This window comes from Populus alba, chromosome 5 (genome assembly GCF_005239225.2).
Source record: "Populus alba chromosome 5, ASM523922v2, whole genome shotgun sequence".
Taxonomy (NCBI): Eukaryota; Viridiplantae; Streptophyta; class Magnoliopsida; order Malpighiales; family Salicaceae; genus Populus; species Populus alba.
Window position 1 is genome coordinate 18,875,809 of NC_133288.1, and position 137,700 is coordinate 19,013,508.

A 137,700-nucleotide genomic window follows, 5' to 3' on the forward strand; every position below is an offset into this window, starting at 1 on the left:
AATTATTTTTATATCAAAATTTTAAAATAATATGAAAATATGATAAAATTATTTTTTTTAAAAAGAGTCAAATTCTTGTTTAAACCGCGTCTCAAATATTGAGTGTGTGTTTAAAAATGAATAGCGATTGCTTTTCAAAGTATTTTTTATTTAGAAATATATTAAAATAAAATTATTTTAATTTTTAATATATATATATATATATTAATACATCAAATCAAAATGATATAAAAATATATAAAAAAAATTAAAATTTCGAACACGAATTAAACTGAGTTTCAAATGTTACCTGTGAACATCCATGTTATATTCAGTCTCCAAGCTGTATCGAAAGCAATGTTCTAAATTTCCACTGAATGGTCAGCAGGCAGCGAAGAATCTGGACAAGTGTTTTTGTCGTCTTCACCATTGCAGCCACACCAAAACTGCGACGTGGAAGGGAGAAAATGAAGGGGTGGCCGTGTTTCCTGTCTACTTGAATACGAGCTTGCATTTATTGAGGATTTTGATTCCTGTCAGTGATTTAATATTGATGAACACCCTGACATTACTTTGTAGTTTAATGCCCTGAATAAAATTTGAAGGATAGATAATCTTAATTTCCCGGTGCCGGTTCCCTGATAAAAATATAAAGAAAGAGTGTCTGCAGGTGTACGTAATCTCTTGGCTGTTTTTCACCAGCAGTTTCTGTATTTTATGCCTTCTTCATTGGTTTGAACTGATGCAAAAAAGTCAAGTCTCCATTTTGGATTTTATGAAATAATTTAGATGTTTCGTCTCTGTCCTTCAGTAGCACATTATCACCCCCCCTACATGAACGCTCTCTCTCTCTCTCTCTCTCTCTCTCTCTCTCTATATATATATATATATATATATAAAATTCAAGTCCAATGTCAAGCTCTCAGACATCGCATGTGTTTTTTAGATAGCAAGAGTCAACCCATTACTCTTGTAAACTTGTTTCTAATTGGTGTGCTGGTTGAATGTTCACGGGTAGTGGTTTGAAATATTTTTAAAATAATTTAAATTTATTTTATTTTAAATTAATATTTTTAAATTATTTTAATGTGTTAATATCAAAAATAAATAAAATATTTTATTTTATTGTATTTTCAAATAAATTTTGTTTTATATAATTATTATCATATTCTCAAACATGCCATAAAACTTTTAGTTCGAAAACTCTTTTTTCAATTTACATGTACCACATAGACAAGCATTATCATTTTATTAAGTTTGCAAGTTGTCATTGTGTTTTTTTATGTGTTTGTTTTTTTTTTTTTTTTTTTTTAATATTGTATCAATTTAATATTAAAAAATAAAATAAATTAGTTTAATCTAATTTTTTAAAAAAAATCCCTTTTAAAAGAGGTAGATTTAGCAAAAAAACCCGAAAAAAATTATTATACTCTTAAAAAATAAGAAAAGTCTCATTAAAAGAGTTAAAAAATACTAGATGATTAAACAAAGAAAATATTAAAAAAAAAATGAAAAAACTAAGTAAATTCGGGCAAACCTCATAACCTTGAATTAACATCTCAAACTTGCAACACGTTTAAACTCTAGATATGTGCTCAATCAACACGGTTATCATCAGAAAAGTCTCATTAAAATAATTAAAAAATATTGGATGACGAAACAAAAAAATATTAAAAAAATAAATGAAAAACCAAGTAAATATGGGCAAACCTTCTAACCTCGAATTAATATCCTAAACTCACAACATGTTAAACTCTAGATATGTACTCGAACAACATGGTCATCACTTAACAAATTGAATGTTGAAGGATGAAATTGCAAAATAAAATCAAACTAAAAAAATTTAAATTCTAAAAATTCGATAGGAAAAAAAATCAAAGGAGAATGAAATAAAAAAAAACTAACTAATTCTATAAACCATCTTAAATAAAATAAATATAAATTAAAAAAATGAGGACGAAGTTAAAAATAAATCAATTGGAGTGTGAAATTAAAAAAATATATAATTTTATAAATTACTTTAAATAAGAAAGATATTGATCAAGGACCAGGGATGAAATCTGAAAAAAAAAACTAACTGAAGGGTTGCATTAAATTTTCTAAAGGATTAAATTTTAAAGATAAAAAAAATTCATTGGGGATGAAATTGAAAATAATTTTTTTATTATAAATTATTTTAAATAAAATAAATATTAATTAAAAGATCAGCATCAAACATGAAGATAAAACTAGTTAAAGGGCTGTGCCATTGAATTTTTTGATGGACAACGTCTTTTACCAGGATGAGATAGAGAAAAGAAAAAAAAAGAGTCATTAACGACGAAACAGGGATAAAGAAGAAACATTCGCTGCCTGGTCAAGTAGGCACCATCAAAAGGATTCTATTGCCATCTTTTAAGCCACCATCTGGCCACATATCTTGATTGCACTCACTGCCACAATGTTTTTTTTTTTTTTTTGAGTCCCATGTGCCTTCAATTTAATAATTTAAATAATATTATATAACTAGTAAAAGACACAACAAGCCCCTCTTTTAATTTAATTATCCAAAAAATAAAAAAAAAAACATAAATGCCCTTGCACACTTATTTATTTATTTATTTTCCGGTCTTCCAAAGATAAGTTCATAAACTCACAGCACAATTAAGTTTGAACTGCCAAAATTATCCCGAAATGATAGGTATATGTCATTTTGCTTTTCAGGATAAAAAAATCATTACAGTGTTCTAAAAATTTATATGAAAATTGATTTATCCCTAATAAATTCAACAATACTAATTAAATCCCCATGAAAATATAAAAAACACTCTCAAGATAAATATCTTTGATACCGTTCCAATCCATGTGGCTACGAGACGAGTGCCACAATAAAAGGATAATGTCTTTTAGTTTTTTTCGGAGAAAAGGTTTTTTAAAATGTTGGACCAAACCGACAAAATTAAGTTGGGATTCAAATGGGAAATTGAGGGTGTGCTACTCGTGTTTGAACTTCAGGGAAATTAAGCTCACAAACCAAAAGGCTTGATTTGAGCCCAAATAGAAGCCCATTTCAGGCACAATTGTTGTAGAGAATAGCCCATAAAAACTCTTTCAAGCTCAGGCCTAAATGAATAATTTTAGCAGGCTAGACCCATTCACGTGTCAACCAAGATCTTTTGAAAAAACTAGAAACAACGTCGTTTAAAAAGAAACCCGAGTTTTCCCACTAATCGTATTCAATGCCAGGCCATGAATGAACGAGTCACTAGGTTGATCAAACAAGCTGGTCTTATAATAATTTCGTTTTCCTCTTTACCAATAAGAAATTATTGACACATTGCAAGGGAAAAAAGAGTAAAAAGAACAGCCCTAATTTTTCCAAAAGATATATTTTTTAAAAATCTCAAATATTGAATTTGAAGTATTTACGAGAGTAGGTTTCACTCTTTGAGATTTTAATCAATGACATCACAAGAAAAAGAAAAATGATTTATGAGAACCTTTGTGTAAAATTAGCGAGGCAAAGGTTTAAATATCCCATTCTATGAGGCTTTTAAGACCAACCAGTAGCATATGTCATGGAAGCCCAGCCTGCTTAGGCATAAACACCGAGCATGAACTTAGCCTCACAGCAACTTTCAGCCCAATGAAGAACCGAACATGATAATACACAGGATACGAAAGTGGATAAAACCAAAACAAACCAGTGAAACCTGAAGGGAGGGAGGGAGAGAGAGAGAGGGAGAGAGAGGTAAGCTCATGAGGTGCCAAGGAACAGGATAATCAAAGATGCAAACCCTTCTTCAACCCTGTAAGTCTCTCACTATCTTCAACTCCTCACTACCACCTCATAGCAACAACTTATTTATCACGCAAAGTAGCACAGTCCATCAAAACAAATGTCCAAAATCCCCGTGTTTTCACTCATTCTGTACTTTTGGGACTTCGGCCAAGAACCCCTCACTTTGGAGAAGTGCCCACATTTCATTATGCTCTCAAAATGATGTATTTGATGATTTCTCGAGTACCCAACTGCCTGAAAAGGCACATGATGATACAATTCAAGAGAATGAGGAGCTAGAATTGTTAAATAAGCCATCTCCAGTGGTTTTTAATAATGGTTTAGAAGTAGAAGTTGTTAAGGAATCTGAAAAACCTGGTAAAGATGAGGCCTTGGCGCCTTTTTTGAAGTTCTTTAAGTCTAATGAGTCATTGGATGGAGTAAGTGAGGATGATGGTGATTCAGGTGTTGTAGAGGAGAGAATTGACATGGATAATGAAGATAAGGAGGCTAGGAAGATTAATGTGGATTATTATAACCCAAAACCTGGTGATTTTGTGGTTGGGGTTGTGGTTTCTGGTAATGAGAATAAACTTGATGTGAATATTGGGGCAGATTTGTTGGGTACGATGCTAACAAAGGAGGTGCTGCCTTTGTATGACAAAGAGTTCGAGTTTTTGTTGTGTGATACGAAGAAGGATGCCAAGGAGTTTATGGTTAAAGGGAAGATGGGGATCGTTAAGGATGATGTTGCAATGAGCAGGGGCCCCCCAGGGTTAGGGAAGCCTGTTGTGGAGACTGGAACCGTGTTGTTTTCAGAGGTTCTTGGAAGGACGCTGAGTGGAAGGCCACTGCTTTCCACTAGACGACTTTTCCGGCGGATAGCTTGGCAACGAGTGAGGCAGGTTCTTTTCTCGCTTTTTTCTTTTCACTTTGTTGTTTTTGTGCAGAACTTGCTTCTTGCTAAAATTCTCACAAGTTTTCCAAAATGAGTTTTCAGACGTAAATAGGAATGCCTTTTTTGTTGTTTGCTTTTTTCTTTCTGAGAGAAAATTCATCGATTGCCTTTGTAATTGAGTGAAATAATAAAATAGTTCATTTTCCTTGCATTTCTTTGCAACTTCTTTCTAAAATAAAACAATCAGGTTTGTTTGTTTTTGTTTTTTTTTTAAATTGACAATGAAATTGAGGATTCTTGATGACATTTTACTTTGCGCCAGGCAGATCAAAGATCTGAATGAACCTATTGAGGTTAAAATTTCAGAATGGAATACTGGGGGCCTACTTACGAGAATTGAGGTTTGTGTACCTTTTGTGTTTTATTTGTGTGTAAATGCATTGCATGTGTAGTAATGATAAATTTTTGGAACTTGCTTTTTCAGGGATTGCGGGCTTTCCTGCCAAAGGCTGAGTTGTTGAATAGAGTGAACAATTTCAAGGAGTTGAAAGAAAATGTAAGCTGCAATACTTTGGAATTTCTGGTTCCTAAGTTACTTCTATTGCTTTTGTTTTTGTCAGGTCTTGTTCTTTAATCATTCAATAGTTGTTGCCACCTTGCATCAATTACAAGAACTTGTTCCTGGAATAAAACTGTATAAAATGCACAATCTTCTGCCTCTGGATTTACATTTATGTATTACCTGGAGCTTGGTAAATAAGAAGTCACCTGTACTCGTGGCTGGAGAAGTTTAGTGTTTGTTTAGGGCTACACATTATTGAAGGCCTAGTTTAGTTCTGATATATTTGTAGCAAACATGTCATTAGGCAATTGTGATTTGAGAAACCCATATTATACTCTCTTTGCAATGATATTTCAAAGCCTGGTGCATGTTTGTAGTTATCTAAGGCACCTGTATGGATTATTTTTCCAAGGCGAGGCATCGGTGTTACTATAATTAGATGACTTATCTAGATTTAACCCTGGATTTGATAGTAGTCATTGTCAATGCACCTAAAAGGTTCTTCCTCTTTGTCCACTTCATCAACTGTCTTGCTATCGGCCTCCCTTAGGTTACATCTTGACTATATTCATCATCTATGAATTTCGTTCTTAATTTTTTTTCTTTGCCCCCCCCTGTTCATTATTCTTGTGGATTACTGGTTTCTTTATGGTGCAGGTGGGTCGCCAAATATACGCACTGATTAATCGAATAAACGAGTCTAATAATGAGTTGATACTCAGTGAAAGGGAAGCTTGGGTCAGTTTCCTTGTGGCATTCTATTTCACTTTTTGCTTTGTGTTGTTTGTGATTTTGGTTTTGGTTAATTTCTAATTAAGAAGCTCTCTGAATTTGTATACAATATTGCAGGAAATGATAAACCTCAGGGAGGGAACACTTCTTGAAGGAACTGTTAAGAAACTTTTTCCATATGGAGCCCAAGTAAGAATAGGTGAAACTAACCGTAGGTGAGTTCTTTGTACTTTTTTGTCGCAATCTGAATTTATGTTAATTAATGTCACAACTTACTGCTCTTTACTAGTAAAGAAGTGTCCTAATATGTACTAATGCATTTCAGCGGGCTGCTGCATGTCTCAAACATCACACGGACTCGTGTTTCATCTGTCAGTGACTTGCTTAAAGTTGATGAAAAGGTTAAAGTCCTAGTTGTAAAGTCAATGTTTCCTGACAAAATATCTCTCAGGTAATTGAGGAATCAACTGCTGGGTTTCTTTTTCTGTTTCATCCCATGCTTGCTTGAGGCATCTAATTTTCAGAATCCTGATCAGTCCAATGATAGAAAGAAACTATCAGAACCTTTTTTTTTCCTCATTCATTTGTCAAGGGTGATGTATGCCAGAACTTTCTTTCTCTCTCTTTTTAATGGGAAACAAAGAGTGCTATCTAAATAGCACACACATACAGTGTCATATTTCAGAATGTGACAGTCTTTTTTCTCTCTCCCCAAACATCATAGATTTGCAATGTAATTGTTAAATGAATCATGCATTTAGAAACTTGTTGTGAAGGCCTTCGCTTATTCTTATTTGTTTTATCCTTCCTCTTAGTGTTTTACCTATTAGTTCCCATTAGCAAATTTTGACTTTCTGTGGGGCTATGGATCTCTGATTAGTGGAACTAGCCCATCAGAATTACTGGATCACTATGATTGACTCTTGATATTGCACCCTCTACACATTGAATCTAACTTCGTTTGAAATTGCACCCTCTTCATTTATATATCTCACAGCTGTGCTTGCAGTCACATTTAATATTCTTTTGCTAGGAAGCTTGGAGAGTACTTGACTGAAAAAAATTATGTGTCTTACTTTTCCATGTATGGGACTGTTTGATTGTTGCTTACCTTAACATCCAACATTTTTGAAGAGTTTCTTTATTTGCAGATTTGTACTCAATCTTTTTTGTTTTTTTCCTTTTTTTTTTTTTTTTTTTAACTTGTACAAGTTCCAATTAGCGGCACCAAGAGGCTGATAACAATATCCTTTGCTTGTCTTTACCATGCAGTATTGCTGACCTTGAAAGTGAGCCTGGTCTGTTTGTATCAAACAAGGAGGTCAGGTGTTTTTCTGGTTTATCTTCATTTTCCATATGGTATTGAGTCTTAAATGAGATTAACAATGAGTCTCATCGGTGAGATTAATGTTTTTCTGGACAGAAAGTGTTTGCTGAGGCAGAAGAGATGGCAAAGAAGTATCAGCAAAAGCTACAAGCCAGTTCAACAAATTTCAAGTCAGAAATCCCTTCAAGCAAGAATACCCTATCTTCTGACATTGAGGCAGCATTATATGCAAACTGGAAGTGGTTCAAATTTGAAAGGGAGTGACTGGTCTAAGTTTGCGGAGGAATTGGACCTTGTTCTTCTCTCACCAAAACTTAAAAATGCCTCATCATGGAGAAGGGGAAGAACTATTATCAGGCCATTATTCTGTCCATGCTACAAAAATCAAATTTCTGGGCTCGTGAGTTGTGTTTCAGTTTCAAAATCAGATTGGAAAGTCTGCAACAGCATGGAAGTACGTAGTTCTGTCCAATTATTGTACACAAACATGTGATATGCATCAATTCTTCGTTTTCATAGCTCTTAGCACCATATTTTTTTGATCTTCTAAAGGGCAAGCATAGTTTAAAATGGTGCTTTCGCTCACCATGTCAAGTGACTGATATATTATTGCCTTCATAGGCACCTGCGTATTGTGGCACCTCAAAGGTAGTCGCTTTCCAGCTACATTGAATTAGCCCGATGAGGCTGTGTTTAGCCTGTTCATCTGTCTAGTCTTTTTTTAACATAGATATATCGTTGCTCTTAACTTTTTGGACCAGTTGATTTACTCCTGATGTTTAATTCCATGTTGTTTGCTATGAAAGATTCCATTTGTTTAGAAAACAAACAAAAAAAAAAAACCGAGATAACTGCTTTTCTGCCTAGCAATTAATGTCACATTGACTCCATGGTATGGTGGTAGCTTCACTAAGCTCTACTTTTGCTGAAGACCAGAAGGAAATACCCGATATTCAGTCTTCGTTTAGCGGAAAGCTACGAGGCCTTACCAACCCTACCTTATCTATTTTTGTCTTCATGTTTTCTTCTGTTACTAAACGAGGATGTCTTTCTTTTGTTTACAAGCAGTGGGTGCTTTCAAGTATTGTCTGTAAACCATATCCAAGTTGAGATGTCCTAGCTAAATAGGGTTTGGGGCTCCAGTAATTTTAAAGTAAAAGAGCTAAGAAAACCTTAAAGGTCAATTTCTGTGGTAGTAAAAACCATTGCTGCATTACTAGCTGCCCACAAAAGTCTCTCTCTCTCTCTCTCTCTAGGGTTGCAGCCTGTTACCATCCCCTGCATTAATTTAATATCTAACAGAAAATTACAGAATATATGCAAAGATTATTTAGCTAGTCTGAAATAAAAGATCTGTCCAATTTAGTTACGGATAATTGGTTTACATCTCTCCTTTTTTCTTTTGTTAATTCGAACCAACACTTTCTATGAACTGTACAAATTATTTATTTTCAAGATGCTTGGGACCAAGATATTCTTTCCGATAGCTTTTCCTTGTTTGCGCCAAAGGAAAGTACCAGATTACACTTTGTAAAAAAATATTGCACGCTCCTTACATCCCGTGACTCTGCAGAGTGCAGACCCATCTCGATGCCTTAACTCTTGCTAGTTGCTTCTTTAATGGAGTCCAAGCCAGGAATCCGTGTGCTTTCTAGTTTCTTCTTCAAGTTGCTTGCAATCACTAAAACTAATATATATATATATATGGACACACACTCACAATCACAGTTGCTTCCTGGGCCCTTCATGATGGATCGATGAACTCCACTGTGTGTATTTATACAGACATGATCATCCAAGCACATGATGAAAGGGACGAATCAAGGAAAGATACGAGATGGGAAAAGCTAATTAATCTCCGTAGAACAGGCAAGTTCAAGGGCACTTCACTTCAGAATCTGTGCGTTCTAATCATGGCTTTCATAATAAAACACACCAGCGAACGGCGCCTTGAATTGAAAGTGTGATCTTGGACCCCTTTCTGCGAGTCTTGCTCCTTTGACAGGGGACTAGCTGGACCTCTCTACTGCAGTTTTTATATATTATTTTGAACACTTGGTTCCATTTTTTTAATCCAAGTCTTGTACAGCTGCGTGTTATCCATTCTCTACTAAATACGGAATCTCTCATCAGATTCTTAAAGATTCAGCTGATATCTCTGACGTATGTAATTGGCAATGAAAGTCTACGGGACATCAACTTCTCGCCATGAAATTGTTACGTCAACCTTAAGAAATGTAAACATAGATCATGCTTTCTTTTATCGTTATATAATAAATAGTGTATATGAAGTCTTCGGATCCTATACTATATATATATATAATATATAAGTTTAATGAGAGGGTCAATTTTGATTCTGAACCATTGTATCCATTCAAAAAAATAAAAAAGAAAAAATGTTAAAAAACTTGCGAGCTTGTTTGTATGCATATATACCTCGTTGGGAAGTTTAAGTTCTGGTATCTCAGATTTAGCTCCTGCATTTCAAGTGAAGCACTGAATTTCTTGGTGTCTGCAATCCCTGAATACCTCCCATTTTGAAGTTCTGTGAAGTAAAAATAAATAAATAAATAAAAAAATCTGGCTTGTTGCGTGAATAAATGCTTGGTTTGTATTTCAAAACACTGTATACTGGAATGGTATTTTCATGGTTTTAATCTTCCCATTAAAAAAACTTAAAATTAGGATAATTGAAGTCTTTTTACATTACCTAATAGTTATTATCAAATTAATTGAGGATACATAAGTTTTTTTTTTCATTTTAAAAAACCCATTAAATTGACTAAAATATTTTGAAAACAAAAAATTCAAAACATGTATCAAGGATATTTTTATACTTTTATAATTGTTTTCCCGTTATTATTAGGTTGGAGGGGCAATCTAATATTTCACCATAATATATATATATATATATATATATATATATATATATATATATATTTGGTGAGGGGCATAGTGAGCTTTTTTTTAATCTTTTTATAATAGTTTTTTTTTTTATTATTATCAATTCAAATAAGAAAAATTTAGTATCTGAAAGTGTTGTGATACTCTCAGTTTTATGGAGCAACACTTGCGGTATTTTTATACAAAGGACTTGATTTCTATTACCAACATCAACAAGGCTTAGCCCTAAAGGGTTTAATGTCGAAGGTAAACATAGCCAAACCTTATAAAATCATTGTATTGTGTATCTCTCTCTCTCTCTATATATATATATATATATATGTGTGTGTATGAGAGAGAGAGAGAGAGAGAGAGAGAAATCCTAAGCATATATTTGTGGCATGAATGACAAGATTGTTATAATACTTGTGTTAAGAGCAATGACAATGGTTAGAAATAGCAGAGCTTGCTAACCATCTAATAGGTAATCAAGTGGTAAGAGTTTGGGATTAAGGGGTTAGCTTCTTCTGTAATCTTACATTTAAGCTTTGTGGTTGCTAATATTAATGGTCATTAAAAATTTACCTGGTCGTTAACTTTAGAGCCTATAAAAATTGGTTAAGGTATATGTAAACTGACCTGAACATCCATATAAATAAAAAAAATAATAATAACAGAGCATGCGATAAACCCTAAATCCGGATTTGAACTTGTTAATCCCTTCATTAACATTTAACTTAGTCTCAAAATTACAAATGGGATAAATGATGGTCAGAGGGTAGGATTTTACATGTGTTAGGAAACCCAATTTCATTTTTTTTTTTATTTACGTGGGTGTCGGGCTAGCTTGCGTGCACCACGATTAATCTCACGGCTCACTGAACATCTTACAAACCCAGTGAGCATGTAAGGCACCGCAGGGGTGACAGACATGCACAGTGAGGTTTGAACCCAGGATGCAGAGGAAGGGAACAAGTCCCTTCAACTGCTGGGCCAAGACTTCAAGTGCAACCCAATTTCAATTTCTTAATAGAACAACATGAGGTGTACAAAAAAAACATGCACAGATTTGTGATTTGGCACGATGAAGTAATTTTGAGTCTCATATTAAACTTTAAATTTAAGTCCGGATCGAGTAAAAATATTATTTTAGTGAGATTATTAACTTATTGAGGTTATAAATAATGGTATCTTTATTGTATAGTCTAACTGCACATTTTCAATTTTTTTTTCATTATTTTGAGGTAAAGTATCCTAGGCGTCCTTAATTTCTCACATCAAGAACAACACAATTTATCTCCTTAATCCTCCTGTACGAGCATAGACCATTCATGTATTTTGGATTTTTACAAGTATTCATGAAGACATCATCCAAGATTTGAATCCTAAACAGTGAAAACAAAGTAAGTACACCTTGCTAGATTTCAAAAATAATTACGACAAAGTTTAATTATATTTAGGAGAAAAGAATAATTATTTGCTTACTTAGACCATGTTTGTTTAGGCAATTAATTTTAAATTATTATTTTTAAAATTATTTTAATATGTAGATATTAAAAATATTTTTTAAAAATAAAAATATTTTAATTTATTTTTAAAAAATATTTTAAAAAACAACAACTACTAAAAAATTGATTTTCTTTTAATTAATATTTTTAGTTTTTTTTAAATCATTTTAATATGCTAAAATTAAAAATAAATTTAATATCTTTTGGAGAAATGAATAATTATTTGCTTACTTAGATTTAATTAGATTATGTTTGTTTACGTGGCTAATTTTAAATTATTTTTTGTAGTATTTTTAAATTATTTTAACGTGTTTATATTAAAAATAAATTTTAATTTTTTTTTTAAAAAATATTTTAATTTATTTTAAAATAAAAAATATACTTTAAAAAACAACTGCTATTAAAAAATTAACCTTTTTCTTTTACATTAATAATTTTTAATATTTTTCAATCGTTTTAATGTTCTAATATTATTTTAAATATATATATTTTTTTAAAAAAAAACGACAGTAAGTAAAATTTCCAGAACATTAATGAGAGAAGTTTCTCGTGGGGCTAAATTGTGGGATACACAGCCAAAACCTAAAGCCCTAATAAAAACCTTAATCGTGACCTGTGCCCTAATTTATTCCAAATCCATCTCATGTGACCCTCTGTGTTACCTGATCTTTAGAGCCCCACTCCCGAAACAGACCCACCATCTCTTCCTCGGTAACCAAATAACTTAATTTCACCACAGTAATTACACGGTAAAAATAAAAAATAAAAAAAAAAAATATTCGGCCCTTGACAACAAGATGCTCCAATAAAATTTCCTCTATATCCACGCCACTCTTAAGCCTAGCCCTCTTTATTATATAACACAGACCACGTTTAAGATTTGCTTCCTCCAAACCCTTTTTACCTTTCACAATCTCCTAAGCTGCCTCACTCCTCCTCTCGTCGTCATCATCATCAAACTCTTCTCTTCTCTAGGCAAACTCACTTGCCATCACAATTTTGTTTTTTGTTTTTTACTATTATTTATTTATTTGTTTTGGTTTAGGGTTAAAATGGATAATTGACTCTGAAACTCTCGAATCTTGTCTTCATGAATTGACCCCACGTTCATGTCCAAAAATTTCCTCATCTTTCGTTTTGTCGGGAAGGGTGTTTTGGTCACTCTCGTCTAATTTTCAGTATTTGTTGAACTGTTATTCGCACGTGTCAGCCATGCTGGCCATTCGTCCCAATTTGAAGTAATCTTACCCGTTCGATCCATCTTTCTCTTACGACATTAATCAAAGCTCAGCGGGCATTTAATACTTATAGTTATTTAACAGTCAAGATTTCTCCATGTCAGCTATTGGGCCCCATCACTAACGCCCCACCGACTTGTGCATGTCCCCAATTCTGACACGTGTATATATAAGGATAAAGAAACTGATGTTAGCATAAGAACAAAGTTTTTAAACCCGATTAATCGGAGCCCGAGTCTAGAGTCGAACAAGCTGATTTATTTTTAATTTTATAGAAAAAACAAATTAGGATTTTACTGTGTTTTAGGTTAAATCAGCCATACCAAGTCAATTTTATATTGACTTTATTTAAAACTTAGCTTGGGTAAGGTGTTAAATTTATTTTTTTTTAATTTAAAATTATTTTAAAAATTAAAAAATTATTATTTTAATATATGTTTAAATAAATAGAAAAACTATACCACAGAACAGCGAAAGTTCAACACTACCACTCTTGACCACAAAATGCTTCGGCTGCTCCAATGAGGACAATTTGGGCTATTAAAAAAGAAACTGAGGCGCCCATGGCCCCATGTAAACTGCACTAAAATAAGTACTGCCTGTTTAAAAGCCAAGGCCTTAAAAGGCAACCAGAAGAAGAGTGTGCTTCAAACACCATGAACGCAGCCACAACCACCATCAACATACACCCAGAAACCGACCATTGACGAAATGTACGGTATCAGAACTTGGACACAAAAATCTTGATGATATATATATATGCATCTTCATTCTGTGAACACTAGCACCACCACCACGTCACCACCAGCCACCACCAGTTTTGGTTGCCGTTAATATCAGAGAGGGATTGTTTCTGGTAACGTTTTCTTCACTTTGACTGTATCCAACAGATCCTCCACCAAAGATTTAATGGTACTTTTCTTTTTGTATTGTTCACATGCACGGTTTCATCACTATAGTGTAAAACTCAAGCATCCAAGCCTCCATAGGAACTTCTCTCACATGCATATTGTCTCCTAGAGTGGACTTTCTTTCACCATCTTTATATCACCATAACTAAGACTTAACAAGAAGACTCCACTCTGTTAACCCAAGATTTCTCAAATCTTCATAGCTCAGATGGATCAGAAGCCAACCCCACATTTTCTGTTGTTTTGCTCGTTCTTGATAATAATGTTAACCATGGCCAAAACATTTTTTGTAGCCTCTCTATCTTCTGATGGAGAAGCCCTTCTTTCTCTTATCTCAGCGGCAGACCCATCAGCAAAAGCATCCTCATCAATCCTCTCCTCATGGAACCCATCAAGCCTGACTCCATGTTCTTGGCAAGGCATTACATGCTCTCCACAAAATAGAGTTATTTCCCTCTCTCTCCCTAACACGTTCCTTAATCTTTCCTCACTGCCCTCGCAGCTATCCTCTCTTTCCTCTCTACAACTTCTCAACCTCTCCTCAACTAATATCTCTGGCTCAATCCCTCCTTCTTTTGGCTTATTCATTCATCTTAGACTCTTAGACCTCTCCTCAAACTCTCTTTCAGGTCCTATACCGCAAGAAATTGGCCAGCTCTCTTCTCTTCAATTTCTTTACTTGAACTCCAATAAGTTATCTGGTAGGATGCCCCCACAACTTGCAAACCTTACTTCCTTACAAGTTCTTTGCTTGCAAGACAATCTCTTCAATGGTTCGATACCATCACAATTGGGTTCTTTAGTCTCGCTCCAGGAATTTAGAGTTGGTGGCAATCCTTATTTAACAGGAGAGATACCAACACAGTTAGGACTGTTAACCAATCTCACAACATTTGGTGCTGCAGCAACCGGTCTTTCAGGGGAAATACCACCCACATTTGGGAACCTGATCAATCTTCAAACTTTGTCTCTTTATGATACTGAGGTATTTGGTTCTATACCACCTGAACTTGGTTTGTGTTCAGAGTTAAGGAACTTGTACTTGCACATGAACAAGCTTACCGGTTCAATCCCTCCACAGCTGGGTAAGTTGCAAGAACTTACTAGTTTGCTTCTATGGGGAAACGCACTCTCTGGAGCAATCCCAGCTGAGCTTTCAAACTGTTCATCACTTGTTGTGCTTGATGCTTCAGCTAATGATCTTTCCGGTGAAATACCTCGTGATTTAGGAAAGTTAGGGGTCCTTGAGCAGCTTCATTTGTCCGATAACTCTCTTACTGGTCCGATTCCTTGGCAGTTGAGTAACTGTACAGGCTTAACAGCTCTTCAGCTTGATAAGAACCACTTGTCAGGTACAATTCCATGGCAGGTTGGCGATTTGAAGTATTTGCAAAGTTTCTTCTTGTGGGGAAATTCAGTTTCTGGCACGATACCAGCCTCCTTTGGAAACTGCACTGAGTTATATGCTCTTGATCTTTCAAGAAACAAGCTTACAGGCTCAATTCCAGAGGACATTTTCAGTTTGAAGAAATTGAGCAAACTTCTGCTTCTAGGGAATTCTTTATCAGGTGGATTGCCGCGAAGTGTTGCATATTGTGAGTCTTTAGTGAGATTGAGGCTCGGAGAAAACCAGCTTTCTGGTCAGATTCCTAAGGAAATAGGCCAATTGCAGAATTTGGTATTTCTTGACTTGTATATGAATCAATTCTCTGGTGGCCTACCTTTGGAAATTGCCAACATCACTGTTCTTGAGCTGTTGGATGTGCACAAAAACTACATTACTGGAGAGATACCATCTCAGCTAGGAGAGCTTGTAAACTTGGAGCAGCTTGATCTTAGCAGGAACAGCTTCACAGGTGAAATTCCATGGAGTTTTGGAAACTTCAGCTACTTGAACAAGCTCATTCTCAATAACAATCTGCTTGCAGGGGCAATCCCGAGGTCTATTCAAAACTTGCAGAAGCTAACACTGCTTGATTTGAACTCCAACAGCCTCTCTGGTCCAATCCCACTTGAAATTGGTTATGTCACGAGCTTAACAATTAGTTTGGATTTGAGCTCAAATGGATTTACTGGTGAACTCCCTGAAACGATGTCCAGCTTGACACAGTTACAGTCACTTGATCTTTCCCATAATTTGCTTTATGGAAAGATCAAGGTTCTTGGTTCCCTTACTAGCCTCACTTCCCTTAATATTTCCTACAACAATTTCTCAGGTCCTATTCCTGTAACACCATTCTTTAGAACTCTATCTTCAAATTCATACCTTCAAAACCCAAGACTTTGTGATTCCACAGATGGATATTCTTGCTCGCCTAGAACTGATCAAAGAAATGGATTAAAATCAGCCAAAACTATAGCTTTGATTTCGGTTATTCTCACTTCAGTGACCATAATTGTTATTGCTTCCTGGGTTATAGTCATGCGGAACCATAGGTATGTGATGGATAAATCTTCTGGAGCATTAGCCACGTCATCGAGAGCTGAAGATTTCTCCTATCCATGGACTTTTATCCCATTTCAGAAGCTCAACTTCACCATTGATAACATCCTAGATTGCTTGAAGGATGAGAATGTGATTGGGAAAGGCTGTTCTGGAATTGTCTACAAGGCTGACACGCCAAATGGGCAGTTGATTGCAGTAAAAAAGCTTTGGAAGGCAAAGCAAGACGAGGATCCAGTGGATTCTTTTGCTGCAGAAATTCAAATTCTTGGACACATTCGACATCGGAATATTGTGAAGCTTTTAGGTTATGCTTCGAATAGGAGTGTCAAGCTCCTTCTGTACAACTACATTTCAAATGGCAATCTGCAGCAGCTGCTGCAGGGGAATAGGAATCTGGATTGGGAAACAAGGTACAAGATAGCTGTTGGTTCAGCTCAGGGTTTAGCTTATCTTCATCATGATTGTGTGCCAGCAATTCTTCACAGAGATGTTAAGTGCAATAACATACTTCTGGATTCCAAGTATGAAGCTTATTTAGCAGATTTTGGCCTGGCCAAACTGATGAACTCTCCAAATTATCATCATGCCATGTCCAGAGTTGCCGGTTCCTATGGTTATATAGCCCCAGGCAAGTACCCCTGATTTCCCAGAACCCATATGTGTATGTTTTGTTTAGTTGCGTTGTCTGAAACACATATTCTGTCTTTTAACCCCATGGATTAATATGCTAAAGGAAATTTGTGGTGTGCGTTTCTATGTAGAATTCCTATTTCATTTGCTAATTACAAATTTCCATGATCATTTCAGAGTATGGATACACCATGAACATCACAGAAAAGAGTGATGTTTACAGTTATGGAGTGGTTTTGCTAGAGATCATAAGTGGTCGCAGCGCTGTTGAGCCTCAAGTAGGAGATGGATTACACATAGTTGAGTGGGTGAAGAAAAAGATGGGAAGCTTTGAACAAGCTGTATCAATACTAGATGCGAAGCTTCAAAGCTTGCCAGACCAAATGGTGCAGGAAATGCTGCAAACACTAGGAATTGCAATGTTCTGTGTGAACTCTTCGCCAGCAGAGCGGCCAACCATGAAGGAAGTGGTGGCATTGTTAATGGAAGTAAAGAGTCCACCAGAAGAATGGGGAAAGACTTCTCAACCTCTAATAAAATAGTCATCAAATCAAAGTTGAAATAATTTGTCCTTGTGTTTTTCTTGGCTTCCAAGGACATCAATGATTGGTTCTCTTTTCAATCCCAAGAAGGCAAAGGAGGAGAGCTACTGAGAAAATTGAAAAGAGAGCTTTTGGGTAGTGTTATTGCATTTAGCTGGTGGTCCTGGGGTTTCTTGTACAGTTGTAGAAACAGCAATGTGGATGAATTTGCTTCATCCTTTGCTTTTTCCGAATAACAATTTTTTTATTTACATGCAACTCTATGCATTTCCTTTTTGCCCTGATTAATGTTACTCATGTTCCTGAATTTCTGTGAAATGTAATCTGGAGATTCTGCCCTCCATAGAATTAGAAGTATTCTTCAAGCCAACGTTTGCCCTCTGGCAGCTGGGATTTAAAGACCTATACAAAGAAATTTCAGATGGTAGCTTACAAATATTTAAGCAGATTTACTTTCAATCTTAGTTTGACAGCAAGTTCTGACATATTTAAGTAGCAGGATTCACGTAACAGCAAGAGAACTTGATACAGAAGTAAATGCAAAATAGATCTTCAGAATCACATGAACATTCAAGGATGTCCAAAAGTGGGACAGGTGATAGGATCGTGTCTGGCCCGTAACTCTACTGTTCGAGTTAGGAAAAGAGAACCGTTACCTGTTACGAGTAGTGGAATAGCTACTCGTCTCGGAAGGACCCCATGCATATTTTTTAATGGAGGGCTTATGATGCAGATAAAAGCAGACAGACAGAAACAGGCCATGCTTTCCTTTTCCTTCTCGTGCCTCAACAGGCAAAAGATTTGTGTCTCCCATCTCACTATTCTTCACTTGGTCCACACCCCTTTTCCATGTTTCAAAAGTACTGGTCAAAAAGAAGATCTAATAAGATAATAATCAGCAACTCATCACAACAACATCCCCATATCCCTCTTGCTCAATGCCCCTTTTGGTTAATTTCTTTTTCCGGTAAAGAGAGAAGAATCCGTTGTTTAACTTAAATTCAGAACCTTAACATGCTAGTACCTTGATGTGACGGGAAAAAAGAAATAAAAAGATCCATGATTAGTTCAATAAGCTTCCCTTTTTGTTTCTTTTCACTCGAGTCAATATGGACCTGAGGAATCCGAAAGAGAAATGATGAAGGCAGGCCACATTGATCTTGCATTTGCATTGGAACCTCTGCCATGGGAGGTGAACCTAATATAATTGTTCCAGAGGGGGGAAAAAAGTGGACAAGACAATCAATCCTATGCTCTCCACATGATAACCGATGTCCTTTTCTTGACAAGAAATGGGAAAAAATCTCCTTTTCAAAATGGCCGCAACCGGCGCCTTTGGCGTCTTCTTTGGTCCATTACAAACCATGATAATCGGTTTTAGTTCTAAATAAAAGGAATCTAGCTACTTATCCGATCGTGGTTCCATTTGGTGCTCTTCTCGACTTGGACTTGGCCTCCGGTGCCATCGAGTTGCAGAACTTGCCACTTTCCATACTAGCCAAAAGCTGTACTGAAACATAGCAATCAAACAAAAACCATAAAGTTAGAACTAAGAACCTTCCAATATGAGTTCAATTTCGCAGTGCCTTCTTTTTAAACCACTAAGCTTGTCCCAAAAAGCCATATCATTCCATTTGCCAATGTTCCCTATTTCACACGTCTTGTCTTCCTCCATAGCAAATAATCATCTTTGAAAACTATAGACTGCAATTTCACGCACCTTTCTGGATACCATACAACCATCTTTGAGAACCAATTGGCAAACTCTGATAAATTACTCGTATCTTCTACACCTGTTAATGCAACTTTTAGTGAAAGCACCACGTTACATCGTCAGAGATGCACCATGATAGATAGCCTTAACAATACATTCAACAAATTCCCATAACATGCCACGAGACATTATTCACTCTTCAGAATAGCCAGCCCTCCCTGAGGTTTCACAGCATGCGATCTCCTGATTAAATGCTTGTGAGGTGAGCCATTCCAGGATCGCATTTTGCAAGTACTCTTAATCAGTTTCAAAAAGGTCATCAACACCTGTCTATGGATTTGTTTCAAACCCTCTTATTATTTAAAACTCTGTAATGCCAAATTCAAGCTAATAGGAACAGATGAGAGCAACATACACATTCAAGACAAAAATCTCGAACCTGCATTCACGTTTTCTGCTCTCCTAGTTTCTATTATGAAACTGAATCCTAGAAGGAGGAGGAAAAAAAATGACGAGTTCTATTATGAGGCTGTGTTCTAGAAGAAAGAAAAAGAAGACACAGGTAGCTTACAGAGAGACAACACAGGAATTGCCATAAACACTAATTAGAAGTAGGGGAAGCATGATGAAAACTACTTTAATAATGCAATGAGATTTTATCTCCACATTTCTCCAATTTCTTTTCTTCCTTTGGCGCAATGGAGTATTTGTAAGAAGTCTAAACTATGAAATGTCATCATAAAACCAACGTCTTCCATTGTATGTTTGTTCACTTGAATATCCAACAATATAAGAAGATCCCCACACTGTATTTTCAACTTCACATCACTGAAATGTAGATATTAGAAGGTCAGGTCAATTTCTATCTATAGGAGCCACTATCTTTGTAAGGAAGAAATGAAAGTGGATATCCGTTATTGTGTTGAACTGGAGTTTCCAGGACACACTATACTGTATCATGAATTAGATATGCTTTCCAGGAAGAGAAACTTCTAGTCACTGACCAAAGAACACCTAACGAATTACTTACCAGTTCATGGACCTAGTTCCAGAAGAACATCCTAAATTTCAAATTGACACAACACTTAGTCATGTCAGATAACTAAAGAAACCTACTATTTATTATGCCACGCCAATCTACCAGAGCAAAGTCCTTCGTCAAAACAACAATGGCATTGCTGACTTCCAAAAATTGAGATCTACATTCTTTCCCCTCTACATCTCAACTTTAACCAGTATTAAAAGTACAGAGAATGATAACGCTAAACATTTACTCCATAACATGATTGTGTGAAAGCATCAGAAAGTAACTGTGGATCAGCTGTAAGCAAGCCCTTTCAGCATCAACTAGGAAATCAATAACATGAAAAATGCAGTAAAGAGATGAAGCCTCTAGTTCCTCGAACAAGTCAGGTGTTGGCGAAGGAAAGCGCAAGGGAAATTGAAAGAGTTTTAATGTTGCTGGCAATATCCATCACTCTTAATAAAACAAGGCCCCATTCATGTACTAAATTTACTCCAGCCGATGTATCAAAAGCTTTAGAAACACCCGTATGGATCCACCTGCCTCAAAACGAAAACATAAATACAGCTATTGAGCAGTCTATGACCCATCAAAGAGAGATTTAAACATATCTTCTTCCTATTATTGCATGAAATTGTAAGGGGCTTCAGGAGCATGCATGCTTACAAGTTGCATTTTTTCATCTTAATCACCCATATTTTTGGGCTTCGACGGATTAAGTTCTACAAGCTTTCCTGGTTTGCAACCCAGAAAAGAGGACAGAGGACGGTTGAAGACCTTCCTAATCCTTCAAAAGGAATTGTGGCTTATAGTCTGCCATTTTCGTTGAACATTTTGAGATATAAGCACACTACAACAGCAGGGGATTGTCAAAACTACAAGTAGAAGACAACGGGTACAAAGAGGCAGGGATAGTGCAAAAAGAATAACGCGAGCCGTTGACCTCAGGTAGTCAGGCCTGAAGAAAATTCCAAGAATTCAGTGTTTCATAGTCCTCTGTAGAAGTTAAAAAAAAAAAAAAAAAAAGCGGCATCTTTAGCGCCTGTTAATCCAGTAGAGTCGTAACAGAACTTTAATGGTTCGGAAAGTATTTCCTGGGAATTTCAGAGCACTCCGACGGCTAAAGATTATTGAGTGCTTAGGAATAATAGTTAATTAATATATTTAAGTATTTAATTTATTTTTTTAATCTAAGAACTAAGTTAATAATTGAAACTTTGTAAAAACAATTATAATCAGAAAATTTAAAAACTATCTAATATAAAATTAGTATATTTATAAGAAAAATATAAAATAACTTAAAGTAATAAATAATTAAAAAAGTTATATTCAAGAGACAAAGATATTTATTTTTAAATTTTAAATTAATTAATACTCTAAAATTCATATATTTTTTATCTTAAAAAATAAAAAATTATAAATTTTTTTATCTAGATGCCTCGGATAATATCTATAATCGTCAGATTTATTTTATTTTAAAAAGATTATTTATAAATAAAAATACCACTCCCCATATAAACAAAACTGCGCGCAAATAAACAATTACGTGTGAAGTTGGCTCGTCGTCACGAAAACCGCAGATAGCTTGAGGGATGACAAACATAACATTTTCTCCTAATCTTTATGCTTCCGTTCCATCCTGATCTTCGGCAGGTTCTTAAGAGCAAGGAGCTACTCTGTGGAATTTGGATACATGTAATTGCATCAGCTGCATTGGTGCATTCAAAGCTCAACACCAGCAATATCTCACCAGCTCATAATAAAATCTGTAAAATCCATTAGAAGAGAAATATAACTTACTTAAGCAAGCTATAATCCATCAATCGAAGCATGAACATGGTAGAAGCACATGACCATTCATTGTAGAGGCCTCATCTTGTCAAAACTGATTCTAAGTTGCGTAAAAAAATCTTCGAAGTCAGAAGGCAACAGTGTTTTGCTATTAGCGCCATTAACATCATTAAATTTGAAGAACTAATCCATTATTCAAAAGCATCTCTACTCCTCTTCTACCATTAACAAAGCCCTTCATCCTGTAACATCAATATCAAAATTATTCTCAATGAGAACATAATACATTACAAAACCCCAGAAAATGGAACGTTCCAAACAGAATTTAAGCTAAAACCTGTGGTCACCAACCTCGTTAATCATTTAACTGTTGAAGCTCGGCCTTTAACTGCTCCATCTTGAGCCCCATCGACCTTTGCAAAGCTGCCTTTTTACTCTCTTGCAATTTCCCTAATAGCCCTTCAAACATGTCCATAACTTCCTTTACTGCAGCCCTTGCACACTCTGCCTCTTCATCAAAATAGACAGTTTCTTTCGACTCCATAGCCATCTCTATCTCCTCTCTTGCCTCTGCAAACTTGAGGTTTATCATGTCAACTTCTTTGTTTACATCTAACTCGGGCACCGACCCACTTCCAGATTCAGTACTGTGCCTTCTTCGAGTGTGGCCAGTTGGGGACCGATTTCGGAGGCTCCGTCTAAAAGGGCGTGTGAAAGTGTGGAGATTTGAGATGGGGGCGTGGAGAAATTTGGGGTTAGGAGATTCGACTGAGTTGGGAACGAGTTGAGATGAAATCAGCGTGAGATATTTGTGGGAAAGTGTATTTGTGGGTTTTGGAGAATGTTCAAAAGGGTGTGTCAAAAGCAATTTGAACAGAGAAATCGGTAATTGTTTCTGCATTTTTGGCTCTCGAGATTTTCACTTCTGATCACTGTGGATTACAACAGTAATCCACAGTGTGTTTTAAAATGTTTCTTTATTGATTTTACTTTTTAAATATTGAACTGGTTAAAAATTCTGCTTTGTAATTTTTTTTTCTTGAGTTGATTAATAATTTAGTTTTGTAATTTTTTTCTTTAAAACATTGTTGATTGCTACAGTGTTTCTCTGCATGGTTTTCATTGAGCTGGTTAAAAATTACAGTTACAATATGTTAGGAAAGCACTATAACTTTCCTTGCAAATTACTGTGGATTGCTACAGTGTTTTTTCTTATGTGTTTTTTTTCTTTTTTTCTAAAATTGTCTTTGTCAATTATTCTTTAAATATTAAGCTGTTTAATAATTGCAATTACAAATAAATACAAGTTTTTCCTCACAAAACATTGATACAAACATGGTTTTTTTTTCCAGTTTCTTTTGTGTTTTTCTTTTTTGTAATATTTTTTTTAAATTATCTTCGTCGATTTTATTTTTTTAATATCGAGTTGGTTAGAATTTAACTTTGTAATAAAGCTTAATCATGTGGGGAAAACACTGTAGATTTCCTCACAAAACATTGTTGAAAATTACTATTAAAAGTCATTATAAATAATGTTAAATCATGTGGGGAAGCACTGTAGCTTTCATTACAAAATATCATGAATTGCTACAGTGGATTTTTTTTCCTTTTTTGTGTTTTCTTTTAAATTTTTTTTCTAAAATTAACAGTGTTTTTATTATTTTTTCCAAAATTATCTTTGTTTATTTTTTAAAAAATATTAAGTTGGTTAAGAATTATAATACAATAAAGAGGGAAAGACAATAAGGATTGCTACAGTATTTATCCACTGTAGTTTTCCTCATAAAACATTATCAATTGCTACAATGTTTTTTCTTATAGGTTTTTTTCCTTCCAAAATTATCTTTGTTGGTTTTTTTTAATATTAAATTGGTAGAAAATTTAGCTTTGTAATTTTATTTTCTTTTTATTAACAAAAAAGCTAAATCATGTGGCGAAAGCAATGTATCTTTCCTCCCAAAACATTATGGATTGCTACAAATCATTTTGTTCAATCTCTAAGTTTTGCTGTCATGAAATATTAGCTCCATCATATCTTTAGTTTCTATTACTTATCTAGCGTTGGTTCATAATTATAACACTATTAAATATATTTATTTTATAAGCCCGCGGCAGCGCGTGGGCATGCATCTCGTAAATATTGAAAAGGCGTGGATATTTGGGCCTTGTGAATGTCACAATGGCCCATGAATAAACCCATTACCAAAAAAAACCCCTAAATGTGACCTGGGCTATATTTTTTGTTTTGTTCTTGGCAGGGCATGCAAGGATAATGTGACATGTTTGCAGGGTTTGATTAGCATGGAATGGTGGAGGTCAAAGGTAAAAGGTCACCAAAACCACACACCACTTTCTAGTCAATTGTCTCAATCTAAACCCTAACAAATCCTTAAAATCCAACCACCCCATTTGGCAAAAATCAGCCTTTATAAACTCTCACACATTCACGTAGAACCAAGCACCAAAACATTCGATCCCATGGCACGCCAGCTTCTCTTGAAACAAATACCGCTAAGCTCATCAGGACTTGGCCTGCCTGCAGTGACTCTTCTCTTGTGTGCATTTGCCTTGTTCATGTGTGCTTCTCATTCTCGTAAATGGCGTCGTTGGAGTGCTTGTTATGGACCCAGCGACCACGATCCTGTTATACAACTCAACACTGTAGATACGATGTTGGGCACAGGAGAACATGGCATCCATGCAGGCAGTCGTGATGACAGCATGTTCAGTGGTGAACAGGTAGTTTCAGTCTGGAGGAAGAACATACTCATGGGAGGGAAGTGTCAGCTACCTGATTTTTCAGGCGTCATCATTTATGACTCAGATGGAAACGTTGTTACCCCTGCCAAAAATCCTCGCCCACTCCTCACCTGGAAGTGAAAAAAATTGTGGGCTTTGAAAAGCGGGCGTTGATATTTGAAATGTCCTAGTGTTTGTAATTTTACACAATTGCTTCAATCAATATGTCCGCAGAAAGTTTTCTATAAATAAGAAAGTAAATTACGGTTTATGTACTCAGTGATTGCATTGTTCAACAGCTGCAAGGCCAAAATAGAACGGTGCTCTCCCTGGAAAGATGGGGGAGAAAAAGCCAGCATATTCCCTCATAATAATCATCACAAATATTAGACTAGCGGAAGAGAAAGCAAACCAGAACACTAGCGTTTGATATGAATTGATATTTATTTTAACAAGAATCAACTGGGCCTCAATGATTCTTTCTTGTTAGATGAAGAAGACCGCCCCCTAAACGCCACAACTCTTAGCTTCTCCACTTGCTTCTTCACACCTGGAGATGTTTTTCTAGAGTAGCTTGCACTGGAGGATTTGACTCTTTTTGCAACCTTAACAGCCTTGACAGATTTTGCTGGAGTGGATGCTTTTCCAAATTTCTTCACCGAAGATGTAGCCTTGGTCCTTGCACTGCTGGATGCTTTTCCAGATTTCATCACCGAAGATGTAGCCTTGGTCCGCGCACTGGGTGGTTTATCGGTTGCTGACTTATTATTGCTCTTCTGATTGGATGCTTTAATCAATTTTGCACTCTTCCCCTGCTGTTCGGTTATTCGAGCCCTAGCAATGTCTCTTCTAACATTATCTACTGTGAGGGATTCCAAGCTCTCATTCTTCCTCATTGCCTCTTCAATCCGAGCAGCTAACTGTTGATCCTTTCTAGCCACCAAGCTTGTCACTTTCCCTGTAACACCAAGAAGACACATCTAAATCTAAAACCAGAAAAAGGTGATTGCCACAAATTTACAGAATTTCTTTAAGGGCGGGGTTCATATTTCCACTTGCAAATTCAAATGAGATGACAATTAATTGTGAAAAATAAGTTTTGGCTCATAATTTTTTGTTTTTTTGGTTTTTTTTTGCACAAATAGATCTTAATGTGCCAGTTTCAAATTTCTTTTCAACATTTAAGAGTATACCACATTGCTTCAGCAAATTGCAGGACACCTACCTTTTGCACCCATTCGAGCAGTTCTTCCTGTGCGATGTAGGTAATCAATCTAAAATGGTCAAAGAAAAAAAATGCATGGATTAGACTTGTTTATTTTTTACTTTTCAGTGTAATAATCAATGCACCACCATAGGGGCAGTCCTTCCCCTCCTCCAAACATCCTCTGGGATTTAACAAGATTCAACCCCGAGAAATGTAATAAAAACTGTTACTTGGCATCCATAGGGATTGGACTTTCAATTGTTAGCAACTGAAACTGAAAAAAAAGTTACTTACAGAGTTCAAGGGGAAATCAAACATGATGACATGGTCCACATCTAAATCAAGTCCTCTAGCAGCCAAGTCTGTGCAGACCAATGTGGGGCAATCTCCATCATCGCTCTTAAACTTATTCAGATTCTCAACCCTGAGTTCACAAGGAAAAACACAGTTTGTTAAGTACTACAGGCTAACATTCCTGCATGCACACCAATGATGCAGTGAAAGTATCAAATATCAAGATTAGATGGTTGGAAATATTTGTAAGCAGTCGTTATTGAAAGTCTTCATAGAAGGTAGACAATCAAGTAAACATGTATATATTTGTTATTACATGCATGCAGATAGATGGAGATGAATGCGCAAATACCTAGCGCATTCTTTTTTCCTCTTTGGATGAAAAACAGGCAAGTCAGGTGCTTTTATAAAAATCAGCATCTATTGTATCATACACACAAGTTAGATTGCAGATACAAGAAGGGGGGCAAAAAAACATTTTGGATCATCTCACCTCTGTTCTGCTGGCACCTCTCCATGGTAATTGACAGTGGAGATCTGATTTTCAGCAAGAAAGTGATCCGCAGCACGGCTGGAATTCAAAGTGTTACAGAACACCATCACTCTATTTCCTTTCGCTAAACTTGGCTCAAGAACCTGCAATCACATGGCATCCTAACTAAACATCACCATTTGTGTACAAGAACATCTGGTAGGAAAAAACAGCAGTGAACAAGAACAGCTGACCTGCAACAATGCTTCCAGCTTGTTTTCAGAACCTGAAAGCTTTATGAAATCATGACGAGCAGATGCTATCTTTTTATGGAGTGTTGACGTGCGCAGATGCTCTATTCCTTGAAACTCTTCATCAATCAGCTTTTGAACTGCCTGCAAAACCTCTAAAGATCAACTATCCAAATTCCTTGAATAGAAAGTTATGTGCATAATCAAGCTCAATGATTTTCAGCTAACAAATAAATAACCATTCACCAAACTGAAGGTGGATATTGATAGCATATATAGACAACTGAGCGTGTGCTCCTAAACACACATGCCCATTTATATATGGATTTGTTTATATAAAACAGATTGTTGATAAAAGCTAGAAGCCTGAAAATTTCAAGGATTTATCAAGAGCTTGATCAACCCCCTTTAATCGCATAAGAGGATGAAGGTGATAAGATGCTACATCCTTAAAGTATGCTGACTTGGAACAAAGTAAGGATTTGTGGAAGCTAAGAATAAAATGAGGAAAACATTCAAAATGTTGGGAAATTACAGAAGTAGCTTGAGAAAATTCATCCATCCCCATCAGGTCCAAAAGAGAGAGAGAAAATAGAATTCAGTAAAGTAAATGTAATCCTTTGCTGTAGCATTTCCCTAGTTTTAATACAGCAGAAGCAACACATGTAAGTAGTAATTAGTCAAAAGGTCTAAGTAGATATCTAGCAGAACAAGACAGGAGTCACCCTTAAGCAACTTCTCGTGTAAACAAGCCATTTAGATACACCACAAAGAAGTAATGCCCATTCTCATTCCCGCTGCATATGGGAACGACAAATATAGGAAAATTTGTTGATGTGTTAGCATGCCAGCATCCACAAGACCTGCTTATTCAGATAAGACTCAAAACATGTGCATGTGTCTGTGTCTATGTGCACTCAATTGTAAAAGCAATGGAAAGCAAAATTATTTTAGGTTATGAAAACAGCACAGAGATTTCCATTCATTCAATAAGATGATCATCCAAGTTTGCGTACCTTTGTCATTGTTGCAGTGACTAAAATAGTTTGAAACCCTTGACCATCAGATTTTGATGTGCGATTTTTCAATGGGCCTAAAAACTTGTGAATGTCAGGACCAAAGCCACGATCAAACATGGTGTCTGCCTCATCCAACACCTACTAAAAGATTAGCAACATCATAAAATGCAACAAAGTCATTGCAGCAAGAAGAAGCTGCCATAAGCGAGTTCTTCACCGTATCTTCAAGCAGTGGTCCAAACAACCATATTGAAAATTTTGAAACACGATCACTTGTTCTAGAAAAGTGAAAATAAATGAAAGGATTTAGATACTCACCAAGTATTTTATGTCACCATAAACCATGTTCCCATCCTGAATATGTTGAAGAACCCTACCAGGGGTTCCCACTACCATGTCAATTGGATTATTCAATGAATCTTCCTGGGGTCTCATCCGGCCACCCCCACTGACCATAGTAGACCTGAAACGTGCATGATGACCAATAGATTTTGCCACTCGAAAAACCTAAAACCCATTTATTGTTATCAATTGCAAAGGCAAAGCCAGAGGTTGAGAAAGGTCCAAATTCAACTGAAAGCATGGAAAACAAACCTGCTCAGATAGTTCTCTTGTGGGACATAGAACAACAGCTCGTGGACGCCTGGGCTTCATTAGCCTACCCAACGAGGCCTCATCCCGTCTCAGCAACTATAAGACAAACAAAATTAACAGAAATTTTCTTTTTGATTTAACACCTAAAAAACTAACACAATTCACACGATTTTATGTTTACCATTTCTGAACACAAGGATACGAAGTAGTCGACGCCAAGAATGAATGTTAGCGAACTATAAATGTTAAAATAATAGACGAGAAAACACACAAAATCCATATTTCAACAATTTCAATATGCATTGAACCACAATGCAATTCCAAAAACACAACCAAACCGCCAAACCTTCCCAAAATTCAATGCACCCAGAAGTGAAAAAGAAAAAAAAGTGAAACCCAAAATCTTAATCAAAGCAACAAGCAAATCAATCGATGAAAAATGGAGATAAAAACACACCTGAACAAGAGGCAACATGTAAGCCAGAGTCTTTCCAGACCCAGTGTGGGAACCCAAGACAACAGTTTTACTATCCAAAATAGCAGGAATACCAATACATTGAATCTCAGTAGGAACCTCAATCCCCATCTCTTTAACAGCCCCCATAACCTCCTCACTCAATCCCAATTCCTCAAAACTACCCGCAATCTTTTTCCCTTTCTTAGACTTCTTAAACCCATCTTCTTCTTCTTCACCCTCGATAAGAACAACTGGTTTTAGTGCGGTTTGTGTTTGAGTGTCAGTTAGTTGGGGTTTTTTAGAGTCTTTAAGGTGTCTATGTCTCAGTCTCTCTAGTAGGATTGAGTGTTTCATTTCATCCGGTTCAGTTGCTGCTGTTGTTGATGACAAAGTACACAAGGGTCTAAAGTTAAACCCTAGTAAAACCCTACTGGGTTTTTTGGGGAGTTTTAGAAAGGTATGATAGAGTTTGGTCGAAGAAGACAGAGAGAGGTTTAGTAGAGTTCTTGAAGAGCTTGCAGCTGCCATGGTTCTTTGCATTTTGTTTTGGATTTTCTGTGGGTTTTTGGTTTGAGGTTTTTATGTGTTTGCTTTTGAGGTTTTTCCTTCGCCTCCTTGACAATGGATTTTGATAAACGGATAGAGTGGGTCTGACGGAAATGTCTACTTGGCCCTCGAGGATCTACACGACAAGTCGTATGGTGGCCATGGGCTATTTGCAAGTAATCAAAGTTTCCTGCAGCCCTTGAACTTTAAAAAGGCCTCTCCTCCTCTTCTTTTTTCGTTTTTGCCCTTGGAGAAATGTTGTATTTGCATAAAAACTAAAACGATCGTTACTTGATTACTGTGATTTTCACTGAATTAGGGTTCAAGAAACAGAGTATTCTTCTCAGTCTGTGTGTATGTGGAGGCCGGTAACGTGAAAAGTAAGAGCATGCCCAATTTTAAATTGATCAAGCTAGTCGGTGTTACTCTCTGGATTAAGAACATTTTGGCTCTCCCCTACCAAATTGAGAATATACTTCAAAATGCTAAAGACTGTGTTCAGATGCCCGAGCCTTTCAACTTCTAAAAACCCTTGATTTAGCACGTTACCAAAGTTTGATTCCTTCCCGTTCTTCTTTGTATGATTCAAGCGAAGGATCACCAGCCACAGAGTACCTTTCTTTTTTTTAGTTTAACGTGGATGTCCGGGTTAGCTTGCGCGCACCTCGACTAATCCCATGGGCCCTGAAGTTAACGACCATGTAAGCCTCTAGTGGCCATCATATGAGCAATCTAGGGCTCGAACCTGAGACCACAGAGGGAGCAAATCTCTTGATCTCAGGCTCTTACCACTAGACCACCACCGTAGATGGTTGCCACAAAGTATCTTTATTTACACAGCTGGAGGCACCACTAAGGCAGCGCTGAATCAATTCGGGTTCATCAGCATCGGATTACTACATTATCAACCAAAAACAGAAAAAACTGAAGAGACTCGGTGTTGTACTGTGGAACAAGACGTGTGTATTGTAATGATGTTTTTGTCTTTCACGGTGACAGCTGAAGAAGAAAGGTAAAATAATTTACCGGGATTTCATATTAAACAATGGCAAAGCGGTTTTTCTTATATTTTTATTGCACAATAAATTTACTAATTATTCTTATAATTAAAAAGAAAAAACTTGTCTAGTTAAATGGAGCTTTGTGATCTTTTTTTTTAAAAAAAAAAAAACTAAAATACCTTTTAAAAAACAAAAAATTAAACATGCTATTTAATTGCTATTTATTTTATCTTTTATTTTTTTATAATTGGAAATTTTGGGGTTTTTTTTTATCTTTTATAAGCTAATCTCATACTCAAGTTATTAATTTTAAATATTAATTCGATTTAAATTGTTTCTTAGTTAATTCTGGTGGTTAACTAAAATAAAATTTTCTGGACTTTCTTTTTTATTTTTACTTTTATCTTTTGATTTTGAATTATTAGTGCTGAATTTTTAACTATAACCTTTGAAAAAAATTTAGCTTTTTAATATTAATTTAATTTCACATATAATAAATTAGTCAAATTAACTATGATTAACTCAAAATTGTTTTCTTTAATATTTTTTTATTTTTTAATATTAATTTATTGAACCTTAAACTTTATGATTTTTAATTATTTTTTTCCACAATCTTCCACCTGGAGTCACAAATTAATCAAATTATCCCAAGTTTGATTCATGTTATCATCGCTCGTACATTACTAAATCAAGTTCTGGAAAATCCAGCTCAGTAAGTTTGCTTAACATGAGCTCAATAGCGCGTATAAGATAAAATGTGAGAGTAATAAAAACTTACGAAAATTAGCCAAAAGCCCAGAATAGCAGGTGCAAGAATTTGTACAATCCTGCAAACTTCACCTTTTATTCAAGAAATTATAGCTCTGTAATTTCAAAAATCAACAATATCTGCAAGTATTTAGCATACATTTTGCAGAGTAAAACCGTTGACCTCCAGAATTCTATACTACCATTGTTGACGATGAATCAACTCAATTGTAATATTCAGGCTTCAAGACACCAACGTAAGGCAAATTCCTGTATAGTTCGGCAAAGTCCATTCCGTAACCAACGACAAAGTAATCTGGACACTGCAAAAAGAAACCAGGGAAAAAATCATTTCCAACTCAAAACAAATAGAAGGGATGTCAGATTAAGCTTATGCGGCAGTTGATACCAATGCTAATGTAACATTAATACGCAGACTAAACAAATAGTATTTTGATGACGAGCCAGCTACACTCCATGCTAACATTGGTTTCTAATGGAAGGCATTCCCGGTTTCAGGAAGTAATTTGAAACATGAGAATTAATCTAAAGAGTCAGATTTTTAATCCAGCTCTGGATCCAGTCACAGTTTCTAAATGCCACTCATCCAACAGCGAACAGTTCCACTTCTATCCAAGCAGAGTAGATATATTTACAGTTAAAATGAAAGTATTGAGAAATTGTTCCAATGGAAATACAAGATGAAGAAAAAAAATTGATACAGAACAAGCATATTTAAAAAAAAAAAACTCGTGGTTTTTGCAACTAATGGAGAAACGAGAACAATCAGGTTGAGGAGTTCAGATTATGGAACAGTGAAATAGGTGTCACAACTAAATATTCAAAAATACTTCTCCCCATTCAATATCAAATGTCATCAATAAAGATTACATCAAGGGGTTGGAGGTGTTTCCTTCCACCTAATCTAGCAAAGAAAAATTTGTTCAATGGAACCACATGAGAAAGAGGGGTGTTGGAAATTTGTTGTACTTAACATGAATAAATAAATTATAGATAAATGAAAAACTAATCTCAATGAACCTGGTTTTCCCACTCGAAGAATCATTGATTTTTCTAGATTTAATTCTTGATTTATGGTGGCTAATCATAAGTTGATAATGGAGAGAATTAATTTTTATTAATCCTTCAATATTTTAACTTCTAAAATTCACTATAAAAATAGGAGGTGGGATGAAGGAAGAGTTTCTAACTTAAATTTTTTTTTCATATTTTACACTCTTCCTCGCCTCATTTTAAGTATTTTTCTTTTTCTTTTTATGCTTTGATTTTCCTTGTAAATCTAGAGCTTAAGTTTATCTTTTTTAAAGATATTTGAGTTACATAATCTTTGGTTTAAAGACCTTGTTTAGAAGAGCATCTAAACCAAGATGAGTATAGTAATGCTAATTGGATATCTGACACCAAGGATTTGAATCCACAGATGGATATCTTCATACTTGGTGGAGCAGTTGTGTCATGAAGATCCTCCAAGCAAATGTGTATCACTAGATTCGCAATAGAATCAGGATCTATTGCTCTTGATAAAGTTGGATAGGAAGCCGAATGAATTCAAAATTTCTTAGAGGATATTCTATGTTGGTCAAAACTAATGTTGGTTACTTGTGTTCATTGCAATAGTTAGTCAACAAGTGGAAGGGCACAAAGTACAAGGAGAAGTCTAGGACATCTACGTCATAGACATAATATTGTTATGCACTTGCTATAAAATAAAATTATTTTCATCGACCATGTATAGTAAAAAAAAAAAAATTGTGGATCTGCAAACCAAAGATTTATCGAAAGAGCTTGTGTATAATTCATCGAAGGAAATGAGTTTAAAGCCTTTAAAAGATGAAAGTCTAATGATAGTAATTATACCTAGTTGATTAAAGATTTCAAGATCCAGGTTTAAATGAAAAACTAAGTCATGTAACATTCTCGATAACACTAGAAAAGTATCATTTCCTGCTTATTTCTATGATAAAATAAGTTCTAGCTGAAGCATGATAAATGATGAGTTGAGTTCTTAATGATTTTCATATATTGGTACACCATGTGGAATATAACAAAATATTTTTAATAAAAGATCACCTATATGAGTGAAAAATGTGGTTGTTTCTTTGAGAATTTTGATAAAGGATAAATTCTTTAAAGCATTCATGAATCCAAGAGTTGTTCAATATCAAAATGAACACAATAGTGAGAACCAAAGAAAATATCTACGTAGAGAACTACATGAGTATTAATGTCTTGGTTTACACAAAATGTTAAATAGTTCAAGACATTGGATTCGCTATTTAGCCAAATAAATCTGATAATATTTTATTAAGAAATGTTCAAAGTCAAAAGTTACTTATCCTAATGTAATAACCTACCAAATCAGTATGTTCAAGATGTATTTGAGTCATTCTTAAACTAGCGAGACAATTTTTATTCATGTGAAGAATTATTGAAAATTTGTTTTAATTAACATGATTTAAACAAATTATGGGTGAATGAGAAATTAATCTCAAATAACCCTTGGTTTTTCTAGATTTAATTATTGATTTATGGTGATTAATCAAATGTTAATAATGGTGAGAATTATTTCTTACTAATTCTTCAACCTTTTATATTCCAAAATTCACTATAAAAATAGGGTGAATAAAGAGTTTTTAACTTGAATTTTTTAGATTTTACACATTCTTCCTCACCTCATTTTTAGGATTTTTCTTCTCCTTTTCTGCTTTGATTTTCCTCCTAGATCTAGAGGTTAGGTTCATCTTATTGAGGGATATTTGAGTTACATAATCTTTTATTCAAAGACCTTGTTTAGAAATGCATATAAATCAAGGTGGTGGTGTTGAAATCTTGAAAAACATATTGCAAACATCCTAGTTGCACAAGCGAGGAGCAAGAAAACCTTAAAGACAAATGATTTATTCTTGACAACAATAAAAGATTCATTGCTTTAAAGTGCTTCAACAATTAGTATCATTCTTGTTTTAATTTAAGCATAGTTAATTTTATTATTAGTATGCATGCTAGGATTTTTTATTTTATATCAATTGCAAGTTTGAATATATAATTAGTATGTATTCTAGTATTCTATTATTATTTTTGTGTTGAAAGCATATTTGTTATTAGTTATACTTTTATATACTTATAATTTTAAATATGTATAAACTCTAGGATATTTTTATGATGATAAACTAAATATCTTTATTCACTAATCAATATAACACAGGGGGAGAGTACCTCAAATCCTTGGTAATATTTTCCATCACCCAATAGTTCAAAATGCACCTTCCTTCTGGTTGGTTTATCAAGGAAAGTACACACTGATACAGCAGATGCTCCCTTGGATTCCAAGTGTTTAATGAGACAAGATAAAGTGTTTCCTGTGTCTACAATGTCCTCAACCTAAGACAACAACATAGTAAAGCTTTAAGTAGCAGAAAACAGCATTACCTTAATCAACAATCCCTGATAAATTATAATAGGAAAAAAAAATCATTAATGAAAAAATCTTGGAAATGTAAAATGATTTTAATAATTTTTCCATTAAACTATACGTGTCATTTACTATTCATGTTTGGTCTAACTACAGATCAGTCATATGAGTATGGAGGGAAATGAGAACATCCCATATCCTGAGTGTTTTTGTTTTTTTTTTTTTTCACAGAAACAATGTGTCATTGAACAGCAGTGATTAATCTAAAACATGGATCATTGCACATGTCCACCAAGAAAAAACATCCTGCAACTTGATTTTAATAAAGCCAATCTGTTCCGGAGTTGAGACATGAGAGGATCATTTTCCATACCATGTGATTGAATCAATTAATTCAAAAGAACCATACTCTCTTGGAAAGATCATGATAACGCTTCATTTGATAAAATATCTCTTCCAAGGTTTAATCCATGGTGTTAATTCTTGTAGTCTCATTAAACTCAATTCCGATTCCTTTTCAACTTGATTTTCCACCAGTTGAATACTTGTAGAACAATAATTTTGGGGGTTAGGCGGAACATCCGTTCAGAAATGAAATCCTACCCGACTGTGGTCAAAATTAACATCCAACACATTAATTTATTGCTAAGAATATTAAAAAAAAAAAAAAAAAAAAAAAAAACCTCGAGACGTGAGGAATAGTAAGTTGTACGAGTCAAAGGAGGAGAGTTACCAGAATGACGTGTTTCTCTTTAACATCGAGCTTCAAGTCGAGGGAGATGCGGGGAGCTCCGCTGGACTCAGTGCCAGAACCGTATGATTCGGCACGAATGAAATCAACGGAAATGGGGAGTTGGATTTGCCTGACCAAGTCAGCCAAGAACAAGAAAGCTCCAGTGGCCACGCCCACAACGAGTGGAGGGGGAGAAACAGAGGAAAAATCGGAGGTGATTTGAGAGGCGAGTTCGGTGACTCGTTTTGAGATTTGGAACTTGGTCCATAGGACCTTTTCTATGTGAGAGTCCAAAGACATAGCTGCGGTGATAGGGGCGGAGAGGGATGAGGGATTAGAGTTTTGACTGTTGGGTTTTGGCGATGTGGGCCAAAGCCGAAGGTCTCTCCCCACTTTTAGAGTTGTGTAGCGTGTAATATAGAAGGGTGTTTGCTCGGGTTGCGTTTTTTACCAATTCAGGGAATAAATTTGCCACTTAGGACAGTAAATTAAAAATATTAGTAATTAGTGTAGTTAGACAATGTTGCGTTTAGAAATATTATTCTTAAGCATGATAAGACACTTAATGTATTTTTAAAGTACAACATGATTAAGCTATGATATTTCAAGCTCAATTAATCAGTTTATAATAGTCGGTGAAATCAATAATCTGATTTTAAAAATAAAATAAAAAAATCTTAAAATTATCAAAATCATGAGGTATTCTAAATATATGACAACACACGCAATGGTGTAGTGGCTACTATAGAGAAAATAACCTTTGAAAACTCTTGTAAGAATTCGAGTGCAATCCAACGATCAAATAAAAAATTATAGTTTTTTTGAGCTATTATTTTGATCTAGTAGGATTATAACTTCTCTCGGCCCTAAACTTGTTCCACTGATCCATAAATGCATCTACTAGGTCATCTATATAATTTGTTTGAAGCAAGTCCTCATTTGATTATGGTAGATTCACACTTGACTGCTCATAATCACTCACTAATACTTGAACAATAACTTTTTTAGTTTTTAATTGGAGTTTAAAATATGTATATCTTGACTCAAAACATATTTGAAATAAAAATTTTATAAACTCTGCTATTTCATCATTTTTTTTAAACCTATGGCAATTCACAAGCGTTTACAAAAAATAATTCTTAATTCATAGTTGTATTCACAATTATAAAATTAAAAAGTTTTTATTCTTATAACAACTTTGCCCTTTGACCACACCAAAAAAACATGAAAGATGGTCTAACACGTATGTTAAGGACATCCCATGTTTTTTTTAATTGACATGCAAGTTTTTTATTATGTTTGTTTTTGTATTTTAAAAATATTTTTTTAATATTTTTTTTATTTCTTTTTCTCTAAAATAATTGTTTTAGGTGTTTTCAAATTGTTTTAATGTGCTAATGTCAAAATTAAATTTTTAAAAAAATTATTTCAATATATTTTTAAATAAAAGACATATTGAAAAACAATTGTTGTCACATGTCAAATGAGCTCTCCATCTCGTGTTCACAACCCAAAATCTATAACTTTTTGATTCAAGTCATTTTTTTTGTCAAAACATATTTTACTGATTTTTGTTATTGTCTCAGGTACTTTAATCCACATTGCCATATAGATAAGATTTTAAATTAATTTTTAATATAAAAGAAAAAAACCATTGATTTTATGGATATGTTTTCGTATCATGATTTTTTTAATAAAAAATTGAGGTTATACTTAATAAAATAAATAAAAATATATATATAAACTAATAAATAAAAAAATATCATTACAAGTAATTATAGAAAATATTAAAAAGCATAAGCAAATCATTATAGTCCAGACCACCACATATAAAAACACAAGAAACAGTAAATTGCCACGATGCCTTTTTCCCCCCTCCCTGAACCTTTTTTTTTTTAAATCATTTGCCCTTTTATATCCACATTGATGTATAATTTAAGTAACTTTATTATGAAATGACATAATTTAAGGTCAGGATATCAAAATATAAAGAGTGAAAAAAATAGGTGGGTGGTTTCAAGATTAGGGTGAAAAATTCATTTTGTTCCTCCAACTTTCTAAATGATATATTTTTTGTCCCTCAATGCTTTAAAATTATAATTTTGATACACAACCTTATTTTTTTTATTTTGAGTTTCTTGCTTGAGAGACAATATAGAAAGTAGTTAATTTCCAATCATATAGAAAAATATTGGTTGATACCAATTTTAGCCATAAAAAATATTAAATTTTATATTAACGAGTTTCATTTAATGAGAAGAGTTTTACTATATGTTCTCCCCCATCACCCAAGATGGTATATCCAAAGCTTGAGAATTTTTATTATTATTTCGGGTTGATTTTATTTTTTTAGGTGATTTTTATGTTATTCAAGGTCAAAAGTGAATTTATCAAGGTTTTTAAGGTGTTTCTAGGTATTTTGGATAAAAACAAGCTAAATTTATATTTTTTTTGACAAAAAAAACTAGGACTAACTTTCTAGCAACCAAAAGGTCATTAGAAACTAAGCTAATAAATTAACTTTTTTGGAAAGAAAAAAAAAAAACCAAGGCTAACTTTTTGGCAACCAAAGGGTCATTATAAAACTAGGCCAATAAATGATTAAGTCAACTATATTGTTTTTTTTTTTAAAAAAAAAAAGAAATAAAAAACAAGCAATACATCATCCATACTTTAACGTACAAAATTTAAAAAGGCCTTACGTGTAGACCAAGCCTCTTTTGGATGGATCAAGCACGAAGTCCTACACACACACCTAACATGACATGTTTCTTTCAAAAAACCAATTAGGCGCACATGCATAGCCTACTAAGCCTAGTAGTTTTTGGCCTTTTCTACTTAAAAAATATTTTCAACTTGTTTCTACTTGAAAACAATTAGAAAAATACTCTATAAACTTTAATAAATTAATTTCCAACCACAAAACACCCTTTAATGGCTTTAAAAAATGAGAAATAAATTAATTAAAAAACCTTATGGACCACCTTGGTATACCTTTTCTAACATTGTTTAAAATTAACACCATATTTATTAAACTCCCCTCGTAAAAAGAAACTCATTAACACCAAAATTAGTTTTTTTTATGATCAAAATATGATCATCTAAACACTTTCTCTCTCACTAATATTTTTTAACAATTTTCTCTCACCTTCTCCAACATTCAGAAAATTGAAACATGAAAAAAAATAAATGTTTAGATCCAAAACATAACATCTTAAAACTTCAATGACAAAATAAATACATTAACTCAGACTTCATGGACCAAATTTAAGTTTTTTTTAAAAAAATGAAAATGAGGACTTTTTTTCTTTTTTTTAACTTTAACCTAATATTTTATATCAAAAATCAATCTTTAATTTAATATTAAAATAGTTTTTTTTGACACTTTGCATACGTGAAAACATACGAAGAGAAAAAACCTGGCATGTAAAATCACCCCAATATAACTTGAAAAGATGAGATTATTAAAGAAATAAAGTTAGATGATCAAAATGGAAGGAGAGGGAGAGATACAGAGAGGAAGAGAGCACTGTTCAGGGAAATAGTGAAATCCATGGTCAAACTTTCTGTTTTTTAAAATATATTTTTTTAAAATATTAAATTAATATTTTTTTATGATATTTTTTAATGATTTTAATGAATTGATATAAAAAATAAAAAAAAATTATTTTAATATATTTTTAATTAAAAAATATTTTTTAAAAACACGTGATTACTGGGTGTGTTTGATATTGCGGTAGCTTTTGTGATTGTGGTTTAAAAAAAGTTGTTTTATAAAAAGTACTTTTAGTTGAGGTTGGTTTGAAAAAATAGTTGTTTTGTTAAAACTGTGGTTGAAATTGAGGTTGAAGAAAAAGTAGTTTAATGTGTTTGGTTAATAAAAATGCTTTTCAAATTGAGGTTATAAAATAATTAAAAATATATATATTTATATTAATGATTTTTAATTTAAATATTGTAAATTCAACTACTGTTATTACATCATGAAATAAATAATATTGATATCAAATATTTTTTATTATTCCATTACACTATGTGCAATGTCATCACATGCGAAATCTATCCAATAAGAACTATATTTTTCATGGTTTCTTAAGCGCACAACAACCAAAACTGAATCTTTTGTTACGTCATCCAGCGATCTCCTTTTAATTTTTTAAATAGAACACAATTAAAATAAAAATAAAAACTGAATTTCTTTTTATGTAGTGTTATTAAATAATATTAAATACTAGTTTTTCAAGTAAAACACATTTTTTTAAAAAACATTTACAATTTTATTATGTACAAAATTCATTCGACAAGAACTACAAAAAAAATAATTTTTTGAGCGTGCAATAAAATTAAGTAAAATATTATCAGGAATAAAATTGAGATTACAATACGAGTAAATTTAATTCACCTTAAACTAATTTAAAAAAAAATAATATTGTTCATGTTCACGTGAACAATACGAGTAAAATCAATTAATTACATTAATTTTTCAAGAAAAAAAAAACTAAACTTATTGCAATGTTTTTCAAATTAAAAAAAAAAAAAAAAAACTAAAACTGTAACAGTGCGAGTGAATTAATTCACTCGCACTGTTGCAATAGTGGATCATGGCTCCACTGTTCTGCTTTTCTACTCTACGATTTTGCTGCTTCTCCAAAACATGTGGTGCGGCTCAGAATTTGATGGGTCCCACCATCAAAAAACAATTTATTTTGGTTAACCAAACAGCACTTAGTGTGGCTGCGGGTGGACCTCACCCATAGCCACACTCCCAAACAACCACTAAATAGGTTAGTACAGTACAATTATTTTTTTCAAATTTTTTAGTTTATTTTAAAAAACGCACTAAAATTTATTTCCTTTAATATTTCTGTACTGGCACACCCAATCAATCCTTTAATAAAAAATAAAAATGGCTGGCAAAATATTTTAAAATCCAACATCGATTAGCAGCTAAATACTTACCACTGAAGTTTCCAGTATTTTGTGCAGAGATAAAATTTCAAGTTGGGTTGCGTGAATTCAATATTATTCGGTATATCATGAAAAATAAGATATAAAATAATTTATTAATATTTTAATTATTATTTTAAATTTATTAAATGAATAATGACTAAATATAATAAAAAAATTGAAAAATAATAAAATTAAAAAGAAAAAAAATTTAATTTCATAAATTATTTTAAATAAAATAAATAATAATTAAAAGAATAAAAATCAAATCTAATAAATAAAAAAAATTTAAATTAAAAAAAATAATAGGAGAAAAAAAAATATCAATAAAAATAATAAGAATCAAAATTAATATAAAAATAAAATAAAATAAAATTTTAAGGGATGAAATTAAAAAAAAAAAAAATTCAAAAAAAAAAATTAAAAACTAAATTCGATATAATAAACAAATAACAATATATTTTTTTGAGTCTTTTTAACTTTTGAAAATTAAGTATTTTCCACTTAAAATAAAAGAAATTTTTTTTTTACTAATTTTTTTTAATTGAAAAATATTTTTAATCAATTAATTTTTTAATAATAAATAAAAATTTAAAAATTTAAAAAATAATTTTTCAAAAATTAACTTTCAATAAACAAACAACACATTAAAATATATAAGTGGTGGACCTTTCTCGAACTTGAAAGTTGAAACTCCATCGACGCTGAAGGAGAATTCTATTACAAGTGTGTAGCCCTCTACGATAATAAATTGGGCCATGACCCATCTCAAGCAGCTGGCCCAAAGTTCTGAATCTTGGCGCCAAGTGCCCAAAATTTGAACCACCAAAACACCCCCTCCTCCAGGAAAAAAAAAAAAAAAAAAAAAAACAGATGGAGAAACAAAACCAAGAATCCCAAGCCACCCAGAACAGAAGAAGATTATGCAGACGACCTTCATCGCCCTACAGGGAATGGGAAATCCGATGGTGCAGGAGAGGACTGGTTCAGTGGCTGTGACATAATCGCTGGAGGAGATGTTCAAGAAACCCAAATTGAGGAACTATGATTATGGGCCTGGTAGTGGAGATAGCCGCAAAGGTAATCTGTACAAGACAATTTGTTCAAAGAGGAATACAATTGACATTTCTCGAGGTACTGGAATTTTAATAAATGAATTGAGAGATTTCTCATGTTTAAAGTTTCATAGTCTTAATTGTTTTGGTTATCTTTGAGTTGCGGACAAGGAATCAAGAAAAAAACGTTCTACAAAGAGTGCTGACAATTCACAAATGGAGTGATTGCATGAAACAAGTGAGGAGGAGGAGGCGAAGACTTCCCAGCCAGCAATTGGGAAAACCAAAGCTTCCAAATGGGGTGATCACATGATATTAGATGAGGATGGTTTTAATTTTGGGAGGGGAAGAAATGTTGGAGCTCACCACCAGAGCTATGGCGATTGGGAGACCATATTGGATGACAATCGAAAGGTAGAAGATGATGTACGCCCAGACTTCATGTGTAAGATCTTTTACTTTGTTTACTATATAGGTCAGAAACGAAAATTAACTGAAAATAGGAAAGTTTTGAGCTATTTGTCACTGATTTGGAGTGTAGTTGATCTCGTTTGAGTGGTTGTGTTTTTTTCACTGCTTTAGGAAGTTTTAAATTTAATCTTCCTCGGGAAAGGAACATTTGATACTGGAAACTCATCATGTAATTAAATCAGAGACTAGAGAACATAAACAAGATGCATTTGTTCATACAAAACAGAATATAGTGGTAACTGGCAAGTACATTAATCCAAGGCAGTGTCCTCATTGTTGCTAAAATTAATGCTCAGAGAAACCGTCAAAGGTTGAAAGCTGCAAGAGAAAAGGGAGGGGGCGAGAATACTGATATGAATGTCATTACAAGAGCAGCTTCCTAGCTAACGGCAATCATCTTGGACCCACGCTGGAGTAGTTACTGTAGATAATCACCTTTGGAAAATAAGGTTTCGTTTTCTTCTCCTGAAATATTTTGCATTTAAATATTTTCTAATAATAATGATGATGAAATGATGATGATTGTATAGTATTAAAGATAGAGGAAGTAATGATGAGGTAGTCATAATTGTGATGAGATAATAACAACAATGATGGTAACATGATGATGATGGTGGAGAGTAATGGTGATAATGGTAACATGATGATGATGGTGGAGAGTAATGGTGAAGTAATTATAATTGTTATAAGATGACCATGGTGGTTGAAGAGGTATAGAAAGAGTAGATAATTATGGTGAAAGAGGTGTTGGTGAGGCGGTGATGGTAGCCGCAGCAGCTGTAAGGTGACAATAATAGTTGAAATAATTGAATGATACTGGAAATGAATTCTATTTAAAAACTATTTTATGAAATTTTATAGATTGAAATTTTTTTTAGTAAATAAATTAAATTTAAAGGTTGATTATAAATATTTTACATTAACTAATTTTTTTGTAAAATATTTAAAAAGAAATAAATATAGAAAAATACTTTTTTAAAAATATTTTCTGAAAAAAAAATACAAAAAAATTTAGAAAATATTTTTATTACCTAAATAGAATAGAAATTAGAGTTAGGTACGGCATCATATGCGTTGTTCATGCCCTCGTTTCCTGAAAACATGCAAATTTTGCAAGCTGACGCTACAAATTCAAGAACCATAGTAAATCCACATCGGGACTCATTATTCGGTGGCAGGAGCTTAGGGGCATATTGAACACGCTTAGTTTTCACTGTCGCCTGTGAGATAAGACTGCAGCAAAGTCTAATCGTACCCGCATTGCATTGCGTGCTAAAACTTCTCCACGTCACCCCCAAGATTTCAGAACTATATTTTACACCGGCAACGCAGAATCTGACAGGGTAAAAATGTCATATCAACCCTTTTTGTTAAGAAAAAGGGTATAGGATTATTAAAGAAAAGCTTGATTCGTCTATTGCTCACCTGGTCTTTCGAGAATGGCGGTGATGATGAAATGGCATCGCATTCTCTCTCCAATCCACACCACCACTGATCTCCTGTCAACTCATTCCTAACCCAATTTATAGCTCACTGTATAATTAACTAACCAATAGCTACGCATTATCATAAAAAAAAAAACCCAAAATCCAGAATAAAATTCTATGATAGGTCAAAGAATAATAGTTTAGAGAAACATAAAATAACATGATAATCCTAAAAATCGCTAGCCTTTTCATGTCCTCGAATCCAGATAAAAAAATCTACTCAATTTCGGTGGCAAGCCACCAATCCACTAAACAAAATAAGGTCCTAGAAGATTAGTTTCAGAGAAACTCCAAGAATGGCCGACCGGTTATCAAGCCCTCCAAAAACTGGGCTCAGAAGCACCAATATGCATTTACCCACAAAAATAAGGCACGCTTCATTCATTGAGTGCCAATGAACCAAGCTCATCACCAACGCTAGAAGCGCCAACTTCCTGAAGGACCTGCATTGCCTCAGCCACCTTTTTCTTGAGAGCATCGGGAGATTCAATAAGATGTAGCACCTCGGTTTGATCCATCTCCAACAGCATCCCAGTCACCTTTGCCACATGATCTGGCTCGAGACGTTCCACGAGGGGATAAAGCTGTTCACCCAGCATCTGCCAGAAAGCATAAAAAAAAACATTAGTTATGTTTCATACATCCTTCTCCAACTTGCATAAGGTGCATTTTCTCAAAATGGGGGAGAAATGTTGTGTTACATACCACCATGCGCTTCTCTGGTGTAGCAGACGCCAAAGCAGTTGTGAGAGCTGAGATGGGAACTGGAGCGGTTCGCTGGGCATCGCTAGGAGTTACAGGCATCCCTGATGCCTCAAAGGGAAAAGACATCACTGGAGCAACAAAACCTTGGGGAGCTGCAGATGAATCTATGCCATTTCTTGCATTTCCCATGTATCTTAAGCCTTGATTGGTATTTCGGTGCAATAGCTGAATTTAAAATGAAGCATATATCAGACATGTAAAAACAGTTGTAGCAGATTAGTTTTTAGGTCGACTCAAAATACACATCAAGATTAGGGGCAACACTGAATTGAGTACAATTAGCCCATGATACAAAACAAAAATGAGAATAGTAAGAGCAAAGAGATCAGGTGATGGCGAAAATAACAGTGGCCGCTCTCCATCATGTAATTAACAATCAGAGGAAGAAAATTTAGACACAATGTTCCTAAAAAATTGCAGTGCAATAATACCTCATACTTTAGTCATGAGGTTCCAATCAAGCAAGCGCCTCTTTACAATAAAAACTTCAGGAAAAATTAAAATGATTTGCCCATGTAAAGCAGTAAAACTAACATAAGAAAATTAACAATCACACTACTTATGTAAGGGAAAACATGATACTTTCTTAAGTGACAGTTAAAGGAGGGAAACATTGAAAGACATTTAAACGATAATGTACCTGCTGTTGCTGCTGAATCTGTTGGTGGTTCCCTCCACGCCGAATACCCATCCTCTGCCCTTGTTGTCCTTGCCTTTGCATCTGATATGGCATAACAAAGTTTGGGCCAACACCAGCACGCATTCCAGACAAAAGTTGCTGCTGGAAACCATAGCCTGTAGGCTGAGGGGGCATCATGCCGGCAGTTCCTTGGCCAAAAAAGAGCTGCTGTGGTACAAGCCTGGGTGCCCCAGGATGATATCCAGGAAGCCCTGAAGGCATAGGTGATAGTCCAGGTGCCTGAATTTGAGTAAAATGTGCCTGAGAAGAAAAGCCAATTAAGACAATCCATCTACACTTTACAAATAAAGTGAAAATATAGGCGACTACATCAGATTCTAGCCTTATATACTTTCAAACTATTGAACTTTATAGCAAGCATAACTCTCATGTCTCTGTGCACACTGCTGTTGTTTTATGGGGAAAAAAAAATCAACTTTAGGTCTTGAAAAGTAAATTGCAAGACAAAAGCAGCCCTCAGATTCCTGAATATATCTTGCTTTATCCATCTTCATCTGGACCTGGTTTTACAGGGCATCTGAATCATTTCACCCCCCAAAGCTCATAAAAAAAAAAGCAAAAAACTAGTCATTCCGGCTGTAAATCAAGGTCTTCATCCAGATTAACAATGACAATGATACAAAGCAATTGGAGAGTTCAGTAGTCATAGTTTATAGGTGCCACCAGTATAAAACAGATTTGAGGACTATGCAAGACATGTACAGGTCATATGAAAAGTTGAATAAATGATCATGTGATTCCCGGCAACAAAGGTTTTCTTATTGGAGCAAAAAAGAGAAAAATAATTGTTTGATGAGAAAAATATGCAGTAATGAGGATCACCTGCAGCCGAGCCTTCCTCTCTTCTCTGCGTTGGGCAACAGCTACATACAGGGGTTTCTTTCCTATCATCTTTCCATTCATTCCATTCATCTGAAAACAGAAATTGGTGATAGCAAATTAATATACAAAAAAATGCAACTGTATAATCACAAATAAAAATTAAAAACTTACAGCTCTTGAAGCTTCCTCAGGTGTAGAAAAGGCAACAAAACCAGAGCCCTTACTCAGTCCTTGTTGATCAAGCATAACCTGAAGAAATATTAGCACATGGATAACAAAGAAAAATTTATTTACATGGAAAAATAACCCAAGTATCACTTTTAAAAGCATCTACATCATATTTATTACTTATAAATAAAATATACCTTGCATGATGTTACAGATCCAAACTCAGAAAATAATTCCTTCAGTTTTTCATCATCAATTTTGTCATCAAGATTTTTTAAATACAGGTTGGCAGCCTTCAGTTTCTCATATCTGCTATTTCTTTCCTGTTCAAACCTGGCTTTTAACTCTGCCTCCCTTTCTCCTTTCCTCTGGGCCCTCCCCACATACCAAACCTTATCATTGAAGGCGGTCCCGTTCAACTTCTCAACAGCAGCAGCAGCAGAATCTGGGCTCTGGAAGTTCACGAAACCAAAACCTTTGGACTTCCCACTTTGGTCCTTCATAACAATTGCACTGGTGATGGCACCATAATTACTGAAGAATTTCTTAAGGTCCTCATCAGAAGTTGTCTCCGACAAATTCTTAACATAAACATTTGTAAATTTTGGTGATCCAGTGGCCTCAATCCTTTCTTGGTGTCGAACAAAACGTCCAACATAAACTTCTTTATCATTTATCAGCATACCGTTCAACCGATTGATTGCGCTTTGAGCAGCTTCCTCATTTTCAAACTGTACAAAACCATAACCTTTTGATTGACCATTGTTGTCAACAGCTACCTTGCAGGAAAGGACAGGCCCAAAGGAAGCAAATGTTTCCTGCAATGCCTTGTTATCAATTGAAGTGTCCAGGTTCTTGATGAAGACATTTGCATGTCCACTCTTCCTCATACTAGGATCACGATGGGAAACCATAATTCTGATAGCTTTCCCATTCAAAGGGGTGAAGTTCAGAAGCTCCATTGCATTTGCAGCTGCAGTTCACAAAACCAAATTCAGGATCAAAATGCTGAGAAGGGATTGAGGAAAATGACGTATGCCCTCATACTTCAAGTCACAGGGACAGAATATGTACACACAAATCTAAATTGACAATTACATTAAACTAAGGCGTGCAACATTCAAAAGGTGTGAGGAAGGGTATCAGAAATATTGGATAAGCTTGGGAAAAAACCAGGAAGTTGTTGTTCACAGTGGCTGGCATTCATGGACTGTGCACAAAAAAGTTCCAGAATTTTTTCTTAAAAACCAAGAAACAGAAAAAATCAAGCGTCAATAAATAAACCTCCAATCTCCCCTCTTTCTCCTAACCTTTGCAGTAAAAAAAACTAATTAGATTGATCTTAATAACTAGGAAAACTATAAATAGATTGACATCAATCAGTACAAAAAATAAATTAAATTAAATTCTCAGCACTGATGCATGCACGCACGCGTTGATTAACAATAACACATGAAAACAAATTAGTATCAGGGACTAAAAACAAGAGCCAAAGAATCGTATAAAAGGCGAAAAAAGTTACCATCTTGAGGGTTGCTGAAATTGACATAAGCATAACCAAGTGAGGATCGTCTAGCCTGATCCCTACAAACCCTGATGGAAACAACCTGCGCCACCTGGCTAAACAGATCAAACAGTTGTCCTTCGTTAACGTTATGCTCCAGATCCCCAACGTAAAGCGAAGAATTCGGAAACTGCCCTGCTTCAGCCGTTCCCAATGCAGTAGCAGCCACTGCCGCTGGTTGAGCCGTAACCGCTGGTGCCGCAAGTGCTGCCGCCATCACTTTCTTTCTTCTCTGAAAGAAAAGGAAAGGGGATGAAATTGAGAAATAATAATGCTAGGGTTTGAGAATGAGGATGGAGATTGAAGAGAAGTAGAGTTCTTTGTATAAATGGATTCAATTTTATTTATTTATTTATTTTTTTGTTGGGTTTGTTTCCTCTTTGGAAAGGGAGAGGTGGAGGAAGGAGAGTGAAAGGAAAGGGAGGCAGAGAGAGTTTATATATGTGAGGGAAAGGAAAGAGACAGGAACAGTTTCTTCCAAATCTTTTGTTTTGATTTGATTCGTTTAATTAATTTAAAACTTTTTTTTAAAAAAGAACCGCACGTGTGAGTTAGTTGTTGTTTGTTGGGAGACTCATGACGTGGCATTCGATTCAAGGCTTTGTTTGTGCCGGTTACCCCTGCAAGTTGTTTCTTTTTTCGGATGGACTTTTTTTCTTTTCTTATTACGGTGTTATTTTATTTATTTATGTTTAATTTGATGGATGTACGCCTTCTGCTCTGGTTTCTTCGGTTTTTGTTTTTGAAAATCAGCATATTTTAATAAAAAAAGAAATAAAAGAAAAGTATTTTAAAAAAATAGAAGTATTAAAATATTTTAATAAAAAGTTACTATTGTAGCTTTTCTTGATGTTTGTTTTTTTTTTCTCTTCTATTTTTTAAGCTAAATATGCTGTTTTTTTTTAAAAAATAATAATGATTAATCTATACTATTTCTTCTAGTCTTTCTAAAACATGTATTAAAAAGTAAAAACATCCATGTTTCTTCAGGGGTGAACAAAGGAAAGTAAAATGGACCCAGAAAGAAGTTAAAAACAAAAGAGTGAAAAGGAAAATAAACCGAAAGAAAGAGGGAAAAAGCAACAAGGGGAAAGCGAAATGGGTGATATTTGATAGAGTGATATTATGGTGTAAAATATTTTTTTAAAATAATTTTTATTTAAAAATATATTAATTATTTTTTTGTATTTTTTACATTAACACATTAAAATTATTAAAAAAAACAGTGATAATATATTTTTCATTTGAAAAAAATATCAAATTAATATTTTTTATATGTTTTTAAATAATTTAATATGCTAATGTTAAAAATAAAAAAATATTATTTTAAAAATATTTTAAATTTAATTTAAAAAAATATTAAAGTATCATTCGGAGCATGAAAAGCCCATCTATGTACTCAAAGAGCTTATTTATTTATACGTTTCAAAAGTGTTTTTGAAAAAAAATATTTTAATTTTTTTTATTTTAAATTAATATTTTTTTGTGTTTTTAGATTTTTTTAATACACTATGTTAAAAATAATTTATAAAAAATAAAAAAATATTATTTTAATATATTAAAAATATATTTTAAAAAATAATTATAATTAAATTTCTCAAACACTCTTTAAAACTAATATGTATTAGGAGGGTGCATAAAAAGTGCCCTTAGGCCTTAAGATGGGTCAGGTAAAGGCCTTAATATTGGGTCAGGTAAAGGGAAAGGAGCCCAAAAACCAAGAGGGCCAAGTACTCACACCTACTAATCTTACAATCTCAAGTTCTTAACCCGATTTTGTAGCGAGTAGCGACTACGTGTACTCAGCTTCTCCACAGTCTCGACGTCTTCAACGTCCCCGTCTTCTTCTCTTCAGTTTATAGACTAGAATTGGAGAAGACAGTAAGAAGCAGGCAAGCAGAAAATGGCAATTCCATTATCAAATTTCTTAAGAGCTCTCTTCTTAGTAATGGGATGTTTAATGGTGGGTGCTCTCGTCTACATAATCTACGTCGACGGCTTCCCATTTCGCAGAGAACTCCTCACCCCTTAAATAAAATACACACACTGCCTCTCACTCATTTCTTTGAGGTCAAACATTCTCTTTTCTGTTTCAGAGTTTTATTGTAGTTTAAATAACTGAAAATTCTATCTCTTTTTTATGTTGCAGGTGGATGATTGCTACTCTAGTTGATTTCTACATCAACGTTATAGCTGTAGCGGTACATCTAACTTTCTATTTATTGGCTCTGGTTCTTAAGCTAAGAACATGGCATGGTTTGATTGAGAGACTTGTCTGCTGATTATCAATTAGGCTTGGATTTGCTACAAATAATCGAACTTTATTACTGCAACAATTTGGATACTTCTGCTAATATGCTTTGGCAGGTATGTCCTATAGTTATTGTACTTTAATTTTTGTTCCATCAAGTGCAAATCTCTTCAAGAACCTTTTCTTTTTTAAAAAAGAAGCGCTTTAAGAAATTAATTTAACGTGGTAGTTATTGTTGATAGAAATGGATGTAGTGTCAAAAGGTTACTTCTTTAAGGTAGTCTTGCAATATATTGTCAGGCTTTGTTGTCTAATTTTTTTGTTTTTTTGCACAATATTTTCAGTATTACAACGTCTGTATACATTTTTATCCAATTTCTCAAGTTGTCACCTGAAGAATCTTTGCAAGACCCGGTGCATCGTGTGCTATTGCGGCATGAAAGCAAGTATGTGATTCGAATTTCTGGTCTCTAGAATTATGCACTAATGCAGGAATATTATTAAAATAATGTAGTAAGGTTGTAGCCCATATAGGACATGGAAGTTATTCAAGTTTCCATTTTGCTCCTTTCAGTTGCTCAAAGCTTGTGTCTTGTGTGTGTGTGTGTGTGTGTGTGTTGCTTTTGTAGAAGCAGAGAACCATGCGCATAACCACTTTTGATCACTTTGGCTTCCCTAAATCAGTAGCCTTTGAAATGGTAAAAAGTACGCTCCAAAGTTTAAAATTCTACTCCAACATTTTAATTCTGTATCTGGCATTTGTTGCCATGATGCGAAGAATGCTGCAAGTTTTTTTTAATTTTTTGTGCACACCCCTTTATCTGATGATAGAATGCTTGAATGCTTCTATTCGTAAGTAAAAACTTGGTTTCAAGTGGAAAAACACGCATGTCTATGTTGATGTGTGAAATTTATAATTGTCTTGAAGGGTGGGGAATTTTTCATAGAAACTGGAGGTTTTTCTTCATAGACATTAATAGCGGAAGTCTGGGTGGGTGCTTTACTGCTTAAAAAGGTTGAACATCTTCTTTCATTAACCGCCATTTTATAGTTTTGTTGCTCTGATTTGTAATCCTGTTCTAACGTGACTGAATTCTGGTTAGGAATCTTTTGGAAGGAAGAGAATATCTTCCATAGCACCAGGAACACGATTCTTTGCTTTTCTTTTGGTCGTTATTCTGTTTTGCAAGTCCATTCATACCTCATCTAAAAGACTAAAACAGACACAACAAGCTATACAGATTTCTCCGTCTCTCCCTTTATGTAATAGTTGTTCATGCATTGACAAACAAACTTACTTTTAGGGGCGTGGAACAAAAGATGAAGCAATCTGCTGTCATGAGTGCAAGGATTGCTTTCAGTGTTCTAGGTTTTCTGATGTTGGGAACTTTGATTTTCACTCTACTAACTGATGGTTCTCCTTTTCGCAAAGAGCTTCTTACTCCGTAAGTTTTTAGTTTCCTTTTATCTCTTTCCATTTCATTTCCCCACTTGCTGAGTATGTTAATAGATAAAGGGGCTTATGTAGCTGAATTCATCTCCCTATAGTTGAAAAACATGAGTTGTTGACTCGAATCACTCCAGGGGAAAAGGGGAAGGCATGGTCCCAGTGATGAGCTTCTTTTCAATTAGAAAGTCTTCTCACTGGCCTTTGTTTTGGAAGGGGCAGGGAAGAAAGCTATGAAGAGATTTCAATGATTCTTTAAATGTTGTTTATATCTAATCATTAGTTTTTGTTTCCTTTCATTCTTTAGAGATATTTGCTACTTTTTCCTCGCATGAAATTGGTCTTTATTCACTTCTACAATATTGATTGTACAATGCAGTTTTGCAGGTGGATGGTTGCAACACTAATTGACTTCTATATCAATGTTGTGGCTCTTTCGGTAGGTGTAAATTACTTTTCTTATATTGTTTCCTGCTCCATTATTCTTGAAGTTAATCTTTCAGAGCTTATTTAACTTGTGCGATTCATGGGGTACTCAATACATTTTATTAATTACAAGAAATTTATAACAGTCATGTATGGACTGTATGGGCAATGATATACACCTTTATACTTGTATCATTCCCGCTATCTCACAAGATTCTGATTTTCTTTTTAAAAATTGTTAAAGATCTTATGGGATTTCAAAATTTAAGAATCATTTTAGATTTTGTGTTTAACTAGTTATCCTTGTGCATTTTCTTTCAAATGAATAATGCCCTTTTGTATGAATTTAGGTTTGGGTTGCCTACAAGGAATCGAGTTTGATCAGTGGATTCTTATGGATATTGTTATTGATATGCTTTGGGAGGTAATATCTCATTCATAGCCTTGATCCTCAAATACAAAGCATGATTTGTTTTGTTTGTCAAAAAGTATAAGAATCGCCAGCAATTTTCAAGTCATGAAACATTATGAAAATAAAGTTGCTATAAGATCTGCAATTGCTTTATGTGATGTATAATCCATCTGTAGGATACAAGAGTTTTCAGATACATATGGAAGGGAAATAAAATTTAATTGATAAAATGCATTTTCCCTTTGCACCTTCCTTCCATGCTATTATTTTGGTGTCCAAACTTCACCTTAAAACCAGTACAGGGCGTAGTGTACTGTTGTTGATGTAATATGTTTGTTATGAAAACGTTTGTCCATTAGGGATACAAGAATCTAAGAGAAATTTGGTGAAAATGAATTTAATGAAAACTAAAATTTTGACTTGTACGATATTTTGAACACTTTTCTCTTATGTTATCTTCTTATTCTTTTCAAGTCCAAAAACTGATATAACACCATCATAGGCATTTTGTATCTTCTGGAAGCGCTGATATTTCACCCTTGCAATATTTCAGCATTACTACTTGCGCCTACGTTGTCAAACAGCTGGTGCAGCTTACTTCTCAAGATCCAGTTTACCTAATCTTATTTAACAGAGGCAACAGGCAAGTCTAATACACCTGTTTGTGTTTTAAATTATTTCTGTAGCATTAAGTATTTCTGGGTTCAATATTATGGGCGGGCAGGTAGAGGGATCAGAGTATGTGACTGGTTATGTAGTGACTTGTTCGCACTGATGTTTCTACATATACAATCACAACATGGCTGAAAATGAGGAAGTAAAATGTTAATTACTATGGTCTTGCAATTGAGCTATTAAGCATCAGGATACTAATTTCTCCTTCCAAGTACCCGTGTTAGCTTTTGTTTGTGGAAAGATTTGGAAATTTACTAGCTGCGCTCCTGAACTGTTTCCATTGTATATCATTTTTGTTTTATTCCCCAAGAACTGCAGAATTATTCGTCCATGGCAGGGCAGAGAACAGGTATGAGAGAACGTAACAGTCATACACATGACAGGAGGTGATGAACATGAAGTTTATAGGCTATTCTGGTATAAACTATATATTACACATTTCTGACAGAGTGTTTACAAGTTCCTTCTCACTGTAAAAATTCTCAGTATTCATGCTGTTTCAGGCTTTCGACATGCATAATGCAAGCATTTGCTGTATATATTGATCAATTGAATCCTGATTGTTTATAGCTGTATACACTTTGTGACTTGTTGGCAAAGTTTCTGTGGATTTGTTTTCGTTTACCCTTTATTTCGAATCTCAAGTAGAGCATGGTGTTTAAGTTAAGCATGTGTGATAGAGAGATTATGCCAATCTACCGAAACATATCAAGTGCTTGAAAAACGTAGTATTTAATTGCAAGGAGAAGAGATTCGTCCCTGTAATAACCCCTGAGGTGAGGACTGTTGGAGTGGGAGCACTGGTCTCAAAACAATTTTCTGACAGGCAAGCCATGAGAGGTTGCTATGGCAAAAGAAAGGCAACTGTTCCATCTAGAACATATCACGAGCAATGATGCCTGCCATGTTATTACAAGTTGCTTGTAACCTTTTAGTAAATAGGACACTTCTTCTTCTTCTTCATGGCTTGTCAAAAGGAAAAAAAAAAAACGACGATCATGTGGTGAATTTGCAACTGTATAAAATTGTTGAATTAGAACACAACAAAAAAAGCTATAATGGAAGGGAGATTTACTGTGCGTATAGATATAAATCACTATTCAACACAATATAGTTATTATTTTTCCATTTCAAAATCAATAGGCTGCTGGTGGGGGTAATTTGTGTTTTTTTATTGCAAGACATATTTCGTAATTAGATTAATTAGGAGTAGATTTGTCTTTTCTATTATTTTAAACATGGTGAAATAATTAATTTAGCCTTAAAAAGTAAAAAAAAATTAAACTGTCATCGAGGTATTTTTTGTCTTTATACTTTTTTAAACACAATAAAATAACTTAATAATCATTACAAAAAAAAAATTAAATTGGTGTATAATGGTTTTTTTTTTTTTTTATTTTTGTTATTGTCAAGTTAAAAGAGGTAAATTTGATATTTTTATAAATATAAAATATAATATAAAAAAAAACTGGTTGGTGCATGCACCAATGTGTAAAACTCCTCCACGCTATTCAGACAACATGTGAGAAAGTGTGCGGAGGCCAAACGGTAGCTTTCATAGCAACATTTGAATCATCTTGACAACCTCTCAATATCAGGCAGTTCATATGGCATATGAATTCCCAATTTGTCATCTTTTTTTTTTTTTTGTCTCTCCTCAATTTTCAGGTATGAACCTTCAAATTTTCAAAGCAATCCTTCAAATTTTTTTTTTTTTTAGATTTGGTCCATGTTTCTTTAATTAATATTTATTTTATTTGAAATGATTTATAAAATGATTTTTTTTTAATTTCATCATCCTTTAATTTTCTTCATTTGTTAGATTTAGTCCATATTCTTTAGATTGTTATTGATCTTGTTTTAAATTATTTTTTTAATTGAATTTGTTTTTCAATTTCATCCATCAACATCTTATTTCATTTTATTTTTATATCAAATTAGACCCTTATGCTCATGTTTTTCTTTTATTATTCAACATTTATTTATTTTTGTTTTTATAACTCTTCAATTTAGTTCCATATTTAATCTAACTCAAGGTGAATTAAGACCCAATCAAGGCCTAACCGAGAAGAGAATAAAGAAAGGAAAAGGAAAGACACGGATTGTCCAACTAGGTTAACTCATCGTGGTTGTGTCCATTACACGAGTCATAAATTTCACATGTTAACCCAGGTCAATACAACCATCTTTTCATTGCACCTTTTTTTGTTTAATTCTTTGTTAGGTTTAGTTTAAAATGTGGGTTCTTTTAACCAAATTAGCATTTAAAATAAGGTTACCACTTTCCTCTTGGCTCCATAGATTGACCAACTTTTCTTTTGTGTGTGTGTGTGTGTGTGGTGGTTGATTAATATGATCCAATATAATATTTAAGATTTTTATCATCATTTTAAATATTTTATCTTTTGCATAAAAAAAATGGCATTCACATATTTTTTTAATATAATAATTAGTTTTTTATCTGGCTCAAAGCGAAACGTGCGCATAGATAGCTTCTATTTATGTTTAACTTTTTTATTATTTTTTTTATTGTAATTTAGGCCCAAAGAAAGCTGACATATGAGTAATATTTATAATATTAATTATAATACTAATAGTAAATATTTTTAATATAAATAATAATATTTACCTGATCCAAGTTTAAGTGAGTCTAACTGCAACGCCATACCCAAAAGCCTTGTATGTGGGTGTGGTTTCAAGACCATATTATGAAAGTATGATAATTAAATATAAAAAAATTTAATATTAAAGAATGAAATTAAACAAAAAAAATCAATTGAAAAAAAGAAAAGAAAAAAGAGCAAAACACTATTCTAATGAATAGTGCTTTGGAAGGATAGGTACGGTAAAATCTCTTCTTGCGATCAGGACAATCTAATAAAAAATAAATAAAACAAATCATGAAATTTAATTCTCAATTAAATTGATATTAATAAATGAAACTAGAAGAAAAAAACTAATTAAGAAAAAACAAAAAAAAATATAAGTCAATTGAGTTAATCTGTCAAATCAAGCTAACCCATTAAACTTGGAATCTGTGTCATAAGAGTATGATAATTAAATAAAAAAAATTAATATTATAAAACTAAATTAAACAAAAAAATTAATTAAAAAAATATATAACTAAAAAGCATTCCGTCTTTCACTGTGGATTTACATAGTGAAATCAACAGTAAAAGACTGGTTCCTTTTAGTTATAATTAATTAGGTAAACTTAATATATGACGTAAATAGATGGTATATAATTAGAATTAAATGTTTACATGAAACTCAAAATTTATAATAATATAAATAATTTATCTAATTACTTTGGAATAATGATTAGCCCATATACACAATTTTTTTTTAATACAATTTATCTTTTTTTCCCTTTATTATGTTTCTTTACTTCGTTTCTTTTATTTTGTCTTTTACTTCTTTTTTACCTAACATATAATGGGACAATCTCATTTCATTTGTGATAGTTTTTATATCCGGCTCGACAAATTAACCTGAAACTCAACCAACCCACTCTCTAACTTAAGTTGAATATATAAAAAAAAGTCATTTTCAACTTAGAGTTGACCTTGTATGTCAACCAACAACCTGATTGACCTGTTCAAAATCTAATTTAAATTTAATTTTTTTAATGCAAAACAACTTTGTTTTAGTTTTTTTTTTATAAAATAAAAACCGATGTTGTTTTGATTGACACATATCACCTCGTTCAACATGTGGCATGAGCCTTGGACAGATTCATGAGCCGAGCCAATTTCAATTACAACACTATTACCTGTTTGTACTCACAATTAAGTTTTTTTATTGTAGTTTCTTCTTATTAAAAAAAAAAGTAGCATAATTAATCCATATAATTATCTTATTGATCATAGACTTGACCTAGTTAGGTTTCATTGGTGCCGTCAAACTTGAGTAGGTCAACATAAAAACATTTTTTGAAAAAAAAAATACAAATTTTTATTATTTTTAAAAAGACAATTATAGTTATTTTTTAATTTCTGGTTTGAGAGAAAAAAAAAAAAGTCATTGATTTTTGATGGTAAAGAGATAAAATAATCTTTGACATCAGTTTTGGTCACCAAAAAGGTCAATTTAGGTATCAACAAGTTTTATTCGGTGAAGAAAGTTTCACTTATATGTTTTTTCACCTTAATTTTTTTATTTTATTTTAGGTTGATTTCAGGTTTTTGTATGGTTTTTTTTTTTAGTTTATCAAGATGTCTAGAGGGTGTTATGATTCAAAATAAGTTAAAAAATAAATTTTTTGAACAAAAAACACTTAAAGCTTAATGAAAAGTTTTATTTAATTAAATTAAAAGTTGTTTGCCCTTTAATATTTAGAAATGAGGGCAGATAATGCATCTTTTGCCCATGTTATTAGAAAATAAAAACCACTCATTGGCTAGACCTTTTTTATAGACTTAGCATATGGGTTAAGTTATTTTTATAGCCAGGCGTGTAGGTAGGTCCATACATTAAGTGTGTTTTTTAATTTAAAATATTTTTTAACCCTTTAAAATTATACACACACACATCATATCATCATTTCTTTGTTTTTAAATGTCTTTTTTATTTAATTTGAAGAAAAAAATTCATTTTGTTATCAAACTTGAAAAAAATTAAGGTTATTTTTTTAGTCTCACCCATAACATTGTTTTTGTTTTATAAAAAAATTTCTCATGCTCTCGATTGATGTATAATCAAGTAAGAAATCATTTTGAAAATAAAAAATGATTAAATCTAAAAAATGCACGATGTAAATTGCGGGTTTATGAAACTAATCTTAGTTAACTTAGATTTGTTTTTTAATTAAATGTTTTTTTTTTAATTTTATTATTTAATTTCCTTTTGCATTTATTATAAAAAAAGAAGCGTTGAAATACCCTACAACGAATAAAAATCCGGCCCACGGGGACATCCATCCTGCGTGCTCATACTTATCCCCAAAAATCGCAGACCTTGTTTCGCTGTGTCTCGACTCTCGATCGTATAATAGTGTTTTTCTTTTTCCGTTTTAGAGAAAATACAAGTTTAATAACACAGAAGAGAAGAAGAAGATGCAGATCTTCGTCAAGACATTGACTGGCAAGACCATAACTCTCGAGGTCGAGAGTAGCGACACCATCGACAACGTCAAAGCCAAGATTCAAGTATTTTTTTTCTTCTTAACTCACTTTTCTTTTGATTAAATTGTTTTTCCCTATTATTGCATCTAAATTTCTATTGGGTCTCTCTATTTTGACGGGGAGATTGTTTCTTGATTAATACTCTTTTTTTTTCTCTGGTTTCGTTTTGCTGTTGTGATTATCTGTAGGATCGCAATAATGGTTGTTGCTTCTCATAGTTAAAACCAAGGCTTTGGATTTTGTTTACTGGACTAATTTTGGCCTTGTATTTAATGGGTTTTGCTCTCTAGTAAAAGCTTGCACTAATCATATTCTATAAGTGAAAGTTGTTTTAGGATTAGCGATCATATAACTGATAGATTAGAATAGTTGTGAACTGGAAAATTCAATGGAAATTATCTCAAGCTGTACTTAATAGCTGTCTGCACCGGTTGTTTTTGTAATTTTTCGTAGAGTGTGTTAGTTGTGATATTATTTACCTGCAAACAAGAAAAATTAAATCCATTTTGTATTGTTTGAAACCAATAAATCGATAAAGGTTGGGCCAAAAATATTCAATTAGTGTCAGCAGTAACTTGTTGGTGCTATTTTTGGTTAAGTTGCTTTGGGACTTCAGTGGTTTGTGTCATGTTCCTTTATTATGAGTTGCTGAACTCATGTCTGACTGTTGGTGGATGTACCTTTTTCAGGACAAGGAAGGCATCCCTCCTGATCAGCAAAGATTGATTTTTGCTGGTAAACAATTAGAAGATGGACGTACTCTTGCTGATTACAACATCCAGAAGGAGTCCACTCTTCACCTGGTTTTGAGGCTTAGGGGAGGAACTATGATCAAGGTGAAGACTCTCACTGGAAAAGAAATTGAAATTGACATTGAACCAAATGATACCATTGATAGGATCAAGGAACGGGTTGAGGAGAAAGAAGGAATTCCTCCAGTGCAGCAAAGGTAGCAATTTGATCCTTTTTTGTTTTATGATTGTCCTCATTCGGCGCCACCATTTTCATGTAATCTAATATGCTATAGCTATATGTTTTCTCATGTGTTATGGAAGCAATATGCAGTAACTTTAGGGATCATCCAAGTACCTTTTTAGCCACATGCTTAGTTTATCAGTAACATATGGACTTGTTAGTGTGTCGTAGTAGTCATATTACCTGGTTTCTTCTATGCACCATGTTGCAATTTAAAAACTTTTGTTGGATGACACACCAATGAGGTTTCATAATATTACCATGTTTCTTCTATTCACCATGTTGCCTATTTTAACACTTTCGTCTGGATGACAGACCACGATGAGGTTTTATCATAATCACATTCCTTTTATTAACACCTTCTGCTGGTTGCAGGCTTATTTATGCTGGCAAGCAGCTTGGAGATGACAAGACAGCTCGCGACTACAATATTGAGGGGGGCTCTGTGCTTCATCTTGTTCTTGCTCTGAGGGGTGGTTGTCTCTGAATTACGCTCACGATGTTACAAAAATCTACCTATTGAGGCTTCTTACATAAGTACTTTATAGATGTACGTTTTGGCTTGTGAATGTGGGTAACATTAGTATGTGAGAATTCACAAGAAACATGCTACTCTATCTCCAATGGCTACTCTTATATTTTTGCAGGGCAAAAGCAGTGCCTGCTCTAATTGTTTAGACCTGCACAACGAGGATATTTCTTTTTAGCTTCTTACCATTAAATATGCATGTGCTTGGGTGGCTATGTTTTGAGGAGTCTTAAATTGATGATGAGAAGGAAATTGATGGTTCTCATTGATTTATTTGGAGTTGCTGGGAGTTTCGTGATCCGATCATCACATTTTCTGGTGTTTATTTCTTTTTTCAAAAGGATTTGGCACGTCTCAAAAACGGGTCCAGCTTTAGTTTGTAATCTATGATGCCCTGTTTGGTATGGGGGCATTAATTTTTTATATTTTTTTAATGTTTTTGAATTATTTTGATTTGTTGATTAAAATAAATTTTTTAAAAAAAAAAAAAATATTTTTAAAATAATTACTATCTAAATATCAAATATTACTTATGTAAGTAGAGTCTGAGGGCAGCTCACCACCTAATTATGGATGGCCGGCAGTTGTAGCTCAATTAGGTCAACTGTTTCTTATGTCATCTTGTGATCTTAAAAACTTCCGGCGCTTGAACGTAAGATATATTTTTTTTTGTATCAACTCTACTATTTGACATGACCTCATACAGCGGGCCATCGATAACGATATTTAAATGCAAGGAACTCAAATCACAAGTCCTAATTAGTTGAATTTGATTAACTCGTTAATTTTATAATTATATCTATATATTAATATAATTTTATAAAAAAATAAAGTAATACAAATATAATATCAAATAAATATATTTTTAAAATTTAAAATATTTCTAAATAGTCAAAATTAAATAGAACAATAAATTAATTTAATAATTTTTTAAATATAAAATGAAACATTTAAAATGAAATCGAATTATTTCAGTTGAAGTTATTCAAAAATTTTAAATTTAAAATAAAATAAAAATAATTTTATTTTTTAAATTGATATAAAATATCTGGAGGGATTTCAAACAAGAACAGAATTAAGTTTACAAACAATCTCATCGTTTTTTATACAATAAAAATATTCTCAAACTCTCTATATGTTGGATAAGAAAACAATCAATCAAGACAACCTTTCTGTAACCAATGAATCTCACTCTATTGTTTCACAAGCAAAAGAATCTTTAATAGCCGTCTTGCAGGCTGAGAGACGTCTAATCTTCATCTTGGAATATGTATTTGAAAAAAGGATCTCCATCGCTGACGAGAGATCAGAACACTCATTTATTATTTTATATATATACCTTTGACAAGGAAGGCAGGCTGCGAAAAGTAGATATAAAATTCCTGTGTCCATTTAATTATTTATTCACCGACATCAGAGAAACAACTATTACTGCTCTTACTATTTGATGCAGACATCTTGAAGCTGAATGCAGTTGGATTAGCGAATACTACAGCTTATTTGTAGTCATGGACTCTGTATGTATACAGGGATAACAATGTTACTCGAGATGGTTTTTTATTATATTTATATTGTATTTATTATCCGCTCAATATATATATATATATATGCGCACGCATGATTTTTTTTTGAATTTAAACATGTTCGAGTTTTTTAAAAAAAAAATAAAAAATAATTTGGATTAACTTGTGAAATTAAATCAAAATATCAATTGATTTATTTATTTTATTTTTGAAAAGGTCAGAAGAATGCCATTTTGAAAAAAAAAAAATAATTCGACCCAAGTTAACTCTCTTACTTTATTACACACACCTTGTTTTAGATCAACCCTATAGATAAGTTTAATAATTATGTATTATGTCAATATTGGAATAAATATATATTGTATTGTATTTAAAGTTATAAATGTTCTACATATATGTTTACAATTTTACAATATATATAAATGTCCTATTCATAACACATAAAGTAACTCGTATATTCCAGTCGGTTCGAATTATTATCAATCAAATTCGAATGAAATTGTAGTCCCTACACATGCATGATCGATCCTTCTACAATTTCCTTTTAGTGAATGCCTCTTATTAAGGATCTGATTCTTGCCAGCAATTGGAGGGTTGAATTTTATGAGAAAGAAAGGATGCTTTGCAGTTTGGCCTCAATGGCTATTCTGAGAGATTCTTTGGCTCGTCTAAGCATGCATCTTCTCCAACCAGTGAAAAATTTGATTCTTGCTAGTTGAGAAGAGGAGAAAGTTAAGAAGACGTTCTTCTGCAATGCAATGCAACAATCTGGATAGGCCATGGCGTAACATAAACTGATCAAATTTGACAGACACAAATGATATCAGTAAGAATTTATTGATTGTGTATTTTAGCATTCAAACCACACAATTACGATCATTTTAACAATAATAATAATAAAAAAAAAAACCTTCATCCTTATATAATAATAGCATTCTCTACAGTAGCCAAATGTAGAAAAACAATACTGTCTCCACCACAGAAGGCAACGCCGCCACCATATGGAGGATCGAGCTCGTCCCCACCTGTCCATATATGACATTGCCTAACCAGGCTCAATATCTAGAAATGCCAACGTAAAAAACATGGAAGGATTCCCAGGAGAAATTTGAAACAGTAACCTTCACGAATGAAGATCTTTTAACTGGAAGCAGCAGAAGCCTTCAATTCTGACATGAATCTAAAAACACTTCTCTTTTATCAGAACAAAGAGAATCTGAGAGCAGTTCATCCTAGGCTGGAATTCTACAGTTTTAGACTCAGAATTTATCATACCAAAAACAATACTGCCTGTTAGAAATGGCATCGACACTCAATAATGTCTCAGCATCAAGAGCTCAGTGTACAACGTGTACAAAAATAACGTTCGAGAAAATGGCTAAAAATCACAACCAAAAAATGATAAAGGAGCCAACCACGAGCACTAAGATGAATCTGTTAAATCCATCCAGAATTTAACATGCACAGCCACCTCTTTGCTCATTCTCTGTGACATCCTCTGGGATACCCTGGAAGTATCTGCAATTAAAATAAAAGGAATGGGCATAGAAGAAGCTCATTAATAAACGTTTTGGATTAGTCTATATATCATTGAAACGTTAGAACGGAAGCGTGTACAAGCACTAAATTTAAATCAAGGATTTAGGGTTCTAAAATAAGACCAATCCAAAAGGTTTTACTTACAAATGAAAGCATAATAAAAAGAACACGTCCCATGGAAACTGAATGGGTCCATACACAGTTCAAATTTCTAGTAAATCTTGGTCACCAACTCACCATACAAAAATACAGCGAATGTTAATAATAAGCATCAGTACAGAGAATAGCACATAAACATGCTAACAAAACCAATGGCAAACCATCCTAGGCTGTAGATCCTAAATATCGATAGCAACTATTTTAAAATAACATATCACGAAACTAATGGGCAGCCATCTTGAGATGTATATCCTAAATATAAATAGCAAACAATTTGAGGAAAAAGTGTAAGCATGATTGCAATCACAAATCACACAACTAAGAGACCCTAAAATTTGAAACTCTAGATGTTATGTTCTGTGGGGAACAGAAATATCTTGTCCCAGAACTCAGCATTTAACACAAAACCATGGAACAAACATCATGAATGGAAGGATATCCAATCTTCTTGAGAAACTACTAAATGCCACTCCATCAGCTTGAAAAAGAAGACAACAAAGCCTTCTATTCCTAGCATGAAACTTTCCAGAAGCTTAGTTGATTATTTTCTATGGTTGCAAAAAAAAGCTTGGAAACATTGTGGAACTTCCTGGTTAAGCACTTTTATATCATTATAGAGATTTGGGAGTTAGTGAGAAAAGAAAGCCAAGAAGGAATTTTAGGAAAAAAGAAAAAAATAAAGTGACTTAGGAGAGAAAATCAAGCACATGACAAAAGAAGATAAGACACAACAAGAACCTAATAATTTTAAATACCTTTTGTTTTCCGAAATCTTGTGCTTCTGCACTTCTCATATATTAAACCAAATAATGTAAAACAAGAAAGAATAAAGACACAGGCGCACAAGATTCTCTTTTTCCCCCCCTGATAGGTACAATATGCAAGATTTAAAAACAGCCAAAAATTGTTCAAGAGTAACACTAAAAACAAAAATGGATATAGCCTAAAGTAATTAAAAAAAAAGAAAGAAATTAGAAAAGAGAGGAGCAATACAGAGCCATAGTTTTATGTGGTTTCTATCGGTCACGGTTATTGTTATCATGAATTCATTAGCAATTCTTAGCGAACTTTAATAATACATGCTTTTCTAATAATTTTGCTAAATATATAAAATAATAACACTTCTAGTAGATAAAAGTCATATAAACAACATACTTTATAAAAAAAGATGAAAAATATGAGAATATGAACTTGAAATACAAAATATAGTTAAAAATCAATTTTGTAAGTGGACTGTTATAGGGCTGTAATTTCAATATAACAGCCAATAACAGCCATTACATTGTGAATCGCCAATAACAGTACTATAGCACTGAAAAACAGTAATGGAGTGCTCTGATTCGGTTAAATAACAGCCGTTACATAATTTAATGGCCATTATTTAAAACTATGGCCATAAAAAAGAAAGTCACCAGAGATGCTGATTGTAACTTAACAAGTCCTTTCTTCTCTTTCATATGCCTTCTTGCCAGCACAAACCATGCATTAAGCAGCTCAGAAGCATCCAAGCTACACATACCCCTCACCACCTCTTACTAACCATCAAACCAACACATACCACAAGCAAAGATGCAAGCAAGACCAGCAGAATTGACATTGAAACAATTCTTTGAGAGCACACCAAAATAACTCAATTAATAAATAAAAATGCTCAGTTCCAAACAGGGTTAAATTTTGGTTTACAGAGTTGACGATGCTATGCCCTCCATACATTTTCTACAAAATTCATAGTTTTAAACCATTTCTTAACCCGTTCCAAAAAAGATTTCCCTTTAAGATTCTTTGTTGTTAATCATGACTTCTATTTAATTCTGATTTTGGTCACGTGAAGACCTGATGGCATCTCATTTCTTGACATCAAATCAGCAATCCTTTTTTTTTCCACATGAACTTATGGCTGTAGTTATTACAGCTTACATTGCTTATATATGGTGCTAATACAATCCAAACAAGAATTCAGCAGACAATTCAAACTTACATGTCCTGTCCATGCTCATTGGCTAGAGCAGTTTTTGCAATGGATAAGAATGCAGGATCAACATTGTAATCTTCCTTTGCTGACGTCTCAAAGTAGAGTATGTTTCCTTTAGACTCACACCAGTCCTTAGCTTTCTTCTCAGAAACCTGCACACAATAAATATTAGACCAGGGGCAAGGAGTAAAGAAAAGTGAATTTACCAGCACCAAACTGTACAGCCTTACCACTCGGCTATTTCCACCATCAATATCTATCTTGTTTCCAAGCAATATAAACGGAAATTTCTTGGGATCAGATGGACTTGCCTGGGACAGAATAGGAATGCAAACCATGTTAAATTGGAAAGAGAACAACGATGTCAAAATAAAAAATTAGCAGCTAACATGTTGCAAACCATAAACCCAGGAAAGGGCAGGCAAGTGACGAATGGCCAAAATAGGTAGGATTACCCTAATCCATTATATAACATGAAATGACCAGTCAAATAAATTGATGCGTTTCCACAAAATGCTGCCTTGAGATGGTTCACCTTTACCAAGTTAGATAAATTGAGGCATTTCCACAAAAGCTGTCAGTATCCTTGACAAATTCCCTAGGGAAAGCAAAATGTTTCTATTCGTTAACCACCAAGTAACAGAATTATTATCTTTACACAAACTCCTGGCAAAATCCACTCAGATTTTAGAGAACCCACTCAAGCAAGGCCTGAAAATATAAATCATCTTAATTTGGTCTACTGTATGCTTATTTCAGAGTCGAGCAACAGAGTTGGAGTGACTAAATGGAGCATTTCAAGAAAGACTAAAATATCTAACATAAAAAGAAACCTCCTCCACCATGGACCATTAGCATGAGTATAATACTCGGAAATTATCATTTCCCTCGTTACTGAAACTGGACCCAATTGCATGTGATGAAAATTCCATATGCCCCAATCCATTGGTGCAATCCAAGTAATATGGAGCATTCCAAAAGAGAACACAATATCCAATATAAAAGGGAACAACCCCCTACGCCCCAATTCACTAGCTGGACTGTGTTACTTAAACATTATCAGTATCCCTTGGTGCTATTATCCACACAAGCCCATCACATCCCAACCCTTAAGTTATAAAAAAAAATTATTTGCAAAATCATCATTCAAAAAAAATCTTGTAGAAGACAGAAACCCCAAAGCATAAGACACCAGAAAAAACCCAAATATCCACCCCAGCCCATCACATCCCAACACACAAAAAAAAAAAAAAAAACAATTTGATTTGCAAACTCATCATTCAAAAAAAGATCTTGCAGAAGACAGAAACCCCAATGCAAACAACACCAGAAAAAAACCATTGGTGATGTTCAATTCACTAAGATTGAGAGCCTGTCAATGTCCATCAAAAGAATCAATCAGATGTGCGGGGATAATTTGAGGAATCAAGAAGCCTTAAGCACCTATATACATCTGTGTTATAGCAGATGTATATACATCTGTGTTATAGCAGCTTTGACAAGTGAGTGGACAGAACGCCACTTTTAACTAGTTTATCTTTATAATTTATTTTATCTGTTGCAGTCATTAAAAAGTTTCCCTAAAAAGATAAAGTGATGGCTAATTGTCTAGCAAACCATTTACTCATCGCATAAGAAACTCCAACTTTATCAAGGCTGTGATAATAAATTCCAGGGGCAGAAGAAGGCAGCCAGCCATTCTCCAGAACTGCTGCCACAGCCAAGATTTTGAGCAAGTAGCACAGGCCAAATTAATCCACTGCTTTATTTTACTACCATAAACACGTGACACTTCCCAGTACATACACTAAATACTCAAACCTGAATCGACAAATGGTAAAAAAAAAAATCGTTGATAGAAACAATGAAGAAAAGCAACGGTGAACCTGTTTAAGGAACTCTTCGTGCCAGTTGTCAAGAGTATCGAATGATCTCATGACATTCACATCATAAACTAGAACGCAGCAATCTGCTCCTCTATAAAATGCAACTCCAAGTGACTGAAATCTTTCTTGCCCAGCCGTGTCCCATATCTACACGCATAATACCAGTATTTTTAGCAAGCATTCTTGCAGAGATTTGGAAACAAAAAACAAAAAATCAATAGAGCTAGAAAACCCACTTGCAGAGTGACAAGCCTGTCATCAATCTGGAGTTCTTTGGTAACGAAATCGGCACCAATTGTAGCCTTATATTGCTGACTAAATTTCTTGTGCACATATCTGAGTTGTCGATTAAGAAATCCACATCCCATTCCCATTCCCGAAAAGAAGCGCATAACAAACCATAAATTTCAATATAATCAGTAACTAAATTTGTTAAAAAATACTAAAACATCAATTAAAATGCAGGTTTAATAGATCAGAGAAAAGCCAAATCTAATGAAGAGGATACTGATTCATTAACGACGTCTTGCCAGCCCTGACGATCACAGACAACATTCACAATACCAAATTAGATTTTGTTTCCAAGGAAATGTATGTGTACAAATCTAAATAAAAAACCTAGAAATCGTACCCGCTGTCTCCGAGAACGATGACCTTGAGCAAGGTACGCCTCCGCGCTGACATGCCGCTCTTTTTTTTTAACGGTCACGAATTATACTGCTGGTACGGAGTTTGAAATTCAAATCAGAAAAAGAAACAGTTTTCTACTTCCTTTTTTTTCACTGTTTGCAAGAGAGGAGATTGAGAGGGAAAGGGGAAAAAAGGGGCGCCAATTTCGATGTGCTCTTTTTGGTATATACGAGATGGAAAAAGAATTTATTTTCCTTTGAAGTTTTTTCTTGGGTACTGATTATATCATTGTCATCATCTTCGAGTTTCTATTCTAGTGCATGCCGACAATATATGTAAATAATAATAAATCAAAATTAAATTCGAATAATAATAATTATTATTAATTATTATTATTATTAATATGAAATTGCTTTAAATTTTTTCTAGAGTGTATTTATTTTTACAGTTAAAAAATATTTTTTAAAAAATATATTTTAAATTATTTTTTATATTTTTACATCATTTTAATATACTAATTTTAAAAATTAAAAAATAAATTATTTTAGTATAATTTAAAATAAAATAAAATTTTTTTAAAATAATTATTATAATAATCTCGAAAAATATTTTATAACAGAACACTTAGCTTTTATATCGTTTTCCTTTTTTCCCCAGCATGCCCTTATGGAGGCTTAAGGCTGGGGGACCTGTTTTTTCCATGGTGCTTTTTATGAAACCTTTTTTCTTATTCATTTATGTTTAATTATGGTACAGAAGATTTCCTATATTGCTATCTTTGTTATAAAAAATATTTTTTTGATTATTTTGTTATTTTATTTTATTTTATTATTTTACTGTCCTCGAATGTCAATTTATATCATTTTTTTAATTCATAATTTTTATATTTTCAAAATCATTTTGATATATGTTTATTAAAATCAAATCATTTTGATTGTTTAGCTTTCTAGTGAATTACCCCATTCAATTCTACTTGCGAGTTTTAACGATTTTATCTGGATTTGCTATTACTTTTCCGAACTATTGAGGGTTCAAATCCCTCTCTCTGAACCTTTTCTTGGTAAATCATAGTATATTTATACTTATGTTTTTATTGTTTTTTCTGGATATTTTCAGTTTCAGTTAAAGATGAATGGGGTCGAGTAGGTAGGATAGTTGAGCTAGAAAAAAATCGATTATATCTAAATATAAATGAGTTGAAAAAAAAAAAAGCAGACTCTCTAAGTGTTTTTGGACTTTTATTATCTTTCTAATTCTTAAGAATTAATAATCATTATTTTTTATTTTTTTTCCTATACTGTCGTGAATTTGTCTTCTTCTTTAAAATATATCAACAATGCTTAAGCGTCATTTGTTTTTCACTATAAAAAATCAGCCTGCCCGTGCAGGCTTTCAACACGGGCAATTTATTTAGTAAATTATTAAATCCAATCACTAATTAACAAATAAAATTAAAAAAAGGAAAAGGAATCGAAGATGTTTTCACTAATAATCTAATCGAAAGTTGCCAGGAAATTATCCTACAATTTTAAATGCTTTAAATATCCTTTTCAAATTAAATTCTGTAAAATTGGCAGGATGGATTTCGCGGAATAATAAATAGCAAGTAGTGTGATTCTACCTACCACCTCCTTGGACATGGATACTTGATACCTTGAATTTCTCGTTAGCGTAAACGTCCCTGCATTTCTCTATCAACGATAAAGAGTGTGTTTGGTATTGCGGTAGCTTTTGTGGTTGTGATTTGAAAAAAGTTATTTTATAAAAAGTACTTTTAGTTGAGGCTAGTTTGAAAAAAATAGGTGTTTAGTTAAAACTGTGGTTGAAGTTGAGGTTGAAGAAAAAGTAGTTTAATGTGTTTGGTTTAAAAAAATGCTTTTAAATTGAGGTTATGTCAAAAATAATTTTTTTTAAAAAATATTAATATTAATATTGATGGTTTTAAATTTAAATATTGTAGAAAAGTTAATAATTACTTCTATTACATCATGAAATAAATGAACTTTATAATTCAAATTATTAATAAAATTCATCTGATTTAAAAATTGACAAGTTTTTATAATTTTTTTTGTAATAAAATTAGATTTTTTAAAAATTATCAGGTATAAAATTAATATTACAGTGCAAGTAAATTTAATTCACTCTATACTAGTTTTTTCATGAAAAAAAATTTTTTATTGTTCCCATCATAGTACGAAAAAATTTAATTCTAAATTTAAACTAGTTGAAAAAAAAAAAACTATTAAAAATTAACTAATTCTTAAAAAAAATTCATATAATTTGCACTGTTCTATACTGTCGTGCAATTATAGTTAGCTGTTAAAAAATAACAGGAAAAAAAAAAAAGAGTTGATGTAATTGCAGGCTTTGAACAGTGCAATTTATAGTACAGTATTACCAATCACTAATGAATAAAAAAGAAAACGAAAAACATGAATTCACTGCTTTCTGAAAATCGAAAGTTTCTGCAGCAAATAAATACTTTTTTTTATTTTTTGACAATTCGTAACCAAACGGTTAATTAGTGCGTTTTTCAGAAAACGCGAACGCGTAGACAAACGGACCTTAGAAGTTGCTGCGGCATATCCAATGTTACGCGAGAAAATTAGTCAGCATCATCATCCATTCGACACGTGTTACCGACACACTCCATCCACACGATCACAGGCTTACAGCACACCCCCGCATTGCCGACTCACGGGGAGACTCGAGCACCCCGCGTTCCTCTTTAAAATCACGTCCACGTCATCACATTCTCTTCTCATTCATACGGCTGCGTCACACCCGATTGCGACTCCACCTCTTACCTCTCCAATATAGAAATAGCAGAGAGGCGCAACATAAACTCGCCCACGCAATAAATTCCAAGCTCCAAAAAGGAAAATAAAACTAAAAGAACGCGAGAGAAAGTCGGCGAAAAAAGAAATTGTCTTTAGGGTTTTTGAAGTTTCTCGAAGAGGTTTTTGAAGAATCAGCGAATGGTAAATCATCATGATTCTAGCGCTCTCTCTCTCTCTCTTTTCATTTTTTAATTTTTGAATTGCTAATTTGTTGGTCGGTATTGTAGATCCATCTCGTGTTTTTTTTTTTTCGTTTCATTTTTAATTTGATGTCGAATACATACATAAAATCCATTGTTTGATTTTCATAATTTATTATATTTGTGTTTATATGAAGAAAATTAGGATTAATATTTCGGTAATTCAACACGGGATCCACCCATGAGGAGATTTTTGTTGATACTGTTGTTTTGTATTATGATGTTATGCTGGTGTGTCTTGCTAAAATATTTGTAATTGGTGTTTTGTAGGATACTAAGAGAATGCTGCAGAATTCTGTATTGGCTTTAACAGATGATACTCTTATTTCAATTGGTACTGTAGCAAATGCGGCAAGGGAGGTTTCCAATTATGGGGTTGATCAGTGTGATCCTCAAATTATCACTCAAGCATCATCTCTAAGTACTTTCGTTAATCCTTTGTTGTTGTCTCTTTCCTTGTTAGTTTGATTTCATTCCCAATTGTGTTTGCAAGTCATGCTCTGCAATGTGCATCTTTCCGAATGAGCTTTGATGTTGTATTGACCATGTTCTTCATAAGTTCTTAGGAGGACTGAGGTGATTATTTAAGTGAGACAATTTTGATTGGAAGTATTTTAGAGTTTGCAGAGAAAAAGAGGTTGTTCTATAGGTGGATAGGACATTGCATTTTAGCATGGGTACATATTTTGGAAACAATGATGAGTTACAGAGTTCACAATCAATGGATCAGTTTTCAGTAGCATATACAAGCAATGCTGTTAAATTCCATGCTTGCACAACTTGTTCCCTCGTTTATTGAATCAGGTTTATACATGCTAGGTTGCGTCCTGGTTTAACATCTGTTGATGAATTATGACAGGTAAGCTGCCATTGGAGCCTTCCTCCGTGGATATTGTCATTCCCATCTTCAGATCAATTGAATTTCCTGGTGACCTGTTGGTAAAGGAAATGTTTAGAGTGCTGAAGCCTGGTGGAACCATTCTGATTTACAGTTCTCAGCAATCTGTTATAGGGGAAACTGACAAGGTGAATATAAATGCCTTTTTTTTGTGTGGTCTGGGTAGAATTTAGTTTGTCATCAAGCTTCTCACCATGGTGTTTCTGTAGGCAATTTCTGGTCTTAAGCGCAAGTTGCTTTTGGGTGGTTTCTTGGAAGCGGAAGCTCTACAACCAAAATCTGTTGGACTCTCCAATGTGGTTCGTTCTTTTGGGGTGAGTTAGTTTTCACTTGTGACTGTTGGCATTATTGTGATCTTGTTATTCTCTGCTCCTTTACTCAAATGAGGAATGATAGAACCATAATAAGTTGATCCTTGATGTAAAAGGGCAAGGATACACATTCTCTTTGCAAGTTTTAACTGTATCACCCTTTTCATTGCGTCCTAATACTATTTGCTTTCCATTATTCATGTTGCAATATACTTGGTTGAATTTATAATCCTTCTTTATTCTTAGGTCAAGGCCAAAAAACCTTCTTGGAATATTGGTTCATCCTTTGCACTAAAGAAATCCATAAAATCACCCGTCAAGGTTCAAAATGATGATTATTCAGATTTGATTGACGAGGATAGCCTTTTGACAGAAGAAGATTTGAAGAAACCTCAGCTACCACCTGGTACGATAGAAGACACTGAACTTTGGTTTTATGCATTTTTATGTTTTTTTTTTGGGCCACTAGTAACCAAATTTGCATGTGAAGTTGGTGATTGTGAGGTTGGAAGCACAAGGAAGGCTTGCAAGAACTGCACTTGTGGTAGAGCTGAGGAAGAGGAGAAAGTGAAGTTGGGACCGACTATGGATCAGCTGAACAATCCACAATCAGCATGTGGCAGTGTGTATGTGTCTTTATGTGCATTTATGTAGATGTAATTGTTTTTGTACACGCTAAATTGTTTGTCTTAACATGATGGTCCCTGGATCCTTGGATGATCCCGACACTGCTGTGCATTTTGGTTATGTGCCCTGGTTTCATATCAGTAACTTTTTGGGAAAGAACCTGTGCATGTTTAGGCTTTACTATTATGCTAATTTACTTGAAGCAGTCTCAAGGCATCATGGTTCATGAATAGACTAGCACACGCAGACATTAAAATCAGCATGCTTCAAAGTAATCCGCTTTGTGGTTTGTTGAATCAGCTAATTATTTCTTCCTCCAGCCTGAATTTTTTTTCCTCTTATGTTACACAGTGTGGACTAGGGGATGCTTTTCGTTGCGGAACATGCCCTTACAAAGGTCTTCCCCCATTCAAACTTGGTGAAAAGGTAACTAACAGGAACACCGGATCTCCCTTTCCCTTTCCCACGACATCTGTATTGTATAGAACTAATAATCTATTTTCTTGCAGGTTTCACTGTCTGAAAACTTTCTCGTGGCAGACATTTGAAGCCAAAGTTGGATTTAGATGCTGTTTTGGACATACACAGCTTGTGAAAGCTTTTGTTTTCAGTTGGCTATGATTCATTCATACGTAGTTTTACCCATTCAAATGGTAGTCAACTTTAGTGTCCTAGAAATGGTCCATAAAATGACCAAACAATGTTTGATGACGAGAATAACAAACGAATTTTGCTCTTCTTATCTGCCTTGGTGCTTATTTTCTCCTTGTGTTGGGTCCTTGTTTTGGAACTAAATTCATTGTTAAATAAAGCCTGTTTGCTTTTAAGTTGAATTTTTTATATATATTTTTTATTTCAATTTTTTTTATATATGTTTTCATATTATTTACTGATATAAAAAATAAATTTTTTAAAATAAAAAAAAATTATTTTCAATGTATTTTTAAACAAAAAATATTTTTAAAAAAAAATTGTCTGCAATTCAAGCAGTTTCCAAATTCAAATTGAATTAAATTTGAATAGCGTTCCTACAATGTAATTATAAATGCGCATAGTGTTGCGAGGCAGCAAGGGAAGATAGGAGTCGAACTTGTACAGCACTGGGCGAGCCACTGTGTTCATGACCACAGCGCAGCGCTTCACAAGTTCAAGAAGCACCAGCATCAGTTGGTTAAATGAATAAACAAACTCAGCCTTCGCCGGTTTACGTGTACGAAGTCTCGCAATACAAAACTGAATACAGATTTGGCTTCCCAGTGCATCCAGGAAGCATCAGCTAATCTGCTGAGAAAGAAGAACCAGAAGCCCTTGAGGACCGACCAATATTTCGTTAAGGAAACTCAATAACCCAAACCATACCACAGGAGTCACATCCACTCCTCCAAGTGGTGGAATCAGCTTTCTGGTCGGAATGAGAAGTGGTTCTGTGGGAGCATAAACTAACACATATGGAAACTTCCCGACCGGAAGCTTTGGGTACCATGACATTACTATCCTCACAATAAATAGAAAGGAAAATGCTGAGAGGAACGGCCCCAAGATACCTACCGCTGACTTCGCTGCGGCAGGGTCTAAATCTGCCAGCATCAATCTCTGAATTAAATTTGAGGCAGCTTCTGATGTTTTTGGTATGCCTACGTTGATATTCCCCACAGCCTCAGGAGGGCTAAACGGCTCCCCTGAAATGTCTCCATGTGACATTGCGAGGTCTACATTAAGAGAAGCTGCGACTCTGGTAAAGCAGCACGTCCTTGACGACAGGACTTGATCGCCTTGGCTGGAATGTCCTCTGGTAGGGCAGTTCAACCTCTCCTGCACAACTTAAACAGTTAGATACATGGAGTCTGGAGCCTCTAAGCAGTTCGAAATGTTTTCCATTCATGGAAAAAGATTTGAGAACGTAAAACAAAATTGGGTCAGAATTTAAGAATATATTATGCTGGTGCACATTAAGCCCCCCGCAAACATGCAGATGAAGATTATAGAACATAAAAAAACTAATTAGTGTGCAGGAAGCCAGGGGGTTTGATCAAAATGTCAAATGCAATAAAAAACATTGACTCGTAACAAAACTTTAAAAAGCATTCAGACATATCCCAAGCTGTTTTCAGATGAGAAAATCAGAAGGGCACTGAGACATGATTTTAAGGTTCAAGCAGCAAACACTAACAAAATCAAATGGAATACAACCCAAGGAATTTCTGGTATAGACCAGGGAATGTTACTTAAGAGTAAACAGGAACGTTCTTGAAGACATGAACACAGAGGATCAGAGAATCATCAATTGTAAGAGATAATCTTTTTTCTAGGGCTGGTTTGGTTCCGAGAGCACAAATCACATTCACAAAAAGACCTTGTAGCCAGGGCAAAAGCTTGAGGCAGCCCCAGCTCCAGCCCCAAGTTATGTGCCTAATTGCTAAACCAAATTACGTAACAAGTAGAAACTAAGCAAGCCCCATTAGTAATCAAATGAGAGGAAGCCTTGGCTTGCACACACTGCTGCCTAGAAAATCGAAAACGAAATTCCCTCGAAGAAGAAAAAGATCAACTTCAACATATTTCGAAGAAAACCAATTGCTACAGTTTCTTTTTCAGTTTTTATCTAACCTTTTGATTGGATAAAGTTCATTTTAGATACAAATTGATTTACTAAAATGTTCGACTAGTTGTACGGAGAAGAAAATAAAGACTCCACTCCCCCACCATGATATAATCTGAACTAATATTCCATGCCATCATCATATGCATAAAGGAAACTGTAAAAGCAAAATAGTAAACAGAGTTCGGGTGCTCACAGAAACATTAAATTTGGCTTTCTTGTGTATCAAAGGCGCCCATCTTATATGATTCTTGTTGTGGTGGAGAGAAGATAATGCTGCCATTTTCTGTGAGAGAGCGAGAAGGAAATGAACGGGCAGCAATGTATCAGTGTGCCGGTGGATTTTTTGGATTTTTCTTTTCATGGGTTAATTTGAATGACCAGCAAAAAGGAAACAAATTGCAATCGTTGGACTCCCAATTGGAAATCTGGTTCGGTTGGGTCCATCACTAAGAAGCCCAAATCAGGTTTTCTATAAGGAGAGCACGGTACCGGGCTCTTCCTCGGATCATCAGAATTATTGACATTATGTGTTTGAAAGTTTTTAATTTTTTTAGTTTTAAATTAATTTTTTGGATTTTTTTTTAATATATTAATATCAAAAATAAAATTTAAATAATAAAAAAAATTATTTCAATACATTTCTAAAAAAATTATTTTAAAAAACAATATCTGTAACTCCCACCCTCATATTGAATGTGGGTTACTACCATGACAAAATTAATATAGTTTGCGTTTTGTAATATGTTCGTTTTTACTTTTTAATTTAATTTTTTAATTTAAAAAATATTAAATTGATTTTTTAATGGTTTAAATGTATTGATATAAAAAATAAAAATAATAATTTTAATATATTTTGAATTAAAAAATATTTTTAAAAAATTTCCATCCTGCATGCGAAACACTGTTTTTTTTTTTTTGTCTTAGTTACATGTTAATTTAGATTAATTCTTTTAATGATTTTATGTACCCTTCATATTCAGTGAGATGTGTTATTTTTTAAAAATATATTTTCAAAAAAACTGAAAATAATGAGAAATTATTGATATATCAAAAATTATACTTCTTTACCTAATAAAAACATAATAACCACAGTAAAAATATTCGTGAATCCCATTATTCTATGAGACCGAAGAGTACAATTGAAAAATTAATACCTTCATAATTCCAAAAGATATGTACTAGAAAGAAGTATTTGTAAAAATTCACGAGAATCAATGATGTCAGGAAATCAAGATCATATGTTCTTCATGCTCCAATTTGGTTCAAAATTCTAGTAGAAGGATCAAGGAAAAAAAGTAATTGGAACAGTTATTTGAAGAAGAAGAAGAAGAAGCGTGCATCTCTCTCATTGAAGTCAGTCTGGTTACATAAATGGATAGCTAGCTTGGATCTTCATGATCATAGAGAAAACATCTATCAATGTATATAACAAAAATAAAAATAAAGAACTAAACTATTGCTAAGGAAAAAAAAAAAGAAAAAACGAGAAAGAAAAAGAAAAAGAAAAAGAAAAGCCCTAGATTTACTAAGAAAACTATATACCTAAGCTAGACTAGTATTACCTTACAAAAACACAAAGTAAATTAATGCTACATTCACCTTTTTTATGTTAACTATTTTTTTTTAAAAAAAAAAACTAAAAGTACTCCTATATATGTTTGTAAGCAACCATAAGAGGTTAAAGTAGCATTAATCTACTCTATTCATCCTTACAATCAAGTCCAAATCCAAACTCTTAATTGAAAATTGCCTACCATGAAACTTTTAATTGAAATTGCTTTTCACACAATGTTTTTAAGAATATTAATATTTTTTTTTAATTTAATTGTTTTTGATGTACTAATATCAAAAGTAATTTAAAAAAATATATAAAAATTATTATTTTGATGCATTTTCATACAAAAAACACTTTAAAAAACAACTATTATCATATTTTCAAACACTTCAAAATCCGTTTATTAATGAGTTACAACCAACGATTACACCCCATCAAAGCAACTAAAAAATGCTTTTAATAGATGCTTTTAATAAACTTTGATGATAATAATGATAGGTACATGATAAAAAAAAAAAAAAAAAAATCTACATGCAAAATGTAAAAATATTAAGATTTTAAAAAGGCTCATTATTGTCACATCAAGATAACTATTTTAAATTTTGTATTGGAAATCTCTAATCAATGCATAATTCGCCAATTTTGTTTTTGAAAGAAAAGGTAATATTTACTTCTTTTTTTTTCAACAAATTTGTAGCATTTGCAATTGAAGTCTTCAATATCTTCTAGGATTATTTTTTTTCACAAAAGATATGTACTTGAAAGAAATATATCCCTAAAATGCCTAAATTAGCAAATTACGTCGAACAAGTCGACATCCTTGCAGGGCCTAGGCTTGAGGGCGTTTTTGTCACTTGATTGACAGCTCGAGTACATGACTCATTAACAAAAATAAACCATCCATCATGCACAATTGGCTTTCTACCTAGACAACATCACGCAAATCTCATCTTGATCCAAATCCATCAAGTATTCATTACAAGGCCGTTTATTTCCTGACAAATAACTCTATTTTTTTTTTTGAAAAATATTTTTCATGAAAAATAAATTTTTAAAAACTAATTATTTTTTAAGTTTAAAAAACAATTTTACTATTCAGTTACATCATGAAAAAAAGCAATAATAATAATTTATTTTCTTCAAGTTTGTTAAAAAAATAAGGATAAAATCTAACAGATAAAAAAGTTAAAAAAGGATAAAATTAAAAAAATATTTTAATTTCATAAATTATATTAAATAAAAAAAATAATTAAAAAAAAAACAAATAACAAATCTTAACAGATAAAAATTCAAGTAGGCTTCTACGACGAGGGCTGACTGTTTATATACGAGACATTGTGTTGAATCCAATATGAAAAAGGACTCATCTTACATGTTGGTGAATGGAAGGGGTTTGAGTGTCAAATGTCTTCTATTTTGCAAGAAGTTTCCAAATATTTATCTCAATTTTTTTTTTTCGTTCAAGTAAAATGGTAAAATACACGTAAGTTCATCATCATCTGGATTTACAGGGTCACCAAAAGCTTCATTCCTTGCCGCAACAGGCAACCCCACTTCAAATAAGCGAAAACCAATCATAAATTATAAGAATCCATGTATACTGGATGAAATTTCTTGCATCACCACTAATAACTCTCTAGAAAGAACCATACTTTATTCACAGTTTACAGCCATCAAATAACATGAAAAGTTTTCTATCTGATATGACGAGAGGAGGTTTGCAATATGAATGAAGACAAAGAATCTTAAAAATTGAGAAACAATGTCTAAGAATGCATGAATAGACTGGATGCAAATTCAAGTGTCTTAAGAATTAAGAATTCAAAAATGAAAAGCAATCTTACAATCAAATAATTTCTCCTTGGTAATCTTTGAGAGAGGCGATCAATTTCCTATTCGTGAAATGGTGTGAGATCAATGTTCATCGGTTTCTTCCCCTTGCTTGCCTTCTGTGGTATACAAGAAAAATAAAAATCCAGGTCAATAATGGAATGGAAATGATGTTGTCCATGCTGCATCATATATACGACAACCACTAGCAATCAAATTTATTACTGGAACTGGGGGCTTTTCTAGAAACGTTGGCTTGAGATTGTAGAAGGGGACTGGCAAAGAGGAGGCAGCGAGTGAGATTATTCAAACTAACAGGCTGTTAACAAGTCAGCCTGGGTTAAAAAATTGAAAAAGTGCAAAATGAATGCCAAAGGGTTGAAACAGTGAGCTAAGAGAGATTGGTACATAATGATAGAGATACTAAGAAGTGGTGAGAAGGTAAAATTACAGAAATTAGTGGGGTTCTATGAAATTGAGACCCCCAATCAAGAGCCCCAATCTGACATTTGGGTGTATTCTCTCTAATCTCACGAATTGGAGATGAACAAAGAAGAGTGTCTGACGGTGTATAAGCTTTAGAAGAAGTGTATGTGCTGATAAAAGATGGAGATAATACTTACAGCTATTGCCACAAGCTCTTCTAGCAGCTCCTCTAAATGGCGTAGAGGCTAATTTCATCAAAAAGCAAAAGATAGATAATTATACAGCCCAAATTAAAAGAAACTGGCATTTGTTTAAACAAATATCTATATGTATAATCTAATGAAAAACACCAAGGACATTTCACAAACAAGGCCAATGTAAAACTCACCCACTGAGTTGGACCATCCACCGGGGCATTCAGAGGATCATCATGCACCTAAGCACCACAAAGAAGCTTTGAGAAGCCTATATATAAATATGATCAAAGATAAAAAAAACTGACACAACTACTAGAAGTCTCTGGGCTTGTCAAGAAATCATAACATCGCAAACTCAGAAGCAAAGCAAAAGATTCACAAAATAATAAAAAAAATTCATTTAGAAAAACTAGACATTAATGAAATGGTAGAAACAGACAGACCACTTCACTTAAATTCATCCTGATGATGAACTTCGGAGTCTCCACAAACAGGGATGGAACCACAACAAAGTTTGACAAAGTCTTCATTTTAGTCCTAAAATTATATGGTTTATATATAATCCTGAGACGTTCAAATAATAAATTGATCATTTTCAACAGATCATCATACCTCCATGAAAATTCCATCCACTCCAACAGCCACTGCTGTTCTTGCAATGCATGGTATCAATTCACGAAGACCTCCACTAGCAACACCTCCACCATCCAACTGTAGATAGAGCATACTTTAACGATTTCATATGAAGGCAAAAATACAAAAAGTAGATGTACATAGCAACACATTAAACTTTACATAACAATGAATACCAGGGAAATATGGCGACCAGAAGGAAGGACAACACAAAACCATAGCATCAAAGACTCCATATAAGACACCAAAGGCCAAAATTATTAACAGAGTGGTTTCCCACATTCTTAAAGTTTATCAGGGAAATCATGTAAAACACACTAATACTGGTCTGCTAACATTTACCAAGACTGAATCTATGTTCCATCATCTAGTTGTACAACGGAAAATGCAAGACAATCCACACCTTTCTCCCAGCAGGCTGTTGTAGTGAATGTGTGATGTCAGCTACCTGTTTTGAAACACTTAAACCAGTGGTTAAGTCTTCCAGATTATAGCATGTAAATTGAAATATAAGAAGCACATCAGTAGAATAACCCAAAAGAACTATCTGAAGTGGATTAATACTGTAAGCGGCTATAGATAATTTCTATAATCACTCTAAACATGACATGTTTGATCAAAGATAAAAGTTTGAGATTTCTAAACTAAAAGAGCAAAAGTTGTGCAAGCCAATGCCATAAAATAAAAAATTGGAATTGAAGTTTAATGAAACATTTAAAACTTTTCTCCTTTTAATGGAAGATTAAATTCAAGCTAATGAATGGGACAATTATCCATATATGCTCTTGCCTTCATCTCATCCACTTCAAGATCAGGATCAAGTTCTAAGAAAGCCAAAGGATTCTGTCCTCTTGCAAAGAAAATTAGAATCCCAATAAAAAATGAGACCTCTCCTTATCTCATAGACAAGAAATTCAAGGCGTGAAAAATGAAATGGTCCAAGTTTTGGAGATTTATGTGGAGGGGGAGAATCAGGAGAATATCTGCTATTAGGTGGTCTTATAAATGTAAAATACCATTCACCTTCGGACTTGATACTCTTTGTATACGCTACATACTTTCTATCTTAATTGAATTTTTCTTCAATATAAAGGGGCTTAATGAGCATCAAATGGTATGAAACAATAAAGAAGAGTATTTGACATACAACAGGACAATTAGCTTCCCTCATCCATTCCAAATTACGTGGATCAACAATCAAATCACCTACAAGCCAAGCCCAAACATAGGATCAAATCAAACTGGATAACAAATATGCCGTTACTCATCAAAGGCTTCAAATTCCAAATATGTTTAAACCAAACTCCTAAATTGTGTAGTTCACAAAAATTTAGTTCATTTTACTTCCATGCAAATAATTCAAAAACAAAAAATCAAATTTCTCTTAATAAGTGTTTCGTTCCACTTTCTCCATTTCTTTCTCTCTTTCTACATGTTATTCCTAATAATAAATCCTCATAATTTCTAATTCTATTCTGAAACCTTAATTCCCCAAACCTTATTGATTTCCTACCATTCTATCTTTGCAAGACAGCACATAAATTTTAATTATCCAGGCTGTCCTGCATCACTGGTATGCCAATTTAAACAGTTTTTAAATTAATTGCAGATAGAAATTTTCCGAACTTCAAGAATCCCCTAATTGATCCCCTTTTACACGTTGAAAGATAAAAAGAAACAAAAAACATGGCTTCTCATATTCGTTTCAAATAGAAAGCTACAGAACTTCAAGAATCCCCCAATTAAACCCCCTTTACACTGTTGAAAGATAGTAAGAAACAAACAACACCTTTTAAAAACATATGGCATGCATCATTTGAGACAAAAACTGGGCAAACTTACTATAGCCAAACATGGTTCCCCTCTCGCAAACCATGACATTTGGATTTCCAGCCAATCTTACCTTCTCAGCAGAATTTGACATGACCTGCATGTTTTTAATTCTATGATCATTAATTAGAGAAACAACACTAGACAGAGGCATACCTATATTTCAAAAGCTTGAAGTCCAAGCATGTCAATATGAATACTTTTTTCATGGAAAAGAGAGAACTCACAGAAGGAGCACAGAATTGGCCTTTCTTAATATTGATAATTTTTCCAGTCTTGGCAGCTGCAACTAGAAGATCTGTCTGTTATAAAATCTAAAAAATGAGATAACTGCATTGAAAAAAACAATGAAAGGGAAAAGGTGCATCTTTCAAACTCAAAATGAACTCATCGTGGAAAAATCAGGCTAAAAGATATAAGGTAGCAACTTAACCTGACGACATAAAAAAGCTGGAATCTGAATGATATCTGCAACTTTGCCAACTGGTTCACACTGGCCAAATAGAAAAGGTTACAATTGTTTGTGACACTTTGGAGCAATCTTACTACTTCATACTGGTAGCAAGTTGGCACTAAAGAAAAAGGTACATATTTGAACAGAAACGAAGGACTATAAATAGAAAAGACATAAAATAGGATGTAAGAGTTTACATAATTCAAGAAATCAGGCTAATGCAAATTCTTTAACAAATATGCCAAGGGAAAAAAACAATCGACAGACACTCCATAAGGTTTGTCAAAACAGCAATTTCATCCTCTCTCTTCTTCTTCTTTTTTTTTTTTTCAGAATTCTACCATTTTGGTCACTAATTAAAAAGACTTGGAAGTTATAAAAGACCAATACAACGATACATACTCATTATCATCTCATGACACAATAATACATCAACTTTTATTTATAAGAAGTTGTGAATAGCATAGAACTAAAACTTAGTTCAGGTTAGACCATGCTGAGTGCATCATCTTTCATTTCTCATTCTCAACACCATTAAGAAGTAATGCTCCACCTAATGGAACTGAAACTCTAGAAGAGCCATGAAATAGACATTTGTTCAGCATATTAGATCATATAATATGATGAAATTAATGGGAAGAAGTCAACCATAAAAGAATAGGATGGTTGCCTACCTGAATTGTTTCATGCACATCAGTAACAATGGGGATGTCATATGCTATTTTAACCTTCTCAAGGATCTACACCAAATACAAGAGAGAGGATATTAATCAGTTATCAGTATGTGAAATTTCCTAAAATTATTAAGCATCTTGACAATCTACTCATAACATGACACCAACAAGTAAATCTAGTAGAAGTGACTACAAACCTGCTAAGAGATTTTTGTGCATGCATTATCAATATTGGAAGTAATCACTGAATAACCACAAAAAAATGTATATAGCTGTACATTGCTTGATGCCAACATATATTCATCCAACATCCAATTTGAGTGGTCATGGCCAATAATATTGGCAAAGACTGTAATACCAAGATCATTATGCAAATCACTGTGATCGATATAAGGAAAGCACGCCAACATTATCCTATTCTGAATTCTAACTCAATGTCTGCACTTTATGAACATTTAACTTAGTCCCAACCCGTGAATGTGTGAGCTTAATTACTTGTATTTCATAATTGCTGTTTGTCTTGTTTTAACAGTTATGAATTACTAGCATAAAAAGTATGAACTTTACGCCTATGTCTTATTCCAATATTTCGCATTATCCATTGTCGTAAATCATGAACTGATACCTTCAAGCCTTCGCTCATTCCTGGACCTCTAAATGATTTTGAGGATGTCCTGTTAGCTTTATCAAAGCTTGATTTAAAAACCAGTGGCAACCCAACTCTACAAGACAAAACAAAAATAAATCACAAACACCATTCCCTTCAGCCTGCTTCCTTCCAATTATAATAAAAGCAATCCATTTTTCCAGTCACCTTGCCACAAAAACATCATTTTTTTCAAAATTAAACGCATTGACAGAAGCATAAGAAACGTACTTGGTGGAGATAGTCTTGAGATGGTTGGCCATTCTAAGAATGTGTTCTTCAGATTCAATCACATTGGGTCCCGCTAACAAGAAAAATGGTTCTGCTACCTGCATTTCAAATCCAATCCAATCGCCAAATTATACACAAAAGACGATTCATACCAATGCAGAGACCAAACAAAATGATAACTGATTCAAGACCTAAAACCTTACCTTAAGCTGGTCAAACAAAGCAGTTGAGGAATCCATCTTCTCTACTTAAACCAAGAAGCTCAGCTGCAAAACTTTATGTTATGCAGTTGCGTTTTCGGATTTTAACAAAGCAAAACAAGAGAGATCTCGCCTTACGTAGATCTACGATAGAGCTGACAGAAATCCACTCTCAGAATTACAGCACAGGGACACGGTGAAACATTCACTCACTGTGTCTCGCTTTAGCGAGTCAGAGAGTCAGTGGGTGTTGGGGTGCAGACGCGAGTTGGGTTTCAAACGCAAATAAGATGTGCGTTTCAGGCCCAATAGTTGCCAGTAAGTCTGAATAAATGTTCAGAGTGGTCCGGCCCAAATGAAAACTAAGTTTAAAATATAATTATAAGACTCAACTAGTCCCATGAACCAGCCCATGGCCAAAGTCAACACAAAAGAGCTTCATTTTTTTTTTTTAACAAAATCATTTTATATATTTTTTAAAAAAATATATATACCTATTAATTTAACACCCTCCTTTAAAAACATGTAATAACCGTTTATCTTACTTATATAGTGCTCACATGTTGACAATAATCTTTTTTATCATCCTAGATACCAGCTACTTCCAACTTAAAAAAATTCAAAGATTATGATAACAAATGACTTCTACCCATACTGTAACGCTAGAAAATCAGACCATATTGTAATGCTAACTATACAGATAGCGATGAAGTTATGTAAACTTCATATTAGATTAGGCTTTCTATGGATGCGATTGTGAGCTAGTAGAGTGAATGTGATTAAAACTTGTATCGTGAATTGGTTTGATGGCTCTATGTTTACTTGTAAAAATAAAATTTTTATTAAAATAAAGGACCGTTTGATACTTAAATCAATAAATATAAGAGGTGAGAAGTATGTAAAGTATGAGATTCATGTAAGGAGTTGAAAAAAATATATATAGAGGAGCAGAGAAGAGGGGATAGAAATGGTTGTGTCATGGTTTTCAAAACATATAAAACATGTAAAATCAGGGTTAAAACTTGAAAACCAATAAAATCAGTCAAACTCGTATAAAATCAAGCGAACTCGTAAAAAACAGTAAATATGTACCAATATTCACGATTTCACATGAAATTTAAAAGAGTTGCTCAATTCCTGTGCTGACTCAACACTACCCTTTCCCACGAGTTTCCCACTTTCCAGTTCTCCCTGCCCACTCCCCATTTGACATATAATGTTTACTACTTGTGGACTCTAGCCTTGCACATCACATTACATAACATAACTCCTATTAAAAAAAAAAAGGTCTCTATTTACAAAGACCATAACCATAGTTAACATAGGGCTAATCATATACTAAGAAACTGTTTGGAAATGCGGTTGAAAACCGCGTTTCCATAAAATTTAAAATTTTTTTTACTAAAATTTAATACGGTTTGTATGTTTTGGATCGTTTTAACGTGCTGATGTCAAAAATAATTTTTAAAAAATAAAAAAAATCATTGGCATTCATTTTGGCACGAAAAAATTATTTGAAAAGCAATCACTACCACACTGTCAAACACACTCTAAACCGTTATTCTCATATTACACCTCAAAAATCCTTGATGCACTGATGCATGGGAAGAAAAAACGCAAGTTAGTTGATTCCAGCTTGTTTCTCTTTAAGGCTGCTTGTTATCAACAATGTCCGCCTTAATCTTTGATTATATATCTTACTAATTATTTATTTACTATTATCAGTTGATTTTGATATATAATGTTTATTTTACTTTTATATTATTTAATTTAATGTTGATGATAAATATTCTTATTTTTATTTTGTAGTTATATATCTATAATGAAATTCTATAGACATGTATGAATTTTTATTTGAATAATGTATTTTAAGGTGTTTGAACATTTGTATTATTTATTTCACTTTTATTTTATTTGTGTTATATTATTATTTACTACTTGACCAGTTGACTGGATCTCGCAATTAGTTAAAATATTTTACTTGTGATTTTATAATTTTTAGTTAAAATATTTTACTTGCGAGTTTACTATTCAAATTTATATTGTATGCTCTATGTCGTGTCAAAAAAACATTTTTAACAACCTTGAGTTGTATGGCTTATATAGCCTTCTCATAATAATGTTATGTATGGAATATACCAGTAAAAGTTAAATGTTTAATTTTTTTTATTTACCTGATAACCTAATATATTTATACATCTTAATCATATTAGCTTACCTCATAGAGAGTAGGGTAATAACAAAGAGTAACTAAAAAAAATAAGTTATTAATTATTATACCTCATTGTAACATTAGTGAAAATGTCAGTGATCATGAGTGATTGAAGAGGAAAATAATTGCTTTTTAAATAAATATGTGGGCAAGTGGTTGCCATTAGTGAGAAATAGTGGTGCCACATTAACAATTTATTAGCCAACCGAGAAGAGTGCATTACTACACTGATTTTATTAGAGGTCGCAATTATACCTTGAGGTGCTTTCTCTTGGAAGTTAGTGGTATTGGGTCAAGTTAAAAAAATATATGGCGGGCAATTTTAGGCCTGGGCATGGACTGAATAGCTTAATAAGGCTATTTGGTCTTGGTGAGGGCATTTGGGCCTTGCTTAATCAGCTAGGAATTTTTTTAATGCACTATTTTTTGCCCTCTTATTCTTTTAAATATTTATGTTTAAAAAACTTAATCAGTAAAAGTAAAAGGAAGAAGAAACACTGCGATCTTAGCCTACTGGAGTGATTATGATTGATAATTGGTCCCATGAGTTGATGAGGTGACTCCATGCTTACTAACAAAATCAAGTTCTTTATAGAAAATTCTTTTAGTAAATATTATTTGTATTTGCATTTTAAAAATACTTTTAAAAGAAGTTGAATTTTTTTTTAAAAATTAATATATTTTTGATGTTTTTAAATCATTTTAATATGCTATATCAAAAATAATTTTTTAAAAATAAAAAAAAATTATTTTGATATAATTTTAATTAAAAAACACTTTAAAAAATAACCGCAATCACACTTTAACTAGATTTACCCGGTACTTATACAAGAAACAATATTGGGTTTAGGTGCGTCCCAAGCGATTTGGTGAACTTGTTCGGCCTTGACTCCAATGAGAAGAATTTTGTTTAATGCACTCTCAGATAGCCATCACAAGAAAAAGGAAAATATTTTTGTCATTTGAATCAGACTTACAAATTATAGAAGGGATAATTGATCAAGGAAGCAAACTAAATATTATAATCTTGTTTCAAGTTATTCAAAACAAATTGTTACTAGCCATGTGTAATTAATACAACAGCCAAGGAACAGATTATTAGTGCTACAAAAGAAAAGAAAGGAATCACAGCTGAGTATTATTTCCCTTTTCTCAGGTGTGAAATTGCCAACATTCGATTAGGATCAAATTATCTCCTGCTTCAGCTCATGAAATCCTCCTAGAGCTGCATTTTTTATGCGAGAGGCGAGCCAGCAGTTTCCTGAACAGTTCAATGGAAAGTGAATTCAAGAACAGGCGACAGCAACCAAAGAAACCTGTCAGACTGTCAGGTTCTCTTCATTAGTTTGATCGGAGAGTCGAGAAGAAAAAATAACAAGACCAAGAACACAACCTGCACAGCAGAATTTCATGAACATCAAAACATGTGCAGTGCAGGATATAACGCAATGGTTTTCCTGTAAGAGAGGTATCATATAACATATAATTTCACGTTAAACCTGTAATGTCTATGGAAAACTCTGGCTAGAACTTGAGCTGTAGGGCATGTTTCAAGAAGCTGTTTAGATTAGATTGCCTACCTGTTATCATAGACAGGCACCATTCTCTTTGGAAGGTCCTGATTTGTTTAAACAGAAGGAAGAATCTAACCACCCTGCAAGCGTAGCTCTCTCGACATAATGTGTGAATTGTTTCTCAGCATCAGGCACATCCAGAGCCAGGTCATCCAGAGAATCTGCAACCCTCCCGAAACCCTTCATCATCTGATATGTGGTTATGAGACCTGAACTAAAGCATTGATCAAGTAAGCGCCACAACCTTTCATTCTTTTTCTCAATTATCGCCACTAATGCTTTCTTGACAACCTCATGGTGGAAAAATGGCATGCTTAATTCCTTTATGCAGCGACAAGCCTCCCCGATATCTCCTCCAGATTCAAACTCCTCCAGCAGCCTTCCAACTTTGTCCTTGACATCTTCGATGTCCCATCCAGGACTGCCGGTTCCCCCACCACCCCAGCACCTTAAGATCCGCTCCCCGGAAAGTCGTGCCTTTAACGATGATTTTGCCATTTGAAGGACTTTCCTCCCAATTGACTCTGGCCCCGAGAACTGGGTTCCAATTTCCTCCAACTGTCGTGGCGCCAACACTTCATCCACCACTGCTCTTGCCAGAAACATTGCAAGATCCTCAACAACCACTGGATTGTCGAGAGCAGTGTCATCTGCAGATTCTATCAACATAATAAACCCGTTCACGACATCATCTGATGGGAAACACAAAGATGAAAGCAAAACGGAAGCCATTTCCTTCTCCCTATTTTTTCGATCCATTGCCAGAGTTATCAGTCTTTTAATGAAGATGGAATTTAGTTCCGCCGAATAAGCATCGTTCTCTGATCCGAGACAGCTACCGACCTCTGAAATATCACCAGATAAGAAATATTCTTGAATAATGGATTGAGCTTTCAGCTTGAAAATCTTGGCTGAATCATCTTGCAAAGATCCTTTCACTGGTGTTGGTACAAGCGACTTCAAAGATGAAGCACACAGCCAGCCCTCTGATGCAGCTTTAGATATCAAGGACTGTAAAATCCTGGGTGCATTTGGGATGTCTAGTGATAAGTCATCTACAGAATCAATCATCCTGCCAAATCCTTTAGATGTTTGGCTTGAATTAATCAAACCTTCTTCAGAGGCTTCCTTCAACAAATCTAGAAGCCGGCCTTCAGCTTGCTTCCTCTCCATTGCCATTATAAGCGCCCTTTTAACTATTTCATGGTGAAAGAATGGAACTTTCAAATCCTTGATGCATCTGCAAGCCTCTTTCTTGTCGCCACTCACAGCATACTCTTGCAGTAAATTGTCAATCTTAGCCTTCACATCCTCGACTGTTTTTTTCATACCACCTCCCCATCGCCGCTCAATAATTTCTGCATGATGAGGGGCTGATAGATAGCCCTTTTCAGCTCTTTTTAGCACTTCAATCCCCTTAGAATCTTCAGGTAGAGACGCCATCTGTTTTTTCAAAAAAGCAGGTGGGAGCATGTCATCAACCACAGCTCTTGCTATGAACAGTGCAAGAACATCTACGGTGTCAGGTATGTCTACAATTAAGTCATCTGCAGATTCCACCAATTTACAAAAGCCTCTGTAAACTTGTGGGGGGTCGATGATGTCAGCATAAAGAGCAGACAAAAGAACAGCAGCCATTTCCTTCTCTTTATCGTCCCTGTCCATGGCCATAGAGACAAGTTTCTTCACAAAATAATAGTGGTAGCCAGACATTTCAAGTTCTCTCAATTCGTTGGCAGTTGAGACAATATCATCAGTTGCAAAATATTCCTCCACTATAATTGTAACATTCCTTTTGAACTCCAGAAAATCCGTTGTCGATTTTCTCACAGTTGTATGATCGCATTCCTGCAACAGTGGACATGGTCTACAATTTTTGTTACTTGCAGCAAAAGAACAACCTTCCAATGCTATGCATCTTTATGGATGCTGCAAAGCTAATTCTAGAAGTAAAATCCAAGGATGGAACACAGAAACGTGAGATTTATTAATTAAACACCTCACTGCTTTCAAAGTTTGGGTCATTTGGATCGAGAGAATGACTATCATCGACGTCAAGAAGCCCTCCCCATGTTCCTTTACCCCCTGAACCACCTGCCACAAGAAAATATACTTATCGAAGGAATCAGTTTAAAGCTACCCTTTATGTTAACAAATAATTCACTAAATCCAAATAAAATAAAAACAAAAAGATGAGAGTTTCCATATCTAGAAGACAGGAAGAGAATGCATGTCAGGATAAAGCCTATAAACCAAGAAAAATGTCTCAAACAGCCACATGGGAAATTCCATAAACTCAAGGCAAAACACAACCTTCTATTCATTAATTTCCTAGCACCATATCTGCAAAATTCACGTCTATTAAATCAAACTGTAACTTCATGAAATCATCGACCATCTTTTACTAACAAGTATTTGAAAGCGCATCGCCGTACCTTTTTTAGGACGCCCGTCTTTTGGAGAATGTGAGAGCCTTTCACACTTGCCAGGACTTCCCTTGCTAGGACTTCCCCTGCTCGAGCCAGTTCGGTTTGGTGACCTTGGAGAATTTGGAGAATTTGCAGACTTTGTATGAATTGAGATCTGCAATGGAGATGCAGACAATGGATCTGCACTCTCTGAAGCAGATCGTGCAAGCTCACGATGCTCTTTTGACACGAAACCATCACTATATTCCATCCCACCAAAATTCCCTACAACTCCACAATCTGATGATTATCACTGATTCCAAGAGACAAATTCATAAACCATCACTCTACTTAAACTAACCGCAACTGATCCGGCTGCCGAAATCACAATTCGGTGATCCTACGTTTCTCCACAATGAATTACACTTCTTCCCTTGTGATGAACGCTTAATAAATCTTAAGATCCAATCAATCAATCCAGTCCTGCAAAAACTAACCTTCAGTGAAGAAAATTAAGAATCCCAGCATCAAATACTATTAACAAAACCATAAAAATCAAGAACAATTAACAAGTATTTTTTATTACCGAAAGCTATCAAAGAGTCACATACCTGATGGCAAAACAGCCTTGGAATTAAAATGCATAAAAAAATTTAGGCTTTGATCATGACGAGTGATAAAAGGCAGCAAGCAGTAGTTTGTTTGTTAAAAATAGAATTCCGTTTCCGTTATGATCCATTCAACACGGATCCATTCTCCTCCCCGTTTAACTGCCCTTTGAAATGGAAAAAACCCGGGAAACTCGATGGTTTAGTAACTGCCGTTGACGATGTTTCAATCCCCGGTAAATATCAAGCTGGGCCTCTATCTAAAAGTCCAAGAGAAAAGCTTCCCGGCCCACGAAGATTAGGGAATTTCAGAAAATTTATAATACTCGGGCCCTCATTAGCCCAACAGAAAACTTGAAAAGGTTTTCTCCAAAATCGTTATAAATTATAAGCAAGAAAAGCAAATCCTCAGACTATAAGGGCAGTCGTAGTGGCGTTGTGGTGCAGAGTAGGGCGAGGACAGAGTGAACAAGCTGAAGCATGTCTGAAGAACCAGAAGAAGAAGTCGTCTATTTCAAATCACAATTAACTTATCTTCAAGATAGAATCAAAATATTATGATTCTTTCTTTCTTAACAACAAGCAGCTATATGTTTCTTTCTTTCTTCTTCTTCTTCTTCTTTTTTTCGTTGGCATCATACACTGTTTAGAGTGATGGTGGAAGAATGAAGAGCTTTTTAACCTTGATTGCAATGTTCCAGATTTTATGGTTTTGCTTCAGAGGCAGAAACGAATCCAACAGTTGAGGCGTGGCATTTCTCTGATTTTAGGTCATTGGACTGGATTTTATGGTTCAATAGAGTAACAAAAGATCAGTCTCCTTGGGGAGGACCTTTTTCATTTTTTGATGTTTGGCTCGAGGCTGAGAGATGGTCTGCTGCACACTTGTTTAAAAACTAGCACTATTTCACAGAGAAAGATGTTGCTTTATTGTCAAATCTAACAAAAAGACAAATGTGAAGTAATTTTGTTGAAAAAACAAGACTTTTAGTTGGTGATAAGAAGGAGATACAGTATTCGAGATGTGGTAGAACAGACAAGGGAGTTTCTGCTGTTGGGCAAGTAGGTTGCTTACCCAATTTTTTTTATTTTTCCTTAAAATACCAACTTGATAGTTCTGGGTTGATTGAATCTCCATGCTCGTCCAGATATTTGTGTTCAAATAGATTGTCCCTGTTGATAATCTTTGTCACTATTTCGTTTTGAGCTACTTACATTCAAGAACTTTTGTAATCTCCATAACTCAAGGAGATTGCAATTCTTGTGCTGATGTGCAGAAAGGTGCGTCGCGTCCAATCCCATCGGTCGTAGTAGCCGTGGAGTTAACTGAAAACATTTTCTATAGCATTTGAACTTACTATTCATTTATTTACACGGTATCCACGTGAACTCTCTGTGTGTGTGTGTATTTTGGAAACTTCAAAATGGAAAAAAAAAAGGTGGGGGTTGGGGGCTTGGGCCATCATCTCTCGACCTCATACTTCTTTTGTGTTGCTTAACAACTTTATTGTTAAAGTTGCGTGATTAATACCATGAATTTATGTTTCTAGTATTATAAAAGTTGAAATTCAATGGAATAGTCTTATGTGGTGTCCAACCTGCAATGATGGTGGACAAAAGGTATGAGAAGAATCCTAAATCTTTTTAAACAACACAAATGCTTGTAAATTGTTATCAGAAAGTTGGCCTCGGCTTACTGGAATGATGTCTTCTCTTCCTCGCAAGTCTTCCATCAGCTCCGATGGGCCAGTTGTTTGTGCCCTGCCTTGAGAATCAGTCAGGTTGAAATGGAAATTGTTCATATATCTTCCCTCTGATCTGGATAAGCACCTACTTATGAGAATAGCCATCCAAAATGAACAAGTCATGCTAATACTCCTCTTTTATCTGTTTTTTTTTTTTTTAATCGTTCATCGTAAAACATTTCGTTTTCCATAGTTCCTCATCTTAGCATATATGTCCTTCTTCCTCCATTTTCAACTCCCCTCATCCCTCCCCCGATGCAAAGAAGGAAAAATTTAAAGGAAATCCAAATGGATCAACAAAAAGAAAATCAACTGTGAAGAGGCACCTCCCATTATTTCCGTGGTTGATGGTCCACATAGTAGTATATAGGCGACAGTTTTTTAAGCATCTTCATCCTTTACATTTTTAAAACTGAGAAAATGGCTGATGTTTGATGCAGGTGATTGCACTGTATTTACGATCCAAACTCAAGGATGTTGATGCACAAAACAAACATTCATGGGAGACTTTTCCAGAAGAACAAGATGGTCGGCCAGGTTTCATATTTTTGGATGGATCACCGAGCTCTATTTACTTGTAATGTCCCTCGTTTTAGTTGAAACTTGGAACTCTGTTGTGAAACTTGGAACTTCAATTTTTAATTATTTTGTTATTGGATAGATCACTGAGGTTTATTTACCTGTGATGCCCCTCCTTTTAGGTGAGACTTGGAACTTCTATTTTTAATTATTTTGTTATTGTTATAATCCTCCCTCTAATTACTAAGTATATTTATGCCATCATATCCTTTAGTAACAATTTTTGAGGTTTCGGGAAGAATATCCTCTTAGTTGTAGTATTTTATCCTGAATAGAATACATGGCATTACATCTTTGATTACAAGTTGCACACCTATCAAGCTGAATGGGAGAATATTCCAAGATAAATTTTTTATAGTGAAATTAATTCGTATTCCTTGTTTTAACTTACGCTATTGCTATTCCTTTTTGTTTTTCTTAGAAGGGGAAATTGGTTATGTGAGAATGTTGAATGGAGTCCTTCCAAAGGACACTCGAATTGTGGGCTGGTGTCCTGTTCCAAGTGACTTCGGTGCAAGGTCCTTCTATGTGCTTAATAAAGCTTTACTTAGAACTTATTAACTACACTGTGTTTGCATAATCAGTCATCTTATTGTGAAGTGCAGGTTCAGATGATTGAGCAGGGAATATAAATATCACTTTTGGGGTGACAATTTGAATCTCTTGGCATGCAGTTCTTCTATTGTTAGTTTTTTCTTTTCTTTTTTGGACTTAACATGTAACACATCTAATTTTATGCTGCTTGCTATGCAGCAAAAGTGCTCAACATTAATTCTATCACCATTTTTCATGTTCCCCCTGGTTATGGAGAGTGCAGGTAAGAAATTTATGGGGGAACATGATTTCAGAAACTTATGCAAGACGGATGCAGTGAATGTGCAAAATTGTAGGCGACATGTGACATCTTGAGATCTCTCCTTGCGATTTGAGGTCTGAATTTATAAATCATCTGGTCTGATTTTGATATCAAAATTAGTTGATTCTTGTATCCCATATGTTTTATCTCTTTGTTTGCATTGGCTGCAGCAGCCAGCAAGGTAAAATCCCTTAAGAATAAACTAGCATTTCATTCCTGAAATGTTGTCATGTCACTGAAGTTTGGTGGTTGTGTTAGTTGAGTGGTCGTGATGCATTTGTGGTGGAGTGTGCAGGAGAAAACATCATCAATCTCTCGGTTTTAGCTTAAAAGATTAAGTGGTGGGATGGGTCTATCAATTCATTTCTTCTCTACAAAAATTGTGAATAGTAAAAGAAAGGGTGCAACAAGCAATAAGCTAAAAATACAAATGGATAGACACGCAGTATGCTACCTGATGGAACCTTCTCATTTCTCAGTCAGGATGAAATATTTGGTGCTGCATGGTGACACCAGTGTCATGGGGAGTGTTCGATGGATGATTAGGAAGCTAAGCATCAGAACTATGTGAATAAACGTGCTTGATTCCAACTTATGACAAGAAACAGGAATTCCTTTATTTGTTTTGACCACTTCACTGAAATCCCTTTATGAACCTGCTTTGCTGGCAGTTATTCAAATTGAGACCTTACTATTTCTTTTGCAGGTTTAAAGGGCATCAACTTTGTGCTATAAAAATCAAAGGCAGTGCTTTCCTGTTGCACCAAGTTTGTTGCATGGTTGCTGTGCTTCTCATGATTGGCCAAGGTCTTGAATCCCCTGAAGTGAGTATCAGTTGTCATTGTAATTGCATGGTTCTTGTTCTTTATTTGATGCCTTTAATCCAAAAAATGATTTTCTGCGTAGACAGGTTTAACAGCTTGCACTACTTTACATTTGCTTTAGCTGAATGTCCACAAATGACTAGAATATTATAACTGAACAAGATGGCAACCACAAGGGGGACCATTTGCACTGCTTTGCAGTTTCTCTGAACAATCTACTGTGATTTGTGCTAGTAAATGCATATATATGCATGTGCACTCATGTGGTATTCAATTCCTTGTTTTGCTTTACAAATAACATCCCCACCATGCATAGCAATTCTATCACAGATGATAGCTTTTTACTATAATTTTCAGGCAGGGACCATTTCGAAGCAACATTCAGCATGTGTTGGTATACAGTAAAGCATGAGGAATCCTCTGTTTGAGCTAAAATTTCCTCGCGAATTGACAATTCAGATGATAATATTTGCCTCTCACTTTCCAGTTTACAACTTTGAGAGAATTCCTCAAGTTTCATCCTTTCACTTTGGAGATTTTGAAAGCCAGACAAGGTCGGCTAACAAGTCCGCTGGATGCATGATTGGAATAGCTTCAAACAGCTGTTGTATTGCATAGTTTTCCATGTCTTCATGAATAACAAATTCAGTATGAAAGCAACTTATGTTAAATACAAAATTTACAGTTAATAGATGCATTACTGGACACTTGGAAGGACACCAAGGAAACCCCATTATCTCATGGCTCCAGAAATTCCATTGGTTCTTCTTCCTGTGAGTTTGAAGCTCTCAAGTTTGCATGTTCTTCAGGTACTTGAAATTCGAAAGACCATTAATATACTATTTTCAAGATGTTCAGTAGCTGAGATTAAGCAAACTCCGCCTTGTTACCTCCAACCTCTAAGGAGCTCAATACATGAATTTAGTATCTCATAGCAGTAGTTTAGACAAGTCATGTACTCTGGAGTTCCATCTCTTTTCCCTCAATGCTTGCTGAATTGGTAGCTAATTTAACTGCGATGTTTGAAATCATTTTTGTCAGGTGTTACTGAGTTTGTGCATAGATGCTGGACAAGCTCTGCATGGTCACTCGGAGAATGAATGTCGGCTTTACCAACTCCGGGCCGCTATCTTTCACGAGCCTCTCTGTTGAGTCGTTTGCCTTTGTCAAATGGTGCAGAAAGTTCTTTCTTCATCTGCTCTAAATGAAACATTTTAGCTGTTGCTTTTATTGGTCTACGTTGCTGATGCCATTTCTGACTTTTCAGATAAAGACTCTTCGAGTAATGGAGTGATAAGATAAAAAGCCTCTCATGTTCCTCTCATGTCAAGAACAACTGAGCTCAAGTCCTCCTACCACACCTCAAATATCATCATAGTCTTACTTCAAAGATGGAATTGTGTGCGCGTGGTCTTTATATGTTATTGAATTCTCTCTTTATAAAAAGGATGGATGCGATAAAAACTAGACTTACAAGTCGGCCAGTATCAAAATAAATGTTCACTATTCCATACCAAGGTTGAAGAAATATATATATATATATTTTTTTTTAATGAGAAGCAATTTTCACCGCGACGCCAAACAGGGTTGAATAGCGGTCGGAAAACTTGAAGTTAAGAGCTTGATAACTTGTCATCTAGAGACGGGAGAGGTCAATGGAATCTAATTTTCCAGGGTAATTTAGAGTATGTTTGGTATTGTGGTAATTGTTGTGGTTTGAAAAAAGTTGTTTTATAAAAAGTATTTTTAGTTGAGGTTAGTTTGAAAAAATAGATGTTTGGTTAAAACTGTAGTTAAAATTGAGGTTAAAGAAAAAGTAGTTTAATGTGTTTGGTTAAGAATTCTTTTGAAATTGAGATTATAAAATAATTTTAAAAAATATATATTAATATTGATGGTTTTTAATTTAAATTTTATGGATTTAACTATTGCTATTACATCATAAAATAAATCACACTTAAAAAAATTACTTTAACAAAAAAACTATCTACAATTTTATTACGTACAAAATTCATCCGACAAGAACTACAAAATTAGATAAAATATTATCAAGAATAAAATTAAGATTACACTACGAGTAAATTTAATTCATCTTAAACTAATTTAAAAAAAACAAAAAAAAATTGTTGTTCACATGAATAGTGCGAGTGAAATCAATTAACTATACTGGTAAAAAAAAAAAAAAAACCTGTTCAGCGAACATTGGATGTTCACTGAACAGTACATACCCCCACTATTTCAAAAAAAAAAAAAAAAATGTTTAATGAATAGTAGCTTGCTATGTAAAAAGCAGCAATTTATTGCTTTTTATTTTCCTTTGGCTAGAACGTAATAAATTGAGGGACCCATGTATAGCAAACAATTTTTTTCATTTAATCAAACATTGAGCCAGTATGTTTGTAAAGAAATACAATCTCTACCTTCTAGCCAAATGGACTTTTAATTGATACATGTTTCATTTCTAGCCGCTTTCTGTAGGGAAATAGAATGATGTGATTGCTGGCTAATTTAACGATGTATCCAAAATTTCAAATATAAGATTCATGTGAGACCACATCTTGCTGGAGAAGAAGGAAACAACTGCTTTTTTTTTTTTCTTTTTTTTTTTTTTTCATGGGCAATCATGGAGGCAATGCCTTGCGAACCTAACCAATACCTAACAATCATTACAGATTACACAAAGTAGACTTGGGGGTTGTTTAGTTGTGTGATGATGCAACCACCATTTCACTGAATTTTGAATTTTCTTTACTTAAAATTATTATTTTTTAAATTATTTTAATATTTTTCAAAACATTTTAAAAAATAATCATTACTATATTTTCAACCATCCCTTAAATCCACAAATTCCATTAAATATTTATTTATCACCTCGCAAAAAACCCTCAAATATTTACCATTAGTATATATTTAGTTTTTTTTATATAAAATACTTTTTAAAATATTTTTTTAAATCTAAAAGGCAAAAACAAACTATGTCTTAAATGTTAAAAAACAAAAAAAAAACAAAAAACCCAAAAGTTAAATTACTTGATCAAATTTTTTTAGGTGCAAGTGGGTCCAACAGACACAAACAGAAGCCATCTCCCAGCTCGTTGCTTGGATAAATCATAAATAGATAAATAAATGTAGCTGTGGCTTCAGCTCGACTCCTCATTGTCTGCTACAGACAGACGGGGGGGAGGGGTAAAGGTGGAACTAAAAAGGTCCCCTAGAAAACATGCATCACAACTCATAGCCACGCAGCCCCTGTTCCTGTTATCCCTTAAGCAAGTGATTCCAGTGAGTTGATGACCCACCAAACCCACAGTGGACAAGCTTTGACAGATCTAGCTACAATGATCGCCATTTCTCTCTCCATCGCACACTTGTTGTGACGTAAATCTCAATCCAGCTTCTCTGCCAAAACTATAGATAAGCAACGACGTGTCAATGGGTAATTGTTCGTTTCCCACGTTAGTCTCTCCGCCAATCTATTTCTCAGGACAAAGAACAATATAAAATATCCAGCCCGGCAATCGATGTATTTCTTGATTTCAAACTAGGTAAAAAACGACAAGTATAATGACGAGATGGGGAAAGTGTGGAACTGGGGCCTCACCACGTTTATTTTTGTGTTTCAAGGATCTTTTTGAGAAGAAATGAATTTTTATTTATTTTTTTAAATTATTTTAATATGTTAATAACCCAAGAAAATATAAATAAATAAAGAGAAAGTGGGGGGGGGGGAAAGAAAGGTGGAGATGGGGAGGCTGCACTTGGGCTTCATTAGTAGAAGAGGAGTGGGTTCCCGCGAGGGAAACTCGGATCAAACAACAAGAACGCGCCTATTTTTCCCTTTGCTTATCCCTTTTGAAAAAATAAAAAGGAATAGAGATTTTCAAAATCTCCATCCCTTCCTCCTCCTTGGTGGCGTGTGCGTGTGCGTTGATTGATTGAGGTGAAGAAGAAGATAAAAATAAGGAAAGGAAAAGATGGAGGCGGCGATGGGATTGATGAGGAGAATACATCCAAAACAATCAGAGACTGCTCTCTCCGCTCTCCTCTCCCTCTTGCCTCACCACTCCTCCGATCTCCTCTCTCAAGTCGATCAACCTCTCCAGGTCTTGTCTCCTTCCCTGTTCTTAGGGCCACTCGTCCTGCATTTGCTTTCCCTTCGGATTTCAAATTAGAGGGGTTAGGGTTTGTGTCGTTTCAACTGTCGACGAGATTGCTCTGTCTATTTCCGTGGAATAGAAGCATAAAGATTTAATTGCCTGAAAGATACTGATCTTAATTTAGAGTCTGTCTGTTCCATTTCTCTTATTACAGGTTTTGTGCGACTTGGAGAGTGGAAAGGAATATATATTGTGTGAGTACAACAGAGACGCTGACTCTTACAGGTTTGCTCTTTCACTGTCTGGTTATTATTGTCATAGCCCTTCGGATTAGTTGTTTCGTAAAAAATAGTGGCGGATTTTCTAGTTTACAGATTATTATTGTTCGTCTTAAACTTCATCTGCTGTGAAATCATAGCTTTCGCACTTGGGCATTTAGTTGAAAGGCACTGTTCTGATTTGCGATGACACAATTATTACTTGAAGAAAAAAAAAAAAAACTCGGTAGGATTGTGTAACTAAGGCATTGCACTCACATAAATAATTACATGCTGTTGATTTGCTGTTAAATTTTTTTTTTTTATGTATCTGAGCATCTTTTCTAGGGTTAGGTGCATGCCAGTCCTTGCTTTCTTATTGTCATGCTTGCTCATCACTGTATGGGGCTCCAATTTCAGTTTATGTCATGGGCTCGTTGAATGTTGATTTGTGTCTGCTTCCGCCCTCAGTCTTGTAGAAATTGGTACCAATTCATTATTAGTTCATGTTTTTCACTTTATATGTGCCTTGTAGATCACCTTGGTCAAATAAGTATTATCCACCGTTGGAAGATGCACTGTATCCATCTTCAGAGTTGAGGAAACTTGAAGTTGAAGCAAATGAAGTCTTTGCCATTTATCGTGACCAGTGAGGTTCTTTACTTACCTCGTCCTTGAGTTGGCTTTTTTTTTAAGCAGCTGGTTTTCATTGTCCTGATGATATTTGTTAGAGGAAGATACCCAGTATAGCTCCTCCTGAAGACTCTTCTCATTTTTCATCTTGGGATTTTGATAATGGAAGAAATTCTGTGTTCTGTTTTCAATCAACTGTTTTTCTGTTTCATTTATGCTGTCCATGGATTTGGAAGTTTGATAAGCCAATTTATTGGTAGGTACTATGAAGGTGGTATCTCATCTGTTTATATGTGGGAAGATGACAATGAAGGTTTTGTAGCCTGCTTTTTGATAAAAAAAGGTGAGCATTTCTGCCTAAATGAGCAGTAAAAAAAGTGGAAGTTTCATGGTTCTGACTGGATTGCTGCTGAGGATATGTAGATGGGTCAAAGACTGGGCAGGGCAGAAGAGGCCATCTACAAGAGGGAGCATGGGATGCCATTCATGTAATCGAGGTAAGCTTGTGCCATGGTCTGCAAATAACGGGGATATAATCTTCACCACCCTTTTGTCTCCTTTCTCCAGCTTTCTTTCTATGCAAGTTTTCTGGTCATAATCCCAGTTTTGCTGCAACGTTAATTGTTACAGGTGGGGCCAGAAGAGGAAAGTATGGCCCACTATTGTTTAACCAGTACTATTATGCTGTCTTTGACTACAAATGATGAGTCTTCTGGCACATTCAGCCTGTCTGGATCTATTAGACGCCAGGTACATGTATTTTCTTTTTATCTTTCACATTCTTTGAAGAGGAGAATGATTATTTAGCAACAGTATGGGAAGAATTTTTGTTCCACTAATACTGCATGGTAAAACTCTTTTTGAGGTTTTAGCAATGCCCCTTTTCTCATCAAGAGAAATGCTTTGAGTGCTTGTAGATTAGTAGTTACCCATCTAGATATAATCTGCAAGAGATGTTGTGATGGAAGCTAAATGGTCATATCTTACGAGGATTAGACTAAAGTCTTGCAACAAGTTTATTCTCTTTTAAAGACTCAGGTCATACCCTGTTTCTAATCTTCCATAGAAAGCTGGATGTTTCATTGATTCTAATAATTGTTTGATACGGTGATCACTTGGAGATTCATGACTATTATAAATAGCATTGGTTTATAGAATTAAGAATTATCATGAAATGTCGCTTCGCCATTCAAATAAATTGCCCTTCGTTCTTCTCTTCTCTTCTCTTCTGAGAATCAGATGAAAATTATACAGTCGTAGAATTATTTAAAGAAACTTGCATCTCTTTAACATTTAGGATTTTGCTTTTAAAAATCTTTCTGTTGAAACTGTTGATACAAAACCCACTAACTGTTCTCCAAATTTTATTTCTAATTCAAGGAATGTACAATTGAAAGTTAAAAAAAATGCCTAAAGATATTTAAACATGCTAAAGAAAGCTACAGTTAAGTAGAGTTCTTCCTTTCTTGTGCAAGAATTATGATGTATATATTATTTTCTGGCAAGGTAGATAAGCAGCAGAGTACTCGATGTATTTATGTATTAAAGTGAATGCTGAGAAGGCAGGAATACGACTGTCCTATTATATAGTGGTGCATGTATATGTTTATTGACTTTTGATTCTGAGTTACTAGCTGATCTTCATACCATCTTTTCTAGATGAATATGGACCTCTCAGTTGCAGATGGTCATCTTTGTAACATGGGGAGGATGATAGAAGAGATGGAGGGCAAGCTCAGGAACTCGCTGGATCAGGTATGTTTTTCCTGATGTTACTTTTAGATCCCTTGATCACCTTATGCCAATTTATTACACTATTTGCAGTTATGGTAATTGATTTAAGGACAGACAACTGATGAAATATGTTAGAATGTCCAGATGCATCCTTGTTAACAAATCCCATTACAGGTTTATTTTGGGAAGACAAAAGAGATGGTGTGCACTTTACGACCCCCATCTGAAGTGGTGTTGAGACTGCCAACAGCTGATTTGGCATGAGAACAGTATTCCATAAAAAAAAATAAAAAAAATACAAGAACACTTGTCTGGGATTTGTTGTACTATCTTCAAAACATCCGTAGATCTCTTTCTTTGCTTTTCTATTTTTCTTTTATTTGAGATCATTTGAAAGCTTGTCTTCTTATTGTAGCTTCAAGCTTACCAAGACAGTTCCTTTTGCACGGCTAGGGAGCGAACTTCTTGTGTCGTTTCATTGTAGTTTTCAGTTGTTGTTGCCGTTCTTGTTTAAGACCCGAGCCATGTCTATCAACTTCAGAGCAACTGCTGCTTTTTACTTATTTATTTCTTCCCTTGCAACTTCTTTTGGATTGACCAGTGACCATGTGGTATAGCGCTTTAAGACATCTGAATTCTTAATTATGTGGAACCTGGTGAATGTTAAGCAGGCCCAAGTTACGGCAGGATGAAAAAACTTTCGGTCACGTAAACGAATTTGCTGATCTACAATTTGTTCTTTCCTTCTGTCAGAATTCTGAACTGTCCAAGCACGCAGAATGGAAATTCATGTGCTTCAATCCGCTTGCTAAAGACAGCTGCAAGCACGAATTGAACCTTCACATTCTAGATTTATACTCTGAACCGCTTACTAATTCGTTGGATTTACTGAACTGTAGAAATTTCTAACCCGAGGAATATTATTTGAAGTTTTTGATAGATTGAATATGTAGCTCTTTAGACTTTTACTGTTGTCCCTGTTTTTTCTTTCTGCCATGGGACAACTGCCTTAACATGACATACTGGCATTGTTTGAATTCAAAAGGGGTATCAATTATCAAGCATGACCTCATCAGTTATGTTCTTGAGTCATGGAATAAGGAGTCCATTAATTTTAATGGTTGCCCTTGTTCTTGGAATGTCATTTACTGTTAATATTTTTTGAAAATATTGCTGGGGTTATTCTTGATAACTTTCTAATGATAGTAATCTAGAATGAGTAAAATATTAGTATGCTTGGATGTTGTAACTAGATGAAACTTGACATATATTATGCTAGAAGTTACTAAGAAATTTGAGGTGGTTTTTATAAGGTTAGAAGAAATCAATCTTAGGTATTTGAGTTACTTTGAAGTCGATTCAAAGGTGAAACAAAAAAATTTAGATTTTTTTTGGTGAAGTCTAATTCTTAGATCTTTTGTAAAGTTCTTGAAACTATTTTACATGATTACATTAAAATTTTATTGCTCGTTGTTTGTGACATCTAATTTTTTTTTTTCATGAATTGATTTCCATGCACACAAGCATATCTTAATTTTGTACAAGTTAATACGCTTTTTAAGGTGAAATCAAGAATGTGATGATAAAGTACCAAAAATATTAGGGGATCAAGAGATACAAAGTTTTTTGTTATATGTGGTTATTATGTTAGTTAGATACACGTTTCAAATTGAAATATATAAGATTTTATTTTGGGTGATTATATCATACTGAAAATCTTACAAAAAAGGTTATAGATACTTTGTTAAAACTATATGAGTATTATATGAAGGTTGATAGAAATGAACAAGATATTAATGTTGATTCGATGGTGATTGATGACATGTCAGATTACTTGACTTCTTAATTTAAAAAAAACATTTAATGGAGGAAGATGGCGTGGAGAGAAAAAATAAGGTTGAAAGTTATTTGGGTGATAGTTGCGAGGATCTTAATGATTATATATTAGATATTTTGGGTTGGTGGATGTGTAATGTTATAGAATCCAAGATTATTTATAAAGTGGCACAACATGTGTTAGTTATCCTTGTAAACCCTCGGCTAATTTAATTATGTTCATGCAAATTATTATGCAGGTTCATCTCAACAGCGTAACCCTTAATTGATGCATGTGTATTTCCTCTATATAGTCACTTAAGTTTATAGGAAGATGGAAGAACTTTTTTTTAGATTGTATATAACGATACTTCTAATTTGTATGTATAAAGTTATATAGTACTATTTTCTTAAAACTTTAAGTAGTAATTTGAAATTAAGAATCTTCGTTATGCTAATGTACGAATGCAATTACGATGGTTAATTAATGATTATCTTTTAATTTTTTTATATAAAAAAAACTTCTTGGGATTCTAGTGATTTTTATAACTTGATAATTGTGTTAATTTTTATCTTAAAAGTTTGGGGTGTTACAGTTTGAGACTTAGAATGATTGGAATGTGTATGGACAATAAATACAGGATGTGTACAAATGATTTGTCGATAACTTAAGACTTCTTGGTATAGAGGAGACTTTGCCGAAATTTCAGTAGAAATTTCATTAAACTTTGTATGAGTTCAACAAAGAAAATAAAGTAAAACAGAAAAAAAAAAAATTACCATGTTTCTTTTTTTTTTCTTTTTTATATGATTGATGCGTTTGTTTCAAAAATAGGAATGTTACAATCCCAGTATCTATAATTGTTTCTAAAAAAGCCTTCAGCACCAATGGTTGTATATCATATCTATTTAGAAGCTTTTTATCTCTATCAACAATGCAAGCACTTGTTTGTTGTTAAAATTGGTTGCATTTAACACTAGTTCCAATTGACAGTAGAGCTTTCATGAATTATATGAAAATTATGATATGATTGAGTTATGCAATTTGTCTTACAAATTTAAAATTAGTTATTTTATATCATCATTTCTTTATATCTGTTTCATTTATGATTTTGTGGAACTTGATGAAAGTTTAAAAATCTATATCGATTGTATGTGATATTGGTGATGCTGGTGAAATGTAAGAATATTATTGTTTTGGATAATTAACTTACTTTGACTTGTTAATTCCCTTTTAATTTTGCATTGTTAACTCTTTTACTAATCAAACTCTAATTTGTTGCTAATTTGATTTTTTTTTTTTTTATAGCATTAACCTTGTAGAATTTGTTTTGCTTTTGTTGTTGTTTGATTTTCTGTATTGTTGCTGGATTCTTTTCTTCAAGCTATCTGGATCTTTTTGTTCAATTTCCTCTAATATGAATTTGTTTGTATTAGATTTTATAATATTTTATTAATGTATCCATCTATTTATAATGTGAACATCTCTGTTAATTTAAGATGCCTATATTTTCCTAGTCTTTATGATATGGATTTTTTTATTGGACTAAAAATTTATTTTTGTGTACATCTATGGAGAAAAAAACAAGGCTTAACAGAGTTCATAGTGAAAGCAAATTTAATTATGCATTTTTCATAGGGTGGTGATTTGGCTTGGTAGGAAAAAAGAATGCAAATGTCTAAATGGATTCTTGTTAAATTCAATTTCCAATTTAGCCATAGAGTTGGGTTAGTTTTGTTAAAAAGCATGATAAAAAAAATTGCTTGAAAAACCTACAAAAAAATTAAACTCAAAAAGAAATTATTAAAGCCCAATTTAATATAGACTCATTTAAAAAACAAAAAACAAGCCCATTTAATATGTATTAGGTTTCTTGGTTTTTAATGCCAACAAATCCACATTGACCTGAACTAAGTTTTGTTCGGTTTATATTCTCAAGAAATAATAATTTTTTATTTGGTTAGATTTTTTAGCTTAACCTGAACTAAACTAGATCATGAACACCCCTAATCTAGAATGTGATTTTGAGATCAACATGAAAAATAATAATGAAAAGAGGTGGACCCTGACCAATTACCATTCTAAGAACAAGCTGACCAAAAGTCACAACAAAATAAGCAACCTGATAAGAAGTTTAAAAGGAACATTTTAAAATTCATTATACCAAAAACCACCTTACTAACAAAAGCTAAACTCCAATTGAAAAACGTTGGTCACCCAAACCCATTTGCATTATTCACTAGAACAATATAAGGTGTCTTTACTTTTCTAAGAAAAAATGACATCTTTTAGTGTTTGAGGTAATTTGATCTTTTCACACAGCTGATTAGCCATTAAAGCTTTAACCAGAGATATATATATGTCTTTTCTCAATTGTAAGTACAATAAAATGATCTAATTACCATCCATATCAAAGTTTTTTATACTACCAAACAAGGGTATCGAAATCTTTTCATGTTTTTAGACATAGTAAAGTAACAATTCTGCCCTTGAAACTGGAAAAATTAAACCATACGTCTAGGGGCTTTTTGGTCTTTTCATCATAATTTTTTTTTTTTGTTATTTTTGGTTTTATAAAAGGCAATGTTGTATTTTGCATAGATTAAATATTACTTAAATGAGAAAAAGTTAATGCACATGTTGTGCATTTGCTATCGCGTGGAAGACATCAACGCACTTTGGGTGGCATGTGCGGTGCCTCTCCACAATCAAAAATTCCCTTCTACGTGTTATTAGAAATGCCTTCATGTCTTTTTTCTAATGGTGTGATGCGTATTAGTGGTGGTGGGGTAGTTTATGGCCAGTGAACCTTTTTTTCTACTTTTCTCTTTCTGCTAAAAATTACAGCTTCGCCTTTTTTGTTATTGGTATTCCAACTTCAATCTTTATTCATTTGATTTTAAATTTTTATCTTGACCATTTTGTAGAAGTTTTATTTGTTTTTAATTTCATCATTCAAACCCAATTTTCATATATATTTTTTTTTCAATTTGGTCCCTATTCTTTTGATTTTGAGTTTTTTTCCTTTTATTGAATTTAATTTTCTTTTCAATTTAACCCTTAAATCAAAATTTTATTTTTATTTCTAATTTCAATTTTGATCCCCATTCTTTTTATTTTTTTTATCCTTTTGTTAAATTTATTTTTCTTTTCAATTTCACCTTTCAATAAAAAATAAAGTTAATTTAATATTCAATTTTGATCCTTATACTTTTAAGTTCTATTTCTTGTTTTGAATCATTTTGTATAATTGAGATTTTTTTAAAAAATTTACCATTTAATATTTAATTGATTAAGAATTAGGTTTCATAGTTTTTCCAAATAGGGTGTTTCCGATTTAATGATCATAGTCACAAGTTTGAAAAGTTAATATGGGTTGACATTGATTTTTTTTTTTTTAAAATAGACTTTATGATTTTTATTGTTTTCTTTTTTATTTGGTTATCCTGATCTCATCATCTAGGCTGCAATTTTCATGCGATAACCCAGTTTGACTCGACCTTGATTATCACGGTTATAGGTTTATTATGTTGATTTGGGTTGACTCATATCTAATTTTTAGGTAATCTTTTTACCTAATTCATCCTTTTGTATTTGATGAGTTAAGAATTGAGTTACATCGTTTGTTTTCTTTTATAAAAAATATTTTTTTCACAGATTATCATGATCATTTTTTTTTTAATATGGTTCATTTACTATAAATTATCTATTTTTCTTATAGCCTAATTAAAATATCCAGAATAGTTTATATGCATCTCGACTAATCCCACAAATTTTAAAATTAACAATCATGTAAGTCTCCAATAACTTGAGATTATGAGCCTCAAACTGGTAATCTCTAAAAAATAAACTTCGAACCTAGCTAGTTAAGCCACACCTCTCTGAGTTAATATATAACTTTTTAAATAGTGTAAATATAACTTTTTCGCTTCCATACACATGGTAAAAAAACATTTAGAAAAGCTAATTGTATTTTTATATATTTAATACATAACTATTTTAACAATCCGATATAACCCAATTGACTTGAAAGATCTAAAAACAATAAATTCTCAATCAATAATCCAATATTAAAAAATAAAATTAAAAATAATTCAATTAAAAAAAAAAAAACAACCCAAATCAACTTATATGAAATATAAATCATAAAACCATGATAATTTCATTAAAAAAAAATACAAAAACATATTGAAAAAACACTTCAAAACAAATCAAAGGAGAAAAAAACCTATTAAAAAAGACAAAAAAGAAAACACTATTGCAATGAATGAATGCGTATGAACATCTTTTTTGTATGAAAAATGCTAAAATAGCATTCTGTTTACCTTGAAACATGAAAAACAAGCAACGATAAGTCATAATTAATTTATTTTTGGCTATCCATTTAGCACATGGGTTGGAATGGAGTTGCTCTAATAAGAATAAGAATATACCATCCCCCGGCAGCAACACCCATAAATACGCGGTGTAACGTTAACCATCCTAACACGGTAATTGCGCTTTTGATAATCGAGATTCGACTTCAAATTCTTTAATTTTGGTCACCATTCAATACCTGTGATTAAAAATTGCTTTAACAAGCATTGTATGGCGCACGGTGGAGCCACATGGCCAAAACTAGAACTGGAAATTTTTTGTCTGAGAAGTTGAGGAGGCTGCACTCTGCAATTCCCTAACAAGAACTGGTCAACCAGCTCAAGTAATTCATCTCAAACAAAACACTCAACGTTAAACAGGATGGAACTCATCTAGGCATGTATAGATCATCATCATGTACCATTGTATATAAAAAAAACAGATGCATGCCACTAAATGTTGAATGGTAAAGACCACATTATAACCAATTGTTGGTCTCTATCACAAGCTATCATGATGTAGAACTAATGCACCTGTGATACTTTTCAAGTCAAACACTCAACAGATTTAGGTAAAATGGCAAACTCGGAGTTTCAAAACACATTCGAACTTCAAGTTTTCTTCATGTCTGCTTCGCCACTAGCAGGTGGTGGTACCTCTTCCTTCTCTGCTGATGATGCTTCTTCCACATTCTCATCTTCTGTGTCATTTTCATCATCTACAAGGATGAGACAATGCATTATTGGACTATCAGAATAAACAGGAATATTTGCTTCGTAGTCTCAAGTGAGAAATTGAGGTGGGGAAAATCACGTTGCGTTAATATATTACAAGAGACCTACCATCATCCATCTCAGGAATAGCCCCATCAAAGCCTCCACCTCCAAGACCCATATCCTGAAATAGAAAGGTTACGGCCAGACAGCATTAATCATAAATAACTAGAGAAGTGCAGTCCAGACATTTTATGCAATTAGAACATTACTACTTACAGGAAAATTAAAACCCATATCACCCATATCACCCATATCAGGTGCTGCTCCTCCTAGCCAAAAAAAAAGAAAAAGCAAAATAAGTAAAACCAATCTGTGGATAAAAGCATTACAAAATATAATCGTAATGAGAATGGAAGTCTAGCAGGGTAAAGACTAACCCTTGCTTGTGAACTCCTCATCTTCATCAATCCATTTATCCCAATCAACAGTCAAGAACACTGGAGGTTTTCCAGTCTGTTTTATCAATCTGCTCCACCATTTATTCTCAGCCTTCTTCACAATGTATTGGATATTTCTTGAACCAATGCCGGCCTTGCTCTCCTGCAAGTATTATCACAACAAGCTTAATAAACCATACGTTCAAAAAACAGGTGCAGGGATGAAGCAGAAAGGGTACTTACCTCTACGTTGACCTTGTCTAATAGGTCAAGTTCAATTTCATAGGGTGTCTTATCCACCCCACTGGTAGCAGAGAAGATAAATTTCCCTTCAGGCTCTAGTTTAAACTTTACATCCTGTGCATCGGGCAGCTGCACAGTGATGAACAACTTGTCTGACCTCTGGGCCCATTTCACTGAAGGATGTCGGCTGAAAAGTTGAATGTACAAAGCAGAAGCAATAAACATAAGAAAACATGAACTTGACATACAAATTTTACCACAAATACCGCACATAACAAAATAGTCAGCAGCATTTCATTAGATTTATGTCTGCATGCTCACAATACAAAATGACATCAAACAAAAGCAATACATTTTTGCAGGCAATCAAGTGTAACAAATCTATTGAGCTTTGCCCTTAGGTTAGAGCAACCAGATCAGTACCACCGCACTCCATTCTACATATAACTCTTCAAATTATAAATAATAATCTTATTTTCCCAACAGGATTTAATCATTCAAGAGAAGTCTTCCACAGATTTAATTTTCTTTTTCTGCATTTGTTTCCAGATTGACCTTCCTTAGACCATGAGTAAGGATATTATCAAATTTGACTATTGCATATAATTTTATGTTAGCTGGGACAAAAACATGGAGATAGAAACAACCAAACAAACCATAGGTCAGATAGAAACAACCAAACAAACCATAGGTCAGAAGGGTTGGCTCCTATGATATAGGAGAAGCAGCACATTGATTCCATAAAACAATCACAGGGGAACTTTCTCCTCCTCCAACTTCCATTTCTATACAATAGCCACAATTTAAGCACTCGAGTTGTTTACCGCCTAACCATCCTCCAACAAAATATTAGACCGGCGACAACTATTGCACACTAATCGCCTACACTATATTCCAGGTACTATTTAATACTCAAAAACTATTGCAAAAAAAAAAATCAAGAAAATAAATTAAATTCCGCTCTAATTAAATCTTTATAGTTCAACAACTAAGTTGGCATTTAACTATTGAAACACCATCTTTTTTTCTCTCCAATTTCTCACTCATCAACCAAACAGAACGAAATTTACTCAAAAAAATTTATTTCCTTATTTATTTATCGGGTAAAGGATTCCAATGAAAAAAAAAGAAGCTAAATCGAGGCAAAAAGACCGCCGTTTCCAGCAAGAGCTGCTGGAGTCACACAAAATCACAAGCTTCAGCTACTTAGGTAACCACAGCCTAGATCCACCCGTGAGAGAAAACTAGTCCAAAGGACCACCAGATCCACTAATCAAGGACAAGAAATACCAATATAAATAGGTCCCCGACCCTTAGTTTAGAGAAACGGGCGTCCCAACAAGTTTAGGGTATCTAACTAGTTGAAGTTTTGAAGAGAAGCCATCGAATTAAAATAAAGAAAAATAAAAAGGAGAGAGAGTGAAAAAAAACAGTACCTCATTATCGCTAGTGAGAAATTAGTGCAGTGACAGAGAGAGAGGAAGATGGAGTAGACGGAGAGACCTTCTTCTTCTTTGCGGGGGATTTTAAGAAATCAGATTCAGATATTTCTGATTTTACTGTGACGTTATGTATGTATCTTACTCTTTATAGAGCAGTCGAAGGATGCGTAAAACCCTAACTCGTCTAGATGCTTCTCTTTTTTGTTTCAGGGACCTCCCGAGGGTATTTTTGGAATCGGCCTAATTTCTTGTCAGTCCGGGTCGAGCCTCCAGATTATTCTATGAGGACGTCTTCTGGCACGTTCGAAATTGTTATAGCTTACATGTTTTTAAAATGATTTTTAGATTGTTTTTAAAAATGAATAAAATTTAAGTTAATATTTTTTATTTTTACTGTTTTAATATCAAAAAATAAAAAATTATAATTCCTTGTAGTGTAGGTTTTTTTTTTTTTTTTTTTTTCTTCTTAGATGCTTAAAATATTCAATTTAAAATATGAGTTTATCGCATGTAATCGATCCTAATTTGATTTTAAAAGAAAATTCTTGAAAATTAAAATGTCCAGAAAAGACTCTTGCTACTAGAATAACTAAAAAGATGTGGGATTACATCGAGGCTTGTAGTCCAGCGGTGGCAAGGGTTTCTTTACCTCTGCATCCTGGGTTCAAGCCTCAACGTGTATGCTTGTCACCCTCGCAATGTCTTACTTGTTCTACTGGGCTTGCAGGATGTTCAGTAGGTCTGGGGATTAGTCGTGATGCGTGTAAAGTTGGCCCGGACACCCAGGGTTACAAAAAAAAAAAAGATGTGGGATTAGTTTAGGTTGTACCTTTTATTTTTTTTGCCAAATTTTTTTTATTCTTAATATTTTAAATATATTTTGAACATAATTTTATAATATTTATTATTTTTTTTAGCTTTAAATTACACATAAAATAAAAATATATTATTTTAATATTTTTTATTGACTTGCTTCAACTATCAAAGTTTATTTTAGAGAACCAATTATTACAGTTAAAAATATTACTTGGGGGTTTTTGTAGGATAACCCTATCTCAACCAAATAATATGTTTCTCTATTTTCTTGTCTTCTTGTTTGTTTTTTTGTCTAGATAAAATCCTAGTGTATTTTTTATGGAGAAAAATCATTTTATTCTCGAAAAATGAACTTGTTTTTTCAATTTTTCATTAGAAAATAAAAAAAAATAATTGTCTATTAGTAAACAAGTCCAAAATGTCTATAAAAAAAAACTCTGTACCTAGAGTGAGTTATTAAATTAGGGAGTTTTGGTAGTTTTATTTTAATGTGGAGAGTTAATTATTATTCCACACTTTATGAAATAAAATACTATATAATGAAAAATGCTTCTAAAAATGTGAATTGTTGTTTAAAATTTATAATTACTAATTTACTATATTTTCACTATTCATTTACTACTAAAATCCACTCCCCCCTCAAAGTTTTATAATTTTCATACAGTTTCATTGAAAGTTCATTTTCATCCTTTAGTTTCAATAATTTTTCTAGATTTGGTCCCAATGATTTTAGTTATGGTTCATTTTGGTCTATTAATTTTTCACATTTTCCATAATGATACCTATATTTTTATGTGAGAATCAACTCTAGTCCCTTGATTTTTTATTTTTACATATTTGATCCCTATTATATTGGTGACAATTCATTTTGATCTTTTTATTTATCATATTTTTCATAATGATCCTATAGTTTTAGATGTTTATATCTTAGTTTTAAATTTTATTTTCTTCACATTTCAATGCAGGTAAATTCAGAGAATAGTGAGAAAGTCATTATAAAAAAATGAGAAAATAGAAAGCTTTGGATATGCTACATTCCAGTCATAAGAAAAGATAGATTTTAGCATCAATGAATTCATTTTGAAAAGAGATGTGCCATATAAGTTGTTTTGATATTTAACCATGCTGAAAAAAAAAAAAAAAAATATTTGTTTGATTTTGGAGTTTTAGACAGAATAGAGGGTATTTTTGGATTATAAATAGTATTATTGAGCTCTATAATTTTATTAATTTTTTATATGAAAACATATTAAATTTAGGTTACAGAGAGCCAGAAAATGCTCATAAACTTTTTTTCTTTGAGGCAAAACAAGCGGGCCATCTTTTCAGGTCCATGATCACTTGGTTTTTTTTTAAATGGCTCTTTAATTTTTCTTTAAATAACTTTTTTAAAATAATATTTAAAAAATTATACAATAGTGCTATAGTTTTCAAATAACATTGGACACTAGAATTTAAATCATTACATTTTTTACAAAAAACAACTTTAATTGTTACAGAATCAAATAAAAATAATTCAAAAAATGCTCCAATGCGATAATGAATAGTTCGCAAGCATGAAAAAAAAAATGAATCGTTTGTCTTCGTATAAGAGTTTTTTTTCTTAACATAATTTATTCATAGGAACAAATCTTATATAAAGGGTTATATTTGAGAGTGATAATTGTTTTTAATTTAAAATATATTAAAATAATATTTATTTTTTTATTTTTTAATATTAATATAATGTATAAACACTAAATCAGTTAATTTAAAAAAAAAAAAAAAACAAATTCAAATTTTAATAAAAAAAGTTTGAAAACATTTGCCAAAAACTTTTTAAATCCACAGCTGTAAAATGTAAGCAAACAAAAAAGAAAAGAAAAGTATAAACGTAGAAGTTGCATTCATGGCTTGGTGAAAAAGCTCTCGGCTATGGGCAGTCTTGTTTCAAAAGACAGTCAAATTCCTCCTTTCAATCGTTGTGGATGATGGAATGGCCAGCTCGCTAGACTCCTTGCTGTCAAAGTGCACCACTCTCTCTCTCCCCCACACAAAACAACTCCATGCACACCTCTTCACCACAGGTCAATTCCAACTTCCCGTCTCCCCGACCCGCTCCAAACTTCTCGAACTCTACGCTCTCTCTCTCGGCAACCTCTCCTTTGCTATTTTAACCTTTTCCCAAATCCGCACTCCTTCCACCAACGACTGGAACGCCATCATCCGTGGCTTCATTCAAAGCCCAAACCCAACTAATGCTTTCGCATGGTACAAATCTATGATCTCTAAATCCCGCAAAGTAGACGCCTTAACTTGCTCTTTTGTTTTAAAAGCATGCGCTCGTGTTTTAGCTCGTTTAGAGTCGATTCAAATTCATACCCATATTGTGCGCAAAGGGTTTATAGCTGATGCTTTGTTGGGTACAACTCTGTTAGATGTTTATGCGAAAGTGGGTGATATCGATAGTGCAGAGAAGGTGTTTGATGAAATGGTTATGCGAGATATTGCATCATGGAATGCATTGATTTCCGGGTTTGCTCAAGGGAGTAAGCCTACTGAGGCTTTGAGTTTGTTCAGGGGAATGGAGATTGATGGGTTTAAACCTAATGAAATCTCAGTTCTTGGCGCTCTCTCTGCGTGTGCACAATTGGGTGATTTTAAAGAAGGTGAGAAGATTCATGGATATATTAAAGATGAACGGTTCGATATGAATGCACAGGTTTGTAATGCGGTTATTGACATGTATGCTAAATGTGGGTTTGTTGACAAAGCTTATTTGGTTTTCGAGAGTATGAGTTGCAGGAAGGATATTGTTACATGGAATACAATGATCATGGCATTTGCAATGCATGGTGAAGGGTGTAAAGCTCTTGAGCTTTTTGATAAAATGGACCAATCCGGGGTGAGCCCAGATGATGTGTCGTATCTTGCGGTGCTATGCGCTTGTAACCATGGCGGATTAGTTGAAGAAGGGTTTAGGTTGTTTAATTCAATGGAGAATTGTGGAGTGAAACCTAATGTTAAACATTATGGGAGTGTAGTTGATTTGTTAGGCCGAGCTGGGCGGCTTCGTGAGGCTTATGATATTGTCAATTCTATGCCGATGGTGCCGGATATAGTGCTCTGGCAAACTTTGCTTGGTGCTTCCAGGACTCATAGGAATGTAGAAATAGCCGAAACTGTTTCTCGGAAGCTTGTGGAGATGGGATCTAATCATTGTGGTGATTTTGTTTTGTTATCTAATGTTTATGCAGCACGTGAGAGGTGGGCTGATGTGGGGAGGGTAAGGGAGGCAATGAAGAACAGGGATGTGAAGAAGGTGCCTGGACTCAGCTACATTGAAGGTAATGGTGTAATACACAAGTTCTACAATGCTGATAAGAGTCATGAAAGTTGGAGGGAGATTTATGCAAAGTTGGATGAGATTAGGTTCAGGGTCAAGGAATACGGGTATGTGGCTGAAACAAGCTTTGTGCTGCATGATATAGGGGAGGAGGACAAGGAAAATGTTTTGGGTCATCATAGTGAGAAGTTAGCTGTGGCTTTTGGTTTGATTAGTACAAGTGAGGGAACACCAATACAAGTGATTAAGAACCTTAGGATATGCGGGGATTGTCATTTTGTGATCAAGCTTATATCAAAGATATATGATCGAGAAATCATTGTGAGGGATAGAGTGCGGTTTCACAGATTTAAAGAAGGTTTCTGTTCTTGCAGAGATTATTGGTAGCATTAGACATTAGTTAATTTCAATTTGTGTACAATCATTACTCAAAAACAATAATAGAAAGCAAAAAATCACAGCCCATCTGAGTTTCCTTTTTTTTTAGCTCTGGTTCTCTGTTCCAGCATGCTCATTGCATTGATTAGACCTTCTCCTAATCCGCATAATTGCTGTTAGCACACCATCGGACCATTATGATGCTGCAAGGATTATGAAACTCAACTGTTAGAATTATTAATTGATCGACAAAGGAAAATCTTAAGCTTTTGAATTGCTTTCTACCAAATAAAAAGCAATTTATGGTGAAATCCTCTCTTCTTTGGTGAAAAAACAGCAACTGGGCACCCCACACAACTTTAATCAATAGTATTACTTTTCACTCAACTACATCAACCTCAACAAATTGGAACAGTAAATGGCACACAATAAAAAAGGATATGTAACATACTGATGTAACTCAAAATACAGAAAATACAGTTCTTTTGGGTAGCTTGGTACGAGCACCATTACCAGCTGGACAAATATGCTGTCACGGAACTAGAAAAGGCACACGCAATGGACATGCTTCTAGCTTACGACGTCAAATAAAAATTCTATTCATTTTCCCAGGAATTGCACAACCCAAGCCAGAGATTATTCCTTCGTAAAGTGAAAGCTTGAAATAATACAGGCCAAGTGTCAAATTGTAACTAGCCCTTAACCAGTCTTGCCTCCAAACCGCCTTCATGGCGCTTCACATTAGTGTAAGGCATACGAGTCCGTAGAATTTTATCCCATATGGAGAAGAATGATCCCAGAGCCCACAAATCAAAGATCATCAGCTACATCAACCTGGGATGAGGAACGAATGGCACCACCCAGTGTGTCGAGCAAGAGACCCTCGAGAGGATGATTATAAAGGGCCCCAATGGCATCAGGTACGACTAGCCTGTGATGCTGGGAGTGGACATAGCGGTGTAAGAATTTGTTCTGAAGCATGTAGCGGTGCGCAAAGTACTGCCATTTGTCCATAAAAAACGTTCCAATTATAATTTGCAGGATTTTGATAGAAATAGAGGGCTGGATTCTGATTCATTCGCTGTTGAAGTCAGCTGCAGCAACAATACATGTGTCAGAAAAGAATATGTTCTCCAAGGATCAAGAAAACAAGTGTTCGAGGACATGAAAATCACTTCCTGCTTACTCGGGAGAATAAAAATAGAAAGAAACCCATAATGTTTTTAAATGCGAGAGAGACGAGAAAAAAAGAAAACAGAATACATTTGTGGAAATAATAAAGGTCCGTTCAGCTTCAATCAATTATGAACACTTAAAATCTTGCATGTTGAATCGACATCTAGAAACCAAAAGGATTTTCATCTCTTTCCCTGACTGTTGGCTTAACATCCATTCACACACAAAAGAACGTTAACACTACTATTCTTCTTCAAAGCATCCTAATCATGCGTTGGAGGCCACAATTCTCAAGAAAGAAGAAAGAATTCCCATGCACACAGAACAAAATTAATATGTGATCTGCTGCTCAAGTCTCGCGTTGCACATAAAAGATTACTAGGCAAGAACATGAGTTGTTGTTTATTAAAAGAACTGGCAGAAGGAAATAGTCACCAGAATTTACTAGAAAGAAAGAAAATATGTGTGATAGACAACGCATTCTCTTCAACGTGTCACAGACAGTGTATGCTTCTTGACAAGTCATATGAAATACATGATTCAACCGAGCAGTAAAGGCTTCGAGGCCACTGCCACAGTAGCCAAAGAAATTTTCAGAAGCATCCCCATGAACAATGGCTTCCTTCCCTATTTAAGACCTCCCCACTTTTGGCTGCTCACGAAAAACAGCACACTCATAGGAAATACTACAGACATCCCTTCTAATTCACATCATTCTTGTTATCATACCAACCTACCATTATAGAGTTGCAAAGATCATCGAAGTCAACTGTTAGGATTTTTATTGATGGGCATGGTGACCAACTGATAAGAGACAAACAGAACACCTTTCCATACCTGAAGAAACAGCAGCTGCAAGGTGGTCTTGCCCAGCTCCATGAGGAGCCTCCCATTAGCACGGATTTTTTTATTTCTACGTGCTCTCCTCAAAATAGGTCGTGTAACCTGCTTAATGTAGTTTTGCCACAAATGCATTTCTATTGATAGTATCCGGCTAGGATGATGGGACAGTCTTTCCTTGGCTAAAAATACAATTTTAGAAATCACATCAACAAGTTATCAAACACCCGAGTTTTTACTATTTTCACTGCTTTCAAACTCAAAACCCAACAGGGCACAATGACAGACCGTTGTGTAGCACCCTGCAGAGTAGATGCATGGAAGTTTGTCTCGACAAGTAGACATGACTGAGAGGGTTTTAACAAGAAGATGACGCTGACAGATTAGAAGCATGGGAGTATAATTGAAATTAGTGTGGGCAACTTCCAGCATTCTCAAGGATCAAAAAATTACAAGTACATCAATCTCAACGTATTGGAACATGTAAAATGGAAAACAATAAAAGACAGATATGCTACATACTGAGATAACGCAGAATATCAAAAATACAAATATACCATCACAGGACTAGGAAAAGAAGGAACACCCAATGGACTTGCTTCTAGCTTACAAGGTCAAACAAACAATTCTAATTCATGTTTTCCTCGAAGGGCAAAACCCAGCCAAAGAATATTCCTTTGTTAAGTGAAAGCTTGAAATAATACAGGAGAAGTGTCAAACTGTAACTAGTCCTTAACCAGTCTTGCCTCTAAACCGCCTTCAGGTCGGTTCACAAGAGTGTATGGCATGTGAGTCCCTAGAAGTTTATCCCATATGGAGAAGAATGGCTGGGAATAATTGTACTTTGTGCCTGGGAGTTGATGGTGGATGTCATGATAAGCAGTGTTGTTCTGGAAAAAGATATGGAAGATATTGCCAGGCAACCAGAGTCCACAATGATCATCAACTGTTTTAACTACAGCAAAGCAGAAGAAAATGACTGATGTCCGTGCAGTCATTCCTGAGACGAGGAATGCAATGGCACCACCCACTGTGTCAAGCAAGAGACCCTCGAGAGGGTGATTATAAAGGGCCCCAATTGCATAAGTTACAACTAGCCTGTGATGCTGGGAGTGGATATGGCGGTATAAGAATTTGTTCTGATGCATGTAACGGTGCGCAAAGTACTGCCATGTGTCCATGACAATCATTCCAATTATGATTTGCATGATTTGGATAGGGATAGAGGGCTGGATTGTGGTTCCAGATTCATCAGCTGATGAAGTCAACTGCAGCAACAACACAGGCAAACGAAAGTTAATTATCAGTTGGTAAAAAGTAAAAACACATAGGTCTACGTCCTAGAGCTTACAAATCAAATGATACCACCAAGCAATTGAATAATTACCATCTAAGTCCTAGAGTCACTGATCTCTCAGTCCCTCTGCGTTCTCCTCCCAAAGTGGGGATCTGGGAGGGAGGGTTGGGAGATAATCCTACCATTCAGTACTTAGGAATGAAGAGGCTACTCTCAAGACTTGTACCTGCAACCTTGTGGTTGCAGGTCCAAGCCGCTTTATCTTTGCACGAAACAAGGGCCAAGATAAATAAATAATAATGTCTGTAACAGCAACTATATTAAGAAACATCAAAGACCGATACCAATGCAAGAAATTCCAATTTTTATTGTCCACAATACTCATTTTTATTCCACAGCAGCATTGAATCTTAAGGTGAGTGGAGGAATCTATCATGATTGGAAAAACAAAACAGAATTTCTGAGTTTTCACAAAAGGGCATCCAAACAGAAATTTGGTAGTAGAAAAAGCCAAAACAAGATTTGAAAGTTTTATCCATAAATTTCTTCCCAGTCCCTTTACTTAAACAACATACAGTATCGCAACAGACTCAAAATGATACAAGACAACTAAAAGGAACTTCTGGTTCATAATATTTAGCACCATGCAGTTAAGATGCATGCCCACATGGACCTACCTGAACTAGGTGTTAAGGAGGATGGATGGTGGGACAAGAGAAGCTAGGAAACAGAATATCATAATAGTAGCTGAACAAAAATGTATCAGAACAGAATATGTTCTTGAAAGAACATGAAAACAAATGCTTGATATTGTCAACAATGTCACAAAGAATGAAAAGGTTTCAGAGCTGGACTAATAACTTTAAGGACATGAAAGTCAGTTCCTGCTTACCCTGCTAACATAGAATACCAGTGATTTCCCATACTACTGTTACAATGAAAGACGAGAAAGAAGAAAACAGAACACGTTGGCTGAAAGAATAAAGGCCAGTTCAACTTCAGTAGTATAAGAACTTAAAATCTCATGTAAAACGAACATATATAAGCCAAAAGGACTATTCATCTTTTTCTCTGCTTATTGACTTAACATCTCCTTCACATAGACAAAAACAATGTTAACACTGCCACTCTTCTTTATTGCAAACCATCAGAATCATGCCCTGAAAGCCACTACTATCACAGCACAAGTGGAAAAAATTCTCATGGAAGAAAGAATTCCCAAGCACTCAATGTAAAAGTAGCATGAGATCTTCTGTGTAAGGCTCAAATTGCACATGACACATCACAAGAATTTTACTCATTGTTTATCTGGAGAACTGCACAGATGTAATAAAAAAAATACTCATCAGAACTTGTAAAAGCTGAACATATCATGAACTCATACTCCCTCCATATCGCAGTAACTTAACAAACCCTCTGCCCACCAAAAAAACATGAAGGATAAAGAAAATTGGTAAAAAGAATGATGAAGTTTCCTAATCCAGAAGACCCACTTCATTTGTGTTCCCCCAACATATCTAATAGCTGATGATGATTCCCCGATCTTATTTTTGTTCAAATCTGAAGTAAATACATTATTAGGAGCATTCTCCAGCTATGAGAATCAACAAGCACGTCAGATCCACAGCCTCCATAGTCCATGTGAGATGATGAATATCTAGCAGTGACTACACAAGACAAGGCCATGAAGAAGTATTTTCCTGCATAGAGCTGCCTTGTAAAAACCAGAAACCACTAAGAGCTCAGCTAATAAGGAACAAGCTTGTCTAGGCCTCTATCACTATGAAATTACCATTCCACATAAGACAGACACTAACTCCAGCAAATCTATCCCCAAGAAGCAAACTGAAACAAATAACTAATAATATATAGGAAGAAACCTATATTGAGAAACATCCACTCGTTCACACCAAAAAGGATCACAATCACACAACAAAGAAACATAAAAGGCAATCAGGAACAACTTGAACAGGTTCAGTAACTAACCAAAAAGAGTGCATGAGCAACAACAGCCTGGACTAGTTGTTGAAGCAACACACCCTTAATCACCTTCGACAGCGGAACCAAATTCTTCTCTTCCTCCTCTTTTCTAGTGTGCAATCTATATTCATCCAACGGTGGCAATAGCTGGTAAAACCCCGCGTACAACCAATAAATTACAATAGGGGCAAAAATCCCCATTACTTCATCACTCACATAACCTTCCCAAAACACCATGGTTAATCCAATTTACAAAGGCAACAACAACAAGGATCAATTCTTCAATTCTAAACCTAAAATGCAGCTCAAAATCTGCAGATTCGAAGCTGCATTTAAGAGTTAACGATCTAAAATCTCAATCTTCACTCTACATAACCTGAGGATCACAAAGAAAAAGAATCAGAAATTTAAACCAAAATACATATATAAAAATAAATCCCTAAAATAACTCTTAAAAAAAAAACTTGATTTCCATGATTCCCGCTCCTCGTATTCAATAGATACACAAAATATGAAAGATTAAATCCCCACACTTTATTAACATACTTTCCAAGAAAAAAATGTAGAGAAAAAAAATTCAAAATTCAAGCTACCAATGCTCAAATTAGCCTCACCTTTGCTTTTCATTTGTTACTATAAAAAAAAAAAATTCATAGCATCTGCCACTAATTAGCCAGAAAAAAGTTTAAATTAAACCACCTGCCTCAGCACACCTCTTACAACATGAAGAGAGAGAGAGAGAGAGATTGATAGGAATTAAGTTTGAAGGAATTGTTTACTCACAGAGAGAAAGAGATCGTGGAACGATGAAGGCGTCATAAATGTTGTTGTTGTTGCGTTAAAATAGTGAGAAACAGGGGGTAGAGTGATGAGCGAATGTCAAAATTTTATTATTTTAGATCTAAGCCAAACCAAAGCAAAGCGCCTGTCGTTTTATTTTTTTGATCATCGTTATTGACTTTATTGGTGACAGGTGTGGCATTCTATGCTTTCTGATTTTTTAAGCTCTGATGACAGGATTTTTTTTTTTTCCTGTCCCTTCCATTTTTCCGTCTTTTTTTAAAAAAAAAATTATGGCAAGCTGTGTAGCTTTGGGGTCTTTTGTAATAATAATAATATGAAAAAAATTACTCTGATTTAATTTTTGTTTTACCTTACCACTAATTTTTTAAATATTATATTTCTTATTCTGGATTAAAGCAAGTTTTAAAAATCAATAAAATAATTATAATATCCATATATATATATGAAAATTAATAATCACCACACACCACTCATTTTTTCTTATAAACCCTAGCTGTTACAGTCTCATCTTCCTCCTCTATCTTTGATGATCAAACCAACGTAACAAACTGGCCCTACACTCACCAACCACCATTGTCGCCCTCATCCTTCAACAGAAACTAGGTCTGCACTGCCCTCTCTCTCTTCACGTCCATTCTGCCCTCTCTCTCCGCCACTCCACTGACTTATCTTTACCGTTTCACGACCTAAAAACCCAGCTGTTAGATGTTACTTCTGATCGGTATATGTCCATGGTCTCTGTGGAGGTGGTTCAATTGAGGATGCTTGGAACAAGATTCAGGGTTTGGGAAGAAGCAACCAGCCTCTCAACATTTATTGTTACGATCGATGCTTTCATTCAGGGGTTGTGCATGCCAAGAAGATAGACCAGATGAGACTTTCGTATTAAAGTGGTGTTTTTTTGTATTTTTTAAACTTCATGTCTTTTTAGTAATATTCAAAAAATTAATTGCAAAGTGAAAAAAAATCTAATTACATAATATCAGAATAATTTTCACTAATAATAATGTCTGCATAGAAAAGTCAGCAAACAAATAATAATTTCATAAAATGTCATTAATGATGGTGTTTTCTATTTTTGGTGTTGTTCTACAAATCTAAATTTGGAAAGCAGCACGATAGATAAATTAGTAACTAATGAAATCTTCAGTCCAAGCTAAGATGAGGGTTTCATCAATTTTTTTAATTTAAACAAAATTATATTTAGAGGTTATTAATGTTTTTAAAGTAGAAAAAACATTAAACTACGTGGGGATTCACCTAACATGACTTGTTTAACTTGGTGAACCAAAAATAACCTAATGACTGATACAAGCATAATTTAACTTAAAATAAATATGATATATGATATATTTATAAATATTAAGACAAAATATATTGGATTGATTTGAATCAACCTTAGGTTAATTTATCAATTTACATGCCAAATAATGAAACCATAATAGCAAAGTTGTGAATTTTATTCTGATAGGTGTTTTGTTTTTCAATTGGAATAGAATATTTCGGTTTTAAAATATTTTGGTGTATATATATATATATATATATATATATAACAATCAAGAATATAGTATCTTTTGGAGAATAAGCAAGAAAATTCATAATTGATGCATTCATCCTATTTGACCGCCCATCTATTATAATGGAGCATTCATAAAGTTTTCTATTAGCCTTGATTCCAAAGAAGTATCCATGGACATCATGAATTATACCTTTTAAAAGCGATCCCTTTAAATTATGATATGATGGTCCTTTAAAAACAGTTCTCATTGATGTTATGGCATTTATCATTAGTTGATAATAACATGATTTATCATTTTTTACTTTATCATTGGAAAGTGATTGAGAGTTTTCAATATCAATTATAAGTCTCTTTCTTTTCTTTTTATCTATTGTAAAGTCATCTATTAACTACTTCATTTGCCATTTCATACCTAGAGAAACCTTTTTACAAGCTTTAACTTGGCATTTAATACCAACAAAGTGATACTTTAGACTAGTAATGCTATCATAATTAATCATTTTTCTACAATAAACACACATACTTGAGTTCTTTGCACTAACAACCACCTGTCTATGAGCCCATATTGAATCATTTGATCTTGCAAGAGCTGAATCCATGGAAATAGCACGTTTGATGAGTTTTTAGCCATGTAATTTGGTTTGAAAAAGAATAAAACACAATTAATTCTAGCTATTACATTGATATGTATTGTAATTTTTGAACTAAAATGGATGGTAATGATACCATGCTAATTACATAAAGAAAATTAAAGACGGATCTAGCGACTAAGTTCATTCCTAAAAGTCCAAAAATTTAAAAAATAAAATCCATAAAAACAATTATGAAAAAAAAAACACAAAAAAAGAAGACAATTTTGGAAAAAAATGAAAAACAAAACATGTGGGGAAAATGTTAAAGTTAAATTCTTAATCAAGCTTAATATTAAAATCATTTAGGAAAAATACTATAGCAATCTATAGTGTTTTGTGAGAAATATATAATTGTAATTCTCAACCAGCTCAATATTAAAAAAAAAAAAAAGATCAACAAAGATAATTTTGGAAAACATCACAAAAAAAAAAAAAAAAAAAAGGAAAAAAAACCATGTAGGGAAATACTGTAGCAATATATAGTGTTTCATAAGGAAAGAGGAAATCTACAGTTGTAATTTTCAATTAGCTCAATATTAAAAATAATAAAATTGATAAAGATAATTTAAAAAAAAATCATATGAAGAAAAATTATAGCAATCAACGGTATTTTAAAGAAAAAAAACTACAAAGCTAAATTTTCAACTAGTTCAATATGAAAAAAATAAATTTGATAAAGACAATTTAAAAAAAAAATCGATTAAAAAAAACATGCGGGGAAACACTGTAGCAATGCAAAAATCATGTGGGGAAACACTGTAACAATCCACAATGTTTTAAAGAACTACAAAGCTAAAATCTCAATCAGCTCAATATAAAAGAAAAAAAATCGACAAAGATAATTAATTCTAAAAAAAAATCATTAAAAAAAATCTTGTGGAAAGACACTGTAGCAATCGACAGTGTTTTAAAGAAAAAAACTAAATTCTCAACCAACTCAATAGTAAAAAAAAATTGACAAAAAAAATTTTGAAAAAAAAAAAAGAAAATAAAACAATAAAAGAAGAAGATAATTTTGGAAAAAATACAAAAAAAAATCAAAAAGATTGGAAAAAAAAAATATATAGGGAAAGTTAAAGCTCAATTCTCAACTAGCTCAATATTAAAAAAATAAATTCAACAAAGATAATTTTTAAAGAAAAAACATGTGAGGAAACACCGCAGCAAAACAAAAAGCCATATGGGGGAAACACTGTAGCAATTCACAATGTTATTTTTGAAAAAAACTATGAAGCTAAATTTTAAACCAGCTCAATATGAAGAAAAAAAAATTAACAAAGACTAGTGTGAAAAAAAAAAGAAATAAATCATAAAAAAAAAAAAAAAAACATGTAGGGAAATATTGTAGCAATTCACAATATTTTAAAGAACAAAATTACATAGCAACATTCTCAATCAGTTCAATATTTTAAAAAAATTAGCTAAGATAATTTTGAAAAAACATTTAAAAAAAAAAACAAAAAAGAAGAAGAAGAAGAAGTAAATTTGGGGGAAAAAAACATGTAAAAAAAAGGAACAAAAAAAAAAAAAAAACAGTGTGCTTTCCCCACATGTTTTAGAGTTATTGATAATGTTTATTAACCTTAGAAGATAAGTTGACTTTTTACAAATTGTATTAATTTGAAAAAAAAAAAATATGGTTTTTATTAACAAAGGCTCATAATAGCATGGATATTAAACTCGAAGCACGATAGCAAAGGTTTATCTAAACAATTTGTGATTTAAAATTTAATTTCAAAACCAGTTTTAATTTAAACTAAATATATATTGATACTAGTCAAACCTAGTAGGTTGAATAATAATGATTTGATTTAACTTATTTGGAAGTGTGGTTGCGGTTGCTTTTCAAAGTGTTTTTGATGCAAAAATACATTAAAATAATTTTTTTTTATTTTTTTAAAATTATTTTTGAAATCAACACATTAAAACGATTTAAAACATACAAAAAATTAATATTAGCAAAAACAAATTTGATTTAAAAAAAAAAACACGAGGTACAACCGCGTTTCCAAATAATATCGAGTCAAAACACCAAGAACTTTGCTTAAAAAAATGAAACAATGTTGTTTTAATAATAAAAAAAAAATGATTAATTTGATGACTTATGAGTTGATCCTGATGATATATAAAATGACCCAACAACCCAATAATTTAATCTCTTTTATAAATTAGATCCCAAATCAAATCTAACAACTATTCATCGAAACATTGTTACTAAGTTGAGGGGATGCTTCATTTTTTTTTGGATTCAAGGAAATCCCACCTTCGGGAAAGCGCACTTTGTAGATTTAAGTGAGTGAGTAAAAACCTTGTTCCAGCTCTTACAAGTGGTGCACACCTTGACTCAAACTCGACTGTTGTGTAAATCTCAAATCTTTTATCATCACACTACGCCCCTTGAGGACTAGGGGATGCTTCATATTCACTAATAAAATTCAAATCCCATGTTAAAATGTATAACTTTTTTATAACTATGCATATTTCTTGTGAGATGTACGACTAAGCACATTTCTAGAGTCAAACGTTATTCTCGAAGCTAAGCCAGGCAAATTCCTAGAGTCACCTACGGTTTTTGTTTTGGAACAAGAGACATTAATATTTATTTAAATTACAATAACCATTGTTTAACACATGTTTACTTCGAGTTTTAATCTTCGACTAGTAATTTTTTTTGTTTGATTTTTATTTATAAAAACAACTAAACTAAAATTTTATAAAATATAAAAAATAAAATTAAAACCTAACCGAAACCGGTTCAAACCTGACCGATTTTGGTTCGGTATTGTTCTGTTTTGCTGCGTTTCGGTTCAATTTAGTTATTTTATATTAAAAATAAAAAAAACTATATTATTTTTTGGGGTTATTTTATGGTTTTCTTTTTGGATTGATTCAGTTTTTTTGATTCGTTTTTTTAGTTTGGTTTTTCAAGTTTTAGATTTTAAAAACCGAAACCGAACTGAACCGAATATTTTTTTAAATATTCTAATCGGTTTAATCAATTTTTTTATGGTTTGATTTTTTTTATTTTTTCAATTTAATCTATTTTTGGACATTTTTTTCACCTCTAAGTTATATATATGTCTCACTGTACAGAAAAAAGTCGGGCTGCTCGGTTATTTATATAAAAGAAAGTTTTTAGTAATTTGACCATATCAATACTTATACAATGATGAGTATTTTTATTATTCTAATTGGACTATTATCTGTGTAATAATAGTATATCTCATGTTAATAAGAAACGTAGACCAGAATTTTATCTCATTCGAGATTAAAAAACATAATTTATCTCCAAACCACTTCTAAATTAAAATGATATTTTATCATTTTAATTTATTGTATATTACACATATTTATCCAAACACCCCCCTAAATTCCCTAAAATAAGTTAAAGAATGTTCTTAATGCTCTTGATTTTTTTAAATAAATACAATAAATTAAAAGATTTTATCGTGCGATTTCATAATTTTATATAGTAGCAAAGATTTTAATTAAAAAAAATACTAAGAGTGTAAATGATATAACTTAACTTTTGTACCATTATAATTTTTTAAATAATATAAGAGACCTATGATACATTTGATTTAGAATTAATTTTATATGGTTTGACTCGACCCATTCAAATTGTAGGTTTGATTTGAGAAATATGCATAGTTTAAAAAAAAAATAGTTAATTGTATATCTCTAGGCTAAGCAGACAAATTCTAAGCCAAGCAACATTCAAGTTCTTTATCCACACCATTTCATTCTATATCTCTCTTCCATATATTATTATTTCCCTTCTATATTTACTAAATTAAACATAAAAATAATATTGTGGTCTAATAATAAACTTATTTTTCAAGAACAACCAATGTTATAGACAAATTCAACATTTAAAACCATCATTTTCTAGTCAAAGATGCAACCAAGAAAATCCAGTCAAATCCTAAAGTTTTCATGACTCCATTAGTGTTGTTGTTGATGAAAAATTAAATAAGTTAATTCAATCTTTTACATTTATTATATTTTTCATGATTAACAAAACTTCAAGATAATAAAAAATAATTAATTTCTCTATCACAAAAAAATAAATCAGTTCTCTTGCTTCTATCTCCAATTAAAGTTGTTTAATCCCATCCACCAAGCGATTGATTGAATTTAATTATTTGGATCGGTTGAATTTAATTTTTTTTTAAATGGTTTTGTTTAAATTTTTTTAATTCAAATTTTTGAACTAGCACCAATTGTTAATTATACTTGAAGAGACTATTTAGGAATACAGTATAAATCATGTTTTTTAAAATTTTAATTTTTTTTTAAAAAATAATATTTTTTATGTTTTTAAATTATTTAAATATATTAATGTAAAAAATAATTTTATTTTAATATATTTTTAAATAAAAAATACTTTAAATCACCACTATATTTCCAATCTCATCCTAGCGAGGGAAAAGAGACTGGCGTTGAAAGGTCTATCAGTTTTTAATAGTAAAAAAGAACGAGTTTATTTTCTAACAGCCCATGGTGTCAAAATTTCCAGTGGTCGTGTTTGAATTGTACACCTTGGCCGATCCAAAAACCTTTTGTCCAATAATATAGTCTCGTTATTATTTTATTCCAATGACATTTAAATATTTTATCTGCACGAAGAAAATTAGAGTAATCTGACTGCTAAACGTATCTTAAGAGTTAAGATTCCTAAAAGTCAAAATTAACTTACATCACCTCTCAGTCTATGATTCATTCAATTTCTAGCATCTTAACTTTTATTTAAAAATATATTAAAATAATATTATTTTTTAAGTCAAGTTAAAAAAAAAATATTAAAAATATTTTCTTAAATTTTTGTAAAATATTTCATGGAAAATAGTATTCTAAATTTTCATGTGTTTATTTGTTGCTAGAAAAGTTGATCAACGAAATATATTTTTTAATTAAAAAAAATTAGTTTAGTTTCCAGAAAAGTATTTTGTTTTTATTTTAGAAGAGAAATACCATGTTATTTGCTGATTATATCAAATTTGATCCATCAAATTTTTGATTGTTATATATTTTGTTTTGAATTTTTTTTTTAATTTCATCCATTAAAATTTGATTTAATTTGATTTTTATATCAACTTTCGTTCTTATTTTTATGATTGTTATTTGTTTTTCTCGTATCATTTTTTTAATTGAAAATTTTTATCTATCAAATTTGATCCTCATTTTTTTTTTTATTTTATTTGAAATAATTTTTTAAATTGTAATTATTTTTTTCATTTCATCATCTTTCAATTTTTTTATTGCTAGATTTGATCTTATTATTTTTATTGTTATTTATTGAGATAATTTATAAAAATTATATTTTTTTAATAAATATTAAAAAATATTTTCTAACTTATTTTTTATTATACTATTAAATATTAAAAAATAATTTATTTAAAAGAAACCAAAATTATTTTCTAATAAACATCGGTGATTAATACATAAACACGCGGGTTTTCTGTGATGAAAAGTAACCAGATGTCGTGATTTCACTGGTTTGGGGCCAACTTTGAATTTGTTGTCCTGTGAGCTCACATCATAAGATTTGCCGCTATCTCATTGTTGAATTTAGCAATATTCTGTGTGAAACCTCTTGGAATTGAATGGATGAACATGACCTGGTCATCAAATTCAATCACTGCATCTCTGGTCCAACAAACATTAATAAATGGAAAAACTTTTATTTCTTTTTTTTTATTATTTTTTATTATTTAAATGATATACGTCAGGAAAATACGATAACCTGTACTGTTTAGTTTAATTCAAATGATGACAGGTAGTGATAATGTTATGAAACATCGAAAGAGGACGACATGTCTTGTGAGCCAAGTGGTTTTACCAGTTGCCAGTTGACTAGCCATATAGGCTTACTTTTTATTTTTTATTATTATTAGTATAGGTATTCGGGTCATTTTAAATATGTATCTCGATTAATTTTATAAATTTTAAAATTAATAATTATATAAGCTGTTAGTAGTGCCATAAAATTTATAAAACTCAAACTAGTGATTTTTAAAAATAAATCTAAAATATAATCAGTTAAATTATACCCTTCATAGTTATATAAGCTTAGGCTTAAACTTGTTTAGCAGTGTAGTTACGATTGCTTTTTAAATAATTTTTCATGTCAAAATATATGTAATAATATTTTTTTTTTATTTTTTAATAATTATTTTTTACATAGTACATCAAAATAATTTTAAAATACTAAAAATATAATAATTTTAAAAAAAATAAAAAAAAATTTAAATTTTTAAAAAAATACTTTTAAAATACATAAATAGACAAACTGCAGCTAGTCAAGGGAAGGCGTCCGGGTTTATCGTCTTGTTGGTGGTCTCTCAGGCAAGAAGTACTCTTGGTGGTGTGGATAGAATAATTCACTTGTGATGTCATATGATACGATGACAGCTTGCCATAAAGCAAAAGCCATTTTCAATCACATGTTTGACTTCGTCTATCACTCCCAAATTAATTGGTTGACACGTGTACCCACACCATGTCACATGCCAGATTTTTTATTTCTTTTTTTAAGAAAAATAATATCCGGTGCCGCAAAAACATTTTAAAAAAAAAGTGAAATTCGGGGATCGGGTTATAAAATCAGAAGGCCTATTTTAGAAGGAAAAAAATATCAAATTGATGAAAGCTGAAAATAAAATAAGTAAAAAAATAATAATCTCAACTTGAGTTAATTTTTTAAATTTATGATCTCGATCGTTAGATTGAAAACAACTTAAGTAAAAAAATTATAAAATCTAATTCTCAACAAATCAAATATTGAATGATGAAAATAAAAAAAAAATTAATTATACAAAAAAAAATCCAAAAAAAAGAATAACAATTAAAAAAATAAGAATAAAATTAAAAATAAAAAATAAATTAGAGGATAATTACAAGTTTTTTATTGAAAGGTAAAATTAAAAAGAAAATTAATAAAAAGACAAAAAAATCCAAAGAATGATGGCCAAATTAAAAATGATAACATATCAAATTGAATGATGAAATTGAAAATAAATTAAAATTCTACAAAAAAAACCAAAGAATAAAAATTAAAAATTTAAAAGAATAAAACACGAGTTAAGATTTTTATAAATAAATAAAATGATAATTCTAAAATTTTAAATGACTTATACAAATTTCGAGGGAGAGAGAGAAAAAAAAGCATTGTCAATAAAAGAATTACCCTACCAACACTGCCATGCTCCACCCCCGCAAGAAGAGGTTGTTGTGAAGACTCCAATGATATGATATAAGGGAATTTTTTGCTACTAGGATTGCACGTGCTACCTGAAGAGAATAGGTACCGCCAACACGTTGTTGCATGCTATAACTATTTTGGCTTTTAACTATATTTCATGTATATTTAAATAACAAACCACCCTTCAACTAAGCTAGCAATAACAAAAAACCATAATAAAAATATGAAAAAGCTTTCCAACGCTAGTTTTAAAATTTATGCTTTAAATGATAATTTAATTATTTCACTGTGTTTTTAAAGTATAGAAAGTCTTAAACCCCGATCAATTTGATAATAATTAATGTATCTATCTAATATCTATTGCAATATATAACTATTTTATGTTGTAAATTTGGGAACCATTTTTAATTTGTGTTAATCGATTTGGTAATTTCAAAAATTATCTGATTTTTTTTGCTAATAAAAAAAATACAAGGAATTCCATTTAAATGCTTTGAGTAAAAGAAATCCAAATAAAATAATCTGCATTACGCTGCAGGCTTAGATTTTTTACATAAAAAATGATGTTAAGGTGTCGCAAACATATTTTAAAGTATAAAGAAGAATCCAAGACACAAGTCATAGATCTAATTGAGTCAAATGAGCCAGTTCTATTTTAATTATATGATATATAGTTTTTTTTAAAAAATAATCATGATAGCTTGGGGAAAAAAAAATTCAAAAGGAGAAAAATGATGTAGCTTATTTTCTATTTCATTAAACATGAAATGATGAAATTAGGTAAAAAAAACCAAAAGAAATTATCCTGAATCAACTCGGGTTTAGCATGATAAACTTATAACTCAGGTAGTAAGGGTCGAATTAGCTTGGGTTAATTCATCAAATCCACAACACAGGCTATGAGATTGAATAACCTAATAAATAAAAAAAATAAAAAAACCTCAAAGCCCATTTTTTAAAAAAACCTATTGTCAAATGATGAAAGATGAAAAAGATCAAGGAAATATGTGTGTGTGAGAGTGTGTGACTCAGTCATTAGACTAGAAGCACCCCATCTAGAAAAATAAAAAAAATATTAATTTCTAACTAATCAAATGTTGAAGAATGGAAAAAAAAAAAATTTCAATTATACAAAAGGATCCAAAATAAAAAAATAGTAATTAAATGAATGAAAATAAAAATATTTGTAATTTAATATATTATTTATAAATTAAAAAATAGTAGGGGTGAAATAGAAAAAAATTGTTGAGGGATAACCTAATATAATTAAAAAAAAAAAAACATAAAAATGTAAGAAATAAGAAAATATTGTTTAGAAAAAAAAACCAAGCAAAAAAATTAAATTTTTTTCAAGTCAGAAATACTTTTAAAATGTTTCAATACACATTACCAAACATGTATTTAAAGATTCTAAATAAAAAGCTGGTTATGCAGTGGGAAAGATAAATACCACCTAATATATTATATATAAAATAAATTGTATTATTTTATATTTTTAATGATAAATATACTTAATGTGCTTTAATACTAATGATTTGACTGGACTAGTTTTTTGTTGTCTAAGGTATTGCATTTATAATCCACTAAGCGAGAAGCTAAATGGAAATAAAAAAAAAAAACAAATATTAAACCTTGTCATTTGCACAACTGCAAGAATAAAAATTATGAAAATGCATTCTCTCCCACAAAGGGCTATTCCTTATCTCTTGCAAAATCAACAAATGGACCACTAAAAAAATAAACCAATTCTAACAGCATTAAAAAATAATAAAACACTTGTTTCTTCATCCATGACGGTTTTCAAATGACTTTTTTTCATTGAATAGGTTTGCAGGATGCTATTTTATGAGCCAATTTAGCTTTTGCGCGCAAAAAGCATTTTGCATTGGAGATGCTCTAAGCAACAACATAAAAAAAAAAAAGAATAAATAATTATGTATTAATTGACCATACTATCAGTTAATTAAAATCCAAAGTACATGACCTAATGTGAGTTCACACCATACTAGTTCAATTAATAATTAATAGAAACATTTAATATATACAAGACTGGATATTAGTGGTTATGGTCAAGATTATCCACATTAATTCAACATTCAAAGACATTAATTTAATATATTTTCTAAAAGCCTCCCTCCCCCTTTCTATTTTCTTTCTGCGTTTTATAAAAAATTCTACTCTTTTCCACACTCATTTCTTTCTTCTTCTTTTTTTTTCCTTTTTTGTATGTATTGTAAGCTCATTCAGTGCATAACTTTTTTTGTTTGTTAGTTTCCTTCGCACAAGTTTAAGTCTGTTCTCACATCTAGAATACATATTTTTTTTATTGGCCTGGTTGTTTTTCTGTCTTTTTAGAGAGGTGGGCTGTCGTCATGGCTTTCACGAACAATTGCTAGTCATCCATGTCGATTTTTTTTTTTCAGCTTTGAGATTGTTAAGAAAATATAGTTGTGGTTATTTTTTAAATAATTTTTTTTGTTAAATATATATATATAAATGATTTTTTTTATTTTTTAAAAATTATTTTTAATTGAAATTAATAAAAAATAATTTTTTTAAAAATATTTTTAAAACATAGAAACAAACAAAATTGAATCCAGTCCTACTATTTTGGATTCACATGTTGTTCTTGGGTGTTGCTGTTTCAAATAATTTTTCATGCCAAAATACATGTCTGTTTTTAATATTCAAAACGGTTCAAAAATGTTACAGGCTCTTAGTGTTTTAGGTTGATTGTTTAGATTTTAGAATTTTGTGTCTTTTAGACGCTACGTTGATGGCATTTGGATGATTTCCTTCTGCCTAGATAGCCTCGGTGAGGCATTGTTGTTGGCGTCTTGCCGGTAATCATGACTCTCGTGAACGGCTGTCAGGGTTTTTTAAAATTATAGTAATATAGTGATTTAAAATATTTTTTTTATTTTTAAATTATTTTAATATATTTTAAAAAAATTTTTTAAAAAAAAAAAATTATTTAAAAAAAAATCAAAATTTTTAAAACACATGATTTACATTGCATTTCCAAATATTCTCTTAATCAGCTATGTAATATTTTTTTTTTGTCTAAAACTATTGTTTCAACTCTATCCTAGTTTGTATATATATACATGAAGTTTGTTTGGAAATGCGATGTAAATAAAATTTATTAATTTTTTATATTATTTTAATATGTTTATATCAAAAAATATTGTTTTTAAATAAAAAATATTATTTTAATATATTTTTAAATAAAAAATACTGTAAACTATACATCCTATTCCATTTCCACACACTAACATTATCCTCCAGCTGGCTGGTCATAGCCTATCTTTGTCTCATTGTGTTTTATTCAGAGTCTTTTTTTGTTCAATTACCTTTTTTTTCTCCCACTTGCTTTCTCATTCACACGAGATTTGAGGAGTTCTGCCTCTTTTTCTACGTTGTCCAAGAAATTGCTTGACCACGTTGCACATTGGTATTGGTAATTGAGGAGTTCTGCCTCTTTCTTGACGTTGTCCTTGCTTATCCAGAAATTGCTTGAAGACATTGCAATATTGCATATTGATCGATTGATTATTTTTTATTTTTAAATATATTAAAATAATATTTTTTTATTTTTTTAAAAAATTATTTTTCTTATAACACATTAAAATAATCTAAAAAATATAAAAAAATAATTTAAAATAAAAAAATAAATAAAATGACTTGTACAAAGATGACAAATGAATTATATTAAAAAAAACTATTTTTCCCATGAGCTTAGTTTTCTTGACTGATCTGATGAAGAGCCAAAAAATCAATTTATTATTGTAATTTACAGTAAACTCTCTCGTGCTTTAATGAATATCTCACGTTCTATATAATTTTTTGAGTTATAGTTTAAAAAAATGTTTAAAAAGAATCTACAAATTATAGCTTTATTGTAAAAGATTTCAAGAGATATTTTTTAATGAGATCTATACAATATCATGGTGTAACTACTCACTAACACATCTAATTAACCATAAAAGATATGATTGAATTGATCAAGTTTTAGATTTGTTTTCTAACATCATCATTTTAAGTCCTAGAAACCTTATGATTACTAAAAACTTATATAGTCGTTAACTTAGAACCCATGAATTAGTCAAGGTGCGGACAAGCTAACCTAGATATCCATGTTAATTTTAAAAAAACCTTTTAAAAATATTATAAATATATTTGACATTGTCTTAATTTTTAAAGTTATAGTTTGAAAAAATAAATTTTTAAAAAACTTATATATTTTTTATAAAAGATTTTAAGAAAGATTTCTCAATAAAAATATAATTGAGATAAAGATAATTTAACCACATAGATTAATGAGTGTGTCTGTTTACATGGCTAATTATGCTTTATTTTTTTTTTATTTTTTTTAATATATTAATATTAAAAATAAATTTTAAAAAATAAAAAATATGTAAAAAAACAACCCAGTAACATTACCGATCATTTTCTATTCATGCCCTACAAACCTCACAGAAACTTCGCGTCCGCTTCCTCGTTAACTTCTCGCTCATTTTAAAGCCCACCAAGCACACTCATAATCCTTTACTATTACTTTGTGTGACCAACAAATCAACTCCAAAAATTAAATTAAAAAATCACATTTTTCTCTCAAAATTCTCTATCTCATCATCGGTCAAACATATCGATGAAGGTCACCGCCGACTCTTGTCTCGGCGCGGATGAAACGGCGTGGCCGCCTGGGTTCAGATTTCACCCGACAGACGAGGAGCTTGTGCTTTACTACTTGAAGAAGAAGATCTGTAAGAAAAGGATAAAACTCAATATTATTCGGGAACTTGATGTTTACAAGTGGGATCCTGAGGAGTTGCCTGGTATGCTATCTTTTTTATATTATTTCTTTTTTTTTTTACTGGCTTTGATTTGAGTTGTGTTTTTGTATGATTGTTAAGGGTTTTGGTTTTCATTTTTGTTTTGTTTAAATTTGACCGGAGGATTTCGGGATTGGTTACAGGACTCAGGGAGCTGATAATGGTTAATTAGTATGTTTTGGAATTTTGATTTGGGTTTTATGTGGATTTTTGGTTTGATAAGTTTTTTTTTTTTTTTTTAATGATTTGGAATGGTTTATTGCTGTGAAACTGATTTGAAGGAGAGGGTTTTCTTTGAGAATTTTTTCCAATTCGAGTTTTTCTTGACTGATTTTTAGCTCCCTGGGTGTTTGTTTGGCTACTTGAGCCTTGGATTTGATGTGAATTGATTTGATGTTAGGCACGGTGCTGACTGTTTGATCAATTTATTTTGATTGTCAAAGCATTAGTTTGAGGTGAATAGTAGACTTCTTTTGGTTTTGTATTTCTTGTACTGCAAAAATTGCTTTGATAGCTTTGGCTGTGAATTTACTGTTTGCCTGCTTTTCCAAGAGGCGAGAGTTAGAGTTTAGGAGATTGAATTATCTATTGCTAACAAATCAAAAAATGATCTTGCAGGGCAATCGATCTTGAAGACTGGGGATAGGCAATGGTTCTTCTTCAGTCCAAGGGATAGGAAGTATCCTAATGGAGCGAGGTCAAATAGGGCGACCAGACAGGGGTATTGGAAAGCAACAGGGAAGGACCGCATTGTTGTGTGCAATTCTCGGAATGTTGGAGTGAAGAAAACCCTAGTTTTCTACAGAGGCCGTGCGCCGAGTGGTCAGCGAACTGACTGGGTGATGCACGAGTATACTTTGGATGAAGAAGAACTTAATAGGTGCTCAAATGTGCAGGTATTTAGTGTAGTGGTTTTGTTTTGTTTTTGTTCACATAGTGTGCATTTGGTGCTGATTAAATCCTCTTCTTTTGTGTATTTTCTGCATAAGGATTATTATGCGCTTTACAAGGTTTTCAAAAAGAGTGGACCTGGACCTAAGAATGGTGAACAGTATGGAGCACCATTTAAGGAAGAGGACTGGGCTGATGATGAAAATCCATGTGTCAATAGCTTGGTTACTCCAGAGATTCCTGTTGAGCAGCATAATGAAGTGTTTCTTGTTGATAATGTTGGAGTGTCAGCTCAACTTGAGCCGATATTGAATGATTTTGAGGGTATAATAAAACAAACAGCTGAAGAACCTGCTCTTAACCAGCTACAGAACAATGATTCCACTTATCTACCGCCACAGGTTTGTGTTATAGTAATTTCTTTAATGTTTCTTCCTTTCCTTTTTCACCTCAACTGGCCCAAAGCATACTGACTGTTGTAACTACAAGTTGATTGCATCTTTGGTCAGAGTGATATCTAGCTTAACCATTATGTGTCATGTCCCAAAATTGGCCTGCACAGGTTTTTTTTTTTTGTCTCCAAAACAAGTCTTAAATGGTCCCATTGATTTGTTCATAGCTTGATATCACTGATTGATGAGATACAATGCTTTGGTTGTGCATTTGCAAAGTAAAACTAGAGTTACATTGTTTATGTGGTTTCTATGCTCCTGTTTTATTTGTACCTTTTCAGATTTGTATTAATCCATTTCAATATTACAGGTTGCTAGTGAAGAAGAGGCACAAAGTACTTTAGTCGATCCATCTTTCAGGGAAGTTGTTTCTGAACCAGCTGGAGTGTTGACGACAAGTGGTCAGCACTACAAAAAACATACCAGCTTTAACTTTAACCAGTCAGCTACCTCAACATTGCCATTGCATGAGGCATCTGAGGTCACATCCGCTCCTAACTATGAACAGGCACCCCAGTTAAATGAAGAGGATTTCCTGGAAATTGATGATCTCATTGGTCCAGAGCCTTCGTTCTCCAACACTGAGCAACCTGCAGAAAACTTTCAGTTTGATGATTTTGATGGATTGAGTGAGTTTGACCTGTACCATGATGCAGCGATGTTTTTGCGGGACATGGGGCCTGTTGATCAGGAAGCAGTTTCATGTTCATACGTGAATTCCTATGGGTGTGATATGGTTAACCAAGCAAGCTACCAGTTGCAGCCCAGTTCAATAACAAACCCGGTGGATTACCAGTTGCAGCCAAATTTGGTGGCCACCCAGGTGGATTATGAGCTGCAGCCACAATATTTTGATGCGGAGCAGATGAACAATCAGCTATGGGTGCATGATCATCAAAATAATGCATTAGCTACTTCAGATTCACATCATGGGATTCTTTTCCAATCAACAGGTATATAACTAGTTTGACCTGCAGAGTTACTGCATTAATTCTGTCTTCCATCTGGTGTACTAAGCTACCATTTTATTCTGGACAAAGTCGCTGTTGTCTTGGCCAACCAGTCAGAGCTCTTGATGAGATGGGTGGCCTGTGAGGCAGAAAAGCCTATGTGAATTTGGGACTTTAAGCCAGTTCAAGAGCTCTTGTACAAGTATTTCCTTTGTATATTATTAATAACAACCATTGGAATGTAGTGTTAGCCTAATAGGCGGTCATTTTGGTCATGTTCAGGTGCTGTGTCTGAATCGGGCAATAATTCTACTGGAGCCAATGGAAATCAAGGGAGCAAAGAGGGTGATGCTGCTAATGGTTGGTTATCTTCTGCCTTGTGGGGTTTTGTCGAGTCCATCCCTACTACGCCTGCGTCAGCCTCAGAGAACCCTTTGGTTAATAAGGCTTTTGAGCGAATGTCAAGCTTCAGCAGGATTAGAATGAATGTCAAAAACATCAATGTTGATGCAGGTAATGGTGCTGCAAGTGTAAGGAGCACTGGTGGAAATAAGGGATTTGTTTTATTGTCAATTATTGGAGTCTTGTGTGCCATTTTGTGGGTATTTTTTGAAGGTGCCAAAGTGCTGGGGAGATCAATCTCCTCGTGATTTATGTAAATGGGAGTTTTTGATGTGAAATACTGGGGGACGCTCCTAGAATTAATGTATAGGCACATTAATTATAAAAATGGTTAGGCACATTAATTATAGTAGTTTCGGTTCTTACCATATCATCTTAATATAGAAAGAGGCCTGTAATTCTTAGGCTTGAACTGTTGAATATCAGCAGCGCTCCCCCGTCTGATTTCCTTTTGAGAGACCCTTTCCCCCTCTGGTGGGAGACTGTAAACGAAAACCACGACGGTTTTGGGTGGCCATGCTCATTGCTTTTCCCCAAGGCCAAA

The 137,700-nt window shown here is 33.3% G+C and overlaps 19 protein-coding genes and 1 long non-coding RNA gene across 53 annotated transcripts; 10 read left to right on the forward strand and 10 right to left on the reverse strand.

Moving 5' to 3' along the window:
• Nucleotides 1-3,650: 3,650 nt before the first annotated feature.
• Nucleotides 3,651-8,018, forward strand: LOC118061790 (protein PIGMENT DEFECTIVE 338, chloroplastic). Of its 2 annotated transcripts, none has more exons than XM_035075359.2 (8): nt 3,651-4,644; nt 4,964-5,038; nt 5,122-5,193; nt 5,857-5,937; nt 6,049-6,146; nt 6,257-6,382; nt 7,204-7,257; nt 7,355-8,018. In XM_035075359.2, the coding sequence occupies exons 1-8, from the start codon at nt 3,748-3,750 to the stop codon at nt 7,749-7,751; spliced, it is 1,800 nt and encodes a 599-aa protein (XP_034931250.1). In that variant the 5' UTR covers nt 3,651-3,747; the 3' UTR covers nt 7,752-8,018. The 2 variants fall into 2 exon arrangements, with proteins under 2 accessions (XP_034931250.1, XP_034931251.1); XM_035075360.2 differs by having other exon boundaries at nt 7,204-7,252; nt 7,355-7,774.
• A 5,493-nt stretch (nt 8,019-13,511) lies between these two features.
• On the forward strand, nt 13,512-17,723 carry LOC118061789 (uncharacterized). Its single transcript, XM_035075358.2, has 2 exons — nt 13,512-16,872; nt 17,052-17,723. Exons 1-2 carry the CDS (start codon nt 14,007-14,009, stop codon nt 17,414-17,416), a joined length of 3,231 nt encoding a protein of 1,076 aa, XP_034931249.1. The 5' UTR covers nt 13,512-14,006; the 3' UTR covers nt 17,417-17,723.
• A 2,590-nt stretch (nt 17,724-20,313) lies between these two features.
• LOC118061788 (embryogenesis-like protein) lies at nt 20,314-22,863 on the reverse strand. Of its 6 annotated transcripts, XR_012169881.1 has the most exons (4): nt 22,297-22,863; nt 21,701-21,920; nt 20,821-21,150; nt 20,314-20,693 (listed from the first exon to the last, which is right to left on the reverse strand). XR_012169881.1 is itself a non-coding variant. In XM_073409248.1 (2 exons), the coding sequence occupies exon 1, from the start codon at nt 22,844-22,846 to the stop codon at nt 22,301-22,303; it is 546 nt and encodes a 181-aa protein (XP_073265349.1). In that variant the 5' UTR covers nt 22,847-22,863; the 3' UTR covers nt 22,162-22,187; nt 22,297-22,300. The 6 variants fall into 6 exon arrangements, 1 of the variants encoding a protein (XP_073265349.1); XR_012169880.1 differs by having other exon boundaries at nt 20,314-21,112; XR_004689649.2 differs by having other exon boundaries at nt 20,314-21,150.
• Nucleotides 22,864-24,166: 1,303 nt separating this feature from the next.
• LOC118061787 (uncharacterized) lies at nt 24,167-24,949 on the forward strand. Its single transcript, XM_035075356.2, has one exon. It carries the CDS (start codon nt 24,424-24,426, stop codon nt 24,823-24,825), a length of 402 nt encoding a protein of 133 aa, XP_034931247.1. The 5' UTR covers nt 24,167-24,423; the 3' UTR covers nt 24,826-24,949.
• On the reverse strand, nt 24,899-29,724 carry LOC118061786 (DEAD-box ATP-dependent RNA helicase 39). Its single transcript, XM_035075355.2, has 9 exons — nt 28,979-29,724; nt 28,522-28,617; nt 28,246-28,434; nt 27,925-28,065; nt 26,912-27,052; nt 26,679-26,821; nt 26,186-26,315; nt 25,910-25,958; nt 24,899-25,642 (listed from the first exon to the last, which is right to left on the reverse strand). The coding sequence occupies exons 1-9, from the start codon at nt 29,516-29,518 to the stop codon at nt 25,143-25,145; spliced, it is 1,929 nt and encodes a 642-aa protein (XP_034931246.1). The 5' UTR covers nt 29,519-29,724; the 3' UTR covers nt 24,899-25,142.
• Nucleotides 29,725-31,288: 1,564 nt separating this feature from the next.
• LOC118061785 (uncharacterized) lies at nt 31,289-35,844 on the reverse strand. Its single transcript, XM_035075354.2, has 3 exons — nt 35,439-35,844; nt 34,510-34,674; nt 31,289-31,595 (listed from the first exon to the last, which is right to left on the reverse strand). Exons 1-3 carry the CDS (start codon nt 35,736-35,738, stop codon nt 31,497-31,499), a joined length of 564 nt encoding a protein of 187 aa, XP_034931245.1. The 5' UTR covers nt 35,739-35,844; the 3' UTR covers nt 31,289-31,496.
• A 7,655-nt stretch (nt 35,845-43,499) lies between these two features.
• LOC118061784 (polyadenylate-binding protein 3) lies at nt 43,500-47,881 on the reverse strand. Its single transcript, XM_035075353.2, has 7 exons — nt 47,376-47,881; nt 46,051-46,826; nt 45,857-45,934; nt 45,686-45,775; nt 44,804-45,103; nt 44,104-44,328; nt 43,500-43,997 (listed from the first exon to the last, which is right to left on the reverse strand). Exons 1-7 carry the CDS (start codon nt 47,632-47,634, stop codon nt 43,776-43,778), a joined length of 1,950 nt encoding a protein of 649 aa, XP_034931244.1. The 5' UTR covers nt 47,635-47,881; the 3' UTR covers nt 43,500-43,775.
• A 1,324-nt stretch (nt 47,882-49,205) lies between these two features.
• LOC118061783 (uncharacterized) lies at nt 49,206-53,259 on the forward strand. Of its 4 annotated transcripts, none has more exons than XM_073409277.1 (8): nt 49,206-49,487; nt 49,567-49,618; nt 49,711-49,784; nt 50,013-50,114; nt 50,973-51,113; nt 51,503-51,554; nt 51,892-51,965; nt 52,507-53,259. In XM_073409277.1, the coding sequence occupies exons 5-8, from the start codon at nt 50,989-50,991 to the stop codon at nt 52,604-52,606; spliced, it is 351 nt and encodes a 116-aa protein (XP_073265378.1). In that variant the 5' UTR covers nt 49,206-49,487; nt 49,567-49,618; nt 49,711-49,784; nt 50,013-50,114; nt 50,973-50,988; the 3' UTR covers nt 52,607-53,259. The 4 variants fall into 4 exon arrangements, with proteins under 4 accessions (XP_073265378.1, XP_073265377.1, XP_073265376.1 ...); XM_073409276.1 differs by adding an exon at nt 50,298-50,373 and having other exon boundaries at nt 49,206-49,380; nt 49,567-49,784; XM_073409275.1 differs by adding an exon at nt 50,298-50,366 and having other exon boundaries at nt 49,206-49,380; nt 49,567-49,784.
• Nucleotides 53,260-57,523: 4,264 nt separating this feature from the next.
• Nucleotides 57,524-59,432, forward strand: LOC118061781 (ubiquitin-NEDD8-like protein RUB2). The gene is made up of 3 exons (XM_035075346.2): nt 57,524-57,775; nt 58,441-58,700; nt 59,102-59,432. The coding sequence occupies exons 1-3, from the start codon at nt 57,683-57,685 to the stop codon at nt 59,211-59,213; spliced, it is 465 nt and encodes a 154-aa protein (XP_034931237.1). The 5' UTR covers nt 57,524-57,682; the 3' UTR covers nt 59,214-59,432.
• Nucleotides 59,433-61,678: 2,246 nt separating this feature from the next.
• Nucleotides 61,679-67,265, reverse strand: LOC118061780 (ras-related protein Rab7). The gene is made up of 7 exons (XM_035075345.2): nt 66,966-67,265; nt 66,843-66,869; nt 66,571-66,670; nt 66,335-66,481; nt 64,679-64,759; nt 64,455-64,600; nt 61,679-62,296 (listed from the first exon to the last, which is right to left on the reverse strand). The coding sequence occupies exons 1-7, from the start codon at nt 67,016-67,018 to the stop codon at nt 62,233-62,235; spliced, it is 618 nt and encodes a 205-aa protein (XP_034931236.1). The 5' UTR covers nt 67,019-67,265; the 3' UTR covers nt 61,679-62,232.
• A 2,491-nt stretch (nt 67,266-69,756) lies between these two features.
• Nucleotides 69,757-72,667, forward strand: LOC118061779 (anamorsin homolog). The gene is made up of 8 exons (XM_035075344.2): nt 69,757-69,945; nt 70,275-70,425; nt 70,864-71,030; nt 71,112-71,216; nt 71,460-71,619; nt 71,704-71,837; nt 72,192-72,266; nt 72,350-72,667. The coding sequence occupies exons 1-8, from the start codon at nt 69,943-69,945 to the stop codon at nt 72,386-72,388; spliced, it is 834 nt and encodes a 277-aa protein (XP_034931235.1). The 5' UTR covers nt 69,757-69,942; the 3' UTR covers nt 72,389-72,667.
• A 319-nt stretch (nt 72,668-72,986) lies between these two features.
• Nucleotides 72,987-74,796, reverse strand: LOC118061778 (protein COFACTOR ASSEMBLY OF COMPLEX C SUBUNIT B CCB3, chloroplastic). Its single transcript, XM_035075343.2, has 2 exons — nt 74,636-74,796; nt 72,987-73,652 (listed from the first exon to the last, which is right to left on the reverse strand). Exons 1-2 carry the CDS (start codon nt 74,720-74,722, stop codon nt 73,113-73,115), a joined length of 627 nt encoding a protein of 208 aa, XP_034931234.1. The 5' UTR covers nt 74,723-74,796; the 3' UTR covers nt 72,987-73,112.
• A 2,732-nt stretch (nt 74,797-77,528) lies between these two features.
• LOC118061777 (2-dehydro-3-deoxyphosphooctonate aldolase) lies at nt 77,529-83,393 on the reverse strand. 3 transcript variants are annotated; one of them, XM_073409009.1, is made up of 14 exons: nt 83,122-83,373; nt 82,919-83,016; nt 82,667-82,763; nt 82,042-82,107; nt 81,347-81,406; nt 81,141-81,215; nt 80,926-81,010; nt 80,231-80,289; nt 79,487-79,531; nt 79,063-79,161; nt 78,642-78,689; nt 78,451-78,498; nt 77,842-77,946; nt 77,529-77,550 (listed from the first exon to the last, which is right to left on the reverse strand). In XM_073409009.1, the coding sequence occupies exons 1-13, from the start codon at nt 83,155-83,157 to the stop codon at nt 77,890-77,892; spliced, it is 873 nt and encodes a 290-aa protein (XP_073265110.1). In that variant the 5' UTR covers nt 83,158-83,373; the 3' UTR covers nt 77,529-77,550; nt 77,842-77,889. The 3 variants fall into 3 exon arrangements, with proteins under 3 accessions (XP_073265110.1, XP_073265111.1, XP_034931233.1); XM_073409010.1 differs by lacking the exon at nt 77,529-77,550 and having other exon boundaries at nt 77,715-77,946; nt 83,122-83,184; nt 83,257-83,393; XM_035075342.2 differs by lacking the exon at nt 77,529-77,550 and having other exon boundaries at nt 77,715-77,946; nt 83,122-83,372.
• A 3,523-nt stretch (nt 83,394-86,916) lies between these two features.
• Nucleotides 86,917-89,583, reverse strand: LOC118061776 (MA3 DOMAIN-CONTAINING TRANSLATION REGULATORY FACTOR 2). Its single transcript, XM_035075338.1, has 3 exons — nt 89,340-89,583; nt 88,904-88,998; nt 86,917-88,752 (listed from the first exon to the last, which is right to left on the reverse strand). Exons 1-3 carry the CDS (start codon nt 89,581-89,583, stop codon nt 86,917-86,919), a joined length of 2,175 nt encoding a protein of 724 aa, XP_034931229.1.
• Nucleotides 89,584-90,325: 742 nt separating this feature from the next.
• LOC118061774 (uncharacterized) lies at nt 90,326-95,472 on the forward strand. Of its 21 annotated transcripts, none has more exons than XR_012169826.1 (7): nt 90,331-90,982; nt 91,169-91,201; nt 92,106-93,174; nt 93,807-93,924; nt 94,282-94,733; nt 94,966-95,097; nt 95,192-95,472. It is a non-coding gene; the product is annotated as an uncharacterized lncRNA (long non-coding RNA). The 21 variants fall into 21 exon arrangements; XR_004689641.2 differs by having other exon boundaries at nt 90,337-92,242; nt 92,327-92,366; nt 92,666-93,174; XR_004689643.2 differs by having other exon boundaries at nt 90,339-92,366; nt 92,666-92,762; nt 92,850-93,174.
• Nucleotides 95,473-97,644: 2,172 nt separating this feature from the next.
• LOC118061773 (F-actin-capping protein subunit beta) lies at nt 97,645-101,208 on the forward strand. 2 transcript variants are annotated; one of them, XM_035075337.2, is made up of 8 exons: nt 97,645-98,027; nt 98,236-98,306; nt 98,814-98,927; nt 99,172-99,254; nt 99,335-99,408; nt 99,542-99,661; nt 100,571-100,666; nt 100,820-101,208. In XM_035075337.2, the coding sequence occupies exons 1-8, from the start codon at nt 97,899-97,901 to the stop codon at nt 100,907-100,909; spliced, it is 777 nt and encodes a 258-aa protein (XP_034931228.1). In that variant the 5' UTR covers nt 97,645-97,898; the 3' UTR covers nt 100,910-101,208. The 2 variants fall into 2 exon arrangements, with proteins under 2 accessions (XP_034931228.1, XP_073265630.1); XM_073409529.1 differs by lacking the exon at nt 98,814-98,927.
• Nucleotides 101,209-107,189: 5,981 nt separating this feature from the next.
• Nucleotides 107,190-109,835, reverse strand: LOC118061772 (co-chaperone protein p23-1). The gene is made up of 6 exons (XM_035075336.2): nt 109,650-109,835; nt 108,214-108,400; nt 107,971-108,133; nt 107,810-107,862; nt 107,660-107,714; nt 107,190-107,535 (listed from the first exon to the last, which is right to left on the reverse strand). Exons 1-6 carry the CDS (start codon nt 109,652-109,654, stop codon nt 107,429-107,431), a joined length of 570 nt encoding a protein of 189 aa, XP_034931227.1. The 5' UTR covers nt 109,655-109,835; the 3' UTR covers nt 107,190-107,428.
• A 2,510-nt stretch (nt 109,836-112,345) lies between these two features.
• LOC118061770 (pentatricopeptide repeat-containing protein At1g34160) lies at nt 112,346-114,284 on the forward strand. Its single transcript, XM_035075332.2, has one exon. The coding sequence runs from the start codon at nt 112,447-112,449 to the stop codon at nt 114,181-114,183; it is 1,737 nt and encodes a 578-aa protein (XP_034931223.1). The 5' UTR covers nt 112,346-112,446; the 3' UTR covers nt 114,184-114,284.
• Nucleotides 114,285-116,628: 2,344 nt separating this feature from the next.
• On the reverse strand, nt 116,629-120,483 carry LOC118061771 (very-long-chain aldehyde decarbonylase GL1-9). The gene is made up of 3 exons (XM_035075334.2): nt 120,251-120,483; nt 119,474-119,843; nt 116,629-117,458 (listed from the first exon to the last, which is right to left on the reverse strand). The coding sequence occupies exons 2-3, from the start codon at nt 119,702-119,704 to the stop codon at nt 116,916-116,918; spliced, it is 774 nt and encodes a 257-aa protein (XP_034931225.1). The 5' UTR covers nt 119,705-119,843; nt 120,251-120,483; the 3' UTR covers nt 116,629-116,915.
• A 13,611-nt stretch (nt 120,484-134,094) lies between these two features.
• On the forward strand, nt 134,095-137,598 carry LOC118061769 (NAC domain-containing protein 17). Of its 2 annotated transcripts, none has more exons than XM_035075331.2 (5): nt 134,095-134,464; nt 135,080-135,357; nt 135,451-135,753; nt 136,115-136,757; nt 136,845-137,030. In XM_035075331.2, the coding sequence occupies exons 1-5, from the start codon at nt 134,278-134,280 to the stop codon at nt 136,916-136,918; spliced, it is 1,485 nt and encodes a 494-aa protein (XP_034931222.1). In that variant the 5' UTR covers nt 134,095-134,277; the 3' UTR covers nt 136,919-137,030. The 2 variants fall into 2 exon arrangements, with proteins under 2 accessions (XP_034931222.1, XP_034931221.1); XM_035075330.2 differs by lacking the exon at nt 136,845-137,030 and adding an exon at nt 137,037-137,598 and having other exon boundaries at nt 134,097-134,464.
• Nucleotides 137,599-137,700: the final 102 nt, after the last annotated feature.

Bases quoted from the DNA above. Each gene is read 5' to 3' on its own strand.
- LOC118061790 (XM_035075359.2), top strand. From the start codon at position 3,748: ATGCAAACCCTTCTTCAACCCTGTAAGTCTCTCACTATCTTCAACTCC. The intron at 4,645-4,963 runs GTTCTTTTCTCG...TGCGCCAGGCAG, and splicing joins CTTGGCAACGAGTGAGGCAG to ATCAAAGATCTGAATGAACC. The intron at 7,258-7,354 runs GTGTTTTTCTGG...TTTTCTGGACAG, and splicing joins GTATCAAACAAGGAGGTCAG to AAAGTGTTTGCTGAGGCAGA.
- LOC118061789 (XM_035075358.2), top strand. From the start codon at position 14,007: ATGGATCAGAAGCCAACCCCACATTTTCTGTTGTTTTGCTCGTTCTTG. The intron at 16,873-17,051 runs GCAAGTACCCCT...TGATCATTTCAG, and splicing joins CTATGGTTATATAGCCCCAG to AGTATGGATACACCATGAAC.
- LOC118061788 (XM_073409248.1), bottom strand. From the start codon at position 22,846: ATGCAGAAACAATTACCGATTTCTCTGTTCAAATTGCTTTTGACACAC.
- LOC118061787 (XM_035075356.2), top strand. From the start codon at position 24,424: ATGGCACGCCAGCTTCTCTTGAAACAAATACCGCTAAGCTCATCAGGA.
- LOC118061786 (XM_035075355.2), bottom strand. From the start codon at position 29,518: ATGCAAAGAACCATGGCAGCTGCAAGCTCTTCAAGAACTCTACTAAAC. The intron at 27,053-27,924 runs GTACGCAAACTT...GAGGTTTTGCAG, and splicing joins TCACTGCAACAATGACAAAG to GCAGTTCAAAAGCTGATTGA. The intron at 25,643-25,909 runs GTAGGTGTCCTG...TTGGTGTTACAG, and splicing joins TGCTCGAATGGGTGCAAAAG to GGAAAGTGACAAGCTTGGTG.
- LOC118061785 (XM_035075354.2), bottom strand. From the start codon at position 35,738: ATGTCTTTGGACTCTCACATAGAAAAGGTCCTATGGACCAAGTTCCAA. The intron at 34,675-35,438 runs GTAACTCTCCTC...TTGTTGTCTTAG, and splicing joins AAGAGAAACACGTCATTCTG to GTTGAGGACATTGTAGACAC. The intron at 31,596-34,509 runs GTACTCTCCCCC...TTCTTTTTGCAG, and splicing joins AATATTACCAAGGATTTGAG to TGTCCAGATTACTTTGTCGT.
- LOC118061784 (XM_035075353.2), bottom strand. From the start codon at position 47,634: ATGGCGGCAGCACTTGCGGCACCAGCGGTTACGGCTCAACCAGCGGCA. The intron at 46,827-47,375 runs GTAACTTTTTTC...TGTGAACTGCAG, and splicing joins TTTCAGCAACCCTCAAGATG to CTGCAAATGCAATGGAGCTT. The intron at 45,104-45,685 runs GTGATCCTCATT...TTTTCTTCTCAG, and splicing joins AGAGGAAGGCTCGGCTGCAG to GCACATTTTACTCAAATTCA.
- LOC118061783 (XM_073409277.1), top strand. From the start codon at position 50,989: ATGAAGCAATCTGCTGTCATGAGTGCAAGGATTGCTTTCAGTGTTCTA. The intron at 51,114-51,502 runs GTAAGTTTTTAG...GCAGTTTTGCAG, and splicing joins CGCAAAGAGCTTCTTACTCC to GTGGATGGTTGCAACACTAA. The intron at 51,966-52,506 runs GTAATATCTCAT...GCAATATTTCAG, and splicing joins TTATTGATATGCTTTGGGAG to CATTACTACTTGCGCCTACG.
- LOC118061781 (XM_035075346.2), top strand. From the start codon at position 57,683: ATGCAGATCTTCGTCAAGACATTGACTGGCAAGACCATAACTCTCGAG. The intron at 57,776-58,440 runs GTATTTTTTTTC...TACCTTTTTCAG, and splicing joins ACGTCAAAGCCAAGATTCAA to GACAAGGAAGGCATCCCTCC. The intron at 58,701-59,101 runs GTAGCAATTTGA...TGCTGGTTGCAG, and splicing joins ATTCCTCCAGTGCAGCAAAG to GCTTATTTATGCTGGCAAGC.
- LOC118061780 (XM_035075345.2), bottom strand. From the start codon at position 67,018: ATGTCAGCGCGGAGGCGTACCTTGCTCAAGGTCATCGTTCTCGGAGAC. The intron at 66,482-66,570 runs GTGGGTTTTCTA...TTATGCGTGTAG, and splicing joins ACAGGCTTGTCACTCTGCAA to ATATGGGACACGGCTGGGCA. The intron at 64,760-66,334 runs GTTCACCGTTGC...ATTCTGTCCCAG, and splicing joins ACGAAGAGTTCCTTAAACAG to GCAAGTCCATCTGATCCCAA.
- LOC118061779 (XM_035075344.2), top strand. The intron at 71,620-71,703 runs GTACGATAGAAG...TTGCATGTGAAG, and splicing joins GAAACCTCAGCTACCACCTG to TTGGTGATTGTGAGGTTGGA. The intron at 71,838-72,191 runs GTGTATGTGTCT...TATGTTACACAG, and splicing joins CACAATCAGCATGTGGCAGT to TGTGGACTAGGGGATGCTTT.
- LOC118061778 (XM_035075343.2), bottom strand. From the start codon at position 74,722: ATGGCAGCATTATCTTCTCTCCACCACAACAAGAATCATATAAGATGG. The intron at 73,653-74,635 runs GTGAGCACCCGA...TAAGTTGTGCAG, and splicing joins AAGCCAAATTTAATGTTTCT to GAGAGGTTGAACTGCCCTAC.
- LOC118061777 (XM_073409009.1), bottom strand. From the start codon at position 83,157: ATGGATTCCTCAACTGCTTTGTTTGACCAGCTTAAG. The intron at 83,017-83,121 runs GTAAGGTTTTAG...TTTGAAATGCAG, and splicing joins CTTTGTTTGACCAGCTTAAG to GTAGCAGAACCATTTTTCTT. The intron at 79,162-79,486 runs GTGTGGATTGTC...CTCTATCTACAG, and splicing joins AACAGCCTGCTGGGAGAAAG to TTGGATGGTGGAGGTGTTGC.
- LOC118061776 (XM_035075338.1), bottom strand. From the start codon at position 89,583: ATGGAATATAGTGATGGTTTCGTGTCAAAAGAGCATCGTGAGCTTGCA. The intron at 88,999-89,339 runs GTACGGCGATGC...TTCTTGTGGCAG, and splicing joins AGACGGGCGTCCTAAAAAAG to GTGGTTCAGGGGGTAAAGGA. The intron at 88,753-88,903 runs GTGTTTAATTAA...CCACTGTTGCAG, and splicing joins CAAACTTTGAAAGCAGTGAG to GAATGCGATCATACAACTGT.
- LOC118061773 (XM_035075337.2), top strand. From the start codon at position 97,899: ATGGAGGCGGCGATGGGATTGATGAGGAGAATACATCCAAAACAATCA. The intron at 99,409-99,541 runs GTAAGCTTGTGC...TAATTGTTACAG, and splicing joins ATGCCATTCATGTAATCGAG to GTGGGGCCAGAAGAGGAAAG. The intron at 100,667-100,819 runs GTATGTTTTTCC...ATCCCATTACAG, and splicing joins TCAGGAACTCGCTGGATCAG to GTTTATTTTGGGAAGACAAA.
- LOC118061772 (XM_035075336.2), bottom strand. The intron at 107,715-107,809 runs GTAAGTAGTAAT...TTTCTATTTCAG, and splicing joins ATATGGGTTTTAATTTTCCT to GATATGGGTCTTGGAGGTGG. The intron at 107,536-107,659 runs GTAGGTCTCTTG...TCATCCTTGTAG, and splicing joins TATTCCTGAGATGGATGATG to ATGATGAAAATGACACAGAA.
- LOC118061770 (XM_035075332.2), top strand. From the start codon at position 112,447: ATGGCCAGCTCGCTAGACTCCTTGCTGTCAAAGTGCACCACTCTCTCT.
- LOC118061771 (XM_035075334.2), bottom strand. From the start codon at position 119,704: ATGGTGTTTTGGGAAGGTTATGTGAGTGATGAAGTAATGGGGATTTTT. The intron at 117,459-119,473 runs GTTAGTTACTGA...TTGTTGCTGCAG, and splicing joins TTGCTCATGCACTCTTTTTG to TTGACTTCATCAGCTGATGA.
- LOC118061769 (XM_035075330.2), top strand. From the start codon at position 134,278: ATGAAGGTCACCGCCGACTCTTGTCTCGGCGCGGATGAAACGGCGTGG. The intron at 134,465-135,079 runs GTATGCTATCTT...ATGATCTTGCAG, and splicing joins GGATCCTGAGGAGTTGCCTG to GGCAATCGATCTTGAAGACT. The intron at 135,358-135,450 runs GTATTTAGTGTA...TTTCTGCATAAG, and splicing joins ATAGGTGCTCAAATGTGCAG to GATTATTATGCGCTTTACAA.